Source organism: Rhinoderma darwinii, chromosome 4 (genome assembly GCF_050947455.1).
Source record: "Rhinoderma darwinii isolate aRhiDar2 chromosome 4, aRhiDar2.hap1, whole genome shotgun sequence".
In the NCBI taxonomy this organism is placed as follows: Eukaryota; Metazoa; Chordata; class Amphibia; order Anura; family Rhinodermatidae; genus Rhinoderma; species Rhinoderma darwinii.
This window is the reverse complement of record NC_134690.1, coordinates 233,678,611-233,822,789: the sequence shown is the minus strand read 5'-3', so window position 1 is coordinate 233,822,789 and position 144,179 is coordinate 233,678,611. Positions and strand designations below refer to the sequence as shown.

General features: G+C 41.4%; 1 protein-coding gene across 1 annotated transcript; it reads left to right on the top strand.

The window, feature by feature from the left end:
• Positions 1–37,504: 37,504 nt before the first annotated feature.
• On the top strand, positions 37,505–118,366 carry LAMA4 (laminin subunit alpha 4). Its single transcript, XM_075862291.1, has 40 exons — positions 37,505–38,052; positions 55,384–55,485; positions 60,995–61,122; positions 63,729–63,809; positions 67,744–67,958; positions 71,024–71,124; positions 71,652–71,832; positions 73,420–73,512; positions 75,024–75,175; positions 75,756–75,866; positions 77,398–77,509; positions 81,309–81,476; positions 82,468–82,664; positions 84,102–84,218; positions 87,986–88,134; positions 89,215–89,356; positions 89,733–89,829; positions 92,328–92,432; positions 95,164–95,349; positions 96,101–96,240; positions 97,129–97,284; positions 97,796–97,941; positions 98,080–98,242; positions 98,726–98,859; positions 100,297–100,468; positions 100,552–100,683; positions 100,882–101,021; positions 101,733–101,868; positions 103,280–103,417; positions 106,260–106,393; positions 109,112–109,270; positions 110,661–110,814; positions 111,127–111,320; positions 111,531–111,720; positions 112,655–112,810; positions 113,399–113,558; positions 114,023–114,153; positions 115,030–115,123; positions 117,981–118,100; positions 118,185–118,366. Exons 1-40 carry the CDS (start codon positions 37,849–37,851, stop codon positions 118,328–118,330), a joined length of 5,736 nt encoding a protein of 1,911 aa, XP_075718406.1. The 5' UTR covers positions 37,505–37,848; the 3' UTR covers positions 118,331–118,366.
• Positions 118,367–144,179: the final 25,813 nt, after the last annotated feature.

Below are 144,179 nucleotides of genomic sequence, written 5' to 3'. Positions count from 1 at the left end.
GTCTGGGTCTTTAGTAGGGTTCTTTTTGATTTTGTGGGAGGAATATGTTTAATTAAAGTGATGTTTAACAGCTATATATTGGCATTGTTACCCAGAGTTAAGGGTTGTGAGTCACTATGTAAGAAAACCCAAAGTAGTATAAAACCCGTGCTTATTGGGATGGAGGGTTCATTCACACTGTATTAAATAAATCACATACTCTGAGGAACAATCATGGAAGTCTGGATTTTAAAAGCTTCCTTATCTATCAAAGAGGTGAATGTGTATGTACAATGTGGTTTGTTGTACTTGTAACTACCCTTAATAGTTGGAAATAAACTTTTAGGTATGATGTGTTTGATGGGTACCAACATATTTTTAGGGAAGTACTGATCTGTCACATGACAGAAACTAACGGCACCAGGGAGAACTCATTGAATTTAATGGGTACTGTCGGGTTTCCGTCATGGTTTCCATCATTTTGTCCAGCAAATATGATGGAATCTGTGATGGGGGCTCCTAACAGAGCTTCCAACGCAGATGTAAATAGATCCTAAACCCCAGATTAATAATAAACATCAACCATAGAGTACATGGACAAAGAGGACGAGATGACAGAAGAATATCAAGATTCAATATTTCTTCAGTAGTCCAAAAATATCATCATCCAACTACCACCGTACTTCCATATGTTAAAATAAACTTAATAAGACAAACTGTGTATTTATGAAATAGTTGCTTGCATTTTCCGATGGAGTTTATGTTAGCATAATCTGGAACATAAACATCTCTTCTATTTGTATAGATAGATTCAATCAGATTCCATAATATTCCAAAATATAAATATGGCAATAAAAACCCAAAAAAACGTAATGCCCTTTTTATGAACCTATGATTGTACTTACATTAGATTACTTAGATTTTTATTTTGACATTACTGCATTGTACGAGATCGTAAATGATAACTGCTGTAAGAACCAAAACGGTGCTCAGCGTGGCTGTTGTTGTTATCTTCATGCACTGTAAGGGTATGTTCACACGGCTTATTTTCGGCTTATTACCGGCCAAAAAACGGCCGAAAAATCGGAAGCATAACGCCTCCAAACATCTGCCCATTGATTTCAATGGGAAATACAGTGTTCTGTTCCGACGGAGCGTTTTTTTTACGCAGCTGTCTTGAAAAAATAAGTGCATGTCACTTCTTGAGCCGTTTTTGGCGCCGTTTTTCATTAACTATATAGAAAAACAGCTCTAAATATGCCATAATAAACGCGCTATTGATTGTGCTATTGATTCCGTCACAAAAACGGAAACCTGCCGGAATGGTGACAAGCGGAAACCATTAGCAATGTTTCCATCACCATTGATATGAATGGTGATGCAAGCGGAAGCTAAGGTTTCCATTTGACTTTCTGTTGAGGGGTTCACCCGACGGAAACCTCAGACGAAACCCCTGAACGGAAAGCCAACGCTGATGTAAACCAGCCCAAACACATTAACTAATTACAGTACAGTATAAACATGGTATCACAATCATAATCTATACCGCCACCCAGTTATATAAACATACATAGAAGTTACGTTACAATATAATACATGCCCACTATTTCTGTCCCACTCCCTCCTAATAAAACTGTCCCTGTACACTAAGGGTTAATCAGGTAAAAGTGTTAACAATGTGTACCAGGGAATATGCAGGTAAATTGTGGTAAAGGGTTTTCAATGGAAGAGTTAATGTAAGGGTTCAAGGGTTAACCGGGAACTCAGAGGAAGTAAGGGTTAACTTAGAGATTCAGGGGACACAAGGGTTAACTCAGGGACAGCAAGGATTAACAGGGACTGCAAGGGTTACTCAGGGACAGCAAGGGTTACTTAGGGACCTCAGGGCAAGGGTTAACAGGGACTCAGGGGCAGGAGCGTAGCTAGGGGGGCAGGCAGGGCATGTGCCCTGGGCGCAAATTAGAGGGGGGCGCCAGGGCCGCACCGTCCATGACGCAGCAGTCTGCCTGGAGAAAGGGAGCAGACACACCGGAACGGAGCACTGCAGAGCAAAACAAGCGACATGACAGTGGTGAGTACACAGTTTAAACAATTTAGTGCCTGGCAACACTAGCGTTTCTAAAATCCTAAAATAAATGACATTATTTTATGATTTTAGAAACTCTTGTGTCTCCAGGCACATTCTGTTTGCGGCTCCCGCTTATTCTTTTTCTCTAGAATATTCTCGAATTTATCTGAAGATCACCTCTACAGACGGAAAGTCATCACGGATTTTTTACTGAATATCACTAATTTTAAGAGTGTATATGGAATTTTGCAATTTTCCTCTTTGCGGATATCATGCGATTCTATATTCTTCTGAATAAATATAAATCATCATCTTTTTAGTTTGTGATTTATATCTCTAGAGGGTGTATAACATGCAGACCAATACTGTCTTTGTGATTGAGACATAAAAACGCATGTGCGGTACCACTTAGCTATATCTTTTCTGAATATAAAATATGCTAATTTAGGAGCTAGGGGGAACAGTACGGCACATGGATATATGACATGTCTATGGTGCGTTTTGTTTACCTACTATTTGGGTGGGGATGGCCATTTATAGAATGGCCATCAGCCATCCTTTGACTCTGTTTTTTATATCTGTATTTTTGATAAAAATAAGGCTGTACCGCAGCGTTAGTGTCTCTCTCCTTTTGGATGCCAGGAACTGGCTTCACATGGACATTGCCTATATAGGCACGTAATGTATTTTCACTCTCTTCAGATAAAACCACCTCCTGATTAGGAGCCATATATTCCCTATAATGGTTTAATCTGCTTTTTATAATATACACACATCTGTAGATCAAATATACCTTGAGGAACGCATCTCTTCCCAAATCAAAGATGGCCGCATCGCGTCTGTGCTTGATTGCGCATGCGCGAATGCATACCGGATATCCGTAATACTTAGAATATGGCAATACTCCACGAATGCGCAGTAGCGACTTTTTCGCTGACCGCTATGGAGGCACCGTGATACCGCGTTCTATGAGGTGATTTTCCTTTTTAATTTGTTTTAAAGTCACACACATGATTTACACACATGTGAACACTGTTCTTAATTGGATACTTTAACTATATTGTTACATATATGAATATTGATTGTCATTTATCCATCTTACTCTGACACCATGTGTTTACTTTTGATATGTCACTTTTTACTACATGTTTGTCGCATTGTTTTTTTAATGATGCTATGCACTTTTTATCTGATTATACTTGATTGCGTTTACTGATTGTCACTATGTTATATACTTGGAATGTATCACATGTTATTTGCTTGAGAAAGGCTCTAGAGGACAGAGCTGAAACGTTGCACAGGGGGCAATAAAAGTACCCTTTTTTCACATTCACTGCGGAGTGCTGCCTATTTTTTGAATACTATCTATCTATCTATCTATCTCATATCTGTCTATCTATCTATCTATCTATCTATCTATCTATCTATCTATCTATCTATCTATCTATCTATCTATCTATCTATAATCTATCTATCTATCTATCTATCTATCTATCTATCTATCTATCTATCTATCATCTATCTATTATCTATCTGATATCTATCTATCTATTATCTATCTCATACCTCCTAACCATCCCGGATTCAGCCGGACAGTCCCGGATTGCGGGCGGTGTCCCGCTGTCCCGAGCGGCCGGGGGTATATCCCGCTGATTGACAGGGAAAGTCATTCTGCCCTGCCAATCAGTGCCTTTCGTAGGCGGGATTACGTCGCAGCAGGTCTCCATTGCCGCCGGACAGCGCGGAAACAAGATTAAGGTGAGTCTGTATAGTTTGCTTTTTTATCCTAATAAAAAAGTATGTGGCATTATCTAAAGGGGGCTTTATCTACAGGGGGCTCTATCTACAGGGGGGCTATATACTGGGGTGGGCTATATGTGGAGCACTATATACAGGGGTGGGCTACATGTGGAGCACTATATACAGGGGTGGGCTACATGTGGAGCACTATATACAAGGGTGGGCTACATGTGAAGCACTATATACAGGGGTGGGCTATATGTGTAGCATTATATACAGGGCTGGGCTATATGTGTAGCATTATATACTACACCTCTAATTATAATAGCACCATACACTGTGTCCCACACACACACACACACACACACACACACACACCGTGCCCCCTGTAGATAGTGCCTGCCATAGAGCCCCCTGTAGATAGTGCCTGCCATAGAGCCCCCTGTAGATAGTGCCCCCCATATAACCCACCCCTGTATATAGTGTCCCACATATAGATCCCCCTATAGTGCTCCACAGATAGCCCACACTGTATATAACCCCCCTGTAGATATTGGCCTGTCTCCTTCCAAACTGGAGTTGCCCCCATCTTTTCGAGTACACGACGTGTTCCATGCCTCCCTCCTTAAACGCTGCTCCCCGTCCTTGGCTCCCTCGAGGAAACCTCCGGTCCCTGTTCTCACCCCTGAGGGGGCAGAATTCGAGGTGGCCAAGATTGTGGACAGCAGGATGGTCCAAGGCTCCCTCCAGTATCTGGTCCATTGGAGAGGATACGGGCCTGAGGAGAGGACTTGGGTACCCGCTCGGGATGTTCACGCTGGGATATTGTTCAGGAGGTTTCACCTTTGTTTCCCCTGTAAACCAGGTCCACTTAGAAAGGGTCCGGTGGCCCCTCATAAAAGGGGGGGTACTGTAAAGGATCTGCCAGGCACAGCTTCGGGGTTAACGCCCATAAATAATCAGTCTGCACCTGCTTCTATGTCTGTGAGACTGACTCCATCTTCCACCACTCAGGGTGGCAGGCTTAGGAGTGGGAGAACCTATCACAGCCTGGCCAGACGGAGCTAGCTCCCGCCCTCTGTCTATTTATACCTGCCTTTCCTGTTCCTCCTTTGCTTGTGATTCTTCTCGTTTGGTTTCCTGGCCCTGCTGCAGCTTCTTGTACCATTGTCCTTGCTTCATATTGACCCTGGCTTGCTGACTACTCTCCTGCTCTGCGTTTGGTACCTCGTACACTCCTGGTTTGACTCTGCTTGTTTACTACTCTTCTGCTTTGCGTTTGGCACCTCGTACTCTCCTGGTTTGACTCGGCTTGGTCACTTCTCTTGTTGCACACTGTTTTGCCGTGGGCAACTGCCCCTTTCTCCCCCTAGCTCTGTGTACCCTTGTCTGTTTGTCTGTCGTGCACTTATTGAGCGTAGGGACCGTCGCCCAGTTGTACCCCGTTGCCTAGGGCGGGTCGTTGCAAGTAGGCAGGGACTGAGTGGTGGGTAGATTAGGGCTCACTTGTCTGTCTCCCCACCCCCGTCATTACACATCACTTATCTTCAGGATGATCTGCAGTACTTTTGGAATTGAAAAATAGAGTACATGAATAATAAAAGTATCTACAATATGTTACTGTCACTTTAAGGTTCTATTTACATCTGTGTCCCATTCCAAGAGATTTAATGGAAAAATAACACTACATGTGAGGCACACCTAAGGAACTCGACGGATCCCACTAAAAGTCAATGGAATCCACCAGGTGCTGGAAGTGTCCGTCTGAGAGAACGAGCACTGCGTTGTGGTTTCCATTCAGTTTCCTAGGACGCTTCAGTCTCCAACATTATTTGTAATGCTGAATTTAATCAAAGAAAACAAAGGTAGGTGGGGGAATTTCTCTAAATCACAAACATGCATGATACTCTAGACATGCAGTATGTGTGGGTGCAGAGACACGATGTGGAGTAGGAAATGATTTATGAAAGGTCAAGGTCATAGCTCCATCTGAGAACAATCTTCTACGGAGGAATACAATACAATGCCTGCTTGGGTAAAATATGGACAACATTTAAATAGCCGCACCAGATAAATATACAAATCATCTTTTTCTTGTCCATAGCGTTAAGTATAAAAGCAGTTAGTGTTTTAATGTAAGACCATTCTCACTGCGTTATTAGACAGAGCAGGCAGGATGTGATATAAAAAAAATTGGGGACATCCTCAGTTTATTTTCTAGATTATCAGAAAATATATATATCTGACATATATATATATATATACACACACACACACACACACACACACACACACACAAATAGGGGATACTTCCCATAACAATCCCCCTGTTGTCGGGGACTTGACAATGCAATTTGGGAAAGTGTTTGTGGGGTTGTTTTTACCCCCTCAACCTCCCTGGTAATGGTCTGAGATGGAAGGAAGTATACTAGGACCTAGGTACTCGACATCACTCATCTCCTCATGGCCACCTTCCCGCCAGTCCTCAGACGTATAGTGTCCATAACTGAAACAAAACCTCACAGTCCATAGAACGAAGACTCAAAGTCCATAGAATGAAGTTGAAATTAAACCTCATAGTCCATAGAAACTCAAAGTCTGTAATAAAACTCCAAGTGCTGGATCTTCTTCTTTCTTGGATCTTGATCTTTCTTTATGGATCTTTTCCTCTTTAGCAGCGTCAGCAGGTCTTTCCAGTGGCCGATCCAATTTTAGCATGCCGACCCGTGTAAGGCTACTTGTGCCGTCACACGGTCTGCCTTGGAATGGCTTAGCCCGCCTTTCTACAAAAACAATCTTTGTGGGCCGATGTCCAGGTCTCTGTCATGGCAGGTTAACATCCCTGAGGAGGAGGTAATGTCTCAGTACCCAGGAAGCTACTGTGGGGCGGAGCATCGCCTTCCATTTTCCCTCTGACATTTAATCCATCATCGTATTGACCATACCAGTTTTCAGGTTGAGGTGGCAAATACCTACAAGGGTGTGTGAATACCTTACCTTTCCCTAAGGGTTCCTACACACTACCCAATCATACAAACAAAGTGTAAAATAACCAAACATACAAAAATATTCCCCCCAATCCATAGGTATATGTACATATAGAGATTCATGCTCAAACTGCATCTCTCTCTAATCCTCCAAAAACACGTGAAAGGTACACATGTAAATGGGGTGATTACAGGCTGTAAATATATGCCCGCCTACACGTACATACTCACTCACTGTAGGACAGGCATGTCCTCACTGAGTATACCTATGTTGTGGACACATGTCAACACCTAGAATGTCTATATGTACACCTTGAAAGTTTTTGTACGACCCATTGACTGAGATTTACACTTTACAAATATATATACAATAAACAATTCCGGGTCGCAGGACTGTATCATTATGTCCTTAGACCCTGTCTACGACTGTATTTGTGGCTTTCTGCTTGACCTCGTTGCATTTGGTCAACCAGTCCTTTCATTCGTCCGTACACGAAGAACAGTACAAAGTACATAATTACTACGAGAATGAGAAGGATTATCAACGGATGGATGAGCAGATTAAAGAAGGAAGTGGCCTTGGGGCTATATCCAAACAAGCTCTCCCACCAAGACACTTCCGAGTCCGCCTCAAGGTTGTTTACAATTCCTGTGATCTTTGTTGTGCCATGTTCCAACTGAATGGTGGCCCGATGTTGGAAATCCTTCAGTTTCTCCACGACATCCTCTTCCTCACTGAATTCTAGCAGGAGCTTTCTCAGTTCATTGCGAAACCCAAGAGGAATCGTCTAGAGTCTCACAGGGGTGTCTGGACGGATGTTGAGCCTCTTTTCCGGAGTCACCAGAGTTCTTCCCTTTTGATCCGCCACATCAATCCCTAATATGGGATTAATGGTACAATATGCTCCTGGGAGGAGTATGCCTCTTTCGGTGCAGTTAGTCGCGTGGATGGTATATGAAACATTCTACATCTGATACCAACACAAATACCCTTGACCTATGTCTTGAGGAGGGCATTGGATTAGCCTTCATATCACAGGACTCCTCGGTATCCCAACACTGGTGTAGGTCAGGATATCCGAGGGGAGGTGTGTTGTTTTTGTGGCTCTTCAAAATTCTCAGGTTTGTGGAACTAGATCCCTGTCTTACCAAACCCTTTATCTTAAAATAAAGATATGGGTGTAATGCCAGGGTTACCTCCCCCTGTCCAAACTTTCCTAAAGGAACACTACAGTTAAACACAAAAGAATCAGCCATACTTTTATCCAATGGTTGATTCTCCAGTTGTTTCCTGGAGTGGTTTTCTAATTATGAATTATAAATACAGGCAAAACCTATATAGTATAAATACATATTACTAATAACCAGGGATACACCGCAATGGAATCTGAAAGAACCACAAAATGAAAACACAAATGAAAACAAATGGACTACTGGGGACAAACACAACAGACCATACACAAACGGTACAGACATAACACCTGTCTGAACATGCAATTTATGGCCAACTTCCTAAACTCCTCCCCAGTTGTGGTTGGTCATTTAGACCCTTGAGCACATAAGGCTGTAAGGAGACTCTTATGCAGCTATTTTGTCTAAACCCACCGTTTGTTGTAATGTGGCCATTTTCTATTGCCATTTTCTATTGCCATGGTTGCTTATGTCGTTGCAGTTCCTAGCAATATGTCCCATCTGACCATATTTAAAACATTTAACAGGACCACATTTCTTAGTACCCAAACACTTGCAGTACTTTGCAACATGGTATGGGTCAGCACATGCAAAACATTTAATAGTACATGCTCTGCTGGACTTAGGGCAGTCACCAGTACATGATCTCTTAACCCCTTCCCTCTTTAGCCACTTTTGACCTTCCTGACAGAGCCTCATTTTTCAAACCTTACATGTGTCAATTTATGTGGTAATAACTCCGGAATGCTTTCACCTATCCAAGCGATTCTGAGATTGTTTTCTCGTGACACATTGGAATTTATGTTACTGGCAAAATTTGCTCGATATGTTCAGTATTTAATTGTGAAAAACACCAAAAATTTGCGAAAAATTGCAAAAATTAGCATTTTTCTCAATTTAAATGTATCTGCTTGTAAGACTGCCAGTTATACCACACAAAATTGTTGCTAATTAACATCACCCATATGTCTACTTTAGATTGGCATCGTTTTTTGAACATCCTTTTATTTTTCTATGACCTCACAAGGCTTAGAACTTTAGCAGCAATTTCTCACATTTTCAAGAAAATTTCAAAAGGCTATTTTTACAGGGGCCAGTTCAGTTGTGAAGTGGTTTTGAGGGCCTTATATATTAGAAACCCCCAAAAAGTCACCCCATTTTAAAAACTTCACCCCTCAAAGTATTCAAAACAGCATTTAGAAAATGTCTTAACCCTTTACACATTTCACAGGAATTAAAACAAAGTAGAGGTGAAATGTACAAATTTCATATTTTTCTGCAGAAATAAATTTTTAATACAATTTTTTTTATAACACAGAAGGTTTTACCAGAGAAATGCAACTCAATATTTGTTGCCCAGTTTCTGCAGTTTTAGGAAATATCCCACATGTGGCCGTAGCGTGCTACTGGAATGAAGCACCGGCCTCAGAAGCAAAGGAGCACCTAGTGGATTTTGGGGCCTTATTTTTGTTAGAATATATTTTGGGCACCATGTCAGGTTTGAAGGGCTCTTGCAGTGACAAAACAGTAAAAATCCCCCAAAAGTGACCCCATCTGGGAAACTAGACACCTCAAGGAAATTATCTAGGGGTGTAGTGAGCATTTTCACCACACAGGTTTTTTACAGAAATTATTGGAAGTAGGCCATGAAAATTAAAATCAACATTTCTTCAAAGAAAATGTAGGTTTAGCGATTTTTTTTCTCATTTCCACAAGGACTAAAGGAGAAAAAGCACCGCAAAATTTGTAAAGCAATTTCTTCCGAGTAAAACAATACCTCACATGTGATAATAAACGGTTGTTTGGAGACACGGCGTGTCTGAGAAGGGAAAGAGCGCTATTTGGCTTTTGGAGTTCACATTTAGCAGGAATGGTTTGCGGAGGCCATGTCACATTTACAAAGCCCCTGAGGTGACAAAACAGTGGAAACCCCCAACAAGTGACCCCATATTGGAAACTATACCCCTTGAGGAAATTATCTAGGGGTATAGTGAGCATTTTTACCCCACAGGTTTTTTGAAGAAATTTTTGCAAGTAGGCTGTGAAAATGAAAATCTACATTTTTTCAAATAAAATGTAGGTTTAGCTAATTTTTTTTCATTTCCACAAGGACTAAAGGAAAAAAAGCACCATAAAATTTGTAAATAAATTTCTCCCGAGTAAAACAATACCCCACATGTGGTAATAAACGGCTGTTTGGACACACGGCGAGGCTGAGAAGGGAAAGAGCGCCATTTGGCTTTTGGAACTCAAATTTAGCAGGAATGGTTTGCGGAGACCATGTCACATTTACAAAGCCCCTGAGGGGATAAAACAGTGGAAACCCCCCACAAGTGACCCCATTTTGGAAACTACACCCATTGAGGAAATTATCTAGGGGTATAGTGAGCGTTTTGACGCAACAGGTTTTTTGCATAAATTATTGGAAGTAGGCCCTGAAAATGACAATCTAAATTTTTTCTAAAATGTAGGTTTAGCTAATTTTTTCTCATTTCCAGAAGGACTGAAGGAGAAAAAGCAAAATTGTAAAGCAATTTCTCCCGAGTAAAACAATACCCCACATGTGGTAATAAACGGCTGTTTGGACACACGGCAGGGCTTAGAAGGGAAAGAGCACTATTTGGCTTTTCGAGATCACATTTAGCAGGAATGATTTGCGGAGGCCAGGTCACATTTGCAAAGCCCCTGAGGGGACAAAACAATGAAAACGCCCAAAAAGGGACTCCATTTAGGAAACTACACCTCTTGAGGAATTCATCTAGGGGTGTAGTGAGCATTTTGACCCCACAGATGTTTCATAGAATTTATTAGAATTAGGCAGTGAAAATAAAAACAGTCCTTTTTCTTCAATAAGACGTAGCTTTAGCGCAAATTTTTTCATTTTCTCAACAAATAAAGGAAAAAAAGAACCCAACATTTGTAAAGAAATTTCTCCCGAGTACGGCAATACCCCATATGTGGTCATAAACTGCTGTTTGGGCAAACGGCAGGGCTCAGAAGGGAAGGACCGCCATTTGGAGTGCAGATGTTGCTGGATTGGTTTCTGGGCGCCTGTGGGCCCAAAACAGTGGAAACCCCCCAGAAGTGACCCCATTTTGGAAACTACACCCCTCAATGCATTTACCAAGGGGTGTAGTAAGCATTTTAACCCTGCAGGTGTTTTGTAGAAATTAGTGTTCACTCGATGTTGCAGAGTGAAAATGGGATTTTTTTCCATAGATATGCCAATATGTGGTGCCCGGCTTGTGCCACTATAACAAGACAGCTCTCTAATTATTATGCGGTGTTTCCCGGTTTTAGAAACACCCTACATGTGGCCCTAATCTTTTGTCTGGACATATGACAGGGCTCAGAAGTGAAGAGTACCATGCGGAGTGGAGGCCTAATTTGGCGATTTACAAAGTATTGGTTCACAACTGCAGAGGCTCAGATGTGAAATAATAAAAAGAAACCCCTGATAAGTGACCCCCACTATGGAAACTGCACCCCTCAAGGCATTTATTAAGGGGTGTAGTGAGCATTTTGACCCCACAGGTCTTTTCCATAAATGAATGCGCTGCGGACGGTGAAAATTAAAAATTTATATTTTTCCCTAGATATGCCATTCAGTGGCAAATATGTCATACCCAGCTTATGACGCTGGAGACACACACCCCAAAAATTGTTAAAAGGTTTCTCCCGGGTATGACGATGCCATATATGTTGAAGGAAACTGCTGTTTGGGGACGCTGTAGGGTTCAGAGCCGAGGGAGCACCATTTGGCTTTTGGAGAGCGGATTTTGCTTGGTACTATATTTGTTTGAGTATTGCTGGTGTTTTATAATGTGGGGGTACATGTAAGCGGGGCGGAGTATATAAGGGGCATAGTCAGGTGGTATAAAAAAAAATAAAAATCCATAGATGTGTGTTACGCTGTGAAGCAATCCTTTCCGCACAGGCCAGTGTCGCACTGATAAATGGTGTCATTTCTTATCCCCCTTTTGGCCCACACTCCGCACCTTTTGTAGTTTGGGGAATTTTGCTGGGAAAGTGTTGTCCTGGTATAATACGGGCACCGTCGCTTCCAGCGGATATGTTTGGGCTCTCCCCTTCCTTGTTCCCTAATTTTAGGTCCTTGATAAATCGCCTCTTGAAACAGAAGAAATGTTCCCCTCGGGCACAACTGCATATTTTTTTATTTCCTGACTTATTGGAGCCATAACTAATTTTATTTTTCATAGACGTAGCGGTATGAGGGCTGGTTTGTTGCGGGACGAGCTGTAGTTATTATTGGTACCATTTTGGGGTACATGTGACTTTTTGATCACCTTTTATCCTATTTTTTGGGATGCCAGGTAAACAAAAAAACGCAATTCTGGCACAGCTTTTTTCGGTTTTTTTATACAGCGTTCACCATGCGTTATAAATTACATGTTAACTTTATTCTGTGGGTCAGTACGATTCTGGCGATACCTAATTTATAGCACTTTTTTATGTTTTACAACTTTTTGCACAATAAAATTACTTTTGTAAAAAGAATGTATTTTTTCTGTCGCCAAGTTGTGAGAACCATAACTTTTTAATTTTTTTGTCGACGGAGGTGTATGAGGGCTTGTTTTTTGCGGGACGAGCTATAGTTTTTATAGGTACCATTTTTGGATACGTGCCACTTTTTGATCACTTTTTATTCTAATATTTGTAGGGCAAAGTGACCAAAAAACAGAAACTCTGGTAAAGTTTTTTACGTTTTTTTTTTACGCTGTTCACCGCGTGCAATAAATAATATAATATTTTGATACCTCAGGTCGTTACGGTCGTGGCGATACCAAATACATATGGTTTATTATTATTTTTCAATAATAAAGGACTTGATAAGAGTAAAAGGGGGATTGTGTTTTATTTGATTACTTGAAACTTTTATTGTTTTCAAACTTTTATTTTTTGCACTTTTTTTTACACTTTTTTATACTTTTTTTACACTTTTCTTCAAGTCCCACTAGGGGACTTGAAGGTCCAACGGTCAGATTTTTTTTTTCTAATACATTGCACTACCTATGTAGTGCAATGTATTAGATCTGTCAGTCATTCACTGACAGCAAGCCGATTAGGCTTCGCCTCCCGGCGGGGCCTAAATCGGCTTCCGTAATGGCAGAGCAGGAGACCATTGTGTCTCCTGCTGCCATAACAGCAGTCGCCAGTCCCGATTGCCTCTCAGGGCTGGCGATCTGCTAGTAACCGCTACGATGCAGCAATCGCTTTCGATTGCTGCATCGAAGGGGTTAATGGCAGGGATCGGAGCTAGCTCTGGTTCCTGCCATTACAGGTGGATGTCAGCTGTACAGTACAGCTGACTTCCACCGCTGATGACGCCGGATCAGCTCCTGACCCGGCGCCATCTTGCCGGCAGCTACGGAAGCCGATCAGGCTCCGCCGCCGGGCGGATCTTGACCGGCTTCGGTGCTAGGCAGACCGGGAGGCCAGTATTAGGCCTCCGGTTGCCATTGCAGCCACCGGAACCCCGGCAATTTCATTGCTGGGGCTCCGATGAGCTGCAAACACCTTAAGTGCAGCGATCGCGTTTGAGCGCTGCACTTAAGGGGTTAATGGCGGGGATCGAAGCTAATTTCGGTCCCCGCCGTTACAGTCGGATGTCAGCTGTAAGATACAGCTGAGATCCGACGATGATAGCACCGACTCAGCTTCTGAGCCGGTGCCAAAGATTTGACGTAAATGTACGGCATTTTGCGGGAAGTCAATGCTTTCCATGACGTACATTTACGTCAAATGTCGGGAAGGGGTTAAAGTTCTGCATGGCTAGGGACACACTTCTAAATATAATACGCTTACATTTGCGTAACACTTTCGTAACAGTGTTACCTTCAAATTTCTGGATGGGATCACGATTTGGGACATCTGATCCATCACTCTTTCTACTCCCCCCTTTTTGCCCTATAGAGGGCAAACGTACAGCAGAATCAGGCCTTGAGAAAGACAAGGCCGGTAAGATTTTTGGGAAATCTTTTATGATGTTTTGCATACTAGCAACCAATTGTGACCTAGTAGCATGTTCATCATTCAACTTGGCAATGATCGCATCCATAGATGCCGACTTATCCTTAAATGCATTGATCACAGCATAAGACCCAGTCAGATGTGCATCAATATCATCACCACGATTTCTCAAATCTATCACCTGCGCTGCGATTCCAGCATGCAAATGTGCTTACCTCTACATTGGGCATTCTCTGCAAAGAGTGTCTGCAAAGCACAAACCCGCTTCAGATTATTGACACAACACTGGTAGTGAAGATTTGGGGAATCACTCTTTATTTCTGAGTTATCAGGCTTCCACGTCTCCTCATAAACACAGATCAGTTTAGTGAGCATGTGGAGCCGTTTAGAGGTTTTATTAAAAAACACTCTACTTGCTAATGCACATCGTATCATGCGCATAAGCATCACCCTGCTGACCTATACGTAGTGGGTGTTACTGGATTGAATGTACTGTTTTTGGCGAGGTGTTTAAGTGTGAAGAAATTCATATTCACTGTTCCAGAAGTCATCTCAGTCTGCGTTGTCCTCCTTGTCCCCCGCTGTTTTGAAAACAGTTCTTTTCTTCCGGAACGCCTTTTCCCGATCATCTGGACTTCACCGGAAGGACACAGACTTTAATATTTCTGAAAACTCTTTTGTATGTGTTGCTCGCTTGCCCGACGATGTGTCCTCGTAGAGCAGCATGCCGCAAAGCAAAATAAAAGGTGTTAATAACTTAGATTAAAAAAAAAATAGTATTAGGTTCGCTGTTTTCAATTCTATCCTGTATCAAGCCTTAAATAAAATTGTGTTACTTGTCTGAACTTCAAAAGGTCTAGGCACACAGTATAACCCAACACTACACCGTGTACGTATGTCATCTGTCCACGCCTCTTCGCCTATCTGCAGTTCCCGTTTTAACACAATTTTATTGTACAAAACACAGAAATAAATTGAAAAGTTTGGGCTGGCTCGCCAATGTAAAAGTGCTTTTATATATATATATATATATATATATATATATATATACAGTATATACACACACACATATATATATATATATATATATATATATATATAGTCTCCTGGCTGGCTCGCCAATGTTAAAGGGCTGGTGTAATAGTGGGGTTCACTTACTAGCGTCGCCCACCACTACTACCTCCTTTATATCAGGGTCACTAGGGTTATGCCTAGCTTCCCTACCTTTCTCCTGTATTAACGTTAATCTAGTTGCTTTGCAACTAAGTGTATACGACTGCATAGTAAATAAAGGGTAATATTTATTAACACAAACAGTAGTCACACTTAGATATAAAATACACTAAACACAGTAAATAATCACAGCATAGTATCAGTGCATCCTAATACACATAACAACTTAATATGTATTGAATACACTGACCCTACACGTGGTACAGTATAAACAAGGTATTACAAAGACTAATCTATACCACCACCCACTTACCTAACATAATTCACGATATAGGATCAGCATACCTCAATGCATATAATAACTACACGTGCCACAGTACCAGTACAATATATTATAATACTATACTAACACCCACCCACTTAACTAACATACTTACAAGTTACAGTGCACTCACTCATGCTTGCTTCTGTGACCCACCCCCACCTGACTCTAACTTTCAGTATACACTCAAGGGGTTAAATACCAGGGAAAATCTGTAAACCAGGGAAGGAAAGTGTTACCAGGGAACGTAGGGTTATGGGGAGAAGGGTAGGAGAGGGGAGAGAGAGGGGGAGGATACTTAGCACATGTGGTCCTAGGTTGTTGAGTCAGGAACAGAGCTGTAGGTGTCTGGTGGGCAGTAAGCCGGAGCAAGAGCGAGCAGTGTAGGACAGTTTATCCTTTTAAACCCTCCCATGCACTTCTGTATGACATCACATGCTCATGCACGTGCAAGTGGGGGGGGGCATGGGACTGTTTATGGCTCCCCACCATGGAATCTTATTACCTGGTGAGGGGGGCAGGCAGTGAGAATGCATTTGATGTGTCCACTGTCTTTTCCCCCCTCCCCCAAATTGCAGAGATACACACCTACCTCTGGGGGGATATCTGCACTCACAGGTACATAGAAAACACTTCACTTTACATATTCATTGTGCCAGATACACTGTGTCATTTTTTGTTTTCCCTACATGTTCCAGGTACAGTGCTTATAGGGGGTCAGAGAATGAAATTCTGCTGTACTAAAGTGAATTTCTGGACCAAGTACAAGAACTGTCACTGCATTAAAAAATACTGAGGGAATACAGCTGTATAACTATACTTTAGATCCAAACATATATAAACATATTGTAGGTCATAAACATACAGGGCTGTACAGAAAGATGAAGAATATCACATATTTTTTCTTCCATAAATCATGCAACCAATCCATCAAGTGGTCCTCTTAAAGCCCATTATAAAGCACCGTGTATGGTCAATACTGTGCATCTCACTTTTTTCACCATGAAGAGTAGAAAGCAGCCCTGAGCAAACACACTGCATCAACTTTTGTACTTTGTTATATTCTGTCTGCAATTCATTTTCATACTGCAGTCATGAGACAATCATAGGAAATGTGCCTTATCCCCATGATAAACCCCACTTCCTTTTGGACAGTGGAAAAGTGTAACAATACAATTCATTTGTGTCTTGCATTTTACTATAACTTGGTGTATGTGCACAAAAGTAGCTACATAACTACACACTTCAAATCCTGTAACGCAGTGGTAGCCAGCATATGTGGCCCGCAACCCTCTGCTATGTGGCTCGCCATAGGAACCATGGTTTTTAACTATATATGCTCTTGCTACAATATGACATCCACATTAACAATATTATAGACATGTCCTATCGCCCGGATGGTGCTAATTTGGGTGGTGAAATACCAGTGTGTTAAATTTTAAACTGAAATATTCACCTGCAAAATAAAACTTCATGATCTTGTGTTTCTCTATGTTTAATATATTAAAAATGTTTACTTAAATGTGGCTCCCCAGCCATCACTCAAAATTAAATGTGACTCACAAGGTATAAACGATTGGGGATCGGAGCTGTAACGGTATGAACATATTTTTACTTTGTTTCAACAAATGTCTGTGGATACATGATATTATCGTAATTATGTTATGTAATGACATGCTATGCCCATATGAAGTATCGACCTCCTTACAGCTCAGGCTGTATTTACACATTTTGTTGCAATTTTAATGCTTTTTTGGTGGGGTTTGGCCCACATTTTCCTGTCATCTCTAATAAAAAAACTAAATAAAACCATGCCAAACACATACCTGCCTTGCACCTGTTTACAGTTTTATTTACCAGCTAAGAGCAGGAGACACACTAGAATAAAAACCTGAACCTATGTTCTTGAGTATTAGGGTATGTTCACACGCACTAATTACTGACGTAATTCGGGCGTTTTTGCCCCGAATTAAGTCCGAAAATAGCGCCTCAATAGCGCTGACAAACATCTGCCCATTGAAAGCAATGGGCAGACGTTTGTCTGTTCACACGAGGCGTAATTTACGCGCCGCTGTCAAATGACGGCGCGTAAATAGACGCCCGCGTCAAAGAAGTGACCTGTCACTTCTTTGGCCGTAATTGGAGCCGTTATTCATTGACTCCAATGAATAGCAGCGCCAATCACGTCCGTAATGGACGCAGCGTTCAAGCGCCTGCACATGCCATTACGGCTGAAATTACGGGGATGTTTTCAGGCTGAAACATCCCCGTAATTTCATCCGTTACGGACGCCCTCGTGTGAACATACCCTTAGGGTATGTTCACATGCAGTGAGCAAAAACGTCTGAAAATACGGAGCTGTTTTCAGGCGAAAACAGCTCCTGATTTTCAGACTTTTTTTAACAACTCGCATTTTTCGCTGCGTTTTTTACCGCCTTTTTGGAGCTGTTTTTCAATGGATTCAATGACAAAAGGCCTCCAAAAACGTTCCAAGAAGTGTCCTGCACTTCTTTTGATGAGCCGTCATTTTACGCGCCGTATTTTGACAGCGACGCGTAAAATAAAGGCTCGTGGGAACAGAACATCGTAATTCCCATTGAAAGCAATGGGCAGATGTTTGTAGGCGTAATGGAACCGTCTTTTCAGGCGTAATTATAGGCGTAAAACGCCCGAATTACGTCTGAAACCACTGCGTGTGAACATAACGTAAGGGTATGCTCACACGCAGTGCTTTCAGGCGTATTTCGGGGCGTTTACACCTCGAAAAACACCTGAAAAAAACGGAAGCTGAACGCCTACAAACATCTACCCATTGAAATCGATGGGAAAAACAGCATTTAGTTCATATGGGGCGTCTTTTTACGCCACTGTTTTAAAAAACGGAGCGTAAACTGACGCTCCGTAAAAAGAAGTGCATGTCACTTTTTGAGGCGTTTTTTGGAGCTGATTTTCCATTGAACACTATGAAAAACACCTCAAAAAACGCCTCAAAAGAAGCTTGAAAAGAAGCTCCAAATTAAAAGACGCTTCATTTTCAGCTTCAAAAACATCTGAAAATCAGAGGCTGTTTTCTCTGAAAACAGCTCCGTATTTTCAGATGTTTTTTGTTAAGCGTGTGAACATAACCTTAGGGTATGTGCACACGACAACGCCAAATACGTCTGAAATTACGGAGCTGTTTTCAGGAGAAAACAGCTCCTGAATGTCAGACGTTTTTACAAGTGCACGCGTTTTTCGTGGCGTCTTTTACGGACGTAATTGGAGCTGGTTTTCATTGGAGTCAGTGAAAAACGGCTCCAATTACGTCCCATGAAGTGTCCTGCACTTCTTTGCCGCGGGCGTAATTTTACGCGCCGTCTTTTGACAGCGACGCGTAAAATGACAGCTCGTCTGCACAGAACATCGTAAGACCCATTGCAAGCAATGGGCAGATGTTTGCCGACGTATTGGAGCCGTCTTTTCAGGCGTAATTCGAGGCGTAAAACGCCTCCATTACGTCTGAAAAGAGGTCGTGTGCACATACCCTTAGAGACATCATGTTTGGTTAGTTTTAAAAGGTATGATGAGAGGATTAAAAAGCAAAACATTTACATTGTTTTCCCATTTTTCCCCGTATAAAACGAAAAAACTGCATTGTATTATAATAATGATCGTGGGTTTAAGCCTTCAAGTCTTTCAAGTCCTAAAAAAGTTAAATAAAAATAAAAAAAATAAAGTTTCAAGTATTAAACTCAAAAATCACCTTTTCTCCCTTATCAAGTCTTTTATCATTGGAAAAAAAATGAAAACATTAAATGGACTATACATAATTGGTATCGCCACATCCGTAACAAACCTAAATATAAAAATATTATGTTATTTATCCCGCATGGTAAACAGGTGAATAGGGTCTAAATTTGGTATCGCTGGAATTGTACTGACCCACAAAATAAAGTTAACATGTCATGTATAACGCATGGTAAACGCTGTTAAAAAATTAAATAAAATTTGCCAGAATTGCCATTTTTGGTCACCTTGCCTCCTAAAAAATGGAATGAAAAGTTATCAAAAAGTAGCTTATACTCCAATATGGTACCAATAAATGCTACAGCTCCGCAAGAAACGAGACATCACACAGCTTCATTGACGGAAATACCCAAAAAGTTATAGCTATCGGAATATGGAGACACAAATCATGTTTTTTCTCATTTTTTTTTTATTGTATAAAGTTAGTGTAACCTAAAAAATACTATATAAATTTTGTATTGCCATAATCGTACTGACTCAAAAAGTACTCTCTTTAACTTTTCTCTTTTTTACTGAAAAAAAATAAGATTTATGGCTCCCGTAAGTTGTGGAGGAAAAAACATGACAATGTACATGCAGGAAAGGAATGTTTTTTCTGTTTCAAGAGGTGATTATCAAGGCCATAATATTTGGGAACCGGGAAAGGCCCAAGCACATATGCTGGAAGCGAGGATACCCGTATTGTACCAGGGCACGGCTGGCATCAGCACCCGAGTGCCAGGGCCCACTGCCCTTGGGGGGGGCACTTGGCCTCTGGGTGTTGTTGCAGTCGTCGTCACGGCATCACTGTCCATATATAGACAGTGATGTCAGAAGGAGAGGAGTCCCAGGCACAGCGCTAGCGGCTCTGCTCCGGAACTTCGTCTCTGGGGAAGCACCTGACATCAATGTCCATATATGGACAGTGATGTCAGAGGGAGAGAAGGAGTCCCAGGCAGAGCGGTACAAGCGGCTCTGCACCAGGACTCTGTCTCTGGGGAAGCCCCTGACATCAATGTCCGTCGTCACGGCATCACTATCCATATATGGGCAGTGGTCCCGGGAGGGGAGAAGTCCAAGGCAGAGCGCTAGCGGCTCTGCTCCGGAACTTCGTCTCTGGGGAATCCCCTGACATTACTGCCCATATATGGTCAGTGACGTCAGGGCTTCCTCTTGAAGCGGAATCCCCAAACAGAGCATCGGTAATGCTCTGTCTGGGAATTCCACTCCTAGAGGGAACCCCAAAGGAGCTACCCACAGGGAGGGAGAGGCTGTGTGGTACTACCAGGGAGGGTGGCTGTGGGGCTCTACCAGGGAGTGGGCATTGTGGCACTACCGGGGGGGGGGTTAGAACTACCTGGGAGGAGGGGGCTGTGTGGCCCTACCTGGGAGGAGGGGGCTGCGTGCCACTACCTTGGAGGTGAGGGCTATGTGGCGCTACCTGGGAGGTTGGGGCAGTGTGGCACTACCTGGGAGGTGGGGGCTGTGTGGCACAACCTGGGAGGGGGCTATGTGGCACTACCTGGGGAGGGTGTGGCACAACCAGGGAGGGGGCTATGTGGCACAACCTAGGATAGGGGCTGTTTGGCACTATATAGAGAGGGCACTAAATTTATGGGGGTACAAACTGGGGGCCTATCTTATATAGGGGGGCATAAACAGGGCTTAACGTCTATATGGGGGCACAGTGACATTTTCTGCCATTTTACTGCCGCCGTGAGTTCCCTCGCAAAGGGGTCTACTAAGTCTGTGTCACCCAAGGGCGCACATAAACCTGGAGCCGGCCCTGTACCAGGGAAACACTTTTCAAAGTGTGTACCAAAGGAGGGATAAGAAAGAACACCATTTATCAGTGCAACACTAACCTGTGTGTAAAGGGTTGCTTTAAAGTGTATATCAAACATTTATGAATAATTTTATCATTTATTTACCCCATTATTATGCCTCATGCACATGACCGTGTGTGCCGGTCGGGTCCAGTCACAGATCTGTGGAAAGATAGGGCATGTCCTATCTTTCTGCGGATCGGAGAATCGGGTCAGTTTTCACGTACCTGATTTACCCACTAAAGTGAATGGGTCCGTGGAAACTATCAGATGCCACTCGGATGCCGTGAAAAACTCGGTCGTGTGCAACTGCACTTACACTACCTTATTATGCTTTGATGAACTCCGCACAGCTTATATATGCCCCCATATCATAAACTTAAATACTAGTAAGACCAGTAAGACCCCAAACAAAACTATCAGGCAAAATTCGTGCTACAAAAGCCAGACGGTGCTCCTTCGCTTCTGAGCGCTGCAATATGCCCAAACAGCAGTTTACATCCACATATATTGCATTACCATACCCGGTAGAACCCTCTTAACAATTTATGGGGTGAACACCTGTGGGGTCAACATGCTCACTACATCCCTCAATGGCTTGAAGTATGTAGTTTCCAAAATTAGGTCACTTTTTGGGGGTTTCCACTGCTTTGGTACCTCAGGGACTTTGCAAGTGCGACGTGGTACCCAAAAACCACTCCAGTACAATCTGCACTTCAAAAGCCAAATGGCGTGACTTCCCTTCTGAGTCCTGCCGTGTGCCCAAACAGCAGTTTATTACCACATATGGGGTATTGCCGTATTCGAGAGATACTGATTTACAAATATTGGGGTGCTCAGGGGCGTAACTAGGAAAGACTGGGCCCCATAGCAAACTCTTGACTGTGGCCCCCCCTGGAGCCACAAGCAGCCACCCTTATAAATAGTGCCCCCTGTAGAATGTGCCATATAGCCCCGCCTATAGACAGTGTCACACCCCATTTGTAGGTGGCGCCCCCACCTCCCCCTTGTAGATAGTGCCATATAGCCCCCTGTAGATATTGCCATAAAGCCCTCACTGTATATAGCGCTATACAGCTCACACTGTATATAGTGCCACACAGCCCCCCTTAGTAGAAAGTGCAGCACAGCCCCCCCTTAGTAGAAAGTGCCACACACAGACCCCTGTAGATTGCGCCACACTCAGCCCCCTGTAGAATGAGCCACAGCCCTCCCCCTTGTAAATAGTACCATACAGTTCCCCCATGTGTATAGTGCCACACAGCTCCCCCTTGTGTATAGTGCCACACAGCTCCCCCTGTGTATAGTGCCACACAGCTCCCCCTTGTGTATAGTGCCACACAGCTCCCCTTTGTGTATAGTGCCAGACAGCCCCCCTTTGTGTATAGTGCCACACAGACCCCTCCCCCTTGTGTATAGTGCCACAAGGCAATGGCACATCCGAGAAAGTTGTATCAGCCAGGGAGATTTCACTCAAACATGAAAAGGTGGGTTTGGAGGCAGGACTATATGACTCTTCAGGATAGCGGCACTGCCCCATGACCCTCTAATGAGTAATTAGCATATAGTGTGCATCGTTTTAAAAGTGGATTTTAAGAATTTTGCTGCATCTGAAAAAAACATACAAGGGAATGTTTGGAAATATTATCAGGTCATGTATTACCGCATGGTGGCGGTTCAAGGGGGTTAAAACTACCTGACAGATTCCCATTAAATATACAATGAATTGAGAACAATTCCATCTGCCCTGCAATTTTGTTATTATAAATATATCCTATATAAACTACAGATCCAGAACCAAGCACTGACATATATACAGTACCACAACCAAGCTCAGTACATAAATACAGTACCACAACCAAGATCAGTACATAAATACAGCACTAGAACCGAGCTAAGTACATATAGACAGCACCAGAACAAAGCTCAGTACATAAATACAGCACTAGAACCAAGCTCTGACATATATACAGCACCAGAACAAAGCTCAGTACATATATACAGCACTAGCACCAAGCTCAGTACATAAATACAGCACTAGAACCAAGCCCATACATATATACAGCACCAGAACCAACCTCCGTACATAAATACAGCACCAGAACCAACCTCAGTACATAAATACAGCACTAGAACCAAGCTCAGTACATATATACAGCACCAGAACCAACCTCAGTACATAAATACAGCACCGGAACAAACCTCAGTACATAAATACATCCCCAGAACCAAGCTCAGTACATATATATACAGAACCAAACTCATACGTATATACAGCACCAGAACCAAGCTCAGTACTTACACACAGCATCAGAACCAAGATCAGTACATATATACATCCCCAGAACCAAACTCATTACATATATACAACACCTGGACAAATACAGCTCAATTTAGTGCAACCCCTGCCGTATAGGTTTGTACGGCGTAAAACTAAAGCTCCCAGCATGGCCCGAACAATGGAGAGGATATGCTGGGAGATGCTGTTTCACAAAAAAAAAAATCATACCACCCATCATCTCGCTGCAGATCACACAGTGACTACATTACTGATTAGAGGCAGAATAAACATTTACATTAAGTGACTCACCGGTGACGTCTCAGATTCTAGTTCTTTTCTTCTCCCTCCAGTCCAGATATGATGGATTTCTCCCGGCCATGACCCATTTCTGCAGTTTTCCGCTGAGATGTCTTCAGCTTCTCACTTTTAAAACATTTCAGCACCTATAAACAAAGTTAAAATTCTCAACACCTCTTGCACCTCTAACTATAATAGCGCAATACACTGCGTCCCTGACTATAATAGTACCATACACTGTCACACACACACACACACCGTGCCCCCTGTAGATAGTGCCCCCATAGCCACCGTGCTGTCCTACATATAGCTTCCCCTATAGGTAGTGCTCCACCTCTGTAGACAGTGCCCTACATATAGCCACCCTGTTGCTAATACCCCACAGGTAACCCACCCCTGTATATAGTGTCCCACATATATCCCACCCCTATAGAAAGTGCCCTAAAAAAAATAGCTCCCCTATAGATAGTGCTCTACATATAGCCCACCCCTGTATAGTGTCTCACATATAGCTCTCCCTGTATATAGTGCCCCACATATAGACCACCCTGTAGATAGTGCCCCACATAGAGACCCCCCCTGTAGATAGTGGCCCACATATAGACCCCCCTGTATATAGTGGCCCACATCCCCACATATAGACCCCCCTGTAGATTGTGTCCCACATACAGACCACCCCTGTAGCTAGTGCCCCACATACAGACCCCCCCCTGTATATAGTGGCCCACATATAGACGACGCCCCTGTCCATAGAGCCCCCACTATAGATAATGCCATTAACAGTTTTATGAGAGAAAAAAAACAAAAAAACTTTACATACTCACATGATCCTGTTCCCACGCTGTTCGCTGGCGATGCAGATCTGCTCTCTTCTGAGCAGGTCTGCAGGAGCTGAACGAGCGTCGTCCAATGACGCTGATTGGCGGGGCAGTATGTCTTGCCCCGTCAATCAGGGCCTTTCAAGCATGGAAGCGGCGCGATGACGTCATCGCGCCGCTATCCAATCAGCGTCATTGTAAGTCGCTGAATGGTCGTGGAACATGCCCAGCCATTCAGCGCTAGTGCATGTATTTGGCTGTCACTAGCACCGGGGCCCCCTCCGGTGCTAGCGACGCCTACAGGCATGAGAGGACCTGTGTCACCCAGCCCATACTTGTTGGAGGCTCGACGGCGCTGGCCCCATAGTAGCGGTGCTACCGCTGAAGCAGCCATAACGGCTGCTAGCGGCGCCACCGAGCATATGGGGTGCGTGTCGGCTGGCGGCACGGGCCCCCTCAAGCCGCGGGCCCCGTAGCAGCCGCTACGGCTGCTCCCGTGGTAGTTACACCACTGGGGGTGCTTTTTCTCCTTTATTACTTGTGAAAATGACAAATTTTGAGCTAAAACCACATCTTATTGGAAAAAAAATATTTTTCATTTTCATGTACCAGTTCTAATAAATGTAGAAAAATAATCTGTGGGGTAAAAATGTTCACTGTACCCGTAGATAAATTCCGCTTCTGCAGCTTCCTCAGGGGTCAAACCCTGAGAAAGTGATGACACCTGAGAAAGCTGCAGAAGTGGCAATACGCGTGGGGTACCAGATGAACACAGGGATGCAATAATCTTTATTCACACAGGCTGTTGTTTTTTTTATATGCTTGCACTATACCAGATGTTACATAGATATATGCTATATTCTGAGCAGGTAGGTTTATACTTTTTGTATTTTGTGACAGGAAGTACCCATACAAGAGGCTTATCATTTTCCAGAATTGCTTCATGTTGGAGGAATACGTATTATGCTTTATAATGTGTTTTTTGTACTTATGGCTTAAATAAACTCTGCATACTTTTTGCATTGATATTGGTGTGCAAGGGCCCTTTATTCATATGGACTCGTCCCCCACTTGGGATATTACATAGTTACATAGTTACATAGTTACATAGTTTGTATGGTTGAAAAAAGACACATGTCCATCAAGTTCAACCAAGGGATGGGAAAGGGGAAGTAAAAAATTTCTACACATAGCAGTTAATATTTTTTTGTTCTAGGAAATTATCTAAGCCTTTTTTAAAGCCATCTACTGTCCATGCTGTGACCAGCTCCTGCGGTAGGCTATTCCATAGATTCACAGTTCTCACAGTAAAGAAGGCTTGTCGCCTCTGCAGGTTGAACCTTTTTTTCTCCAGACGGAGGGAGTGCCCCCTTGTTTTTTGAGGGGGTTTTACATGGAACAGGATTTCACCATATTTTTTGTATGCGCCATTCATATATTTATATAAGTTAATCATGTCCCCCCTTAGTCGTCTTTTCTCAAGGCTAAATAGGTTTAGTTCTTTTAATCTTTCCTCATAACTTAGATTCTCCATGCCCCTTATTAGCTTCGTTGCTCTTCTTTGTATTTTTTCCAACTCCAGGGCATCCTTTCTATGAACTGGAGCCCAGAACTGGACTGCATATTCTAGATGAGGCCTCACTAATGCTTTGTAAAGTGGTAATATTACCTCCCTGTCCCGCGAGTCCATGCCTCTTTTGATACACGACAATATTTTGCTGGCCTTTGAAGCAGCTGATTGACACTGCATGCTGAAATTTAGTTTATGATTTACAAGTACACCCAGATCCTTCTCAACAATTGACTCCCCCAGTGTAGCTCCCCCTAGGACATATGATGCATGCAGGTTGTTGGTACCCAGATGCATAACTTTACATTTATCTACATTAAACTTCATTTGCCAAGTGGACGCCCAAACACTTAGTTTGTTTAAATCTGCCTGCAATTCACAAACATCTTCCATAGTCTGAACTATATTACATAGCTTGGTGTCATCTGCAAAAATAGAAATAGTGCTATTAATCCCATCCTCTATATCATTAATAAATAAGTTGAATAATAGTGGTCCCAGCACTGAACACTGGGGTACACCACTTATAACTGGGGACCATTCAGAGTAGGAATCATTGACCACAACTCTCTGGATACGGTCCTTGAGCCAATTCTCAATCCAATTACAAACTATACTTTCTAAACCTATAGTCCTTAATTTACCCATTAGATGTCTATGAGGGACAGTGTCAAATGCCTTTGCAAAGTCAAAAAACACTATATCCACAGCGGCCCCTCTGTCTAGACTTCTGCTTACCTCTTCATAAAAACAAATCAGGTTGGTTTGACAGCTTCTGTCCTTTGTAAAACCATGCTGGCTGTCACTTATAATACTATTTATTGTCACATAATTCTGTATATAGTCCCTCAATAGCCCCTCAAACATTTTCCCCACAATTGATGTTAAGCTTACTGGTCTATAATTACCCGGCGAAGACCTAGTGCCCTTTTTGAAAATAGGCACCACATTTGCCCTGCGCCAGTCCCTTGGCACTATACCACTTATGAGAGACTCTCTAAATATTATGAAGAGGGGGACAGAAATAACTGAACTAAGCTCTTTAAGAACTCTAGGGTGTAACCCATCTGGTCCCGGGGCCTTGTGTACATTTATTTTATTTAATTTAGCTTGGACCATATCTACATTCATCCAATTCAGTATATCAACTGATATATTAACAGCACTGGCACCGGCTACATCAGCTGCTCCTTCTTCTGTTGTATATACAGAGCGGAAGAACCCATTTAGTAACTCTGCCTTCTCTTGATCCCCTGTGACCAACTTCCCATTACCATTATCTAGGGATCCTACATGTTCAGACCTTGGCTTTTTTGCATTTATATGCTTGAAGAATTTTTTAGGATTTGTTTTACTATCCTTGGCCACCTGCCTTTCATTTTGTATTTTTGCTGATTTTATTACATTTTTACAGATTTTATTAAGCTCTTTATATTTTACAAAGGCTACAGCTGTACCCTCAGATTTGTATTTTTTAAATGCCCTTTTTTTGTCATGTATTGCCCCTTTCACAGAAAGTGTAAGCCCTGTGGGGTTTAATTTTAGTCGTTTATACTTGTTACCTGTAGGAATACATTTTGCACTATAATTACCCAAGGTAGATTTGAAAATCTCCCATTTATCATTTGTCCCATTATTTGACATTAGTTCTTCCCAGTCTATATCCTGAATTGCAGCCCTCATCCTGGGGAAATTGGCTTTCTTAAAATTAAATGTTTTTGCCCTCCCAGCCTGCGTTTGTTTTTTACAGTATAGGTAAAATGTAACTATATTATGATCACTGTTACCGAGGTTTTCACGAACATTGACATTCCCAACAAGCTCTGCATTATTAGAAATGACCAGATCCAACAGAGCTTCACCTCTAGTCGGGTCTTCCACAAACTGGCCCATAAAATTTTCCTGTAACAGGTTGAGGAAATGTCTCCCCTTTGCAGTTGAAGCCGAACCATGACACCAATTAATATCCCGGAAATTAAAATCTCCCATTATCACAACAGTACCCGCCTGTGCAGCCCGCTCCATCTGTTTATATATTTGACCTTCCATCTCCTCAGTTATATTGGGGGGTCTATAGATTACACCAAAAGTAATTTTTTCAGTGTTTACTTCCCTTTGTAATTCCACCCACAATGTTTCAACCTCCTCACAGTATTCACCCTCTAATGTCTCATTTACACTCACCTTCATATCGCTTCTCACATACAGACATACACCACCACCTTTCCTATTTGCCCTGTCTTTCCGAAACAGTGTAAAACCCTGTAGATTTACAGCCCAGTCATGTGAAGAGTCCAGCCATGTTTCAGCAACACCAACTATATCTATATCTTCTTCCAGTATTAAGGCCTCCAGCTCCCCCATTTTGCTTGCTAGACTTCTGGCATTTGTGAACATACACTTTAACTTGCCTTTAAATGTTTCAATTTCACTATCAGAAATGTGATTATTTGACATTTGGGCCTTTTTATTTTCACTGCTATTTTGTAACGAAAGGATCTCCTTATCTTGTTGCATAGTCCTCTCCCCACCGTCTGTCTCTCCCCCCACCAATATAGTCTGACCCCTCTCTAACCTAACTACCCCTTTATTTCCAACATTGGCCTCCCTCCTCAGCCCTAGTTTAAACACTCCACCACCCCAGCTAGAATTCTCTCCCCCAGCACAGCGGACCCCCTTCCATTTAGGTGCAAATCATCTGCAGAATACAGTTTGTACCCCATGTATACATTGTTCTCAGTGGGTGGTACTTAGCACCCTGCCATTTGTTTACCCATGTCCGCTGAATCAGTTATTGGCGTGATATTAGACATAAACCACAACTCCCAACCATCCCGGATTTAGCGGGAGATTCCCAGATTCCGTGCGGTGTCCCGCTGTCCTGGGCGGTACCGGTGTATGTTCTGCTGTCAACTGTATCTGCATCCTCAAGATGCAGATAGAGTTGAACCCAATTCTGAAGCAGGGAACCATCAGCTCCCTGCTTCAGAATTAGTTCAGAGCGGAGGAGCAGAGGGAGTTCCTCCGCTCGACGAGGACTCCTTGGGCACAGTGATACTTGTGTTCGGGGAAGCCCTTGACGTCACTGTCCATATATGGACAGTGACAACAGTGGCTACTCCTTGAACGGCATCCCTGTTGCCAATGATCTGGCCGGGGATTCCGCTCCTAGAGGAAACCCCCGAGGTCACTGTCGGCAATGGGAATTCCGCTCAAGGAGTAGCTACTGATGTCACTGTCCATATATAGACAGTGACATCAGGGCTTCCTTCTAGGAGTGGAATCCCCGACCTATGCTCTGGCTGGGGATTGTGCTCCTAGTGGGAGTCTCAATGGCGCTATCTACAGGGGGGTGGCGCTATATTCAAGTGGGGTGTGGCACTACCTACATGGACACTGTGGCCCTATATATATATCTACAGGGTACACTGATGCTGTCTACATGGGCACTATCTACATGGGCACAGTGTCACTATGTACAAGGGCACTGGCACTAGGGGCATCTAAGGGGGGCAATATACTGTTTATGGGCAGCTAGGGGGCATTATACTGTATGAGGGCAGCTATGGGGGCATTATGCTGCATGGGAGCAGCTTTGGGGGCACTAAGCTGTATGGGTCAGCTATGGGGCATTATACTGTATGGGGTCATCTATGTGGGCATTATACTGTATGGGGCAGCTATGGGGGTATTATGCTGCATGGGGCAGCTATGGGGCATTATTCTGTATGGGGGAATTTGTTTGGGCATTATACTGCATGGGGGCACCTGTATTGTCATTTTACTGCATGGGAGAATCTGTGTGGGCATTATACTGTAGGGGGCATGTGTGGGCATTATACTGTATGGGGGCATCTGTGTGGCCATTATAATGTATGGGGGCATCTGTGTTGGCTTTATACTGTATGGGTGCATCTATGGGGCAATATACTGTATGGTGGCAGCTATGGGGGCATTATACTGTATGGTGGCAGCTATGGGGGCATTATACTGTGTGGGGGGCAGCTATTTGGTATTATACTGTGTGGGAGGCACTACATCGCATTCCAAATTATTATGCAAATGTTATTTTTCGCTGATTTTCCTAAATAGTCGATGCAAATGACAGTCAGTATAATCTTCAAGCCATCAACCGTTGGAGTATAATGCAAATTTTATTGAACAAATCTAATGATAACAGATTTTTTTTTAGAAGTAAAAAACTCAAAATGCACTGTTTCAAATTATTATGCACAACAGAGATCAAAACATTTTAAAGGTTGTAAAGAGAACTAAAATGGTAATTTGTTGAATTTGCAGTATCAAGAGGTCATATTTACAGAAATCAAAAGCTCTTTCAATCAAAAAAAACTTAACAGGCCAAGTTACATGTTAACATAGGACCCCTTCTTTGATATCACTTTCACAATTCTTGCATTCATTGAATTTGTGAGTATTTGGACAGTTTCTGCTTGAATATGTTTGCAGGATGTCAGAATAGCCTCCCAGAGCTTCTGTTTTGATGTGAACTGCCTCCCACCCTCATAGATATTTTGCTTGAGGATGCCCCAAAGGTTCTCAATAGGGTTGAGGTCAGGTGAACATGGGGGCCACACCATGAGTTTCTCTCCTTTTATGCCTATAGCAGCCAATGACACAGAGGTATTCTTTGCAGCATGAGATGGTGCATTGTCATGCATGAAGATAATTTTGCTACGGAAGGCACGGTTCTTCTTTTTGTACCACGGAAGAAAGTGGTCAGTCATAAATTCTACGTACTTTGCAGAGGTCATTTTAACACCGTCAGGGACCCTAAAGGGGCCTACCAGCTCTCTCCCCATGATTCCAGCCCAAAACATGACTCCGCCACCTCCTTGCTCACATCGCAGCCTTGTTGGGACATAGTGGCCATTCACCAACCATCCACTACTCCATCCATCTGGACCATCCAGGGTTGCATGGCACTCATCAGTAAACAACACGGTTTGAAAATGACTCTTCATGTATTTCTGAGCCCACTGCAACCGTTTCTGCTTGTGAGCATTCTTTAGGGGTGGCAGAATAATAGCTTTATGCAGACTTGCAAACCTCTGGAGGATCCTACACCTTGAGGTTCGCGGGACTCCAGAGGCACCAGCGGCTTCAAATACCTATTTGCTGCTTTGCAATGGCATTTTAGCAGCTGCTCTCCTAATCCTATTAATTTGTCTGGCAGAAACCTTCCTCATTATGCCTTTATCTGAACAAACCCATCTGTGATCTGAATCAGCCACAAATCTTTTCACAGTACGATGATTACGCTTACGTTTTCTTGAAATATCCAATGTTTTCATACCTGGTCCAAGGTATTGCACTATTTCACGCTTTTCAGCAGCAGAGAGATCATTTTTCTTTCCCATATTGCTTGATACCTGTGGCCTGTATAATAATGTGGAACGTCCTTCTTAAGTAGTTTTCCTTTGATTGGGCACACCTGGCAAACTGTTACGTCCATGGCCGGGGAACGCCGTTCTAACTCACCCCCTGACGATCCCAGCCATGGACATCTCTCTGCTCGGCGTCCTCCTCCTCCTGGCAGACGCCGGGACTCTCTCCCGGGTTCTCGTGCTGTTTCCCGCAGGGCGTGCGCGCCCGCGCGTGCACGGCCTTAAAGGGCCAGTACGCGTCCAGCTGTCAAAAATTAATTATCAGCCCATATGGCTGCTGGACTATAAAAAGGGGCTCTGCCCACTGGTTCCTTGCTTGAGCGTTATTGTATACCCTAGTTTGTCTTGCTAAAGGTCTCCCAGTGTTTTCCAGTTCCCAGTGTTACCCGTTCCTGCTGCCTGTACCCTGTATCCTGTGCTATCGTCACCTGTTGTGAAAGCCAAGTCGTGTCTTCCCGCTGCATCCGCGGCGTCACCTGCTGTGAAAGCCAAGTCGTGTTCCTGCCACTGTCTACATTGCCTCAGGTACCCGTTCAGAACTATAGACATTGTTTTGTACCTTGTTGGCCAGCTGCTGCCCCGCTACGCGGTATGGCCCAGTGGGTCCACACCCCGCGCCGTGACACAAACTAATTATCACAGGTGTCTGAGATTGATTACAATGATCCAAAGAGCCCTAAGACACAATACCATCCATGAGTTTAATTGAAAAACTAATAATTAAACGTTTATGACACTTAAATCCAATGTGCATAATAATTTGGAACACGGTGTATGGGAGCATGATACTGTGTGGGCTGAACCGGGTGTGTATGGGCGTGGATTGGGTGTGATTACAGGCGTGGCTTAAAAGAAAAATAATTGCCGCGCGCTGCATCGGTTGTCCCTCTTTGTGATACTTGAAAGTTGGGAGGTATGCATAAACTGAAAGCTTTGATTAGATGTCTTTGCACTTGTGCTCCCCTCTCACAGGATGCAGTCTGTCACGATCACAGGGTATGTGGATCCACTAGGCCGCTCCGCCGTAGCGGGGAGGCAGCTGACCAGGTCACAGTCTACACGAAAGTCAATAGCAGATAGCAATGCTTGGGTACCTGAACTAGTCCAGACGGTGGCTGTGGCTTCAGCATGGATGGAGGCCGGTGCGGCAGGTAGCGCCAGACATTGCGGGCAGTATCCGATGTGGCAGCAGACACTGGACGTGGCAGAAGGCACGGGACGTGGCAGAAGACACTGGACGTGGCAGAAGACACTGGACATGGCAGAAGACACTGGACGTGGCAAACGACACTGGACATGGCAAAGGACATCAGGTGCAGTGGACACGACTCCAACACCAGTAGGCACAGGAACAAGAACAATACAGGATACAGGAACGGGTAACAGGGCACGGGTAACAACTGGAACGGGGAAACAATAAGTGACCATTTGCAAGACAGACTGGGATAGACTAACAATGCTCAGGCAAGGATCAGAAGGCCTGAGGCCTTCTTATAGACCAGGAAATCATGGCAGTTGATGATGATGACGATTTCCTTTGTGCGCGCGCTGGCCCTTTAAGGCCGTGCACGAGTGTGCGCACGCACCCTACGGGACACAGCAGAATGGAGCGGAAGTGAGCGCTGGCGTCTCCTAGGAAGGAGATGGGGACCAGTGCTCACAGATCCATGGCTGCGGGCATCGGGAGGTGAGTAAACCCGACTGCCCGTGGCCATGGACGCTACACAGTCCCATAGTCAGACAGAGAGAAAGTGTGAGTAGCTGCAGCTGTATCTCCCTCCTCCTCCTTTAAGGTCCTCTTACACAGCTTGATATGGGCCATAAAAATGAGCGCCGATCAACGAATGCAGCTCGTTGATCAGCGCTCGTTTGCACCTTTCAAAAGGAGCAATGATCAGTAATGTATAGGGATTTCTATCATGTCGGCAGCACATCTCCCCGTTTACACAATGATAATATTTCTTGCTGCATAAACGATACAATCAGCCAATGAACGAGCGTTTGCTGATCGTTGCTCTGTTTACACAGGGCAGCTCGTTTGCCCGATCATTGGCCCGTATAAAAGTGCCCTTACTGTATGACACTAAATGGATTTTTTTGGTAAGTGGTGAGGTGTGAACATTTACAGTAAGCCTGTAGACAGGGACCTGTATACACATGTACTAGTAACCTATGCAAACAAAAAATATAATCATAGGTAGGCTTTCACTCTTTAGGCCAGCTTCACATTTCTGATGCAACTTTCAATGTTTTTTGTGTCCAAAGACAAAGAGTGGATACAAATAAAAAGAATTGGCAGTGTTTTACGTGCCGTTTTACACTGCATATTTTTATTTAAAAATCTATAGTGAAATATAAAAATAAAAATGTTTTCATGCACAGTGTTTTTTTTTTTTTTAGTGTTTTGGGGTTTAGTGGTATTTTTATTAAAACACAGCATGCTCTAATTATGGTGTTTTCTCTGGCGTTTTACTCCATAGGCTTCTCAATAGAATTTCAAAAAGGCAAGGAAAAATCTGCAGCATAACACAGTAGCAGCAGAGTGGATGAGATTTGAACACTGCATAAATGATAAGCGGAAAAAACGCTCAGAAATTGACCTGCGGTGCATTTTTTTTAATCCGCAGCATGTCAATTGTATTTGCATAATCACTGCTTTTTTGTTATGGGTTTTCAAAGTTTAATTCAATGAGGAGGTAAACCCCGCAACAAATAGCAGATGTTGAGATTTTTGCAGCGATCCTGACGCAAAAATCGCAACTCAGAAAAAAACAAAAACTTTTACTTACTCAGAGTTCTGGGCATCTTCATCCAGGCCGGCCTCCTGGGAGGACGTTTCATCCCATGTGACCGCTGCAGCCAATGACAGGCTGCATCGGTCACATGGGAGGAAACATGATCCCAGGAGAGCGGTCTGCAGGGTTTTTTATTTAATTTCCACAACAAACATTCCGACTGAAGAACTGCACCACAATTTGGTGCGTTTATTTGTCCGGTAATTCCCTGTGGCCGTCAGGGTGGATAAGCTGTGCACCTTTACGCAGCATATCCGCCCTGTGTGAACTTACCCTTAAAGTGAATCTGTCAGATAAATATGCTGCTCTATGTAAGGCCAGCATATTACAGCCACAGGTCCTCCTAGTAGCCAAAACGGCACAAAATAATTTGTGCCATTTGGCTAACAGAAGCACTAAAAGAATACAGGGGACTCATAGTTGAGTCCGCTGTATTCATGAAGGGACTATCCTCCTGCCTCCCTCTGCCCTTCAGGCCAGTGATTGATAGGTTGCTGTGTATACGTGCCAATCAGTCATAGAGAGGTGGGGTCAGGGCGCTCCCATCATGAATACACCGGATAACTATGAGTCCACTGTATTCTTTCAGCGCCCATATTAGCCAAACGGCACATAATTTTGTTGTGCCGTTTTGACTACTAGAAGAACGGACTTGAAGCTGTAATATGCTGCTCTTACATACTGCAAGTCTGATTAGATATCCCTATTACAATGTCGCCAGAAAGTTTTTTTGTTTTTTTTATTGTTCTAATCACTGAAAGTCTGTTTTAAGCAATTGCTATTTGTTTTGTAATGTTTTAGTTTTGTTTAGTTTTTTTAACAGCACCTATTTTTACTTTAGAATGTAGAGCTCATATCCTAAACTACTGGTTTGAAAATCTTCCTACGCTTCAGAAGTGATGATTTTCCTTTTTTTTTTAAATAAATAAATAAAACTGTGGAAGTATACTTTTCCATATAAGTCATTTGGAAGAAAATGATATAAAGGTTAAATTCCATGTACTGTATGAGCCTACAGTAAGAAGCAGTGGTCAGCCTTGGGCAAAGTAGTCTGGCTTCATACACTGCCAGCCTTGTTCCTGATGCCTCACAAAGCATTTCTTTAAGGAGAAAACAGAACACTCTTTGTAAATAGAGGTTCACATTTCTGAAACGATGAAGTAACATTTAGACATTGGCTAGTTTACATGATAATACACGCCAAAAAGCACAGGCTTGGCAAGGCTAATATAGTACATTAAAATACTGTATATAAACTTGTAGTAACACAGCATTCAATGTAAAAATGCATCATGTACCCTAAAACTTTATATTTATTATAATCACATTAGTTACTACCTGTATGTGATTTTAACAGTGCAACCTGCTCTCACCATGACCCCGTTCCATGTTTGCTAATACTAAGGTGATGATAGATGAAGATAGATAGATAGATAGATAGATGATAGATAGATAGATAGATAGATAGATAGATAGATAGATAGATAGATAGATAGATAGATAGATAGATAGATAGATAGATAGATAGATAGATAGATAGATAGATAGATAGATAGATAAGATAGATAGATAGATAGATAGATAGATAGATAGATAGATAGATAGATAGATAGATAGATAGATAGATAGATAGATAGATAGATAGATAGATCGATCGATCGATCGATAGATAGATAATGTTTAATCATATGAGTTATGACTATGTGAAATTGGCCACAATGATATGTTTCCAATAATTATCACAACTACTTCCTAGTTTTTCCCATCCATACATAGCCTTCAACAATTTTAGAAGATCATTATTAAACAGTAAGGAAATTTCATGGCTTAACACTATAATGATCTACAAAGAACAATGGTGTGGTGCAGCAGCATGACATTTTATTGTAGTGTGCCCATATTCCTCAACACTACACATGCTAATTGAGGAATATGGCGCAAATACTGCAGTTTGCTTGGTTGTACCTGGCATAGCTCACAGACACTTTCCTATTGGGAAGAGTGGCAGATATCTTTAGTTAGTAAGTTGCACAGCGATTTGCAAATCACGCCTTTTTTTTTTTTCAAATAGTTATGAAAAATTCAGAAGTAGTGGGCATTTTTACAGGCTACGTAAACCTTTGAAAGTGATGTGATATATATATATCTATATATATATATATATGTCAGTCAGTTTGTTCGTCGCAACTTTAAACAAACAAATTAGTTTTTATTAAAAATTATTTTTACTTTTTGAGATACAGCTGCTTTGTATTCTCTATACAGAGCAGCTGTATCTTCTGCTAAGACCTGAATCTGTCAGTACCGTGGACCTGATGAGTTCAGTGTTAGCGGGTCCTGCATGTCTCTGACACGCAGGATCCACCTGTAATCTATCACATCTTATGCTTCGTTCACATCTGCGACAGAGGTTCCGTTAGGGGCCTCCATCGTAGATCTGGCAGGGATTACCAGAGATTATCAGAGACTGAGCTACTGTGTCCGGTAAAATCATGGACACCCTGACAGAAAGCTGACAGAACCTATTAAAGTCAATGGCTTCCGTCAGCAACCGGCAGTGTCCGTTGTACAACAAAACCATTGGTTCCATTATTCCCTTGTTCTGCTCCTCTGACGGAGAAAAACAATGGAATGACACAATGCAGGTGTAAACCCAGCCTAAATTATGAACTTAGATGTGATAGATAACAGGTAGATCCTGCGTGTCAGAGATACGCAGGACCCGCTTTCACTGAACCCGTCAGTCCCGCTGACCTGATGGATACAGGTTTCAGAGCTAGATACATCTGCTCTGTATACAGGATGCAAAGCAGCTGTATCTCCAAAAGTAAAAATAATTTTTAATAAAAATGAATTTGAAACCAAACACACTGACTGACATAGATATCACTTTCAATGATTTAAATAGCTTTTAAGTGTTCCTGTTCCCATCCAAGCAAAATATAATTGCATGTAAATGCAGAGCTCAGACTAGAGAGCCACTAATACATTATGTGGATGTCAGCCGGATTTTGGAGAGAGTCTGATCATATATACCCAGCCGTACATGGTTGTAATCTGCCTCTTATAGTGTATACGTGTAAATGACAACTTGACAGGCTACAATATCTTTCACTTTGTTATCAGTGATAAGGGAGCAGTGTAGTCAGGGATATGGCTAAAAACAACATGACTTCATTTCTCTTCCAGTCTAATCATCTCCAGTGAAACCGAGTTGTGGGCAGCCAGGCAGAGCTTCCAGAGGGAGGGTCTAACATTGAAGGTAAACTTTACTGGAGAGAGTGAGACACAACTGTACAGTGTGTATCCTGTATCCTGACACACAGAAGATAAGGTGGCTCAGGAGCTGGTGGAGCACAACCCCCTGCTGTAAGAAAACCCATTTCTCTCCGTCCTCATATAGACTATCCCTCTCTAGTCTCCAGGGGATAGTAGTTCAGCTGGTAAAAGCAAAGAATGAGAATTTTTCCTTGTATGTGAGTGAGAACACAGCCAGCCAGTGGAGATCCTTCTATTCTGCACATCTGGAAAGTAAAGCCACAGTCTTAATGTTGGAAGCTGTGCAGAAGTGAAGAGGGTGCGGATCTGAACTGGACTTAGATGTTGTAGAAAGAGAATTCTTTCTGGATTGAAGAAAAAAATGGCTTGTTTCTTCCAAATGCGGCATGCTTGTGTGCTGCTCACTTTCTTGGGATACCTGAACCCTTGCCATGCATCATTTGAAGGTAGCGCCTTTCACTTGGAGTCTGAAGGGAGTACATCTACCGTCAACAGCAGGCAAGACGCCAATATTCTAGACATCCAGCGATCTTACATTCCTGCCAGGCTGATCCCATTATCACAGGTAACTATCCTTTATATTCTTCATGTTCCAGTGTTATGTTGTCTTCTCATGCTAAGACTAAAATGAATAATGGAAACACTAATCTCTATCTGTACGCATTAAAATTCATAATCTACCGAAAACTTATCTTTTCACTTCATTATAACAGAATAAGTAGGAAGAGAAACAGAATTCCCTTTGGCGAACCTACGAGAATATAGGCAATATATACGTAGGCAATAGCTTGAATGGTACTTCCGTAATGAAGTGTTATCATAAACACTACTTTTTGCCGCAGAGTTGCAGATTTACTGGCTTGAAAATGTGCCAGGAGATAAATGGAAACCAAACTTCAGGTTATTAAAGATGCACGTAGGCTCGGATTGTTAGACGCAGGGAATTGGAATTCATCTGTTTTAAAATATAGTTTCCAAAACTAACCATATTATGGAACTACTGTCTAAGCAAATACCTAGTACATTCTTATTGGTTCACCAATAAACATATTCTTTAAGCAGTAGAGTGCCATGTACCTATAAGGTATGTCCACACATGGCAGATTTGTGGCAGAAAGTTATGCGAATGTCCCATTCATCTGAATGGAGCTGCCAGAAATTCATGTACTTGCTGGAAAAATAAACCCTTTCAGATGTATGGAATGGATTTTCAGTCGCAGGGATTTCTGGGGTAAATCTGCATATCTGTGAATATACCCTAAGTCTTAAAGGACTCATGTAGAAAACACAGGTATACTATATTATTTCCCCTGGACTGTAGTGACATTAAAGCGGTTTTCCCAACACACAAATGTATAGCAAATCCATAGGATGTGCCATGAATGCGTCCCACTTCTGGGACCTGCACCTATGTGGAGAACGGGGGTCCCCTGAGCTAGCAAGCTTGGCTGTTCCGCGTAACTCCCATAGCATTGAATGAAGAGAACCGCGCCACCTCTCCATTCATTCATTCTCCGCCTGGTTGCAGTAGCCGGTTTCCCGTTCTGCACAAAGTTGCGGGTCCCACCCTTGTGTATATGCCATAAATGTGTGAGTTGGGAATACCCTTGTAATCTGTTTACTGCAATGACAAAATTAGATTTAGCTTTTAACCTATTCAGTTTCATATTAGTGACTGTTATATACTGCTTCTCTGTAATCATAAGAAAATAATGTATATGTAATACTTGATATAGATTTTTACAGGCCAAGGAAAGCCCAAACATGAATTGAATGCGATGATGTCGTCCTACTATTAGTGTGAAGCAGCTTTAAAAAGTTTATGTTGCCTTAATAAACTATCTGCATGCTACAAACAATATGTGGTACAGGTCAGAACCACATAGAACAGAAAAACACATCATAATTTATAGAGCTAACACTAAAACAACATATGTAATACAATGTATTTTAATAATGTAATATCCTGCAAAATGGAAATAGCAATCTAAGTGATAAGAAGCAGCATCACGGACATTTTATAAAGCAGATTAAATAGTTTAATGCTTCTGGACCTAATAGAACCATGATGGAATATATTTATGAAACTAGAGCAAAGTAAAATTGGTGCCTATAGCAGCAACCAATCATATACTATCGACGGCTGTGAAGTCGTAGTCATGGAGTTGGAGTCAGGGTCAGTTTTGGGTGGAGCCGGATTCAGAGTTGGTAGAAATTTTCCCGACTCCAACTACGGCTTCAAAATACAAATATTATATATTATTAGGATTGTATTAATTGATTAAATGCTTAGCTTTTTGCATATTTACTTTCTTAGGCATTTAGGAAAAAATGTCAAAATTTTAATCATATAAATATATGTAATGTTCAATCAATCTAAGGCCCCTATTTATCATGTTCTATCGGCAATAGAAAATCAGTTATCACCTCTCCTTAGATCTTTCCTGTGCCTTAGGGCTTATTCACACGAAAGTTGAATACGTCCGTGTGACGGCCGTTAAAACAACGGTTGTCACATGCACGCATGTATTTCAGTGGGGCAGTTTACATGGCCGTTGTTTCAACAGACCGTGTGAAGGGTCCGTTTAAAAATAGAACATGTCCTATTTTCTTTCATTTTCACGGATTCCTCCATAGACTCAAGTCTATGGGGATCCGTGAAAACGGGTCCCACCCGGGTGAAACTCGGACGTAAAAAACAGACCGTTTCCCCACGTTCGTTTGAATAAGCCCTTAGACTAAGTATCTTCTTGTTGCTGCACTAAGGCCCTAAGTTAAAATGTCTAAATCTGTGCTGCACATGCCCAGCAGTAAAGTTCCTCATTTGACGACCAGGGCCGCTTTAACACTTTGGTGGACCCAGTGCAAAAGTTTTATGAGTACCCCTAACTCCCGAACAGACAGGAGCGCTTAGGTTATATTGTCTGGGTACCCAGTGATCGGGCTGCAACTGAGGACTGTGTGTACCAGGGCTGTGCCGTAGTGTCCTGTATTTATCATGCGATTTCCCACTCTGCTGTACAACCATCCGCCCTACACCTATGTTCCCTTCCTCCTCGGCGTCCAGCCCACTAGGTCAGCTGGCATGGTGCCGCTATGTCGCTGGACTCTGTATGAGCTGACTCTGCACTCCTCCTCCCCCCTAGCCTGGCCGCCTGGGAACCTCTGTACCATCCTAGTTGTCAGGGAAACAGAGTGTTCAATGGTGCTGGAGCAAGCCGCACACCACTGAACAGAACTACAGGAGGGCGAAAGGCCAGCTCAACACAGAAAGGGAGAAGGAAGATAGACCACCAATGAATGTGAAGAATGCAAGGGCTAACAGGCGTACCTACATAGGGGAAGACACACAACACTGGCGCTCTCCCTCCAATCTCTGGGTGTCCACCCCCCCCAATCATCCTTATAAGTTTTCAACTGTATCCGCATCCAGAGAATGCAAACACAGTTATAAAAAGGTGCCGCCGCCATGGGGCCAGCTGCCAGGGGGCTTGGTTAGGTGCACCGTTTGCCTTATTGTTAAATCGGGCCTGCCTGCAATAATCACAGAACTGCAGAGAGAACATGAAGGCAGTTTTAGGCCTTTATCACACAAGCGTTGAATACGTCTGTGTGATAGCCGTTAAAACAACGGCCATCACACGGACACATGTTTTTCAATGGGTCCGTTCAAAGCCTTTGTTTCAACGTACCGTGTGAAGGGTTCGTTGAAAAATAGAACCTGTCCTATTATCTTCCGTTTTCACAGATCCCTCCACGGGCTCAAGTCTATGGGGATCTCAGAAAATGGGACATCATTTTTTTCACGTCCGAGTTTGCCCACGCTTAGCCTTAAGCTAAGTACTTAATATAGCGGATACACTTTTTAGATGCTCGTTGTTTCCCATTCAGACTTGCAACCACATTTCCAGGCCTTTTACATACAGTGAAGGAAATAAGTATTTGATCCCTTGCTGATTTTGTAAGTTTGCCCACTGTCAAAGACATGAACAGTCTAGAATTTTTAGGCTAGGTTAATTTTACTAGTGAGAGATAGATTATATATAAAAAAAAAAAAAAAAGAAAATCACATTGTCAAAATTATATATATTTATTTGCATTGTGCACAGAGAAATAAGTATTTGATCCCTTTGGCAAACAAGACTTAATACTTGGTGGCAAAACCCTTGTCGGCAAGCACAGCAGTCAGACGTTTTTTGTAGTTGATGATGAGGTTTGCACACATGTTAGATGGAATTTTGGCCCACTGCTCTTTGCAGATCATCTGTAAATCATTAAGATTTCAAGGCTATCGCTTGGCAACTCGGATCTTCAGCTCCCTCCATAAGTTTTCGATGGGATTAAGGTCTGGAGACTGGCTAGGCCACTCCATGACCTTAATGTGCTTCTTTTTGAGCCACTCCTTTGTTGCCTTGGCTGTATGTTTCAGGTCATTGTCATGCTGGAAGACCCAGCCACAAGCCATTTTTAATGTCCTGGTGGAGGGAAGGAGGTTGTCACTCAGGATTTGACGGTACATGGCTCCATCCATTCTCCCATTGATGCGGTAAAGTAGTCCTGTGCCCTTAGCACAGAAATACCCCCAAAACATAATGTTTCCACCTCCATGCCTGACCGTGGGGACGGTGTTCTTTGGGTCATAGGCAGCATTTCTCTTCCTCCAAACACGGCGAGTTGAGTTAATGCCAAAGAGCTCAATTTTAGTCTCATCTGACCACAGCACCTTCTCCCAATCACTCTCAGAATCATCCAGATGTTCATTTGCAAACTTCAGACGGGCCTGTACATGTGCCTTCTTGAGCAGGGGGACCTTGCGGGCACTGCAGGATTTTAATCCATTACGGCGTAATGTGTTACCAATGGTTTTCTTGGTGACTGTGGTCCCAGCTGCCTTGAGATCATTAACAAGTTCCCCCCGTGTAGTTTTAAGCTGAGCTCTCACCTTCCTCAGGATCAAGGATACCCCACGAGGTGAGATTTTGCATGGAGCCCCAGATCGATGTCGATTGACAGTCATTTTGTATGTCTTCCATTTTCTTACTATTGCACCAACAGTTGTCTCCTTCTCTAAAGGGCTGCTTCAGTATTGCAGCGACTGGGTTTGTAATATGCTAGGTAGCCTACTTGTTGGAGAACAACAGCCCCCAGAATTAAACCACACACAACGCCGCTCTCCCCTCTATGCTTTGTGGGATATTGCAGCTCATCCCCATTCAAATGAATGAAGCTGTAGCTGAGCTTAAAGAGGTTCTGGCACCAGATTATAAGTGCCCTGTCTCCTACATAATCTGATTGGCGCTGTAATGTAGATAACAACAGTGGTTTTTATTTTGAAAAACGATAATTTTTGAGCAAGTTATGAACAATTTTAGAAATATGATAATTAGTTTCTTAATAGACAACTGGGCGTGTTTTTACTTTTTACCAACTGGGCGTTTGTACAGAGAAGTGTATGACGCTGACCAATCAGTGACCAATCAGCATCTACACTTTTCATTGTTCCAGCCCATTGTTACAGTGTGATTGTGCAGTGAAAGAAGCTGGGCTGGAACAATGAGAAGTGTATGACGCTGATTGGTCACTGATTGGTCAGCGTCATACACTTCTCTTCACAACGCCCAGTTGGTCAAAGGTAAAAACACACCCAGTTGTCTATTAAGAAACTAATTAGCATAAATCTAAAATTGCTCATAACTTGCTCAAAAATTATCTTTTTTCAAAATAAAAACCACTGCTGTTATCTACATTACAGCGCCGATCAGATTATGTAGGAGATAGGGCATTTATAATCTGGTAACAGAGCCTCTTTAATACTAGATTCAGAACACGGATGAGTGCAACACTGTAAGAGCTAAAGTTTGGTGTTCCACCAAGTGCTAAGGTACCTTCATTTTCATGATTGATGAGGGCATTCCACCAATCAAACATTGATGGCATATCCTAGCGATATGCAATTAATGCTTAAAGAAGAACCTCTTTAAAGTGGAACTGTCAGCTCTCTTGACAAGTATGTTTTATTAAAGTGGTTATCCGGGGACAAAAAATTGCATTGCATTCATATTTTTTATGTAAAAAGAAATCACTTGCTAATTTACTTTAATTTAAAATTCGGTACTAAATGATGCAGTTCAAACCCGGTGAATTGTTCCCGGAAGTCCTGTAGCTTTTCTAATATTGATGACACGCCGACACGGCCCCACATGACTGAGGGCTTGCTTCCTGTGCTGTTCGTGTCGGCGTGTTATCATTCGCATGACTGCAAGGGGCAGTCACATTGCCTATTACTGGAGTCCCCGAGCAGAGCACCAGCTAGCGCTTTGCTCGGGACACCAGCACTGCTGCCAACGTCACGGTCACTGTCCATATATCGGCTGATGCATGTGCAGTTGGGCACACACATATAATAGTCTCTTACGAAAGCGGAGGTTGCTGCCTAGCAATTCCCAGCTGTTTTGTGCTGTCTGTACATTACATTACAAAAAAGATGTGTAAACTGCTGTTACTGCCCACGTTAGCCTGAGGTGGAGAGCAGGCAGGCGACTATGCCGCCTTGGAATTACCTACTATATAATTGCTGGTACAAATGTAACACCATCACCAGCTACCCAGTATTAATGACTAGCTTTGCCAATGCAATACTGGGCAGATGGCAACCCTAGGTGGCACTTTGAAATGTGCTACAGCCCCTTTAATCTAGCGAATAGTATGAGTCTCAGTGTACATTTCCCACATTTCGACAAAATGCATTCAAAAGGTAAAAAACAAAAATATACAGTACATTATGTAGTACACTACATACATGGCAAATGGAGTCATTTCTATTCTTCTGCCTTTATCTAGTTCCCACCATAGCAAGATAATTAAAAAAAGACATAAGATAAAATGTGTGGGGGAAGATGTCCAAGGATTGAGATATTCACGGAAACTAAAATAGATGCAGCTATTTGACATGCTGTAATAACACTTGCACATACTTCTCAAGCTGAAGTTAAATGTTATCCCTGTCTGGTTTGGAGAGTGTGAAATAGCATTGAGTACATCTGGAGATACATACTGTCAATGCACCATTTAGAAATGTGAGGCAGCAGTGTGAAGAGCAGATCTGTTACTTGGCTAGTAGGCTGTGGTTACAATCATTAACCCACACTGGATTACTCCCACCGATTGCCAAAGGGGTTATTCTAAGCCTTTCCTGAGATTTTATGTAATTTATCCTGTTAACCTATGCAAAATTCTTGCACACTGAAATACATGCAGGCAAATAAATTAGACTAATACGTTAGCAAAGCGACATTTCAACACAAAATTCTTGAAATTTGTAACATATGTCTCAACTTATTTCCATAAGGATTTATAAAATGCGTAATGACATAGTACAAAATTGCAAATAGCACTATTACCCTGTTCTACAACATAAATACTTGCAAAAATCTAGGCTGTCTTTTACTACCGGTAGGGGGTGGATCTGTAATGGGTTCCTAAATTCAAGTCAATATGAACTGCATACCACTGTATGGATTGTACCCTTAGTGGTGGCAACATCAGCCAAGATGTATGTAATGTAAAATGAAAATACTATAACAAAACAACCGCAGTAAAATAGACACTCAGTTTTGAAGAACATTTGAGTTGGACCACAAGTTGCCAAGTATTTGTACTACCAATTTCCATATCCCATGTTTAGCGGTACATGAGCTACATGTCCCATCATACTATGTACGGTACAACAAGGGATTTTGCTCTAATTGATGGTTTCACCCTAGAAACAAGTATATTTTATCACAAAAAAAACAAACGTTTGACCTGTACTTTGTGAAACGTTGCCCAGGTCGCTATAGGGTCCACAAGGAGGAGGGAATTGTAGAGGGCAGTTGTTCTAAGCAATACCACAGCTAGAGTTATTACTGCAGTCAAACTACCATCAAATCAGTTTTATGACACAGGGGGACATAGTTAAAAGAGTGTTCTAGAGAAAGACATTTAAGTCAAATCCACGAGACGAGTTGGGGTTAGACTGCTGTTATCACCATACACCTCAATGAGAGATACAGAAACAGGTTGGCACACTTGGCTGTTCTCAGACTCTTCATAGTTATAGCCTTTGGAGATTACCCCGCACATGAGCGGCAGAAATGCCAGCCATCACTGGCGGGGGAACACAAGACCCCCGGTCTTGAAGGTTTTAGAAGTCTGACCATCTAGGATCAGACCTTTATATAGACACAGACCAGAGAGCGCTAACATGGCTGACCGGAAATCGATTCCTGAAGGCAAGAAAAGTCTGGAGCACAGAGTGTTAAGGACTTAACTGCTATGCACAGCTTCACTATCAATATTTTTTTTTAATTGTCCCAATTCATCTAAAATGTAAAGTGAAGTAACTTCATTACAAATTTCCTATTGTCTTGTGTCTACAGCTCCTATGGAGACCTGTGTGTCTCTATCGTAACAGACTACAAATAAACCCAGTGAAGTATGATCTTTTCCATCTGCCCCCTTTTTCTTGCTCACCTAGCGAGTGTATGTTAGTTAGAAGGAGATAGATGGATGGCAATATGGCTGCAGGATCAGACTACACACGCTGAGTTTGTAGTCAGTTAGGATGGGGATGGATAGCTCTGCATAGGAGGTGTAGACACAAAATAGGGTTTTTTCATCAAGACCTGCTGCTATGTTGCTATATTTTTATTGTGTTAGATGCATTAAGAAAAAAAAGTGGCTTTGAAGGTGGACATAGTCTTTAAAGCCAAAGGGTATGTTCACACGGCTTATTTTCGTCCCAAAAAATGGAAGCAGAACGTCTCCAAACATCTGCCTATTGATTTCAATGGGAAAAAAACACGAAAAAGAAAAAGCATGTCACTTCTTGAGCCGTTTTTGGAGCCGTTTTTCATTGACTCTATAGGAAAACAGCTCCAAAAACGGCTGTAAAACATGCCGCGAAAAACGCGAGTTTGCTTAAAAAAACGTGTGAAAATCAGGAGCTGTTTTCCCTTGAAAACAGCTCCGTATTTTCTGACGTTTTTAGCTAAGCGTGTGAACATCCCCTAACTCTACACTTGCAAAACCCATTTTATGTAAATGAATTGTCTTTGTTGTACCTTTTCCATTCTAATTTGCATTTCTTTATTTTCTGATAGCTGTTTTTCCCCAGCTGCGGCGCAGTATTTTCTGTCCGCAGCATGCTCATTATGTTGCGGAGAAGAAGCGGAATTTCAGTGCGAATTTCAGCCTTTGCAATGCAAAAACTGAAATCTGTGGCAAGTCCGCTGTGATATCTGCAATGTCTGAATTACCTGTCAAATATGCAAATGTTGGTGCAGATTTGTTGCGTAATTGCTCCGAATCTGCACCAACATTTGCAGCGGAAAAATTCCGCCTTGTCTGAACATGGCCTTAGGGTTCACGCGTAGCAAAAAACGTCTGAAAATACGGAGCTGTTTTCAAGGGAAAACAGCTCCAGATTTTCATATTTTTTTAAGCAACTCGCTTTTTTCCCAGCGTTTTTTACGCCCGTTTCTGGAGCTGTTTTTCTATAGAGTCAATGAAAAACGGCACCAAAAAGGCTCAAGAAATGACATGCACTTCTTTTTCGCGGACGTTATTTTTCAAAAAACGCCCCGTCGGAACAGAAAAACATTTTTCCCATTTAAATCAATGGGCAGATGTTTGGAGGCTTTCTGCTTCCAATTTTTCGGCCGTTTACGGCTTGAAAACAGCCGAAAATAAGCTGTGTGAACATACCCTAAATGGTATACTGTCGTCAAAACCTGTATCAAAGGGGTTGTCCGGGCATGGGGCGGTTTTTCATACTGATGACCTATTCACAGGATAGTTCAGCAGTATATGATCGTGGGGGTCCGTCACCCGGACTCCGCACCAATCAGTTGTTCCGGCTGCCTCCAGCACTGGAAGTCATGCAGTGTTCAGTGCCGGAAGCAGGTGGCTGAGCACACTGTATATCGGCCGTGCTGGGTTACTGCAGCTCTGCTCCTATTCACATGAATTGGAGCAGAGCTGCAGTACTGCCGCACAGCCACTATACAGTGTTCGGAGACATCTGCTTCTGGCACCAAACTCTGCATAACTTCCGGTGCCGGAGGCAGCCAGAACAGCTGACCGGTGCGGGGTCTGGTTGTCGGACCCCCACCAATCATATACTGATGACCTATCCTGTGGATAGATCATCAGTATGAAAAAACGCCCCATGCCCGGACAACCTCTTTAAGATGTGGATACTAATGGGACAAGGAATATGCCTTCTGTTTGTCAGTGCAACCAATCTGGTGTCTGAACATTTCCACTCCATTTATTAGTAACTTTGACTTCATGTCTTGGTGATCACATTAAATATCCGCGTAAATATATAATAGTTGGCTTATGGGGTATTTCCTATACATCTCCTAGGTGTCTCATGAGAATGCTACTGGGTTGTTAAGGGAAGCATAGACATCAGCTGTTGCCTAATGGAAGACGGCAGGGGATCTCTGATATTGTGCCGTTCAGGTAACTGAATCTGAGGGTATATTTACATGAGACTTTTTTTATGGTTTTGTCACATTTTTTTGTATGTTGCAGTTTTGCTGTGCTTACAAAAATTGCAACAAAACAGAACAAAAAAAATCACGACAAAACCATTACAATCAAACATCTTATGTCTATAACTAAACCCTAAAACTGAATTTTTAGTTTTGCCAGGGACTTTTGACGTTGGACTTGATAAAAAAATTCTCCCAATGTTTATAAAATTCATCAAGAAAACTGAATATAAACAATTGATGTTTGAGGGTGTTACAACATTGTTTCCTTTACACAATTAATTTTCCCAGTGAAAATCATCTGGTTTACCATATGCTGCCCAGCATAATACCAGGGTCACAAGGGCAAGCATGTTTTATTTCCTATGCTGGGTAAGTGAGTCCTTCAGATTAGTCATGCTATTTTCTTTGGTGGAAATGACACTATTAAATTTAGGAGAGATCCAAACCACACATGTTTCTCATTTAAGTGTATCAGTTTCTCACGGAGATATTAATGAAAATCAGCTGTCAGAGTACAAGTAATCATCGTGCACCCAATTAAAGGAAAGACCGCTTAGATTTTACAACTGGCTTCCAGAAAGAAGGGGCCTCATTACATTTGTTCCTAATTTTAAATATATTTCTACCAACAGTATCGTGTTTGTGTTGAATTCATATAGTAGATACAGTTGGCAAAGATGTAAGTAATATCCTGAGGGTACCCGTGCACGCAGCGGCTATGTGGGGGTAGTACGCCACATGCAAAAAGTGCACAAGGTTTTACTGCAAATTGCGGCGGTTTTGTATTGCAGTTTTTTCAACAGGTGGTTTCAATGTGCTTCATCTGTTGAGCCGCATGGTCAAAAACTGAATTGCAAAACAGCAGCAATTCATGGTAAAACTACATTCATTTTTACTGCATGGTATCTAGGAGCACACTGCCGCTACACAGATGCTCCATCTACGGGCACCCTCAAAAAGTCCAAAATTCACTATCCCTCTTTAGGCAGCTGTATATATGTATTATATGTAAAACAGCCATGTAACCTGCATAGTTTGTGTCTTACTACTTCCCTCTGCCGGTTTCTGTAAATGCTAATTTTTTGGGTGACTCAGGAGGTGTAAGACACAGTAAAAACGTTTCTTAGATGCTTTTTCATGTGGTTTTAATCGCACTGCAATCACAATGTCTGTATACACCTTGAGGCTGGGTTCACACGAGCACATTAACGTCCGTAATGGACGGACGTATTTCGGCCGGAAGTCCCGGACCGAACACAGTGCAGGGAGCCGGGCTCCTAGCATCATAGTTATATACGATGTAGGAGTCCCTGCCTCTCCGTGGAACTACTGTCCCGTACTGAAAACATGATTGCAGTACGGGACAGTTGTCCTGCAGAGAGGCAGGGACTCCTAGCATCGTACATAACTATGATGCTAGGAGCCCGGCTCCCTGCACTGAGTTCGGTCCGGGACTTCCGGCCGAAATACGTCCGTCCATTACGGACGTTAATGTGCTCGTGTGAACCCAGCCTCACAGAGAGCCTGCAGGAAGGGCAAAGGGAACTACAGGCTGCTGGAAGCTAATTCTAAAGGGACTTTTACACCGTCCGACAATAGGCCGGTGCAGCGAGCGCAGATGAACGAGACATTGTTGATCGGCGCTCGTTTGCTCCTGTTACACGGAGCTATGGATGGGGACGAGCAGTTGTTACTCCGATCGCTCGTCCCCATACATTATCATGTCGGCAGCGCATCTCCCTGTTTACACAGGGAGATGTGCTGCCGACAATGATAATATTTAAGTTTTTTAAAACGATACAACCAGCAGATGATCAAGTGTTTGCTCGTTCATCTGCTGATCGTTCCCCTGTTTACACAGGGAAATTATCAGCAACGAGCATTATATGAATGCTCGTCTGCACGATAATCTCCCAGTGTAAAACCCCCTTTACTCTTTTAGGTTTTCTGCACACATAGTGGAATTGCTGCGGATGTTCCATTCGGATTTGCGGGCCTAAAATCTGCAGCGCATTACAGTAGCAGCAATCACAGTGAAAACCTCTATTGGAGCTGTAATGCCTGCCATTTACTGATGTCTCTTTTCGCCCATTAGGAAGAAACAGTTAAAATCAAGAAAAGATTAAACAGAATTCTTAAAAACTTGAGGGAAAGAATAATTTAAGAGTGTATATTTGCTGGTAATTTTGATTCTTGGTGAAAATAGAACTGGATTTTGTGGTTTAGTTTTAATAACTGATGTAGTTATGTCGTTTTATGTATTTTATATATTTCTGTAGTTACAGAAATGGACTGATCCCAATCTGAAACTCAATGAGACAGTGTGGAGCCAGACCCCTGTAGGCACAGTGTAGGCTGCTTTAGAACTTTTTTAGTGGGCGTTAATAGCAAGCACAGGGAATTTATATTACTGTAGTATTGGAATGCTCATGATACATAATTTACGCAATTTTGCTAAGAAATTAACCTGCCTATCTCTAGAAACTAAAATGTAAGCATCTATTCTTCCATCAACAGTATTACGTAGATCCCCAAACAGATAATAAACGTAGACAGGGTGGAACTTTCATAAGATATCATCATATATCTTTACTTAAACAAATAGATTACACTTTATTGTACAACCCAAACACAAACTTGGCCAAACGTGCCGATTTTGGTGGGGATGTTCAATGATCAATTGTATTTGGGGGTCTCCCGACATCTGCAGTCGGGGGAAAGAGTGATCTGGTGAGTTGGATTTCAACACATCTGATCCTTTGATCTCATGTAAGATAAGTTGTTCATTTCCCTCTCCCTACTGAAATAAACAAGCGCGCTCGGCTGGACTGAGGAGCTTGTTTATGGTGGAATCGGGAGAAATAGCTGTCTGCTGAACGAGCGTACGCCCGACCGTTATTTCATGTGTATGGCCACTTTAAGAATAACTAACAGTATTGTTTATCAGTATAAGATATTTTGCAAGCAATTATTTTAGTTGCTTGTAACAGATGTTTTACAACAGATAAATGAGTCCCCGGGTTATCCAAATCCCATTGCTGTCAGTGTGTATAGATATGTTCAGAAAATGTGCATTAATTAATTAGCGTGGCAAGATGTTTTTACTTTTTTTATGCTTCTGAGAGAGAGCGTAATAAACACAGGTGGTGAGAAAATTAAATAATGGGTAAAAAGACAGATAACAATAGTGTAATGGACAGTGCAATGGCTTATTGTACTACTTTCCTTGCAGTGATAATGTATACCGACAATAAAGATTTAAAGCAAATTCATTCACTCGTTTCACTGATTCGCAAATTAATTTATAACTCAGTTGTCGTTTTATAACATTTCAGCGAAGCTAAGACAATAATCAGAAAATTGTTTTACCCATTATATTATATAGCCTGATGGATCAGTGAATAGGCCATACTGATTCAAGTCATTTGAACGCTGTAACTGAGCACAAATTTAATTAGAATAAAAATGTTCACATTTGTTTTCCAATAACAAAATGTTTCCTTAATTGCTACTAAAGCAACTGTTGATTCACACTTTTCTTGGGCTTCACGCTTGGCATATATGTCAGGAAGAGCTCCAGACATATAGGCTAACCTAGAAAAAAAAAAAAAGGCATTAGAAGCACCTATCTGAAACAGCAATTCCGCCATTGTTCTATGCATTTTCCATTTACACCATTCACCGTGAAGTGTAAATAACATGTTACCTTTATTCTATGGGTCGGTACGATTACGGCGATACCACATATGTAGAGGTTTTTTTAAGTTTTACTACTTTTGCACAATAAAAACTCTTTTGAACTAATATTATTTGTTTTTGGATCGTCGCTTTCCAAGAGCCGTAACTTTTGTATTTTTCTGTGGCTGTATTCATATGAAGGCTTTTTTTTGCATCACAAAACCTAGTTTTCATTCATACTTTTTTGGGGAACATGGTACTTATTAATTAACTTTTATTATCACTTTTTTGGGGGGCAATAAAAAAATAGCAATTCCGCCATTGTATTTTTATTGGTCTTTTCTTTACGGCGTTCACCTTGCGGTCTAAATGACATGTTAACTTTATTTTTCGGGTCATTACAATAGCGGCGATACCATATATATTTGTTTTAATTTCTTTTTTACAATTTTACTTAGTATACCACAGCATTATTGCCTGTCAGTGTAAAACAATCTATTAGGCCATGCCTACGGCACGGCCTAATGGGCATATGGCCAGGGCTAGTTAACGTGTAAAACTGGCAGGCAATGACACTTAGATGGCGCGATCTCTATAGACTGCGGCATCCAAGGGGTTAATCGGTCACGATCAAGGGAAACTTTGATCGCTACCGTTAGAGCAGGAGCCCAGCTGTCATAAGATCGCCGAACATCTTTTCTTAGAACTCTGCATTATGCAGATCCTGTTATTCCTCCTAGAAATGTATAAATAAATTGACAACTGTGTGCTACCATTCCCCTTGTAAAAGGGGGGTGTCCCAATAAAGTCTACGATTTTGAGCACTGAATGGACGGTGTCAGATTGTGTAGCGAAACAACCACAACTGGTAACACCCAGTTGTCCTAAATTTCTAGATGGAATAAAAGAGAAATGGTAAATTAATAAAAGATGCCCCATAATTGTTATTTCATGGGGAATACAATTATTTACTAAAAACAGACATGTCAGGAAAGATGACAGATTCTCTATAAAGATAAAACTGACCTTGTTGTCGAAGGTAACCAATCACAAAAAGGCTTTCATTTCTTAAACTGCTCTGTAAAAATTAAACCTGCACTGTAATTGGTTACTATGGACAACAAGGTCAGTATTGATAAAAGAGGCTCATTATACAGTATTTAACCTGCCCAATGGGGTTAAACAATGTTGATAATATAGAAGTAAAAAACATGGTCCTGTTATAGTATGTGGAAGAAGTTTTTGAATATTAAAAAATATATTTGAGAAAATGTATATGAATTTTGGCTAAAATGTATATATTATGTATAGTTAGTGTAACTCAGTACAGTAGCAGATTGGAATAGTTTTACTTTGGACAAACGTTCACAATATTTTCCATCTCGCTGGCTTAAATAGTCAAGAAATGCCAACACCCTCTTAATATCCTTTTAGTGCCTGGTTCCAGAGATGTTTTTTAACTGTCTTTGAACTCACCCACATGATCTCTTACAATAACATTTTTGGATAAAAGAAATGCTTCTTCCCAGCCAGTATTAAATAAGTATAAACAGAATCATTGGGTTACAAAGACTGTGTTTTTTGCTTTACTAAAACAGTTTTTATTAGTATTATTATTTTTGTTCCCATATGTTGTGTTTTATATTGATTGTGATGAATGTGTACAATATTTTCTATTTTCAGCATAATATAACTGTTGGTGGATGCAGGGCTATCCTTAGGTTGGATGGTACCTTGTGGAGTATCTTCTAAGAGAATACAATAATGCAGTGTACATAAAGCCATACCATACAGTGCCCAAATAACATTGCCGTAAGATGCCCTAATAACCCTGACAGACCGTTAATAAATAACACTGCTCAATCACTAAACTTGGGAATGTGGCAGCATCCTGTGAAGCTGGCATTGCATAGTTTCAGGGGCTAAGTGTCGGTCAGCTCCAGGACCCAGGTCATCAGCGCCAGAGGTGCACCCCTCTGTAGTAAATAGTGATGCATAAAGGTCACACAATCCTAAGGCCGGTCCTGGATGGATGATACCACTAGAATGGAATAATTGTTCACTTGGCCATTTCTCATTTCCTAGAAGAAGGAAAGCACTTTTTAGGGGATCAGTACTACAAGATGTTATTGTGTAACAACACGCTGGGGATTCTAGACCTTCTGTTGCCTTAAGTGGAAAGAGAAAATGTGCCCCTCTTCCAAAGCCTTCAAAAACAATATTTATGGGAGAGAGAGATAAATCTACACTATATGGCCATCTGATCACACCTTTTTGTGTTTGTTGGACAACCCATACCAAATCCATGTCCTTCAATAAAGAGTTGAGCCCCCTTTTGTGGCTACAACAGACTCCACTCTACTGGGAAGGCTTTCCACAATAATAGGAATAATAATAATAGCACGGCGCTCAGCAGAAGAAGCTGTCCCTTCGTTTTAGATATTATTGGTGTCATATCAAAGGGACAATTGTAACATTGAAAACCAGTTACAACAGAAGGAACAAATGTACATTGGTCAAAACAAAACCTAATGACAATTAATTTTAACCAATAATTCTAAAAAGTAACAGTATTTACAAATATAAGAATTTTTGCAATGTGCATTATTTACAAATGTTTTATGGTTTTATATAACACTTCATACCTAAAACTGCCCACTAGATCATAATTGATCACCTGTTGACAATGTATATGTCTTGTAGGTGCAATTAAAAACCTATAGGGGCATTCTTAGCTGCTATTACATGTATTACAATAGGTCTCGTCTGATTCACATGAGAGCACACTATAACTCGCATATGTGGTATGGCATTTCTTCTCCCTTAACACATGTTGGCATTTCCCATGCATGTTGTCTAATAACTGTTGAGTGGTGCTTGGAAGTCTTTACATGTGTATCGTATCCTGTCTCCTTCCTGCTTGTATAGAGAGTTGGGCATATACAGGTTAACCCCAATCTTGTAAATGCAAGAAGCAGCAAACAAGGAGAAAGGGACCCTAGTAGATCACATGGGCACCATCTAAACCCTACAAGCCCCCAGGGAAAGGGCTATTAAAGACCCTAGGGGCCTGCTGAACTGCAAAGATGTAACTGAAAAATGTTAAACTAAACTTCAAATTGCTTTTACTAAACAATGGAATACATTACATAAGAATACCTTTTAAGGAAGTTCCTTTATAGTTGGATCATTCATTTTATTGCATCTTTAAAAAATACTACTAGCAACCAAATGAATATTAAATTAATAATAAGGAAATAATTTTAACTTCTGTATTTTTGGTGTTGTAAAAGTTACTAATATCTGGCTTGGGAGAACCCTCAGGAAACTAGAAGACATCTGGTTCACAGCTCCACCCAACTGACAAAAGAATGATGTTATCCACTAGTATCTAAATTCCCATTATACTTGACCTAACATGACTGCAGTGCACATGTCTTCATTCTTAATCTGATTTAACGGTAAAATGTTGTAATTTGGTGTACACATATGAAATAATGAATTTGCTGCATTTATCATACAGATTCCTCTCTACATATTTGTGTTGAACTATCAGTAAAGTAAAAGTTTGACAATGAGTCAAGGAATTTTCATATCTTACATCAAATCTGAGTATTAGAATCTATACTTTAATCAAGATATATATTAATGGATATTTTATTTTTGGCTTTTTGTAGAGATGTCAACCAGGATTTTACTACTCAATATCTGGAGAATGTTTGCCGTGTACATGCAATGGAAAGTCAGACAAATGCCTGGATGGCTCTGGGTCTTGTGTGGTAAGATTATTTTCAGTATCATATGATGTTTTCTAGAAGAGAGTAGACATCTGTGTTTATGAATTTAAAGCTTGAAATGTGTAGAGAATGCTACCTACTAAACATCTGATGTCCATACATATGGTGACCAGACTTTCCATTATGTAAAATTTTGTCATGTCCCTTTTTTTTGCTCGCAATGTATAGTGACAAGTCCTGGATTTTCTCTATGAATATATATATATATGCAAGATTTTTCCACAATTCCTATATTAAACCCACTCATTTATTTGGTCCCAAATACGTAAAAGGGTTTGACCCATCAGGACAACCCCTGTCCGTATGCCCTATTAAGTGGCTCTCCACTCTGCATAATAGAGGGTTTCGCGCATGCGGAATCTTCCTTTAACAGGAAGTGGCCCTTGCTGTGGTGGACTCGGCCTGTCTATTTATTATATGGACAGCCAATTATCTGAATAGTTGCCATGTAAGGCTACATTTCTGGCCGCATAAACACTTGGCAAAATCGGCTGTTTACTTGGAGTCTTGGGAGCCGGACCTTTAGTGATTATCTAATCACTGCAGTGGCCCTTATATGAAATGGTCTGTCAGTGGTAAAAGTGTAGCTAAACGTTTGACAAACTTCTGACATGTCATAGTGACATGTCAGAAGTTTTCATTGGTGGGGGTCCGAGCACTAAGACCCCCACCAATTGCTAGAACGAAGCAGCTGAAGCGCTCGTGTAAGCCCTCAGCCGCTTCGTATCTGTTCGGCTTTTTCCAGAAATAAATGTTTCGGAGTACGGACTCAATAGAAAGTCTATGAGCCCGTACTCCGATACATCGGCTTTCCGAAAAAAGCCGAACAGAGACGAAGCAGCTGAGCGCTCACACAAGTGCTTCAGCTGCTTCATTCTAGTGATTGGTGGGGGTCTCAGTGCTTGGACCCCCACCAAGACAAACTTCTGACATGTCACTGTGATATGTCAGAAGTTTGTCAAACGTTTAGCTACACTTTAACTGTCAACTGAGCTTCAGATCAACACATCATATTCCATCATTCACATGTACTGTATGTGGCCAAAGAAATAAAAGATGATTTTATTCTCACAATTGTTACAGCCTTAAGGTCCTTTTAGACAGCCCGATACTGGCCATCAAAACGAGCGCCGATTGACGATACGTGATGTCGATCAGTGATCGTTAGCTCCTTTCGCAAGAATCAATCGTCCCTATGCATTTGCATCATGTTAGTAACACATCTCCCTGTTTACACATAGACATGTGCTGCCGACTAGCGACCATTTTTAGGGTCGCATAAAAGATGCGATCAGCCAATGAACGAGCGTTTGAAAATTAATACATGTTTAACTGATTATTGGCCTGTGTAAAAGGCCATTCAGTCCTCATGCATAATCAATGTCTCTCCTCATATCAGTGTTTAACCGCTCACTTTTGGCAACACTGATTGGAGGAGAGTTGATGTCTGGACAGGGCTCTCCGCACAGATATCATCTCAAGAATGATTGTGGTGCCAGTATTCAGCACCCTGAACTCTAGTTTAGCGGATGTAGGGGCGTAACTAGGAAAGACTGGGCCACATAGCAAACTTTTGACTGGGACCCCCCCTGCCCTAGGTATCACACAACTCCCCCTTGTAGATAGTGTCTCCCTATAGATTCCACCACACAGTGCCCCCTATAGATAGCACCATACAGCCCCCTGTAGATAGCGTGATACAAAGCCCCCTGTAGATAACGCCTTACAGCCCCCCTGTAGATAACGCCATACAGCCCTCCCCCTGTAGATAACGCCATACAGGCCCCTCTGAAGATAACGCCATACTGCCCCCCCCTGTAGATAACGCCTTACAGCCCTCCCCCTGTAGATAATGCCATACAGCCCACCTGTAGATAACGCCATACAAGCCCCCTGTAGATAACGCCTTACAGCCCCCCCTGTAGATAACGGCATACAGCCCTCCCCCTGTAGCTAACGTCATACAGCCCCCTGAAGATAACACCATACAGCCCCCCTGTAGATAACGCCTTACAGCCCTCCCCCTGTAGATAATGCCATACAGCCCCCCTGTAGATAACACCATACAGCCCCCCTGTAGATAACGCCATACAGCCCCCCTGTAGATAACGCCATATAGCCCCCCTGTAGATAACGACATACAGCCCCCTGTAGATAACGCCATACAGCCCTCCCCCTGTAGATAACGCCATACAGCCCCCCTGTAGATAATGCCATACAGCCCCCCTGTAGATAACGCCATACAGACCCAAACCCCCCCTGTAGATAACGCCATACAACCCTAACCCCCTGTAGGTTAACACCATACAGCTCCCAACCCCCCCAAAAAAAGGCGTATAGTTTGTCCTACAAAAGAGATGTATCCCCTATCCACAGGATAGGGGATATATGTGTGATCGGTGGCAGCGATAAGGAGAAAGTCCCCCGAAGTTCTCCATGAGAAACCTCGGACTTCCGGGGTCTGCACAGTCCAATTAAAATGAAAGGAGCGCTGGTCACGCATCCGCACAAGCGCGACCGGTGTACAATTAATTTCTATGGAGCTGCCGACAGACCCCGGAAGTCCGAGGTTTGTCATGGAGAACTTTGGGGGACTTTCGGTTCCCTGTTCTCCTTATCGCTGGGCGTCCCAGCAATCCCACATGTATCCCCTGTCCTGTGGATAGTGGATGCATGTCTTTTGTAGGAACAACCCTTCAGTGGTGGAAGAATTTGATGTTTGTAGATGTTGACTTTGATACAAATTTTTCATCAAGTTTGCTTACCCAAAATTATGTTGTCTGCAAACCAAATAATTAGAACCCATGTGACATTAAAATTTTTATCAGATTTTGACCTATAAAATTGAGTTACCTTCTCAATCATTATTCTACATGAAAGACATTAATCTTCATTGAATCTATACTATATTTTATTATGTTTAATTTGACTAATGCTTGAGTTGCACATATTATGCTTGAGTTGCACATATTATGCAAAAATGAACCTGGAAAGTTGTCTAAACAGATTATATTCGGTAAACCCGTCTTGGGAAATATTCAATTTTCTCAAGAATATTTTACTGTATCATTCATATGTGGGCATTTTAGGGCTACTGTGTGGACCACATGGAAATCATCAGTTCAATTTTCACAATATACAAATTAAACTCTTGTTTCGTCAGGCACACATAAAGCGTCCTGTTCACAGGTTTTCTGTAATACATGTTCAAGTACTACAGCTTTCTAAACCATTTTGTTGCCACATAAATGACATCATTTTGTCACCATGGATCAAAAAAGTCTTTTTTGTCTGGGGTTTCCGCTCCCAGACCGACTATGGATCATTATCACGTGGATTAGTTAAGACAAGTGTTTACCATGACTGTATTTCCTCTAAATGTTAAGTTACCATGTATCCTCTATTAAATTATTTTTGGCAGGAAGATGGAAAAAAAAAAGAATATAACTGAAGCATTGTTTTATGTTGCTGCAGAGGAAGATTTAATGAGTATGAAAATTAGAAGTTCATGTCCATAAGAGGTTATGGATATGCCACCGGAAGCTTGAAAAGTTTGATTTCACAAAACAATACCAGAAAGAGAACATAAATAGCTTTTGAGGGTGGGATGAGAATAGCAATAAAACTTTTAAACTGGGAGCAGGATACAACTAAGGGAACGTTTGCAATACGAACATGGGTAGACAACAACAATGCTCAGGCAAGGAATGAAAGGGCAGGGCCATTCTTATAGTCCATGAACTGGGGCTAATTAGACATAATTAGGCCCTTTATGGCCTAGAGGACACTACGGTGCAGAGCGACTGCATGTGCCAACGTCTCTGGGAAGTCAGACATCAGCCAGAAGACAGGAGTCCGCGGTGGCGGCCGTCAGGGGGTAAGGAGAGGCGGCGGTCTGCGATCCCGGACGTTACAGTAACTACCTGGATTTTCCTGCCTGTTAGAAATAGAATGTAATTTAATGTACTGTATATCCATTCAGTGACTATGCAACGCAAGCCAAGCTATTTATTAGGAAATCAAAGATATTTTCTATTGACCCGTATGTAATTATTACTTGTATAACCAGTGTCCTCATGTTAGGATGCTCCCCTTTCCTCCTTTCAAAGTTCTGCAGCAGCTGCAGCACGTAGTGTTTGTGTTCTACAATATAGTTTCTAGTTTTCTCTATGGCATACTGGTTTTTTTTCCCATATCCGTCAATGCCATCGTTTTTATCCTTCCACCCAAGAAACGATTTTAAGTGGTTGTCCAGGACATGGGATTTGTAGGGTCCATGCCAAGACAACCCCTTTCATAGCCCATAAAGAAAATCATTTTTATAAGTATTATATTGGTGTTAAATAAAATAAAACTTCTATGTTCAATTATCACTTTCTCACCAGTTGTTAAAAAACACTTAAATTTTAGTAGAAAGAGGCAATAGTAGCTATTTCCTTTAGCAGTAATAGAAGTACTGTACATTTACCATCTATTCACTATAATGGTTACTGGACTGGAGCCAAAGCAAATCTCGTTATGCTTTGTAAATTGCAGATGGTCTTTGTTATTCTATATATTGTATATATGGAGTTACTGCTGTGAGCATCAGACCCCTATGTAGGTTTTCCTGACCAAGAAAAATAACTGTCAACACAATGGCCTAAACATATGCAGCTCTGATGACTTTCTGCGGTTATATACACAGCTTTTCAGACCACATATTAACAAACAGAGGGCAATTTTTTTTATGTTGGTGTTTTTCTATTGTTACATAAAGATCTGTCACAGCCCCAAATATATAAAAATTCTGTCATACCTTAATTCCTCTCATACCCCTGATTCCATATCAGTTTTTTCTTGAAAGTGTCCCAGTTCTTCAGCTATGAACCCTATTAGTTTTGCCGCCCAGTATGTAAATAAATGTATAAATTGACAACTGGGTGGTCTCCACAGCTCAGTTTTAAAGGGTCATGTACCTGAGCTGCTATATCACTGCCCAATTAATGCGAACACTATCAGGGCGGCTCCAGCAGGACGATCTCACAAGATCCCGCTACCTATCTGATAGCAGGTTATGTACCTTCTGTGAGATATGCGACCCCTCTGCGCTACCTTCTTATAGCAGTGCAGAGGGCATCAAGGACCTTGGACAAACGCCACTAACAAAAGGATCTGCGGAGTGTCCTGGCTGCTGTAATACCTCTGCAGTTGCTTCTGTTTGCTGCTATCTGTGTCTGTCCAGATATCTGGATCCCCGCTGTTCTACCTTCTAAAAGCAGCACAGAGAGGAACAAGAACCCGGGACAGACGCCATAAAGAGGAGTATCACATGACTGCAGGATCAGACTACACATAGGGTTTGTTTGTAGTCTGTTACCATAAAGACGCATAAGAGGTGTAAAACGTTAGAATATTTGCAGTCAAGCCTTTTTGCAAAGCTGCTTAATTTTAATGTAGAGGAGCTCTTACTGCTGATTCATTATGTTGTTACTTTATATTTTGTATATAGGACTGTCAAAGAAATACAACGGGGAATCATTGTGAAAGATGCCCCACAGGATACATGGCTGACGTGGTCGGAGGAGTTTTAAGGTCGTGTCTTCAGTGCCCTTGTCCACTACATTTTAGCTCTAACAAGTAGGTGACTTTCTAATAAACCACTTTTTACAATAGTCCTTTTTTTTTTTTTTTGCAAAGTACACACTTAACATAGCTGTCAATATTCCTGTCAAAATATCATTTATTAAATTCACAGTGAATTGTATCATTCTGTAGTGAGAAAGATTATTCACAAATAGACTTTCACAACAATGGCCAACATTCCCAGAAGCGGCCCGTTCATGGTAAAAGTCCACCCTTGGCTTTATTACAGTCCAAAAAAAGGAAGTGCTTATCCAGCATACAGGACTTGCAGGATATAAGCAAAATAAACACCTTGCCCGTCTGGGCATTATCTAAACAGTAGGTTTCCCCACCTATTATAAACCATGAGTACAATGTTCTTTGGATCAGGCTTTACACACTATCCTTGTGTGGATTCCCAGGCTCTCACATTGGACTTCTTTCACTGCAGCCCTAAAAAGCCCAGTGAGCACACCTGTACTGATTTGAATTTGGGGAAACCCTGTACTGAAGCGGGCAGGTAGTGGCAAGTCCCTCTACCAATCCTACTTAGAATTCCATAGAAATCCATGCCTAGAGAACGGACTTAATAAATGCCTCAGCAAAAATTGTATCATACTCCATGTTTTTCCTGGTAATACTCGTGTGGTTGGTCTTTGTTTTTTAAGTGTCCGCCCCTCTGCCGGACTTGTAGTTATTGTTTCATTCTTCTGATGCTTTAGGTATGTGCTTTTTTTGCATTGTATGTCACTTTTATTCATGATCTTTTTGATCTATTTTAGGAATTACTTTATGTATTGAAGTGGGATCCTCAGTGGGGTTGCTCATGTAGTCCGGCAGGTCTGATCTAGTTTAGGGCTCTTGCACTCTTTACGGTGTATCTTATTATGGATCACTGTTTGTATTCTTGTATTTTAACTTGTTTGTCTTTCCCAATAAAATTTAGATACTGTTTTGATATAATTTTGGATGTGCATGTCAACTTTTTTGCCCTACTTTTTCTCATAGTTTTATAGAAAAATAAGGAACTGTACAGACATAAAGCCATTACATACTGTATTAACACTTGATTTCAAGTAGGTCTATGCATCTCTTGATGTCATGAATGGATCCACTGTCAATTACTTACATTTAGTTGTATACTTTGCAGTACAGTTATGCTACACACCATGATTATTGGTCAATTTATAATTGCTGCAAGTTTTTGCTGTTTAGGATATGTGCACACGCTAGCTGGCTTTTACGGCTGAAATGACAGACTGTTTTCAGAAGAAAACAGCTGCCTCGTTTCAGCCGTAAAAGCTCCCCCTCGTATTATGCGAGGCGTCTGTGACGCTCGTAAATCTTGAGCTGCTCTTCATTGAGTTCATTGAAGAACGGCTCAAATTACGTTGCAAAGAAGTGCCCTGCACTTCTTTGCCGAGGCAGTCAATTTACGCGTCATCGTTTGACAGCTGTCAAACGACGACGCGTAAATTACAGGTCGTCTGCACAATATGTCGGCAAACCCATTCAAATGAATGGGCAGATGTTTGCCGACATATTGTAACCCTATTTTCAGGCGTAAATCGAGGCATAATACGCCTCGTTTACGCCTGAAAATAGGTCGTGTGAACCCAGCCTTAGAGAAGAACATCACTGAACATTCAGTCCACGTATTTGTATTACTGCTGCTAGCTGGAGCTATGCAGGCATTTAGAGCTTGGATTCCTGTTCACCCTGCTCATAAAAACTGGGAGCTTGTACATTTCAATTGTGTTTCGTGTGCTAGAGGTATATTAACAGAAGAATGCAACATGCTGTGTGTCTTAGCTTTATACTTGTCCCTCTAACTTGTCTTAGCTTTATACTTTTTTTTTAAAGTGGTGTTCACAAAAAAATCCTTTAGAACAAATGTCCTGTAATCACAGGGAAAATAACAACGAGAATTAAGATAAGTGATTTAGCCTTGATCAAATGTTTGTTAGTTTTTTACTTTTCCATGGTAATTATAGTTATTAAGCATGCTCAAAATAATGTTCAGATGTTTCCACTGTCAGGAGCTTGAGAGTTTATTTTTCCTCTAGGGGCAGAAATGGAGTGACAAAACACATGATCTCATAAGCTCTGATGGGAACAGTAACTTTCCTGTATCGTTCCCATGAACTGGCTTCTTATTAGTTTGTACTAGGATAAAGCAGATGTAAGAGCCCCTCTTAATTACAGCAGATGTCCTATCTCTGCACAAGGTCCGCTCTGAAATAGTTCTCAAATTAGATATGGCCGACTATAGTAAAATAGTCACATTTTATAGAAGTTCAAGCGCTTACTCATCTTGTATGAAGATAATTCATTTGTGTCAGACAAATGAGCAGAAAAAGCAAAATGCAGGAAGAGTTGTCTAAGGTGTAGCTCTAAAAATGACAGGAAGTACAAACAGTACAACAATAAGAAAAAAGTAAATAGGAGGATATCCAGGTTATTAAATAGTGTGGGATCCTTCCTTGTAAATGATTCAGTTTGTGACATCATGTAGCGTTTACTTTATTCTGTTTCATCACAAATATTTAGAGATATGAAATGTATTTGAAATCTACAATGTAACTATTTTGTTGTGTTTTTCTTCCTCTGTCATTATACAGCTTTGCTCTTACTTGCTTATTGAAGAGAGGTTCAGTACGCTGCATTTGTAAGGAAAATTTTGCTGGACCCAAATGTGAAAGGCAAGTACTGAAACTAAGTTTCATAAATGTTGGTCTCTAAACTAATATTATATTTGAGATCCGGAATTACAGGAAAGACCAGAGTTATTAAAGAAATGATCGCTTGATACAATGCTTTGAGGAGGGTCACTATAGTAACGTGCTCTCCTGTCTTTGGAAAAATGTATAATACTTGTATAAAAGTTCATGTTGAGTTAATTCATTAACACTGCAAACCTTGAAAATTTAGTTTTTACAGAAGTTAAATAGTTTTTCTCAGGATAGACATTAGTGGCATATTGCTGAGATACTTTGTCTCCTGTTGGCTATGCTCTGCTTTCTTCAAAGGCCGTCATAGTCAATGGTCGACAATGCGGCCTACCAGAAAAACCTGAGCAGAGCTGTCAGGAATTCAATGGCATTTCCCTAGTGCGGCTGTCACTTTGCTCTAGTGATCTGAGGGGTTACATCGGTCGGCCCCTGCCGACCTTACAGGGGTGTCATATCCTAACTATATGACTTTAATGTCTATGCTGAGAGAACCTTTTTAAAACATAGCTGCACCATCAATGAGATATGTTTCATGTCATTTACAATGCTATCAGTTGATCCTGCTCCCTAGCTAAAAATTAAAGTCCTAAATGGTGAGATCTGTGGTCATATTTTAGAATTGGCAAAATTCACCTGATGGTAACATGATGGTGCGGGTCAAGAAGTCAAATATTGGTGACTACCATGCTATGTTTCTACTGGTATATCCAGTCAATTATTGTAAAATGACATGTCATAATGTCCATAATGCCCATTAAACATAACCTTGGTGCATTAAATATAGCACATATAGTTCACATGTTGAGTTCATACACTGCCCTTTGCAGTTCCCCACAGCTGGGTAGGCTATTTACCCCAGAAAGGCTTGCACCAGCTGCAGGCAGCAAATATATTGATGTTCATTATATTGAGGATGGTGACAAAGAAATAATAATTTAATTGAACTAAACAAGAATCTACTGTTTAACTTGGACCAAATTAATGGAAAGTCCCATCGTTTCTGAAACTCAATGAATAGGCTGTAATTCTGTTAAATCCAGATGTCCGTAATCACACATCACATAGATGGAAATTCCATAGAGACCACTTTCAAGTTGTTTCCATAGCGGTAAACATTGCATGTTAAGTATTTCAAATAATCATATTGCAAAAATATATCTTTTTGAGTAGAAAAGGCTGTTGGCTTAATGCCGGACAACTGCTTTCTGCTTCCAGATTGTGAATGATGAAAATCTTAGGATTAGGGATTGCAAAATGACTGGTTTATACTATTGTAGTTAAAATGTCTAGAAAGACAGTTCCTCCTGGCAATCAGCTGAATGTCCTGGCAGCTGAAACCATAGGTATCAGCAGTGTAGCTACATAGACAGAAGGATGCCTCTTGAGTACCACATCCCATGTGGTCCCCTCTCATTCAATGTCTTAATTTTATTTTACCTGATACAAAACCATATAAGAATTACAACGTAAATCATTCCTTATTTGCCCCTATAGCCAGCAATGCATTTAGAACTTTTATTATACACCGTAGCACGGCTTGGTTTTAGGTTTATTAACCTTTATCTGTACAGCATATGGAAACCACAGATATGCCTATGTTTTTAGGATCTGTGTTGGAAGTGATGACAAGGACCAAATAACTACTGTGAAGCAGAACGTTGTTTGGATCGATGCATCACAAATGTATTGTGTAGAGTGGATATCTGTGAAGTGAAGCGGAGGACTCTATCTGCCCAGTCACACACTGATCCTACTTTATTGGGACACCGCATAAGGGCCATGTAACGTATCTAATACCATTTAAGAGACATCTTCCACTTAATGTAACTCCATCTCAGCCTATTATTAGCAAGACAATTTATTTTATTGTAAAGACCATCTTTAGCCTTAAACAACATGTATTTACAAACTGGCAGCTGATGAAGGTTAAATCAGAGTGCGCTACGGACACAGTGTAACGGAATCCCTGCCTATTGCATTACCCTTGGACAATCAGAGTTTCATTGAATATTCTCTGCATTGCTGTTTAGCCAAGAGCAATGACATAGGTATGAATTCATTTCTAGTGCTTGTGTACATGGCCTTGCAGTGATTATTACTTTTGTTCTTTTGTAACAAGCCTTACTATGTAGAAATAATGATAGGAGTTATTTATTACCAATACTCATATGAGCACTTGAAACGGCAATTATCCTTTATCTGTCTCCAACAACATGAACATTTATCCCAATGCACACGACCGTGTCTCGTCCGTGATCCGTGGAAAGATAGGACATGTATCGGAGAGTTGGGTCCGTTTCCAACCACGAAAGTGAATGGATCCGTGAAAAGTATTGGGTGCCACTCGGATGGCGTGAAAAATGGCCAGAGTGGCACTCGGTCGTATGCAACTGGTCTAATGCTAACCATCCTTATTAGGGTATGTGCACACGTAGTGACCAAAAACGTCTGAAAATACAGAGCTGTTTTCAAGGGAAAACAGTCCCTGATTTTCAGACGTTTTTTGAGCAACTCGCGTTTTTCGCGGCTTTTTTCGCGCCGTTTTTTACGTCCGTTTTTGGAGCTGTTTTCATTGGAGTCTATGAGAAAACAGCTCCAAAAACGTCCAAAGAAGTGTCCTGCACTTCTTTTGACGAGGCTGTATTTTTACGCGTCGTCGTTTGACAGCTGTCAAACAATGACGCGTAAATGACAGGTCGTCTGCACAGTACGTCGGCAAACCCATTCAAATGAATGGGCAGATGTTTGCCGACGTATTGTAGCCCTATTTTCAGACGTAAAACGAGGCATAATACGCCTCGTTTACGTCTGAAAATAGGTCGTGTGAACCCAGCCTAAGATGTCAGTGGATCCTGCCAAATCGGAGCGTCAGACAATCTTATAGCCAACTGACCCCAGCGGGGGATGTCTGCGGTCAGGCATGTTGGATCTTAACCTGTCCAATTCTTTGTTGTCCCCAAACAGAAAAGCAACATCAGAAACTTATTATTAAAACAACATGTCTGCTTTGGCATGTTTATGAGAGTGTTGGGAAAGATGTTAAGCTTTAACAGCTTAAGATTTCGCCTTGATCAGACAAATAACTAGATAGTTATTCGCTATTGGAATATTCATCTGATGTACTCCATACATGAAAAGTATTTGGTACAATAATTATTATTAATCTCTTGTTGAATATCATAGTGATTACATTTTTACCGACATTTACGTGAAAAATTACAGGTCAATTGCAGTTAGATAATACTATGTAACAATAATTACTAGTGACCCAAAAAAATTGTTAAAGGGGTTGTACGGGTTAAAAAAACAAAAAAAACTGCTTTCATCCAAAAACAGTGCCACACCTGTCTACAGGTCATGTGTGGTATTGCAGCTCAGCTCCAAAGAATGCTCTTCAAAACTCAAAAATAGAAATGCATGAGATTATGATACTGTTACAGTCAAGAAGCAGTACATATTGGGGCAGATTTTCTAACGCAATAGAGTAATTGTGTTACATTGGTGTTCGCTCCAAATGTTATATGCATGAAGACCTCCAGACACTTTTATTTACATGAACGGTCATTTTCATTTGTGTCAGTAAAAGTAAGGCAACCGAAAAATTTAAGTTTTCCTCTTATTTTCATACTGCTAGAGGTGTTCAGAAGCATGCCCTATAAAGTTCAGACAATTGGCTTTATTTGCAATAGGTTTAGTTTCCAGGCTCCCCAGTACATTTTTTAAGTAGAACTAACCAATAAAAAGCAAGTAACTGAACCGTATAATATAAACACAGTTAACAAGACCTTTCCAAATGTTTCACTGAAATGTAAAATCAATCTTTAAGTTACATTTTACAATGTGATTTATAATGTGACTTCATCTGAACAGTACAGTTTGTTATGGTTACTTGATTTTTATTTAGGTGTGCCCCCGGCTATTATGGCAACCCTCTACTGAGAGGCGGCACATGTAAAAAATGTGACTGCAGTGGAAACTCTGATCCTAACCTGATTTTTGAAGATTGCAATGAAGTAACAGGACAATGCAACAGTTGCTTGCACAACACCACTGGATTTCACTGTGAGCGCTGCACAACCGGCTATTATGGAGATGCCAAAGTAGCCAAGAACTGCGCAGGTAATAATTAGGGGCTGGGAAGACAGTCCATTCCTTTATCATTATTGCGTTTTCTGGATGAGCACATATTGAGTTTTCTGTCTTGGCACATAACTATGTTTCAAAATTTTTGGTTTAAGTATGACATTATAAGAAAGTTCTAAGAAATGCCTATCTTCAAAAAAGAAAGTTCTAAGAAAAAAACAAACTGAAAAAATATATGCTTATCTTTGTGTTAGGACTCATGCACACGGCTGTAGTGGTGTACACGGCCGTGATTTGCAGCTCGGACAGCCGCGGAGTGTCACCCGTGAGCCGCCTTCAAATCACGGGCCGTGCACATTGCCGCGTGCAGTCATTTCTATGAGCCTGGACCGCAAAACACAGCCTGAAATAAGACATGTCCGTTCTTTTTCAGGTCCAGTCTCCTGGGCCATGCACGGACCGTGGAAACCACAGTTGTGTGCATGGGCCCATTGAAATGAATGGGGCCGCAATTCACCCGCAGATTTGCGGGTGAATTACGGCCGCAAATATACGTTTGTGTGCATGGGGCCTAAGTCCTCTAAAATTCAGAATTATACTGTACGCCAGTTTAAAGAGGCTCTGTCACCAGATTTTGCAACCCCTATCTGCTATTGCAGCAGATAGGCGCTGCAATGTAGATTACAGTAACGTTTTTATTTTTAAAAAACGAGCATTTTTGGCCAAGTTATGACCATTTTTGTAGTTATGCAAATGAGGCTTGCAAAAGTCCAAGTGGGTGTGTTTAAAAGTAAAAGTCCAAGTGGGCGTGTATTATGTGCGTACATCGGGGCGTTTTTAATACTTTCACTAGCTGGGCGCTCTGATGAGAAGTAACATCCTCTTCTCTTCAGAACGCCCAGCTTCTGGCAGTGCAGATCTGTGACGTCACTCACAGGTCTTGCATCGTGACGGCCACATCGGCACCAGAGGCTACAGTTGATTCTGCAGCAGCATCAGCGTTTGCAGGTAAGATCGACTTACCTGCAAACGCTGATGCTGCTGCAGAATCAACTGTAGCCTCTGGTGCCGATGTGGCCGTCACGATGCAGGACCTGTGAGTGACGTCACAGATCTGCACTGTCAGAAGCTGGGCGTTCTGAAGAGAAGAGGATGTTACTTCTCATCAGAGCGCCCAGCTAGTGAAAGTATTAAAAACGCCCCGATGTACGCACATAATACACGCCCACTTGGACTTTTACTTTTAAACACACCCACTTGGACTTTTGCAAGCCTCATTTGCATAACTACAAAAATGGTCATAACTTGGCCAAAAATGCTCGTTTTTTAAAAATAAAAACGTTACTGTAATCTACATTGCAGCGCCTATCTGCTGCAATAGCAGATAGGGGTTGCAAAATCTGGTGACAGAGCCTCTTTAAGTCAAAGAATATCATTCAGATTCATGGAATTTGTTTTTTGTGCATACAGCTTTGGCCCAGTCACTGGAGCGTTCCAGGATAGAACCCCACACCCATTTACATGGCCATATATTGACAGTTATATTACTGGGACCACCCCAGGAAAGCTTTAGTTATGTCTATATATGAACAGTTATGGGTATGTAGTGGTTCAGACCGCACAAGATCCGGTAAGTGCACGAATAGGCTCCCAACCCAATTACGTATTAAACAAATATTCGGCACAAAAAAAAATGATGCCAGAGGTTTAGTGCGACGTTTTGGTCGTATGTTAGACCTTCTGGTTCATCCAGTCGTTGGCGCTGCATAGATTAGTAGCAGTTTACTGCTTTCTTATGGCGCCAACGACTGCATGAAACAGACACCAGGAGGTACAAGTGCCTGATGAAGGTCTAATATACAACCGAAACGTCGCACTAAACCTCTGGCATAAATTTTTTGATAAAATAAAACCGAAAGATTTGCTAAAATCATCACCTTGTGTGCCAAATATTTCTTTACTAGTTATGTCACTGGGGTTACCCCTAGGAAGCTCCAGTGATGTCGTTTCCCCATGTGGAGATAAGCAGCTGGGGGCTCTACTTTGAAGATCTTGAAGGGTGGGTAATCGAACTGCCATGCAGATGGCTCCTGGGTGCTACCTTGGGGAAGTTCAATGGAGAACATCCCTGGGCAATGCCAAGCTGTTGGCTGGAGCGGAGGTCTAGGCGGGGCACAAAGGCCACGGGAATGGGGCCGGAGGATATAATAGAGGGAATTATATCTGCTGTCTGACGTGGAAGCTCCAGTTATAACTGTCCATATATGGACAGTTACATCACTGAAGCTTCCCAACGTATACGTTAAACGGAGGCTGTGACGGATACCTAACACTGGCATCCGTCACTAATAGGCTATAATAATAACTGTTTAATGGATTCGTCATGAAAAGGGTCATCAGAGTTCATGACGTATCCATTCAACGGATACCATTATAGCCTATGGGTGACAGATAACACTGTTAGACACCAATGACACCCTTCATTCAATTAACATATACGTCGGGAGCTTGTCCTTGCGTATATGTCAAAATGGAGACCATGTGAAAAGAGTCTTTGAAAGGGAAGCTACATTAAAAAAGACTCCACCTAAAAGATTTTCTAAGGTGTTCAGTGCAATCTCTGCTCCCTGTCCCACTCTAACTTACTAAAGACATTGCCACCAAGGTTGGTTTAGTATGTTATCGGCGGTTGTCCTTTTTAGAACTGGAAGTGACAGCACACTAGGGGTATACTGAGGTCTGTAGTGCTCTACTGGACCTGAGACACAGGTAACCATTTGTGAGCAGGTAGTCACCATGAATGGAATAAGATCTGCCCATTTTCCCTATACAATGATTCCAGGGATTCTATTGTATAACATTCAGTGTAATGGAAGTGTTTTGATTATTATCGATATTTATGGTTCATCAGTGGGGGTCCATGAGCTGAGCCCCAACTGATTAGTAGAATGAATCGGCAAAGGCTTTCTAACAAACCATGCCACTTAAGATTAACGTTAAGATTTCCGATTCAACACAAGCTAATTTCTGATATGTCTCAATAACATGTCAGGAAATAATAATAGCCTGTGTATATTCATAAAATTATGTTCACATTTCAGAATGCAAGTGTTCAAAGTGCGGTACAGAATTCTGCAGTGACATAACAGGGAAATGTCACTGCAAACCAGGTGTCACTGGAATTGCCTGTGATCATTGTCAAGTGAGTATTCATTTACATTTTTCCTGAAACAACGAAATATGAAATATATTTCACCAAATAGAATCCTCTGCTATAAACCTGTATTACTTAATATTGATCCACTATATTTATATTGTACAATTTTAACAGAAAGTTCTCTTACACTAGCAGAAAATCCATGCAATACCGAAATTCAATGAAATATTTCATGAATTATTCAAATAAATAGGTCTTTTATTCGGAAATTATACTCAACAATGTAATGAGTGCGGGAGCTCATGCATAGGGTACTTTAGGTTAACTAAAACACATATAGAACTTTGCAACTGATGATATTTAACCCATTATACTGTATTTAACCTTCTATGTAACTTTAGGATTTTAAAAGAAAGTTTCACTTGTTCTCTGTAAATTATTATTTACTAGTTACTTCCTTTGACAAAAAATTACAAATGTCATGTATGTTCGGTGCGGTAGATTGTGATTTTACATACTTAATTTGCTCCATTTTATATTGGGTCATGTTTTTCTGTTGTGTTATTTTCTAGATCGGCTACTATGGTTATGACAGTTGTTTGGGCTGTCAGAAGTGTGAGTGCAGTTCTGCCTCCTTGAATAACAACTGTGACCCCATAACTCAACAGTGCAGATGTAGACCCGGCACAGGGGGGCTGAAATGTGATAGATGCAAGTCCGGATACTGGAATTATGGACCATCTGGCTGTCAGAGTAAGTGCTTTCAGAATATTATGTGAATACAGTTATGTGTCTGTAATAAAAATGTGATATCAACACCAAATATGTAATGAATAGGTATCTATATAATTGTTTTAAAGCATAACTTATCAAACTAAACAAGCAAAAAGTTTATATTCACATTTAAATAAATTGTATCAATTTCACAGACAATGAATGTCTTAGAATGTCATTATGCTTAGGATAGACATTGCAGTTTTTGAAAAATTGGAAGGGGAAAAATCTAACTAGAATGAAGAGGAAGAATAAAAAATATATAAAGTATACAAGAGTTTTTTTATGTTTATAAATTTATTATTTCTATAAGATCAATTGAATGATTTAAAAAATCTTTGATTTATGCTGGATTGGTATATCATAATTTGAATAAATAAGAAACACAAAAAAGCATATACGTTGCAATTCTCCCTGTGGATTCCAGAGGCTTTTAGCATTTAAAGCTGGTTTCTCAGAGTCAGCCGCACAATCTAAGAAGGTGTTGTCAGGGGATAACTATAGGGACTGCTGTGGTTGCAGTCGCACTTGGGCCCTGGTGTCTGAGGAGAGCCCATTGGTATATTTGCCACTTAAGAGGACAGTAGTACTATAAATGGAACATTATTTTTGGAGGGCCCCATTGCACCTCAGGACTTTGTCCAAAATGGACTACACCCTTTAATAGCAATATTGTTAAATGATAAAATAAGAACTTTAGCCATACAGATAATCGAATGTTTCAATTTGTATACAGACATACACACGTTGTTATCTCATGTTAATCTTAAAGGTTAGAAAACATTAACATATGTAATAAAGGGTAAGGGAGAATGCACTTGTATTTCGCTGTCGCAGCCCATATCTTGTTTTGACTTAGGGTATGTTCCCACGGCTTATTTTCGGCCATTTTTCAGGCCGCAAACGGCCGAAAAACGGCTGAAACAATCGGAAGCACAACGCTTCCAAACATCTGCCTATTGATTTCAATGGGAAAAACGGCGTTCTGCTCCGACGGGACGTTTTGTTACGTGGCCGTTTTGAAAAATGCTGGTGAAAAAGAAGTACATGTCACTTCTTGAGCCGTTTTTGGAGTTGCAAAAACAGCCATAAAAATCCCACGAATAACGCGAGTATGAATACAAAACGTCTGAAAATCAGGAGCTGTTTTCCCTTGAAAACAGCTCTGTATTTTCAGACATATTTTGTTAACCGTGTGAACATACCCTTACTGTTTAACATGAAAGCAATGTAATTTAAAGGGGTTGTCTGAGATAAGAAAGAAGCGTTTTTTCCTAGAAACAGTGCCCATCGACTTGAACAAGACTAAACTGCAATACCAGGTACAGCCCATGTACAAGAATGGTGCTGCTCCCAGAAAAAAAAAAAAAAAAATTCTAATCTTGGGCAATCCTACTAAAATACTGCAGTTAACATGTGAAATGTTTCTGTACTACACATGTTCTGTATTATGTTCTGTATGTATAATATGTTCTGTATTATGTATAATTCTAAGCATATGTACTCCTTCCTATAAAATAATCACTTGCTTATTGTGTGTAAAACTCACACTTATTGGTCATCCAGAATGCAGCTGTGGTGGTGGTCCATGTAACAACAGAACCGGCGAGTGTTTGTTAGAAGACCCCGATTCCCCAAGTGGATCTGATTGTTCATTCAGTAAGTTCTAAACTTCACACTAATACGAAACCGTCTATTATTATCGTCTTCTCAAAAAAATAACCATCGTCACTATCACAGAAGAGAAGAATTTTTTTTACTCACTGGCAAAATTATTTCGACTTCAGAATAAGAAGAGCGGTCAATAGTGAAAAATTATCTGTGAAGTAGAGGTACAGCCATGCAGTTATACACGTCCTAGCGGAAACTATAAAAGCCAAATTCTGACCTTTCATGCATTGCTGACAAGGAACGTATTGAATTAAATACAGTTAAGGTGCAAGCTACATATACAATGTGGGAAAAATGCAGCATATATTTCATAAAATTAGGATCAGTGTGGTCCAGATGACCTAACGTAAAGGGCGCATCACTGGAAACACTGGCCCATATTTACTAATGCTGTCTAATAGTTAGGCAGTGTAAACGGAGACCAGGTAGTGACAAATACCTCAAATTTATCACAATGGTGTATGCTGTATGATAACTTTGGCGCATCTTTCACGACTTGTTAGACACATTTATTTTTCCTATGCCACTTTTGATTTATCTTTTTTGGCGCTAACATTTTGTACCAGTCTTTTGACACATATTGGGTGCATTTTAAGCCATGCCCCCTTGTCGAGACACTTTTGAAAAGTGCCCGGTGAGCTGCAAATAGCAAAATTGCACCACAATTTGCAGCAAAATTTTTTCAAAATGTTCAAGATCCAGACACAGTAGTAAATCTGCCCCAGTATCTCCATTTGTTGTGCAGTTGAATCTGTTGATCCTTGTTAAGCATTCAGGCTGAAGAATGGCTTACCCCTCATGCACATTATCGTGTGTGCTGCCCGAGTCCCGTCAGTGATCCGAGGAAAGATAGAACATGTCCTATCTTTTCTCGGATAGGAGAATCGGGTCAGTTTTCACAGACCCGATTCACCCGCTAAAGTGAATGGGTCTGTGAAGACTATCGGGTGCCACTCTGATGCCGTTAAAAACGGCCCAAGTGGCACAACAGTCATGTGCACGAGGGGTTACCAGCACTTTTCAATGGGAATAATGACAGGAAGTCCAGAAGAAAGTTTTCCCCCATGGCTACTGATTTTTTTCAAATAGTGCCAGTTATGAGAACTTCTAGAAATATTTACATAAGTAACTATTAATGGTTATGCCAAAGTTGGGGTCGGGACAGCCTTGGTGATAAGTTGATATCATTGGGGAAACAGCAGGTGGCTCTACAGCGTTTGCGGCTGAGGTAATCTGGTATCATATAGTGCCCATTTGAATGAATGGGCAGACATATAATACATGGTCGCAGCAGAGTCTGCCACTCTTTACAGCAGTTCTCTGCTGTGGCTTATAGAGGACGGTCTTGAACTGGGGACCCCCCTCTACCATATTCTTACACCCTAATCGGCCACATATATCGAGGTTGAGAAATTAGCTTGAAGGGGAAAAATGTGACATTTTATATAAAATGTTATCACATATATTATGTATTGTAAACTGTTCTCCTGCTTTTCTAGATTGTGATAAATGTATCTGGGACCTGATTGATGACCTCAGACTCAGCGCCTTACTTGTTAATAAAACTAGGTCAACTATACTGAGCATATCCACTGGAGTTACAGCAAATAGACTCCTTGGTACCATTAATTCCTCTGTCCTCATTCTTAAGGTACAGAATTGTATTTTTTTATTTTTATAATTGAATTTGAGTAGTATAACAGGTAATAGCTCTATACTAAAGTGTGTTTGTAGTTATCTGTAAAAGCACTGGAGGTCAATTGGATATTTTCACATTTTTGCGCAAATAAGGCATGCAGCAAAATTTGAGATTATTCTAAGTCACTAAAGTGGTATAAATTATTTAATAATTCCCCACATAGTGCCTAGATAGTCTCACTACATGACATGCAGTACAGGGGTTGTTCATAACCTGGTTCCCATCGTTGTTAAGTCCATATTGGCGTTCTCCAGCAGGACACCCACAACTACGGCTGCTGGATACTGCTCAGTGCAAAGGAGAATTAGAATCATTGGCCCGTAGTCCAAGTGTGCTGTGGGTAGAGAATTTAGAACAAAACTGCATGGGACCTGGTTAAACGACCTGGTTATTATATTTATATTCTGTTATTTTTTTACATTTTGATCGTGATAATATGAGGTGGAATGTTATTGGTGTAGCTACCATATTATATTGTCATGCTCTTATACTATTATTATTTATTGTTATTATGTTGTTTTATTACCTAAAGGAGAAACTACACGAGAAGAAAAATCAATCATTGTATGAAGCTCTCCAAATTGATAATGTTGAAACCGAAGTAGATATTCTTCAGGGAGAAGTTAATAAGCTTGCAGAGAAGGTTAGTAGTAAGCACTGGACCGATCACATGTGCTTATTGTTTGTTTGTTTGTTTGTTTGTTTGTTTGTTTGTTTGTTTGTTTGTTTGTTTGTTTGTGTGCTTGCTTGCTGCTTGTGTGTGGCTGCAAATTCACTATTGTGAAGACATGTGTAAAAATGTTATGTTAATGACAGCAGATTTTGTAGGATCATTTTATGTCCATGACATTTTCTATATTATGCTTTTTTCTCTTCATCCTGAAGCGGTGATTGATATATTTTTTGATAACATTAATATGTTAGAAGTGTCCTTTAGGCACAGTCGGTTTTGCTAGGACTAGATGCAACAGACTACTGAGACAATTCATAATAAAAAGAGCCCAATCAGAAACCAAGTAACTTGCTAAAAACAAGTAAAAATGTACACGTATGGCCAATATTAAGTCTCTCAGAATTTAAAGGGTCTATAGTGGTTATCTCACGAATAATTTTCATATCAAAATTCCAAAAATGCTGTGAATAACTGTACTAAAGTCCTTTGCAGAATTTATAGCATATAAAATTACCATTTTCATCCTTTTTTTGCTTCCATGTATCCTCCTTGGTTCTGCTGCTAATCTGTGCTGCTGGGGGCGGAGCTCTGAGCAGAATCAGTCTCCTCCTCCACTGGCAACTGACAACACAGATCCTCTTAAGGCCCTTTTACACCCGCCAAATTAATGGGCAAACGAGCGTTTATAGCAAACGCTCGATCATCGGCTGATTGTATGGTTTTAAATGCCGAAACTATTATCGTTGTCGGCAGCCCATCTCCCTTTGTAAGCAAGGAGACGTGCTGCCGACATGATAGAAATGTATGGAGACGAGCGATCGTGGTAAAAAGTGCTCGTCCCCATAATTGCTCCTTGTGAAAGGAGCGCCGATCAACTGTTTACACGGCCCACATTGGGTCGTATAATACCACCTTTACTTTCCCTGCAGATATAGAACATGGAATCCAGAGTAGTGAAGATATATACTGTGTAACATCCAAAAGTATGCACCCCCTTAAGAATCCAATAAAAATACAATGAAATAAAACAATCATGCGCAGGGTTCACATGTGCTATCAGAATTCAGAGCTTTCTAGTCCTAAGAAGCTGACAAGAAGTCTCTGAATTGTTTTGAATTATTTGACTACAACATCATATGACCAACAACCTATCCAAAACTTAGTCTGCTTACAATAAACCGAATCTGATCTGAGCTTTCTGGACTTTCATTATGGAAAGGATTGTCTTTCCTGCCTTGTTTCCATATATTTGACCAGAATGGAACAGTCCTATTACAATCATTATTATTTATGCAACATAGCCATATAAATATTATTTTTCAAATGACAAATTTCTGTTGTTTTTGGATTAAATCAATATAAACATGTTTAGAACACACTGTATATGTGCAGTATGTATCCAGCTGTGCATGGAATGTGCTGCACAGAAAACGGAATGTGAAGCGGTTTATATCAATACAGAATATAACAGTGAACTTTTATTGACATTGGCTTTCTGTAGGGAAATCTAGCAGAGATAAAAGGCCAGCGCGTACAGAAGGAAACCATGGAAACGCTGGACCGTGCTAAGATGACGGCAGAACAAGTTAGTGATATAGAAGATGGCATCCAAGGTAAACAACACATTTACAATAAAGTGCCCCTATTTACAATACCATCAGAGTGTCAACTGAGGTCTTTAGAAGGGGTGCACCAACTAGTTCTCGATTAACTTTTAGGCAGCACCTTTTCTTGACCGCAGTCGGCAGCATTTTGGCAGTCGATCTTTGCACGTTTGATCTTTGCACTTTGCCAAAAAGCAATTTAGGAAGGAAAGGGGCAATTTTTTTACTTTGCCTCTGACAGGTAGCAAAAAGACTGAAAGCACGCCTGGTTTACCAAACTAAGACAAGCTCCTTTTACACAATTGTCATTTGTTATTTGCATTAGTTAATGTGTCACAATGGCATTCAATATTGCATTTTTTAGTAATTATAACAGAAAATTGTAATTGGAGTTATAAATCTCATTCCTTGTGTTTGGATATCTCCTCACTTCGTTAATTCTTAATATGGTTTTATCTCATTTGCCATTCTCTAACACAATGAAACGAAGTATTGCAAAAAGCCTAGAGAAATTTTGAGTTTCTAGGCTCAATAACCTGTGGACACTTGACCTTCTTCCTTCAGTCCCTTTGACTGGATTGTTTTATCTAAAATTATCACAGATCATGAATTTAACCCAAGGCTGCCCCATAAGCATTAAGAGAAAATAGACTGGTTATCACATCTCTTTATATTGCTCCTGTCCCATTGGTTTGGACAGGGGTGTAGCTAAAGGCTCATGGGCCCGGGTGCAAGAATTCAGCTTGGGCCCCCCTACCCCTCCCCAACACCACCATCATCAGACACCTGCACGCGCCTATACCCAGACGCCTTGTCCAACAGCCCCCATAGTATAATGCCCCCACACAGTATAATGCTCTCATAGCTGCCCCCACACAGTATAATGCCCCATAACTGCCCCATACAGTATAATGCCCCCCATAACAGCCCATACCGTATAATGCTCCCCATATCAGCCCCCACAGTATAATGCCCCACATAGCTGCCCCCATACAATATAGTGCCCCCCATATCAGCCCCCATACAGTATAATGCCCCCCGTATCAGCTCCCCATACAGTATAATGCAGCCATATCAGCTCCCCATACAGTATAATGCCCCCATATGAGCTTCCCATACAATATAATGCCCCCATATCAGCTCCCCATACAGTATAATGCCCCTCCATATCAGCTCCCCATACAGTATAATGCCCCCCATATCAGCTCCCCATACAGTATAATGCCCCCCATATCAGCCCCCATACAGTATAATGCCCTCCGTATCAGCTCCCATACAGTATAATGCCCCCATATGGGCTCCCCATACAGTATAATGCCCCTCCATATCAGCTCCCATACAGTATAATGCCCCCATATGGGCTTCCCATACAGTATAATGCCCCCATATGAGCTCCCCATACAGTATAATACCCCTCCATATCAGCACCCCATACAGTATAATGCCCCCCATATCAGCCCCCATACAGTATACTGTCCCTCCATATCAGCTCTAATATAGTATAATGCCCCCCATATCAGCTTACCATACAGTATAATTCCCCTCCGAAATCAGCCCCCCATACAGTATAATGCCCCTCCATATCAGCTCCCATACAGTATAATGCCCCCATATCAGCTCCCCATACAGTATAATGCCCACATATCAGCTTCCCATACAGTATAATGCCCCCCATATCAGCTCCCCATAGAGTATAATGCCCCCCATATGAGCTACCCATACAGTATAATGCCCCCCATATCAGCCCCCATTCAGTATAATGCCCCCCATATGAGCTACCCATACAGTATAATGCCCCCCATATCAGCCCCCATTCAGTATAATGCCCCCCATCTTATCAGCCCCCATGCCATATCAGCCCCCATGCAGTATAATGCCCCCATATGTGCATAATAGAAAAATAGCATAATTACTTACCTATCCCCGTTTCCACGCCGGTTGGAGGATCCTTCGCCTCCTCCGGTGTGTGCTATGAGTGACTCAGCGCAGACAGGCGCGATGATGTCGCTACATCCCGCCTGCCTGTGTCGAGCTGCTCAGGGTACAGTGAATGCTGGATCAAGGAGACGTCAGCTCCTTGCTCCAGCATTGAATGGAACCCGGACCTCGGTGAGTGACTCGCCACTCCCCGGAGGTCTTCACACGAACACCCAGGGGACGCGAGCCACAGTGTGTAATGTATTGTGTTGTATTGTGCAGTTTGCGGTGGAGAGAGGAGGGGGGCTGTAATTTAACGGGGCCCCCCTCTCTACCGCAAACAGCACAATACAACACAATACATTACAAGGCAACACAATACATTACAATACCAACTCTGCAGCTCACCTGGAGCTCTTCCACTGCACTGGCTGGGAGATGTGTCACGTGACAACACGGTCACATGGTACACTAAGTATAACATTTGACCGTAAGCAGGAAGTGCCGACTTCACGGCACAGAAAATGTATTTAACAAGCATGCTGTATGGCAACCGGGCCCGTGGGCCCCCCCGGCTTAGAGGCCCGGTCGCAACTGCAACCCCTATAGCTACTCCACTGGGTTTGGATGTTCCTCCACCCCATTGACCTCTCAGTCGCAATCTCCATAAGTGACAGTGTCTGTTATCTCTACAACGGTGTCGCTTATACTGCATGTGCTCAGGTCAAGAAAGGCTGGTTCTCTGTAAAAAAATTAATAATAATAATTTGGAGTGCCTTGCAGTAATAACATTAATGCACTTGTTCTGTTCAATTGATAAATGATACAGATAACGTCAATGGCACAATAGACTGAAAATGTCTTGCTTCATTGCAGAAACCAGCTGTTGGTTTTGTGATTTAGGCTGGGTTCACACGACCTATTTTCAGACGTAAACGAGGCGTATTATGCCTCGTTTTACGTCTGAAAATAGGGCTACAATACGTCGGCAAACATCTGCCCATTCATTTGAATGGGTTTGCCGACGTACTGTGCAGACGACCTGTCATTTACGCGTCGTCGTTTGACAGCTGTCAAACGACGACGCGTAAAAATACAGCCTCGTCAAAAGAAGTGCAGGACACTTCTTTGGACGTTTTTGGAGCTGTTTTCTCATAGACTCCAATGAAAACAGCTCCAAAAACGGACGTAAAAAACGGCGCGAAAACGGCGCGAATAACGCTGCGAAAAAAGCGAGTTGCTCAAAAAACGTCTGAAAATCAGGGGCTGTTTTCCCTTGAAAACAGCTCTGTATTTTCAGACGTTTTTGGTCACTACGTGTGCACATACCCTAAGGCAGATCGCTCCTTTGTATGTCTTCACTGCTGTCAGAAGTGCCTCGGTTTACAGTCTGAGGAACTTAATAGGCATCTTGCGTACTAATATAAGCAGTGTCAAATCTATGTGTTCCTTAATAGAAAAGCGCAGATACATTTTAAAGACCAATGTTCACCTAAAGGTAATATATAGAGATTATCTACATACAAAGTTGAGTACATACATTTAATTACTTATCCTAATTCTCAATCCTTGATCTTGCCTTGTGGTGGGTGCAGGGCCACCATTTCTGGTCCTCATACAATCAAAGTGTCAGTGCCCCAACATTATCCAACTGCAGGATCAGACTACACAGTGTTTTGAATGTAGTCTGTAACCATGGAGACACATAGGTATACATAGGAGTTGTATGCACAATACCGTAGGATATATTTATTTAAAAATATTCTAATGTTGCTTAATTTTTATTATTTTTGATAAATTTTTTTATTTTAGATACATACCCTTACAATTTACAAACATAAAAGTTAAAGCAGAGGGTTCAAATTCTTACTGAACTACATTTTTTCCACAGAAACACTTGAAAAACTACAGCATTATGAATCCTTACAAGGAGAGGTCAGCCAATCTGACCGTGTTAAGACCACGAAGGAAGCAGAACAGATGCTCAAGGACCTTGCACTGCTAAACTTTAATTTACAAAGGAAGCTGGTTTTCGATGAGACACAAAATGCAAATTACTGTGAGTTATATTCATGTATTTTATGTTAAAAGTTGTTTGCCTTCTGGTATTCAGAACTTAAAAATCCATATACTTAAATAGCCATCTTGTCATGTCTCCATGGGCCAATTTCTTAAAGCGGATCTGTCACTAGTTTAGTAATGCCCAATCTCCTAGCTAATCTGATAGGCGCTGTCACACTGATACTAGTGAAAATTGTGCCCCAAAAAGTTTATTATTTTAAAAGTTATGACCTTTTTTCTAAATATGCAAATGAGGCTATACTAGACAAGTGGGAGATAACAGCAGCGATTCTCCTGAGGTGGAGCTACCTCACAGCCTCTGACACTGTCCTATCAGCATGAAGCTGCTTCACACAGTGTGAGAGACTGAGGCTGGAGGGAAGGGGATCACTTCAAGTAGCCATATCTCTGACTGTGGACCACCTAGAACAATGGTTCTGGTGGCATATGAGAGATGAGATTCTAATCTATCATATGACACCAGGATCGCAGTTCTAGCCATGAAACATCCGGAGGTATCCTCAGTTTAAAACAGTCGGGAACGAAAGCTGTATACTATATAATCACGCTGTGTTGCTGGGCTGGAAAGAGGAGAACTGCATGATGCTGATTGGACAACGTCATACAGAAAAGATTACACCACCCAGAGTGAAAAGAAAGAATTACCTCCCAATAGACAAGTATAGCAAAATTAGCATATTTATAGAAATGCTCCTAATAAATAATAAACGTTTTTTAAAACCAATCACACTGTAGTTATCATCATCATCATCATCATCATAGCGCCTATTAGATTAGTTAGGAGATAGGGCATTAATAAACTGGTGACAGATCCCCTTTAACCTTATGTCAAATTAATGTAAATTGTCAGGTTTCAGACCAGTAGATGCTATTGTTCCAGACTGGAACGTCTCTTGTTTCGTTTAGAAGTGCATGTACAGTATGTGTTACATAGATTGTGGGTGAATAATAAACTCTTAATGTTACAGTGTTAACAGAGGTCCAGGAGGACTGGCTGCAGACACACAACAATACTCTATCTCTGTTTCCTATTGTGGTGGAGCCTATCGCTGAATACAATGACAAGCTCACTGACCTTCAAGAGGCCTTAAAGGAAGCTCGCGATCACATAATGAACACAACAGATAAAAACGCGGAAAACAGTGGCAGAGTACATATGCATGATGTAAGAACTCTTCTATTTCCTTTAGGAAATGTAAAATGATTACATGTTAAAAATAGATTGAATAACATCAGAACAATATTGACTTTCTACGAGGGGAGCCGTGCATTGTATAGAGCAGGGGATAGCAACGTTCGGCACTCCTGCTGTTGTGAAACTATAATTCCCAATATGCCCTGACAGCCTTTGGCTGGAATAATAAAGTCTTTGGCTGTCAGTACATGCTGAGAGTTGTAGTTTTACAACTGTTGGAGTGCCAATGGTTGCTAACCCCTGGTAATATGGAAAGGAGATTTTGCAACCATAGACCCAGGTGTTTACATATCTACCATCCACTTTAGTGGAGAGTGTTTGAATGAGGGGTCATTTCTCCAAGAATGGGGACTAAGCACGCTTGATATCAGGATCAGGACTGTAAGCCTCACCTCATCCAGTAGTCACCCCTTTTACACAGGAACTGTTGCAGCTTTGTAGTAGTTTTGGAGAGTAGACTACAACGTCATTGCCCTAAACAAGTAATTTCATTACAAATTAAAAGTATAAGTTCATTTTAGTTTTAAAAAGTTTTACAAGGATGCTGCGCAGGAAAAGCAACATTTGCAACTTTTTCTATTGCGGGATCATTCCAGGACACAGTCCTACTGTATTTGCTGTGTCAGCATATAGTAATATTTCAGTAAGAACAATCATTTAAAGGCCTTGTCTATTTCAGGCAGCCCATACTTGATATCACAACTCTGATATGTTGTAAATTTAATCCAATTTTCAGTGATATACTCATACTTGACAGCTTTTGAGATAGATCCTGAAAAGTGTCGCATGAAGTGGCGTGCACAGCTTTACTGTACCTCTGTATGCCTACAATTTCATACTGTGGAATCCAACAGAAAAAAAATGGTGGCATGCTCCATTGGATGCCGTATGTACGGAATAGCTCTGTAGATAGGGCACCTGATAAAGCATCCATAGTACGTAGCCGTATGGGACTCTTTTCGGCCGCATGCATGAAACCTAATTTATAAAGTGGCAGCAGTACTGTACAGTATATAGTTGGGAGATGGAGCCAAATACAAATGGAACATAATACGTACAGAAAGATAATAAATTAGAAGAGAGCCTTGCTTAATATAGTTTACAATCTAACAGGTGGGGGATTACTAGACATAGTAGGGGAGAGTTTCAGCATATAATAACTGTAAGTGTAAGAAGCCTATATTTTCTTTGCTAATTCATTTCCATATAAAATGTGTCATTATTTCAGTAACTACTGAACATTTACATGATTATCATTGCCTCCTTAATACTTTGCATTTTTAATTTGGGCACTGAGAATTGCTTAATGTCAATACTTGCTATTTTTACTTGTGTTGCAAAGAAAATCAGCAGAAGTCTGTATTATAATATCTATTATACTTTTACTGAAAGTTTCTATTGTATTAGTCCCAGATAGCTAACGTGAATGAAGCAGCAACATCTGCCAGCAACACAATTACCGAGGCCTGGAAGACATTGACTGACACTCAAGAGATCATTGCAAATATAACTAATTTGATCGAGGTATAGTAACTCCACTGATTTATACAAAAATGCTATGTATAAACTGGGGGTAAAAATTGTCAATGCTAATGTCAGTGAATGTTATAAATGGAAAGCTCTATCGACTCTGTTAAATGCAAATGAGCATAATACTATTTTCATTTCATGATATTTTGTGTGAAAATGCAGGAGTTTTCTAATGAGATCCAACCCCTACTTTTCTATTTATACTTTACCTGCAATATATATATAGTCTTTCTCAATTAATTAGAATATCATCAAAAAGTTAATTTATTTCAGTAATTCAATTCAAAAAGTGGAACTCATATATTATATAGATTCATTACACTCAGAGTTATCTATTTCCAGCATTTTTTTTTCTTTTAATGTTGGAGATTATGGCTAACAGTTAATGAAGACCCAAAATTTTGTCTCTCAGAAAATTAGAATATTGGGTAAAAGTTCAAGATTGTAGACTCTTGGTGTCACACTCTAATCAGCTGATCAACACAAATCACCTGCAAAGGTTTCCTAAGCCTTTAAATGGTCCAACAATCTGGTTCAGTATGCTACACAATCATGGGGAAGACTGTTGACTTGACAGTTGTCCAGAAGACAGTCATTGACACCCTCCACAAGGAGGGTAAGCCACAAAAGGACATTGCTAAAGAAGCTGGCTGTTCACTGAGTGCTGTATTCAAGCATATAATGGAAAGTTGAGAGGAAGGAAAAAGTGTGGTAGAAAAAGGTGCACAAGCAACAGGGATAACCGCAGCCTTGAGAGGATTGTCAAGAGAAGGCCATTCAAGAATCTGGAGTGGACTGTGGCTGGAGTCAGGGCTTCAAGAGCCACCACACACAGACGTATCTAGGACATGGGCTACAACTGTCGCATTCCTTGAGACAATGTTAGAAGCGTCCTACCTGGGCTAAGGATAAAAAGGACTGGTCTGTTGCTCAGTGGTTCAAAGTCCTGTTTTAAGATGAAAGTAAATTTTGCATTTCATTTGGAAATCAAGGTCCCAGAGTCTGGAGGAAGAGTGGAGAGGCATCAATCCAAGTAGTTTGCTGTCCAGTGTGAAGTTTCCACTGTCAGTAATGGGCTGGGGAGCCATGTCATCTGCTGGTGTTGGTCCACTATGTTATATCAAGTCCAGAGTCAACGCAGTCGTCTACCAGGAAATTTTCGAGCACTTCATGCTTCCCTCTGTGACAAGCTTTATGGAGATGCTGATTTCATTTTCCAGCAGGACTTGGAACCTGCCCACACTGCCAAAAGTACCAATACCTGGTTTAATAACCACAGTATCACTGTGCTTGATTGGCCAGCAAACTCGCCTGACGTAAACCCCATGGAGAATCTATAGAGTATTGTCAAGAGGAAGATGAGAGGCACCAAACCCAACAATGCAGATGAGCTGAAGGCCGCTATCAAAGCAACCTGGGCATCCATAACACCTCAGCAGTGCCACAGGCTGACCGCCTCCATGCCATGCCGCATTGATGCAGTAATTCATGCAAAAGGAGCTTGACCAAGTATTGAGGGCATATACTGTACTTACTTTTCAGTAGGCCAACATTTCGGTATTCAATTTTATTTTTTTTGAAATTGGGCTTATATAATATTCTAATTTTCTGAGAGACTAAATTATGGGTTTTCATTAACTGTTACCACAATCATCAACATTAAAAGAAAGACAATGCTGAAAATAGATCACTCTGTGTGTAATGAATCTATATAATATATGAGTTTCACTTTTTGAATTGAATTACTGAAATAAATTAACTTTTCGACGATATTCCAATTCATTGACAAGGACTAGTATATCTATCTATCTATCTATCTATCTATCTATCTATCTATCTATCTATCTATCTATCTATCTATCTATCTATCTATCTATCTATCTATCTATCTATCTTGTGACAACTTGGGGTAAGTTAGCTCACAGGTTCGCCATCTCCAGGGTAAGATGGTTGGCACACTTAAGACTTTTCACACCATCACAGTGGATTCGGTATGAAACTGGCCGCAACCAGCTTTATTGTCTTCATACATGAAAAGCCGTTTTACGAAACAGTTCAAAAATAAACCCTAGGCCGTCCAGCCTCTAACTAAACATACAACTTCCCTAGCTATCAGGGTGAAAGGCCTTCTGCACAGCACCTCACAACAAACGTATGTTCTTACCAGACCTCCGACTCCCACAGGCTGGCAATACCGGTCTTCCACAGACTGGGTGCATTGTGTGAATAGATCACACCTTTCTTAAAGGAGTCTTAACAGCTGGCACCTAATGAGACTCATAAGGCAGCCCAAACCCTGGACTGTTCTGAAGACTGAGTGGAACTTTTACTATTCTCTACCATTCCTGCAACCCAGGCCTCTTAAATACATAGTTCCGGACCCAAATCCTGCCCCTTAGTAGCTGCACTGCTACTATATATATATATATATATATATATATATATATATATATATATATATATACATATATAAAAGGATATCACGGAATTTAAAAACTTGCAGTCCATTTATTTTTTCTTGAAATAGGAGAACTGTAGCTGCAATTTAGTCATCTGTGAGCGATTTACAAATGATGTATCTGCTTTCTGGGACTCATCTGCCTCAAATCTTGCCTATCTTCGTCTTCTCAATTGTGGTTTATACGTTTGTAGTTTATAGTTATGCTAGCCTTGCTGTAATGGAAAATTCCATGTACTGAGTGCCTAGTAATACAAGCAGTCAGTCTAAACAGGATGAGCTACAGAGTACAGCATGGGGGGGGGGGGACACTGCAGCCTATAGGCCCTTTTACACGGGTCAATTTTTGGGCAAACGAGCGTTCATATGAACGCTCGTTCCCGATCATTGCGTAAACAGGGCAACGATCAGCCGATGAACGAGCAAGCACTCGTTCATCGGCCGATCGTATCGTTTATGCTGCACTAAATATTATCGTTGTTAGCAGCACATCTCACTGTGTAAACAGGGAAATCTGCTGCCGACATTATGGAAATGTATGGGGACGATCAACCGTAGTAACGATCGCTTGTCCCATTACATAACCAATCATAGCTCCTTGTGAAAGGAGGAAACGAGCCCCAATCTACGAGTCTCTGATGAGGCACAAGGTGGGTTTCAGACTCCCATAAGACAATGCAGTGATGGCTTTGTTCACATCTGCGTTGGAGGCTCCGTTAGGGGCAGAGATTACTGGAGAAAATAGCGCAGCATGCTGCACTATTGTCTCCGGGAAAACGATAGACACCCCAAAGGAATGCCGACGGAACCCATTAAAGTCAATGGGTTCCATCAGCGACCGGCAGTATCCGTCGTGCAATGGAACCCTTGCCTCCGTTATTCCCTTGGTCTGCTCCTCTGACAGAGCAAAACAACGGAACACACTGAAGCACGTGTGAACGAAGCCTAAGCTGTAATTAGTGAGCACAGCTATGTCCTAATGAAGAACTAAGAAGCATTCAAACTGCCAATACTCAAGAAAATAAACATGTAAGCATTACCAATAGTCGTTTTCGCAGAACATTATTGTATTCAGAAAGCATTCGAGCCAGAACTTTGGTGGTATTTTTTTTAAGATGCAGTGGGGGCTGATAATATCTGCAGCAGTACCAGCATGAGATAGTAAAGTTGCCCAAAAATTGGTGTCGCACCGCATCTTATATAGAACTACTCCTAATTATTATCCTTACATTGTATATAAAAGTTTATTACCATTCAGATTTTGAGAATGTTTGTTCTCACTTCATGTAAATTTTTTACATAGAACTTGTATGGCCATCATGCTGAGATAGATGGAGCTCATAATGGTCTTCAAGAAAGAATAGGTAATTTGAGTGGCAATGCTGAAGATTTAGTACAAAGGACTGTTAACCATACGCTTCAACTACAAAGACAAGCAGATGACCTGACTATGTAAGTGATTTTAAAATGAGCAAACAAAGTGAGTCACATGGAATGTGTTTACAATGTACATATGTTATATATGTATTTAAGTTGACGGTGCTGAGTAGCAGCTACTGGGTGGTGATTGCGTCTTACCTGTATGCCCCTGAGCTTCCTCTGCACAGTGAATAAATGACATCACGGGGTTCCCTCACAACCGCCCGAATGCAGAAGCAGCTACTTCTGCATTTGGGAATAAAGCTGTCCATATGGGCGCTGTATTCATGTGTTTTACTGACAAGGAACAGATTATTTCAGTTCCCTATCACAGTCCTCGATCAGGCTATCATTGTGACAGCCCAATTATTCCAATGGCACTGCGTTCAGTAGCACACAGTGCCATGAAGGACACCACGTAAATTGACAGGCTAATGGCATAGGGATCGTGCCATTAGACCGCTAATTTATGTGGGGCGGGTAGGAAAATTTTTATGTACTCTGACTGTTTAATATCTTATTAAATCCTACAGTCACAAAATAATTTGTAGTGAAACACCTTATTCACTTAATTGTAAGAAGAACAATTTAAATAGCCAAATAAGCATAATTATATATTATTTGATAAAAGGAGAAAACATATTTGTAGTATGTTGATGCACAGTTTAGAAATGTAGAGATAGAGAGATAGATAGAGAGAGAGAGAGATAGATAGAGAGATAGATAGAGAGAGAGATAGATAGAGAGAGAGATAGAGAGATAGAGAGATAGAGAGATAGAGAGATAGAGAGATAGATAGATAGATAGATAGATAGATAGATAGATAGATAGATAGATAGATAGATAGATAGATAGATAGATAGATAGATAGATAGATAGATAGATAGATAGATAGATAGATAGATATGAGATAGATATATATGAGATAAATAGATAGATAGATAGATAGATAGATAGATAGATAGATAGATAGATAGATAGATAGATAGATAGATAGATAGATAGATAGATAGATAGATAGATAGATAGATAGATAGATAGATAGATAGATAGATAGGAGATAGATAGATTTGTTTGTTTTAATCCTTCCACTGTCCATTTCCACAACTGCAGGGATTTAAAAAGTGTTGATACGAATGGACTGGTCCAGAAAGCAATAGATGCTTCCAACGTCTATGAGAAAATTGTAACTTTGGTTGAAGATGCCAACGAGACATCTGTTTTGGCACTGAGCACTGCTGAAAGAGTTATTGATGTAAGTAGCAATAGTTTTACCTATTCCCTGCTGCTATGAACACCTGTTCCTAAACGTTCTATAACTCTAGGCGTGTGGACCCTTGGTGTTATTACCGGCACGTGAATAAATTTTTCACAGTTTTCATACTTTAATTAATACTTCACCAATTCTTTATTTAGTCTGAAAAAGGGCTGTATCCAACAATCTGTTTCTGTCAAGGTTTTTGCTGTGATTTTTGATGCTTTTCTTTTTTTTTTTAAATTGCAGTAAAATAGCTGGTTTCTGATACTGTATGCTGTTATGGTACAGAATAGTTTCTCTGCCATACATTTTATTAATTGTCCATATTCTTTCCTGTACCTGATCTGTCAGTCAGTTGTTATTTTGTTTCTAGGCTGTAGACGTTATTAATAACCAGATTGATTATCAGAAAGGGGAAAGTGACCGACTCTTGATTGAGGCTAAAGACTTGCGGGACCCTTCAGATTTTGGTAAGTATGTATTACTAGTTGTTAGCACGCACCATATTGATAATACATAGTGGGGCAGGTTTAGGCTTCATTCACATCTGCGTCATGGGTTCCGTTCATGGGTTCCGTCTGAGCTTTCCGTCAGAAGAGCCCATGGACGGAATCCAAACTAAAACAAACGGAAACCATAGCTTTCCATTTGCATCACCATTGATTTCAATGGTAATCGATCCGGTGCAAATGGTTTCCATTTGTCCCCGTTGTATAAGGATTCCGTCATTTTGACAGAATGAATCGCGCAGTCGACTACGGTATTGATTTAGGCAAAACGTCGGAACCCTTGCACAACGGTGACGAACGGAAACCATTTGCACCGGATCCGTCACCATTGAAATCAATGGTGATGCAAATGAAAACCTATGGTTTCCGTTTGTTTCAGTTTGGATTCTGTTCATGGGTTCCCCTGACAGAAATCTTAGACGGAACCCATGAACGGAGCCCTGACGCAGATGTGAACGAAGCCTTACTGATACTCTTTAAGTTTTAGACAGTGTTTACTTATACAAGGCTGTCAAGAAATGTGGCAAATTTATCTATATGATAAATTTGACGCATCTTGCCCGACCTGCTAGACATTTTTCTCTTCCTTATATCAACTATTAGTTGGCTTAGTTTACACCAGTTTTTCGTGCAAAAATTTTATCGCACGATATGGCATTTTAAGCCTCGTCCTTTATGCTAGACCAGGCTCCATACCCACTAATCTACACCCCCTTGGCGAGCGTGTCGAAACAAAAGGGAGAATTTATTAAAACTGGCATTTCATAGAATGAAAAGTTGGAATAAACTCTGACACATTTATTAAGAGACAAAAGCCTCTTCATAAATGTGTTGCATCTCTCTGCCAGGCATTCCCCTCACCTTCGTAATAAATGAAAAAACACACATACTCACCTCAGCGCTCCTCTTCTCTCCTCCGTGTCCCTCATCACTCCATTCATACAAGGTCCTTACGTCAAGCAGCATCAGTCCTTATATGTGACGCAGCACTTTAACGTTATCAGTGCTGTGTCACATACAATGTCCTGATGCTGCCCGGTGTCATTACATCGTATGAGTCACGCTGTAATGATGGAGAAGCCAAAGGTGATAGAGGAGTGGAGAGGTCAATATAACTTTTTTTTACATTTTTAAATTAAATGTTTATGGGGGACGGGGGTTAGTTTAATCGGAGGAACAGTGTATGAGGCCTAGCATGGGCCCCATAGAGTGAAATCTACGCCATGTAGGAGCACACAAGCCTAAGATTACCATGCCCAATGCCAAGCATCGCTTGAGTGTGTAAAGCACGCCACCACTGGTCCCTGGAGCAGTGGAAACTTGTTCTGTGGAGTGATGGATCACATTTCACTATCTGGCAGTCTCATGGAATAATCTGGGTATGGCGGATACCAGGAGAATGCTAATTAGCGGAATGCATTGTGCCTACATTATAGATAATTATATGCTTTCAACTTTGTTGTTACAGTTTTGGGAAGGCTCTCTCCTATTAACAGGATGACACGAGGGAGGTTCATAAAGACATGTTTTGACGAGTTTGGTGTGGGTGTGGGGGAACTTGAATGGCCTGCACAGAGCCCTGACCTTAAAGGGGTTGTCCGAGATAAAATTACTGTGTGTTAATTCTTGTAATTTATTAATGTAAATACATTTGTAATATACTTACATTTTCCAAATTGGCCCCGTTTCCAGATCCTGCTGTGGGGTACTTGACGGGTGACGTCACTCTCTGGCCGCTGTGTTGATCTTCAATTATTTTCCGGGTATACGACACGTCACTTGTGAAGTGCCGTGTATGGGCTGTTCTGTTGTACAGCCTGTAACGCGCATGTGCAGTCCCTGCTGTTCTCGAGATAACAGCAGGGACCGCACGTGCGCGTTACGGGGCGAACAGAACAACCCACACACGGCACGTCAAAAGTGACGTGTCGTATACCCGGAAAATAATTGAAGATCAACACAGTGGCCAGAGAGTGACGTCACCCGTCAAGTACCCCACAGCAGCATCTGGAAACAGGGCCAATTTGGAAAATGTAAGCATATTACAAATGTATTTACATTAATAAATTACAAGCATTAACATAGTCATTTTATCTTGGAAAATCCTTTTGGGATGAATTGGAACATGGATTGGATGCATGATCTATTCGTCCAACATCAGTATCTGACCTAACAAATACTCGTTTGGCCTCATGGGAAAAAATTCCCACAGACACACTACAAAATATTGTGGAAAGCGTTCCCAGAAAAGGGGAGGCTCTTATAGCTGCAAAAAGGAGCCCAATTCATATTAATGCTCATGGTTTTGGAATGGGATGTCCAAAAAAACTCATATAGATGGTGCCCTTTTATAAAGATATTACATCATACTTATCAATTTAATGAGGACATCTAGAAGCCATGTTTTTTTGTATAGTTCATATGTTTTATTGTTTTTGTATATTTACTCAATGTTTTAGGTTTGGAAGAGACAAAACAACGTGTAAATACTTCTTCAACAAGAAGGGCAGCCTTAAATGACAGACTGGCAAATGTTCTTGCTCAGCTTCAAACCAACGAGGAAGGTAAGCAGGCAGTTATCTCTTGTAGCCGAATGCTAATGAAAATGACTACAATACTTATTATTCATCAACAATTTATTATTGAGCTTTTTTTTTTACATTACCTTATAGTTTGCTCCAGAGTATCTAAAATATTAAAATAAAAAAGGAAGCATCTTCAGAGATAATCTTGATTAAAAAATATTTCACTATTTTGTGTATACAGTTCCTATGCAGAAAAAAATGACTACATGTTTACAGAAAACAAAAAAAAACTGGATGTGTTGTCTCATCCTGCACTCATGTGCTGCTCTCTTCCATCTGACATAGTATGGAGCTCCATGCGCTGCCATAAAATTCTCCAATAGAGCCTGCCACAAGTTTTTGTCTGACAGAAAATAAACCATGTATGCCACCATATGACATCAGTGGCATACAGTGGTACAGTAAAGGCCACATGCACCTCTATGGGAGCCCTATTATCGCTTGTGTTTTATGTCCTTTATGTGTACACCCTAATATTACATTTATGTGTTTGCTGACCATTCAATTCCATAGACACAGCCAATACTTTAGACTTCTTGCTGCTAGATTTTTTTTTTTTTTGAGTACTTACTTCGCTGTAAAACTTATTTTATATACCTGTTAGCAAATGAGACTTAAACTTTTTTTTACTTTTTAAGATACAACTTCTATGTATCCTGTATACATAGAAGCTGAATCATTATGTCTCAGCTGATTCCATCAGTTCAGCTGAACTGACGGCTCAGCTGAGAGTGGGTGCTGTGCGTCTCTGACACACAGGATCCAGTTAATATCGATCACATCTAAGTTATGAACTTAGATGTGATTGTTATTAGCTGGATTCTGTGTGTCAGAGACACCCAGGACCAGCTTTCACCAGAGCCGTCTCTTGAGCTGAACTGACGGACCCGGCTCAGACAGAACGATAAAGCTTCTATATATACAGGATACATAGAAGCTGTATCTTAAAAAGTAATACAAATTTAAAAAAAAGTAAATTGAAAAGTTGTTTTAAAACACATAAAACATTGATTTAAAAAATATATACTAGTCTCAGTGAATTAGAATATCATCAAAAAGTTAATTTATTTCAGTGATTCAGTTCAAAAAGTGAAATTCCTATATTATATAGATTCATTACACACAGAGTGATCCATTTCCAGCATTGTTTTCTTTTAATGTTGATGATTATGGTAACAGTTAATGAAAACCCCAAATTTAGTCTCTCAGAAAATTAGAATATTAAATAAGCCCAATTTCAAAAATTATTTTTAATACCGAAATGTTGGCCTACTGAAAAGTATGTCCAGTATATGCCCTCATTACTTGGTTGGTGCTCCTTTTGCATGAATTACGGCATGAATGCGGCGTGGCATGGAGGCGATCAGCCTGTGGCACTGCTGAGGTGTTATGGAAGCCCAGGTTGCTTTGATAGTGGCCTTCAGCTCGTCTGCATTGTTGGTTGTGGTGTCTCTCATCTTCCTCTTGACAATACCCCATAGATTCTCTATGGGGTTTAGGTAGGTTGAGTTTGCTGGCCAATCAAGCACAGTGATACTATGGTTATTAAACCAGGTATTGGTACTTTTGTCAGTGTGGGCAGGTGCCAAGTCCTGCTGGAAAATAAAATCAGCATCTCCATAAAGCTTGTCAGTAGAGGGAACCATGAAGTGCTCTAAATTTCCTGGTAGACGGCTGTGTTGACTCTGGACTTGATATAACACAGTTGACCAACACTGTTGCTCGGTGGTCCAATGTCCTGTTTTCAGATTAAAGTAAATTTTGCATTTCATTGGGAAATCAAGGTCCCAGAGTCTGGAGGAAGAGTGGAGAGGCGTCAATTCAAGTAGCTTGCGGTCCAGTGTGAAGTTTCCACAGTCAGTGATGGTTTGGGGAGCCATGTCATCTGCTGGTGTTGGTCCACTGTGTTATATCAAGTCCAGAGTCAACGCAGCCGTCTACCAGGAAATTTTAGAGCACTTCATGCTTCCCTCTGCTGACAAGCTTTATGGAGATGCTGATTTCATTTTCCAGCAGGACTTGGCACCTGCCCACACTGCCAAAAGTACCAATACCTGGTTTAATAACCACAGTATCACTGTGCTTGATTGACCAGCAAACTCATCTGACCTAAACCCCGTAGAGAATCTATAGGGTATTGTCAAGAGGAAGATGAGACACCAGACCCAACAATGCAGACGAGCTGAAGGCCACTATCAAAGCAACCTGGGCTTCCATAACACCTCAGCAGTGCCACAGGCTGATCGCCTCCATTCCACGCCGCATTCATGCAGTAATTCATGCAAAAGGAGCCCCGACCAAGTATTGAGGGCATATACTGTACAGACTTTTCAGTAGGCCAGCATTTCGGTATTAAAAATAATTTTTGAAATTGGGCTTATTTAATATTCTAATTTTCTGAGACACTAAATTTTGGGTTTTCATTAACTGTTAGTCATAATCATCAAGATTAAAAGAAAAAATGCTGAAATTAGATCACTCTGTGTGTAATGAATCTATAGAATATATGAGTTTCACTTGTTGAATTGAATTACTGCAATAAATTAAATTTTTGATAATATTCTAATTCATTGAGAATGACTAGTATATTTTGCTTTCAAAAGTGTACTTTCAAGACGCACATAGTTTTGACATGTAGTTTATATTGCTATATTATGCATTATATTTTGTCATTGTGATCATTAAGGTTTTTTACATGTCCTTCTAACAGATGACACTAGGAAACGTCTAGAAAAGTCAAAAGTCTTGACAGACAAAGCGCTAAATGTCACTGCTGTGGTATCTGAGGTGACTGACCCAATGGAAAAAAATGCAAACATGTGGGCAGAAACCCTAAGTAATTCTGATTTTGATGCCTCTGATTACAATTCTGTTGTGAACTCAGCTGGAGAAACAGGTAAAAAATGATCTCAACATAATTCTTATATACGTTGTACCTTGTCTGTACATTTGTTTGCGAATGAATACATTAAAGGGGTTTTCTGGTTTTATCCAAATAAAGCTTAATAAATGAAAAGTTATACAACCATCTAATATACCTTAATTATTCAGATTACACCTGACTTCTTTTCTTCGATTAAAAAGTTGCATCTTAGATTGCACCAAGTTTGAGAAAAACTTTCGACATTTGCCTTCTCATGCCACAAAGGCAAGCAGAAAACGAGGGTGTAAACATACTTTTAACCTTATGTTAGCTGATTCTCAGCAACTACCCTCTCCAATTTCATGGGCTCTAAATATGCCTTTATTAATAAATGTGAGCCCGTGAGTTTCAATTGCATTTCTAAAACATTTGATTGATATTTTAGACAAACTGTGGCAGATTTTTTAATGTATTTTTTGGGAGTACAAGCCAAACGTCATATTTATGAAGCTCCTAGACCACGTTTTTTGACACATTTGTATCATGAAAAGTGGGGGGTTTCGAATTTTGCCAAACGCAGCTCATTTACAATGGCATTATTTTTAGCTGTCGATTTATCGGGCGCACAGTGAACTTAGAGTGAGACTGGCAGTGCACACCGTTCATACCTTGCAGTTATAACCTTACAGTTACAATGGACCCCCCTTTGTTGCAGATAGATTACACATTGTTGAGTATACATTGGGGTTTTTTTTTGTGTAAAGTTCCTCGTATTTCATTTCAGTTAAGAATTTGACAGAGGTAATGCCCTTACTCCTGAATAAGCTGCGTACTGTAGAAGACAAATTCCCTTCAAACAACATTTCATCCAGTATTAACCGTATCCGTGAGCTGATCGCACAGACAAGAAGCATAGCCAGTAAGGTAGGATGGATGGCGCCTTCACAACAATTGCTATCTTGGTAATGATGCACCGACAGATTATGATTCTTCATGTCACACGTAGTTTCTTCACTTCTATAAATTTGAAGTCTTTCAACTGACAGATACAGCAGCTACAACTTACTGCATGACTTGACTGCTTGTCAGGATAATTTCACTTCATGTATTACTGTACAGTGTGACTCGGAGTTGAATTATGCTGTTATGATACTGTTATGTATATGTTTACCGCTTTACTGATGAACATTACAAGCGGATATTAGATGTAACCATTCCAAACCACATTAAAATCAATACAAATAATTATAGTAATAATTATAAATGTATGTGGAAGGAGATGAGCAGTGACAAATGTCTGTAACTCTGTATTGTTGACATATTTGGGCAGATTTACTAATACTGTCTATGTTTTAGACAGTGTGAACTTATACAAAGCGGTATCACATTTATCACAGTGGTGCATGTCGGATGATAAATTTGGCACATCTAGATAGACACTTTTCTCTTCCTTATACCACCTCTTGTTTGGCTAAACTTATGCCAGTTTTTTGGTGTCACAATTGTCAAATTGTAGACCACGCCCCATTTTATATCACACCCCCTTTCCCTTGTAAGCCACGCCTCCTTGTTAAGCATGTAAAAAAAGAAAAAAAAAATACTAAAAAATAAGAATAATAATAACAATTTCTAAAACAGTTAATAAATGTGGCACACCGCATGTACACCAGATTTAAGCAAAAATTCGAGTCCATTTTGAATAGTAAATCGGCCGCATTGCTTTGTATTTCTACCAATGCCATAATTCACATAAGATGTCGTTCTTGTTACAGCTCCTTATTGTGCCTGTGTGTTCTGTCTTTCTCATTCAAGGTTCAAGTATCAATGAAATTTGAAGGCAAATCAGCAGTTAATGTGAACCTGAAAACCAACTTAGCTGACCTGAAGGCTTATTCCTCTATCAGTATGTACATAAATCCGGAGGCTCGCCAACAGGACAGATTTATCATGTATCTGGGGCACAAAAATGTAAGTGATCATTGTGAAAGCAACTATTATTTTTTCTCTTGCTTGTACTGAATAAGTTAGGGCACGGCATGTGACCTGGCATAGATATAGCGACATCTCCACAAAAGACCACATCTTTGAAAACTCCACAGCTGATCTGGATATCTAGTTTTAATCTGGACATTGATGTGGAAGGAGATTTGGCTCTAGCAAATGTCCCTATCACAACACTGACGTGATGAAAAGCAAGGCCAGAAGCATTGTCATTGGGAAAGTGGCACTGCCATTTCTGACAGCTGTCCTGTCAATTGAACTCAGCACAGGAACTTGCCATTAAAATGTTCTTTCACACTTGTAAAACAGGCTAAAAATAAGGTCTAAGGCCCGCAGAAATGTTTTATAATGCGGCCCAATCATTTTGCTTCTGATCAGTCTATTTTAATATTGTAGGATTGTCTTTTAAAATGAACTATAGTGATAAATTTATGATTTATTATATGTTACCTTTAACTAATTTCTTACATTTTTGTAGGCCACGTCAGACTACATGGGTCTTGCAATTAAGCATAATAATCTTGTATATGTGTACAACCTGGGAAAAGGAGATGTTGAGATTCCATTGGACTCCAAGCCTGTCAGTACATGGCCAGCATACTTCAGTCTTGTGAAAATAGAAAGGTAACATACATGAACCCAGACCTTATCAAATCAAGGATAAATAGTAAAAAAATTTTGTATATGATGATATGGTGCTTCACATATAAGCCAGTTGTTCAAAATTACCATTATGTATGAGCCTTACCAATTTTCTCGTAGATTGGGAAGACATGGCAAAGTACTTTTAACTATACCTAGCGAGAGCAGCACAGCAGAAGAGAAGTTTATTAAGAAGGGTGAGGCTTCTGGAAGTGATTCATTGCTTGATCTAGAACCTCAAGACACGGTCTTCTATGTTGGTGGAGTGCCTGAAGGATTCAAGGTATGAACTGTGTGTACAAGCTATAGTTTAAGGATAAGGGTTAGCATGCCAGTCATTTTTCTTTTCACTTAAAGGGGTTGTCCAGGATGAGAAAAACATGGCTGCTTTTTTCCAAAAACAACACCTTACCTGTCCATGGGTTGTGTCTGGTATTGCATCTCAGCTCCATTAAAGTAAATAGAGCTGAACTGCAATACCACATATAACCTGTGGACAGGTGTGGTGCTGTTTTGAGAAAAAAAACAGCCATTCTTTTCTAATTCTGGAAATCCCTTTAAACAGCTGTATTACTTGAGCTTATTTGGGGAATTGTTTTTATTGAAGCAAGAGTGAATATGCTTGCATAAGACCACAATAAGATTTGCCCCAAATCTTCACATAACCTATAGATATATACAGATAAACATCAGATTTATTAGTCACTAAAATGCTTTCACGTGATTTACATCTGCTTGCTGGTCATTTGTCTTGTTTTTTTTCCAGCTCCCAGACAGTTTGAACCTACCCAGCTTTGTGGGTTGTTTGGAGCTTGCATCTGTGAATGATGATATTGTCAGTTTGTACAATTTCCGGAACAAATATAACATAAATACAATCACGTCGTCCCCTTGTAGGAGGTAAGACGTCACTGTTTTGGCAATGCCATCCCTTCCTATTTGACGGGGGTCTGATTTCTGATTTCCAGAATGAAGGAGCCGCATTGCATCTTAAGTGCTGTGGCTTCTTCAGTTTTTCCCTGCACAGCAGCTCTCTCGAGATAACTTTGTTCAGTAGTGGACATTTACTCAACTTTTTCTCTACATTAGTGTTTATATGAGAGGCCGAATGTAATATATATTTTCTATCATAAACAGCCAATATTTGTTTAATAACATGGGTTAAATTAGGGTTGGGGAGTATGAAGCGGGCTCGTGGGCTGATCACGCTCCATAGAACCGTCATGTCGGCTGTATCTTACAGCCGACACTTCAGTGTAACGAGCGGGATGCCCTTAAATCGCGACCCCGGCATCTATGTGATTAGAAACAGGGGGGCAGCCCCCTGTAACGTTGCAATGCCCCCCCACGCAACGTGATTGTGGGGTGCCGATGGTTGGCATGGCAGCCTGAGGGCCTGATGATGGCCCCAGGTCTGCCATCTTTGTACTGCTATGAAGCCCTGCATAGAAGACTGTCAGTATAATAATATACTGCAATTCATTAATATTGCAGTATATCATGCAAGCAATCCAACAATCGTTGGAACAAGTCCCCTAGGTGGACTAGTAAAAAAGCTAAGTTTTTTTAACATATATATATATATATATATATATATATATATATATATATATATATATATATATTGAAAGTTCCCACAAGTGCAATGTATATAGCCCGCGCAGTGAACGCCTTAATAAATAAAAAATTAAAACGCCAAATCCCATGTACTTCAAAATGGTACCAATAGAAACTACAGCTCGCCCCGCAAAACATAGGCCCTCATACCGCTCAAGCGATGAAAAAGAAAAAAGTTATGGCACTTAGACTGTGGCGACAAAACCAAAATGTTATTTTTAACTATCAGTTTTTTCCTTGTAAAAGTAGTAACACAAAAAAAAACAATATAAATTTTATATTGGCGTAATCGTATTGACCTGCAGAATAAAATCAACATGCCGTTTGTACTGGACGGTGAACGTCGTAGAAACGAAACCCCCCAAAAGATTGAGGAAACGCTGTTTATTTCCTATTCCACTCCAGTATCCCACTACATTATATGGTACAATAAATGGTGACATGAAAATCTACAACTCGTCCTGCAAAAAAAAAAAAAAACGTCGTACGGCCATATTGATGGAAAAATAAATAAGTTATGGCTTTTGGAAGGTGGGGAGGAAAAAGCGAAAGTGAAAATCTCAAAAATGGTTGCGGCGAAAAGGGGCTACTTTTATCTACGTGTGTTAGTCTGTATGGGGTTATAGCACATAAGGTTAAGGTTGTATCATGTAATCTTGATATTGTCATTTGTTTTCATATACACCATATTAATAACAGCTTCCTTGCTTTTCTGTATAGAAACAGGTTGGCATTCACCCAAAGCCGTGCTGCCAGTTACTTCTTTGATGGTTCTGGTTATGCTGTTATACGTAACATTGAAAAGAGAGCACGCTTTACCCAAGTCACTCGTTTTGACATTGAAGTTCGAACAGCTGCAGATAATGCCCTTATTTTCTTAATGGTTAATGGGGTGAGTGTACATTTTGTTTGCTACTATTCAATATGTTACATATGACTATACCTATATACTAAATGTTGTTAACTATCTCCTAGACTAAATTCTTCAGTCTGGAAATCCAAGATGGCTACCTGAGGCTGTTGTACGACTTTGGATTTAGCAATGGTCCAGTACTTCTAGACGACTCAATGAAAAAAGCACAGATCAATGATGCAAGATATCATGAGGTATTTTTTCAGTCACACTGTGATATTTTATAGCTTTATGGCTGTATACACGAGAATTCTGTTGAATGGATGAAAACCCAAATATTCTAAAATTTGGCTTTTTTTCTAACTTTGTCTTGTTTTTTTGGGTTTTTTTTTAAGAGTGACGAACACAGCATAGTCATTTGAGTAATCTATACTACCAATTTCATTTTGCAGATTTCTATAATTTATCACAATTCCAAGAAGATGATCTTGGTGGTTGACAGAAAACATGTCAAGAGTGTTGACAACGATAAAACCTCAATTCCTTTCACTGACATATTTATAGGAGGAGCTTCTTCACACATTCTGCAGAGGTGCGTTCTTTCATTCCCAATATTTTAATATCATTGAATGCCTCTCTAGATCCATGTTAAATCCTCAAATGTCGAAAAAAAAATAAAAAATGAAATGCTTACAGCATATTGCACACATTGGAATTCTTAGTAACACAATACATTTATATGCAAAGTAATTGCCCTAGTCTATAATAAAATAGTAATTATCATTTTTATTAATACCAAAGGTTTACCACTTTTGCATTCCTGAAATATTTTCAGTAGTAAACAAGATACGAAATATATTGCACAAGGTTTACAGCAGATGTCTGATATGTAGACTCTGATCTAGATAAAGACTCACTGGTTATAGAGCGACATAAATATTACCTGATACACACAGTAGAGGAAAATTACTAAGCTAAATGTGCCAAAATTCTGGGTCAATTTGCACCAAAAAATGGCATACATGCCTTAATCCAGATTTGTTGTGACCGTTTTAAAAAAATGTCTAGAAAAGGGGGTGTGGCTTACAGGAGTCTTATTTTTGGCAAAAATATTGTTCTAAAGTAAGGCAACCAAGAGCTAGTGTAAGAAAGAGATCAGTGTCTAACATGTCTAGCAAGATGCACCAAATCTATTGTACAACGTGCGCCACTGTGATAAATTTGCCACATTTTCTGCCTACCTAGCCTAGTTTTAAGCTAATAAAAAATCTCCCCCTATATGTTTTGTCTGTATATTTGACAGTATGCGGACACACCTGGCTGCTGACATAGCCTTCCGAGGATGCATGAAAGGTTTCCAGTTCCAGAAGAAAGATTTCAATCTGCTAGAAGAACAAGACACCATTGGTATCAGTTATGGATGTCCTGAAGAGTCATTAGTAAGTTACAAGATACTGTATTGTAGTATTATATACTCTATAAAAAAAAATACTGTTTTTGGTTGGCCAAATTGGTAAAGATTATATTATATATGCACTATATTATTATTATCATCGTTATTATTTATAAACCATTATTATTTGTTATTTGTTATTATTATCATTGTTATTATGTATAAACAATTATTATTTATTATTATCATTGTTATTATTTATAAACAATTCTTATTTATTATTATCATTGTTATTATTTATAAACAATTATTATTTGTTATTATTATTGTTTATTTATATAGCACCGTCATCTCCTCTGGTGCTGTACAATGTGATAAGAAAAACAGAATAAGGCCTCATTCACACGGCAGGGTTTCCCGGCCGGGTGCAGGCCGTTCATAAATCGGCCGGCACCCGGCTGCATTAGGAATAATAGACCCCTGATGGGGCTATTCACACGACCGATTTTTTGACGGCCGGGAAATCCGGCCGTCAAAAAATAGGACATGCTCTATCTTCGCCCGGGTACCCGGCCGCCCGGCTCCCATAGAAGTCTATGGGGCCGGGTATTACACGGCCATCACCGGAATGTGTCCCGAGTGATGGCCGGGTTTTCCGTGGCTTGCACTCTATCTCCTCCTCCTCACAGCGCAGAGTGCATGTGAGGAGGAGGAGTTGATGCCATTCTGACGAATGGCATCGCTGCACACTGTGTGGCAGGGCCGGGGTGTACAGCAGGTGGAGGGAGCGGCTCCCTTCCCCCGCTTGTTAAAATCACCCTGGCCCGGCGACACCTTCGATGGCGCCGCTAGCAGCTGCAGCTGCTGCTGCTGCGGCTGCTACTACTGTAGCGACGCCACTATAGCAGAGCGGGGAGGTATCTCCCCGCTCTGCTATGTGCTAGCCGCACTTTAGCTCCTTGAAGGAGCGGAATCCCCGTGTTTTCGGGGATTCCGCTCCTGGACAGAGCGCTTGATGTCTCTGTCCATATCTGGGCAGTGACATCAGGGGAAACTCCTGAAGCGGAATCCCCGAACACATGGGGATTCCCCTTCAGGAGTTGCCGCTGATGTCACTGTCCGGATCTGCCCGGCCCGGCACGGATGCAAAACTTTATGCAAACCGGCCGGGCAGAATGGCCGATTTTACCGGCCGGCACTCGGGCTCGGGAACGACCCGTTCGTGTGAATCCCGCCTAAGGGAGCCTTGATCAAATGAGTTTGCAGGCTTAAGAAATTGGGGATAGACACAGTTGCCGGAATAGTGCAAGATTTATATAACATTAGCCTAGGTGGTACTGGAGTGAAAGTTATTTCACATTAAAAGATTGTCTGAAGAGATCTCTTAGAATGCATTATCTGTATATGACTATTGTTGTACATACAATGTATCACATGTTATCCATGTTTAATCCTAGCTGTCCCGCAGTGCTTATTTTAATGGACAAAGCTTTGTTGCATCTAGTCAGAAATTGGCACCTTTTGATTCTTTTGAAGGAGGTTTTAGCTTCAAAACATTACAGCCAAGTGGACTGTTGCTTTATCATTCTGATGGGGTGAGTAGAAATCTATCACAGTGATGGTAATAATGTTTCTCATATTAGGCTTAAAGTAAATGCGCAACTTACTCTGCACTTTCAGCAAACTTTTGATATGTCATGGAGTTATATCAGAAGTTTAGATCATTGGAGGTTTGAGTGCGGCGACTACCATGACCGCTGAAACAAAGGTGCAGAAGAGTTCAGCTGAGCACCCTGCATCTTCAGCTGTGATCGGTACTCTCTGTTATGCTGTAGATAGCTCACATAGAATGTCTATGTGATCCGTCTTCAGCCTAACAAGAAGCGCCGAACAAAGCTGAAGATGCAGGGCCCTCAGCTGAACTCTTCTGCACCTTTGTTTCAGCAACGGTCAGGGTTTTAGCATACGGACCCCCACCGATCCAAACCTATGTCTCTATGATTTATTAAAAGTGTAGATACTTTTTTTTTAAGGTCAAATTATGTGTTCATTAGCATTGTTGTCAATATGAAATATTCCATGATTCAGTGTATCTTTACTGTAGTGTAAACATTACTCTTAGCAGCACTGCTGATTGATTATTAATGAAGAGTAGCACAAAATAACTCTCCTTTAGAAGGATAAAAATATTCTCTCTAGTGCCACCCATAGCCAAACCAGAGACACCATCTGTAGACAGCACTGTTTCAGAGTGGTTTTTCTGGTCACTACAAGGGTGGGTTCCGGTTGGCTGTCTCAGATGCCTGTGTAGTGGCTCTCGTTACGACTTCTCTTTGCAGTGATCAAGCCGGTAGTGAGTCTTTAGGACAATGTTCCTAAAGAAAAAGTATGCAAAATAGCTGCTTACCAGCCTACGGCAAGGCTCCATAGGTAACTGTAGGAAACACGATATACTGATATTATGTAAGCGACTTAACACTCGCTGGTTCAAGTCCCCTAGGGGGACTAATAAAAAAAAGTAAAAGAAAACAGTTATATAAAGTTTTTTTAATGTTCCAAAAAATATATATTAATGGTTATAAAAATATAAAAAAAAATTTACCCATTTTTCACCCTAAACAATTACAATATGATGTTATTTAACCTGTTGTAATTGCTGTTTTTGGTCAACTTAGCTCCACAAAAAAATAAACAAAAAGTAGGATGTACCCCAAAAAGGTACTAATAAAAACTACAGCTAGCCCCACAAAAAATAAGCTCCTAACATCACTCAAACTATGGAAAAATAAAAAAGTTATGGCTCTCAGAATATAGTGAAAAAAAACTGTTGTTTTTTTTAGCAAGTAGTTTTTTTAAATAAAAGTGTTAAAACATAAAAAAAACATATACATTTGGAATAGCCGTAATCGTATTAACCCATAGAATAAAGTGAACATGTATTTTTGACTACTTAAAAAACAAAACCTCCCCAAAAAAATGGCGTCAACGCTGTTTTTTGCACTTTTCACCCATTTTCAGCTTCCCAGTACATTATATGGTACATTAAATGGTGCCATGGAAGGCAGGAAGAAAAAAACAAAAATGAAAAAATGAAAATTGGCCATGCCCTTAAAGGGAACCTGTCACCAGCATTTCATCTATTGAAATGTACTTATCCCTCACTGGCCGCTGCTATCAAAAGTTCATTGCCGTTATCCCCGCTCCTAAACTCCTCCTCTGACTGTAAATAAAGGTCTGCAAACATTTTGCGCCTTTTATCGTAATAATCCGGTCTCCCGTTGTACGCATATACCAGAAGAGGACATCAATGCGCAAGCTCAGGATTTTGTTTGGCAAGGAGCTGTCAATCAAAAGTAAGGAGGCGGGAAAAACTCAGAAAGACTTGAGGAATGAAGATCTGACTCTTTTCAAACGAAGATTTGACTCTTTTCTGCTCATTAGCATACGGTGTGGGAACACTAAAAAACTGAATACTAAAGCTACAGAGCCGACTAAGAAGACAATTATAGGTTATATAGAAATTATATTTCACCCACTTACACCAGGTATTGCTGGTTTAATGGGTGAAATGCTGGTGACAGGTTCCCTTTAAAGGATTAAAGATCTTTGAAACATGATGCGGGCTATAAGCCAAACCACAGACACCCATCTGTAGGGTAACAAGGCATTTTTTTCTACCAGATATGTGCAAAAGATGTTAGCCCTGAATAATAAATTATGAGTGATAAGCTTCATTCCTCAAATTGGCAAATAGCTGGGAAATCGCCCTGACAAACATTCAAGCCAGAGCAGGGACCTCACCCTAAGGCCTTACAGTATTCACACGAACGTGTTTAACGTCCGTGATACGCGTGTGAAAATCACGTGCGTCGCACGGACCTATGTTAGTTAATGGGGCCATTCAGACATTCCGTGATTTTCACGCAGCATGTGTCCGCTGCGTAAAACTCACGACATGTCCTATACTTGGGCGTCAATGGGTGCATGAAAATCACGCGCAGCACATGGAAGCATTTTCCTGTGTGGCGCATGATTCGCGCAACAATAGATAAAGAAATGAAGGAAAAAATAAAACCACTTCCTTCATTTATTTTTCTAAACATCAAAACCGCGTGTCATAAGGATGGCATATGCGTGAAAATCACGCAGCCACACACCATTCACTGATGACACACGGAACTGCAACGCGCGCAAAACGCAGCATTTTTTGCACGCGCAAAACGCACACGTTCGTGTGAATAAGGCCTAACCTAGGTAAATCCTAAGGTGAATGTACTCTAATATTGTATATCGCCCCTGCACTTTTATTTATAATGTAGTTGAAGGACATTTGTTGCCCCACCCTAGAATCTCCCAGCTATGTTTTTTTTTTTTTTGTGTGGTGCCATATACTGTACGTATAAATGTTTTTGTTTTTTTCATGTGTTTTACTTTTAGGCTGATGTTTTTTCACTTTCCATGGACAAAGGTGCTGTAGTCTTAACGGTAAAAGACATAAAGGTGCAGTCTAAGAACATGCTATATAATGATGGGCACAATCACTTCATTGTTGCTTCAGTGTCACCAACAAGGTACAGTGTGTCCTCATCAGTGGTTTTGCTTGCTTCTTTTTTTTTTTCTTGCTTTTGCTTTACAATAAAAAAATGTTTTTTCATATTTTTACTTATGCATTCATTATAATAGCCAATATTTTTGAATAGTTCCAAATGTATCTCCAACTTCAACTGCCATTATTCCAGCATAGGGAGAAGATATTATCTCTACTAGATACATGGGGATTAACCAAGGGCTTCATGTCCTCCAGGGCCCTCAATTGCCCACTGCTTATCTGAAGTGTATGTACTGCTCTCAACCAATGTTGGCTAAAAAAAACGTTTTTTTAAAAAGAGGCTCTGTCACCACATTATAAGTGCCCTATCTCCTACATAATCTGATCCGCGCTGTAATGTAGATAACAGCAGTGGTTTTTATTTTGAAAAACAATCATTTTTGACAAAGTTATAAACAATTTTAGATTTATTCTAATTAGTTTCTTAATAGACAACTGGGCGTGTTTTTACTTTTTACCAACTGGGTGTTGTACAGAGGAGTGTATGACGCTGACCAATCAGCGACCAATGAGCGTCATACACTTCTCATTGTTCCAGCCAAGCTTACTGTAATGACGGGGGTGGGGAGACAGACAAGTGAGCCCTAATCTACCCGCCACTCAGTCCCTGCCTACTTGCAACGACCCGCCCTAGGCGACAGGGTACAACTGGGCGATGGTCCCTACGCTAAATAAGTGCATGACAGACAAACAGACAAGGGTACACAGAGCTAGGGGGAGAAAGGGGCAGTTTCCCACGAGAACACCGTGAGCAACAAGAGAAGTGAACAAGCCGAGTCAAACCAGGAGAGTACGAGGTGCCAAACGCAGAGCAGGAGAGTAGTCAGCAAGCCGGGGTCAATATGAAGCAAGGAAAATAGTACAAGAAGCTGCAGCAGGGCCAGGAAACCAAACGAGAAGAATCACAAGCAAAGGAGGAACAGGAAAGGCAGGTATAAATAGACAGAGGGCGGGAGCTAGTTCCGTCTGGCCAGGCTGTGATAGGTTCTCCCACTCCTACGCCTGCCACCCTGAGTGGTGGAAGATGGAGTCAGTCTCACAGACATAGAAGCAGGTGCAGACTGATTATCTATGGGCGTTAACCCCGAAGCTGTGCCTGGCAGATCCTTTACACTTACACTGCACAATCACACTGTGCACAATCACGCTGGGCTGGAACAATGAGAAGTTTATGACGCTGATTGGTCACTGATTGGTCACCATCATACACTTCTCTTAACAACGCCCAGTTGGTCAAAAGTAAAAACACGCCGAGTTGTCTATTAAGAAAGTCATTAGCATAAATCTAAAATTGTTTATAACTTGGTCAAAAATGATCGTTTTTCAAAATAAAAACCACTGCTGTTATCTACACTAAAGCGCCAATAGGCCATTTATAATCTGGTGACAGAGCCTCTTTAAGTTCTTTCAAAGTCAGCTTCATGACATCACAATTAGTACGCTTATAACCTCATGGGTGGTTCTATTTGTTTTTTTATGGGTAGTGATGCTTTCTGATTGGTAGAAATCTATGTCTGGTGTATGACATCACAGTCAGTATGTCTAATACCAAATGGCCAGCAGTGATGGCCGCTGATTGGTAGAAATCTAAGTCAGCTTCATGACATCACCATCTTGTTAAATCTCACCCACTTTTCTGCTACTGTATTCTGCTGCGTATTTTCCGTCCACAATTCCGGACGGAAAATACGCAGCAATTCCGCTACATGTGGACAAGCCCTAGAGAGTATACAGTAAATGGAGGGGAAGGTACGTGTCAGAAGGGAAATATCTGTGCAGCAGGTAGCTACACATGGAAAGTGCTGATTGTGATGAAAATGAGCCTGCTCTCTCTCTGTGGCTACATATATTCAGATTGTGGGCCATAAATGTAGCATTCTCTGACAAAATGATAAAATGCACTTACTGTTTAGAAATACACACTACAATGCCCCTCCTTCCCATCTCCTAAACCGGGATCATTGTATTTTCTATACCTGGAGCTCGACATGACATGGAAAATAAAACGCTGAGCCAGTGTGGTTAGCGGTATACAAAAAATAGGAACAGTACTCCTTTTGATGCAAGTAGGTTTCTATTACATATGGAAAATCGAAGTAACATAGTACCACTCCCATATGCCCTTCATCAGGCTGAATGAGGAGATAAGATTCTGCGCTGCTGATATTAACTAAATATGCTCCACCTCTGGTTGAGAGTTGCTTCATTGACTTCTTACCCTGGCATAGCCCAAACTAGAAACATTTATCTTAGGGAATGGGCCCATATTATCGTGCTCCTAATGTCACTAACAGGATAAATGGATGGATAGATATGAGATAGATAGATAGATAGATAGATAGATAGATAGATAGATAGATAGATAGATAGATAGATAGATAGATAGATAGATAGATAGATAGATAGATAGATAGATAGATAGATAGTTGCAACTTGAAAAGTAACAGAAGAAATTTAAGTTCATACAGTATGCATTAATAGATATAAATACTATTACATACAGGACAAAAAATAATAGATATATAGCATATGTATGCTTTCTCATTTAGGGTATTAGATGAACATTTTACACAATTCTCAACATTTTTGCAGCTATAAGAGTACATTATAGTCAGGTTAATACAATTTACTATGGTTACATTTCATATTTATATTTGCAAATACCATTCTCTTCCTGTAGGTATCATCTGCTCGTAGATGAGACAGATATGAATTTCCAGGACCGGGAAAAAAAAGACATAAACCTTCCGGTTCCAAGAAAGTTCTTCTTTGGTGGCTTTCCAAATAATGCATCACAAGCTAATTTTTCAGGGTGCATTAGCAATGCTTATTTTTCCAGGTATGTTATTTACTGCATAAAAATGCTTGACATTTGTACAGATATGTCTACATTTGCAGTGGACGGCTTCAAGAATATACACGAGGGGGGGGGGTTGACTACAATGGCAGCTTTTTTAATGCTATGTTTACCTTTGAAATCGTTTTATTTTTTTAATAAAAAATATCTCAGTGTGATTCGTGCAACTTTTAGCTGATGCTCTGCCTGGGGACTCCAGCACTTCTGCCAAGGTGACCGTCACTGTCTATATATGGAAAATGTCCAAGAGAAGGTGTATGGGCAGCACAGTAGAACAAAAACCTCCAGGGCATAACAAAGGCTGCATTGAGCAGCTGAAACGTTGCACCTTTTTCACTGATGGGTGAATAAACTTTAAATTTTTTGAACCTTGGAGTGCTGCCTCTTTCGCCTTACATTTATATATGGAAAATGACGTCGGGAGCAGTACTGGAGTCCCCGAGCAAAGTGCTAGCTGATGCTCTGCTCGGGACTCAAGCAATAGGCAATGTGACAGCCCCTTGCGGTCATGTTCACGAATAGCACATGAAGCAAGAGCTCAGTCACGTGGGGCCGTGTCAGAGCGTCATCACTATTAGAAAAGCTCCAGTACTTACTGAATAATTCACGAGGTTTGAACTGCTCCATTTAGTACAGAATTTTAAATTAAAATATATTGGTAAGTTACTTCTTTTCACATAAATATATTATTTCAATGCAATTTTTGGTCCCCGGATAACCCCTTTAATAAAAATAACCTGTCAGCAGTTTTTAGGCCTCAAAACTGCTGACAGGGTGATATAGAGGAGGAGAAGGTAATTTTAATCGTACCTTTTTTCTCAGTCATGTTTGTTGCATGAGCGAGAAATCGCCGTTTGATTCCGTTGTCGCGGTGGTTGCAAGCACCACTCTATGCTCTGACTGACAACGCTGGCTAGCAATCAGGAGACCGCTATTGCTGTCACTCAGAGTATCGAGGTGGGGCTTGTAGCATGCTCTTGCATATCAAGTCCCGCCTCAGCGGCACTTGTGATCGGCGCACCTGGGAAATGAAACATAATTACAGCATAGAAATGTAAGTTTAAACCCCCCCATATCACTCTGTCAGCAGTTTTGAGGCCTCAAAACTGCTGACAGGTTCCCTTTAACTAAGCTGGTGTGGTGCAGACTACACAACCAGACTGTTGTACAGCAAGCAAAGGTCTTTGTTTTCTTTCCAACATTGAGAAGGAAACGATATTGTGGGAGACAAAGGCAATAAAAACATAATACAAATATATATTTTAATATACCAGCTATTTATTACAACACTTTTTTTAGAGTAAAACTAAAATTTAAGTCAGTAGTGTCATTGATGTGTTCTTAATATTTATTTTTCTTTGCTGTTCCATAGGATTGACAGAGATGTGGAAGTTGAAGACTTTCAGAAATACACAGAAAAAGTAAAAGTGTCTTTATACGGATGTCCTGTTGAGGCACCCCCGATTGCTCTCACCCATAAACGTGGCAAAAACTCTTCAAAAGCCAAGGGAAAACAAAAGCACAGAGTAAGTAATATATACTAATAAATATGGATATAGAAAAAATATATAATTTGCAGGATACAGCATAGCAGTAGCCGAAAAGTCTTCGCCTGCGTCAAATAGGAAAAGGTCAACGATAAACTATACATCCGTTTTAACGTTGTTATGGATGACGTAAAATGTTACATTCTTGTCAGGCAACAGTCATGGATGGCTGGGCAACAAAGATGCTCCTTTAATGTGCCATTATGTTACTAAATTAAAGAAGGCTCTAAATTAGTTACTCATTTTTACATATATGTTAACTTTCTTCCATTTTTCTTTACATTAACACAGACTGGAAAACATAAAGTAGATAGTTCACACAGCATTGTTGGTACTAAGAACATAAAAACAGAGGAGCAACCTGACGTTTTCTCTCAGTGTTCTTCACCCAGCAGACCAAAAGCAGTCAGAAATGCTTACCTTTATGGTGGAACCGCTAACAGTCGCCATGAATTCAAACACATTCCTAAGCAATTCAATCACACGTAAGTTGTTGACCTACATTATGGGGACCACACTTGGTTCGGGCAAATTGAGTGGCTTATCCATGCCCAAAAGTAGTTTGAAAAACGTTGAGGGTGATAGATAATTTATAACGGTTACTCGGTAATATATGCTGAGGTGATGGTTCATTTATACGGGGGACATTGTAGTGTGAGATAATGTTGATCAATGCATTCTTATTTATCTGACAGGTCTGAATTATCTTTCCGCTTAAAAACACATTCATCCCATGGAATGATCTTCTATGTGTCAGATGAGGATGAAAGCAACTTTGTAACTCTTTTCCTTGCTAATGGCCAACTACACTTTATATTCAATGTTGAACAACAAAAGCTAACACTTAAGAGCCCAGAGAAGTACAACGATGGCATGTGGCACACTGTAAGTCATAACCACTTGAGAAGAAATAGCTTTTTATTAATCTATTAGTGTTGTGGTGGATGTTTACATAGTAATTGACCAATAGGGGATAGATGAAACACATTACCACAAAGGGTATCTTTATTTACATCTGTTAGAAAAACAGATTTACATGTAAACTTTAGTATTGACTTGATGAAAATAGAAGTTCACTATGGCTTGACAAATCCAAGATAGATTTCAGTGTAATGGCTTAATTAAACAAAAAAAAAAACCTATAGATATTTCTAGATATAGAGTTAAAGATGGTAGGTTGTAAGCCTGCTATAACAGAGGCATAGATTAAAAATTACATGACATCTCCTAATATGTCTGTTTTAGTAAATAATTGTATTCCCCATGAAATACCAATTCAAGAGAGTCTTTTCTTAAAACTCCATGTTGTGCCGTTCCTCTGTTATTCATCCTAGAAATGTATGAATAAATTGAGAACTGGGTGTTAGCAGTTGGGGGTGTGTCCCTACACAGTCTGACAATGTCCAATCAGTGCGGACAGAGTGAGAGTATGTAGGGACACACCCCTTTGACAAGGAGAATGGCAACTCCCTGTTGTCAATTTATTCATACATTTCTAGGAGGAATCACAGAGCAACAGCACAAAGTAGAGTTCTAAGAAAATATTCTCCAGAATAGATATTTCATGAGGAACACAAGTATTTCGTAAAATAGACGTCAGGAGAGGTGGCAGGTCCTCATTAAGTCTATACTACTAGATTTCGGTCATATTTGCAGGGGCTGAATCAGTCACACCCTTATTCTACAGTTAATGTCTTAACAGAATTAGGATTTTTTTTTCGACCAACACATGCCTTATATAATATAATAGTCTGATGTATTAATCTTATAATAATGTATGTTCATCATCTTACTAATAAACTGTTATGTTTATGACTAGATAATATGTGTCCGTGATATGAATAAGGGTAAACTAATAATTGATGGTCTACGAGTGCTTGAAGATCGGCTTCCTGCTGCTGATGCTGGGTGGAATGTCGAGGCACCTCTTTACGTAGGAGGTGTAGCTCCTGAGAAAGCTATGAAAAATGTGCAGGTACACTCAAATATCCACCCTCCAAAAACTTTTATGGCAAAGACTTGGGTTCTCCTGGCCTGCATTTTTTTTGGGGATCGGAGCATTCTAATTGCATGATCAGAGTTTTAATCATATTATATCTACCAGAGGACGTATTTACCTATGCATAGGATGGTGTGATGAGATCATGACATAAACCTGGGAAGACACCTAGACTGTCATGATCAGAAAACTAGACATAGTGGAAAGTCATGTTCATATTTTATAAGCTAGGGGATCAGCAACACTTTATATAAACACAATTGTCATCAATATTAACTGATGACATTTAATACTTTAAGTAGCAATATATAATTGTTGCCAACTAAAAATAGCGATGTTAATGGTAACTAAATAATCAGTACTCTATTGCTCTAAATAGAGAGGCAGGTGTTGCTGCAATTTATTAAAATTACCCAAAAATATTATATATACTCTTTTTAATCTAAATATTACCTTTTCAGAACATATTTTGTATATTTGATAGACAAGATGTCAATTTGTAGCAATGTATACATTTATAGTTGTCAATGTCCATTTCATTACATATGTTTCGCCTGCTTTTAGATCAATTCAGTGTACAGTTTCAATGGCTGCCTTGGAGACCTGCAGCTGAATGGGCGCTCTGTATCAACTCCATCCCAGACATTCAGTGTGACACCTTGTTTTGAAGGCCCCATGGAATCCGGGACCTATATTTCTTCAGAAGGAGGATATGTCATTCTGGGTAATGACCTAGTGAATTGAAACACTGTGTTATACAGCAGTAAGGCCCTGTCTGGTTTGTCTGACTAAAGCATTTCTTTAATATTAACATGTGAGTCAATACAGCACAGCACATACCTGACTGTAATGACATCTGATCCCACCAAGGCCAGTGAAGCATGAACACAGTAAAAATAATCAGCCGGTGCAGCGAGCGCCGATCAACGAGACATCATTGATCGACGCTCGTTTTGCTCCTGTCACATGGAGCTATGGATGGGGACGAGCGGTCGTTACTCTGATCGCTCGTCCCCATACATGATAATGTTTACACAGGGAGATATGCGGCCGACAACAATAATATTTTACTTTTTTAAAACGATACGACCAGCAGATGATCGAGCGTTTACACAAAATGTAGATGGCCACCTTATGGGTGACCACTTATGTATTCTGGCTTATGGTAATGTATTTTCTTCTTTGTAGCGGAATCTTTCCATACCGGGGTGAAATTTGAATTTGTAGTAGAAGTTCGCCCTAGAAGCAACTCTGGTATTTTATTCCACATTCAAAATGTAAACGGTGAATACCTAAATCTGCACATGAAGGAAGGACAGGTAATGATATTTTTGTAAAGATATTTTGTCATTTTAACTTTGCTTTGTATGTACTACAGCAAGTTGATTAACCATTCTGTATTCATTATATCCCTCAATGCCAGAACAAATGGTATATATACACACACGATACATTGAAGGCAACGTTTTGGCTAGACAATAGCCTTTCTCAAGCCCTTATAATAGATCTTTATAAGGGGAGCTCTTTTAATATTGATGCACCGTGTGAAAGATGTGCCTCCCCTATGCAGGGGGGAACTGCTTTAAGGTGCACTCCCTGTTAATGATTCCGGCTTAAAAAGGGAGTGTCACCATTCCTGACATGTCTATTCTAGTAGATACTTGTATCCCCATAAAATAACAATTCTGGAACGCATTTTTTTAGAACATTGTGATGTTCCCCTAGAATTGTATGAATACATTGACAACTGGGTCTTACCATTTTCCTTGTCAAAGGGGTGTGACTATACAGAGTCTGACTGAGCCTGTGATGAGATGAAGGCCCATCTCTAAACTTCTCCTGCTTCCCGATATAGAACTATAGCATTTTCTTGCAGCCACCACTAGGGGAGCTCAGTGCTTATGAATTTATACAGCTACTTTGAACAATGAAAGCTGTAAAAATCTCTATGCACTGAGCTCCCCCTAGTGGTGGCTGCAGGAAAATGCTATGGTTCTATGTAAGCAGAAGGACGGGTTCCCATTTCACTATGGGCACTACAGCTATAGGGCTCATCTCACTATGGGCCCCATAGAAGTAGTGTCATCTGCCCCTATGGAGAATACACCACTGATGTTAAGCAAGTGGTAAGCTATTTGGTATTGTTATAATATTGCAGTCCAATTAAATATATTCATATTTATATTTCAATATAGGTTGTAGTGAAAGTAAAGTTTGGCAATAAAGAGTTCTCTACACATGTTGTTCCGAAGCAGAGTCTCTGTGATCGACAATGGCATAGAATTGCAGGTTTGTATAAATATATCATTTTTAATTATTATTTATTATTGCAAGTTATCAAAACCACTATAATTTATGTGTGCATTATCAATATCTCTATATATTCTTCTACGCAAACTAGGCTAAAATACTTTTACAGAAATAACTACAGTTAATAGGTATCGTTATTCAAATTACATAATGAATGCAGAAAGGAGCATATACACCCTTTAGCCATAATGTAAACCACTGACAGGTAAAAGGAATATCATTGATTATCTTGTTACAATGGCGCCAGTCAAGAGGTGGGATATATTGGGCAGCAAGTGAACAGTCAGTTCTTCAAGTTTGTGTGTGGAAGCAGGAAAAATCGGCAAACGTAAGGATCTGAGCGACTAAGAAGGCTCAAATTGTGATGGCAACAAGAATGGGTCAAAGCATTTCCAAAACTGCAGGTTCCTGACATGTAGTGTTTACCATCCAAAAGCGGTCCAAGGAAGGACAACGGTGAACAGGCAAAAGAGTCATGGGCGCCTATTGTAGCACAAATTGCTGGCTATGACAGAAAGGTGTCAGAATATACAGTGTACCACAGCCTGCTGTGTTTGGGGCTATGTAGCAGCAGACGGATCAGAGTGACCATACTGACCCCTGTCGAAAGGGCTTACAATGGGCAGAACTGGACCATGAAGCAATGTAAGAAGGTGGCCAGGTCTGATGAATAACATCTCTTTTACCTTTATCATGTGAACGACTGGGTGCGTTGCTTACCTGGGGAAGAGATGGCACCTGGATTCACTATAGGAAGAAGGCAAGCTGGCGGTGGCAGTGTGATGCTCTGGGCTATGTTCTGCTGGGAAACCTTGGGTCGGCATTCATGTGGATGTTATTTTGACACATACCACCTACCTAAACATACTTGCAGACCAAGTTCACCCTTCATTGTAATGGTATACACCAATGGCAGTCTCATTTTTCAGCAGGACAATGTGCCCTGCCACACTGCAAAAATTCTTCAGGAATGGTTTGAGGAACATGACTAAGGGTATTGACTTGGCTTTGAAATTCCCCAGACCCAGATCTTAACCCCTTAGTGACCAGCCCATTTTAGGCCCTAATGACCAAGCTATTTTATTCGTTTTTCTATAGTCGCATTCAAAGAGCTATAACGTTTTTATTTTTTCGTCTACATAGCTGTATGAGGACTTGTTTTTTGCGGGATTAGTTGTGCTTTTTAATGGCACCATTTTTGGGTACATATAATTTTTATATTAACTTTTATTAACCTTTTTGGGGGGGATTATAAAAAAACCTGAAATTCCGCCATTGTTCTATGCGTTTTTAAATTGACGCCGTTCACTGTGCGACGTAAATAACATGTTACCTTTATTCTATGGGTCGGTACGATTACGGCGATACCACATATGTAGAGGTTTTTTTATGTTTTACGACTTTTGCACAATAAAAACACTTTTTAACTAAAATTATTTGTTTTTGCATCGTCGCTTTCCAAGAGCCGTAATTTTTTTATTTTTCCATCAATGTAGTGATTTTTTGGGCTTGTTTTTTGCGGGACGAGACGTACTTTTGATTGGTACTGTTTTGGGGTGCATGGGACTTATTGATTCATTTTTATTATGACTTTTTTGGGGGACAATGGAAAAAAATTGCAATTTCGCCATGTTTTTTTGCGTTTTTTTTTTACGGTGTTCACTTTGCGGTTTAAATTACCTATTAACTTTATTAATGGAGTCATTACGGTCGCGGCGATACCACATATGTGTACTTTTATTTCTTTTTTTACTGTACTTTTTATTATTAATCTTTATTTCACTTTGATGACTGATTTTATTAGTCCCACTAGGGGACTTTACTGTGCGATGTTCCGATCGCTGCTATAATGCTTTTGTATACTTCGTATACCAGAGCATTATTGCCTGTCAGTGTAAATCTGACAGGCAATCTGTTAGGACGTGCCTCCGGCGCGTCCTAACAGGAATATGACACCCCATCGGAGACCCGCGATTTCATTCGCGGGCCGCCGATGGGTGACAGAGGGAGCGCACTCCCTCTGTAAACAAAGTTAAATGCCGCGGTCGCTATTGATGGCGGCATTTAACGGGTTAAACGGCCGCGATCGAAGTAAACTTCGATCGCGGGCGTTGGAGCAGGAGCTCAGCTGTCATCAGACAGCAGAGCCCTGGCTCCTGCCTGCACGGGAGACCCGTGCAGGACTTAGACTAGGCTGACGTGAAAAGGCGTCAGCCTAGCCTAAAGCCCATTAGTGAATCACGTAAAAAGGCGTATTGGTGGTCACTAAGGGGTTAATCCGATTGAGCATCTGTTGGATATGCTCGAAAAGCAAGGTGGATTCATGGAGGCCCCACCTCATAACTTACAGGACTTAAAGTATCTACTAAACGGTGTATAGAAATCCCCATAGAAGAAATCATAATAGGGCCACTTTGTGATGCCATTTCATGTACCTCCCCAGAACGTGGGATGAGAAGGCCTGATCTAGTACTTGTTGCACCCATACCCCTCACCCATACTCTATAGCATAATAACCATCAGACTGGTTCCCCTCTCCCCAACATTGTAGTGCCTTTGGATAGAGGAATAGATTGCCTTTAGGGAAAGTGTATAATAACAACCAGAGCTGGGGACACAAATAGCTACCTCTATGGAATGTACATACATACTGGAAGTGTATGTGTGGTTGGGGATGTATCATAGAAGACACTGAATTCAAACTTCTTCAATGCCATATGTGATGGACAGGTATTATTTAATGTGTCTTTCATTCAGCTTTCTGTTCCTAGAAAAAAATAATTTATAATTCTTAATATTTTATAATGGTTTTGAATCTCCTTCTGTATTCTTACAGTTATAAGGGATGCAAATGTGGTTCAACTGGATGTGGATTCTGAGATAAACCACGTTGTAGGACCTCTAAATAGAAAGCTTGTCAACCTTAAAGAGCCTGTGTTTGTTGGAGGTGTGCCAGGTATACATGTTTATAGGATATTATATCGCTTTATGTTGAATATGAACATTTTCTGATATTTTTCTACTTTCTCCCCATTCTTAGATTCTTTGCTTGCTCCAAGTTTGACCACAAGAAATTCTTTCATGGGCTGCATCCGCAACTTTGTGATAGACAAGCAGCCAGTGAGCTTCAGTAAAGCATCTCTTGTCAGCGGGGCCGTCAGCATCAATACTTGTCCTTTATTCTAACAGTCACTATGTACAATAAAAGTGTGAATGTGTTTACTTAAGACTGTTGGTTTTACTCCAAAAATTCATTGCTGAATAATAACAGCTAAATAACAGTAATAACAGCTAAAAAAGACAACATCGAATAATAGCTAATAAAATACTACACCTGTGATATCAGTTTAGGTAAGAGATGTATTATATTTCTGAAGAAACTATTTACAAAGGATAGTTCCTCAGAGCACATACGTTACAAAAGAAAAAAAAAAACGTAATCAAAAATAAGTCAAACCATCTTACTTCACAAACATGAAAGCAACATTTTGGTTCAATGGTTCTGTCCCTCAAAAATTGTTAACACATTAAAACCGTTAATTATATTGACTTATGTGTTAATGTACCAAATACCAGGCAGTAAACTTTTCTATACTATCTATCTATCTATCTATCTATCTATCTATCTATCTATCTATCTATCTATCTATCTATCTATCTATCTATCTATCTATTGAGAGACAGTGACAGGTAAAGTCATTGAGGGAAGGTACGTTTCCCCTAGAATCCTGTCATATGTATCCTAGGCTCCAGGGAATGAGTATTTTTTTGCAATAGAAAGCTCTAGCTTTCCAATCTCGGCTTAAGGAAAAGCCGGAAAAAGGGCCTGGAGTTGGATTGGGGAAGAGCAGGGCGGGTTCCCCAATCCCTAGTCCATCTCTGTTTGTAGGACAAGGCTGCTGCTCAATTAGCTGCACCTGCAGCCGGTGTATAAAAAGGTGCAGACACAGTGTGTGTCAGTCTCACCCCTGACTCAGACCGGAGACTACGAAGTCTGGAGTAGCCTGTATTCTATGTGAGTAAAGACCTGTGTTACTTTGTGTCCAGTGCCTGGTAGGAAGGCACTTGGTATAGTTAGATAATATCTTGTTTAGTTAGTGCTCAGCCGAGCAGGATTTATTTTGTATTTTGCCTTGTTGTACAAGAGGCTGTTTCTTTGACAAGAATAAAACACAGGCAAAGCCCTGTTATGAACTTTAATGCACGGTGTCCCTGTCTCTGGCTACTAAGAAACCGCTGTACCAACTTCTCCTGATGCTAAACCCCCACATATGGTGGCCAATGCGGGCACGGTCTTAAAGAGACATACACCTATTTAAAAGGACTTTTGCTGCTCCAAGCGGAAAATCGTTGCTAGGGGCAACAACACAATTTTGTTTTCCCCCCGAGAGTGCTTGGAAGCATATGTCTTGGGTGAAGGCGGCAACAGGGCTAGAAAAAGGGACTGTTAAAATGGATGAAATACTTAAACAGCTGATTCAGGCTAATATCAACCAGGGGAAGATAAGCACAGCTCTGCAAGAAGCCAGCGTGACTCAGCGAATGGTGCATGAGGAAGCCATGCGTGCACAGGCTGAAACCAATATTCTGCTGGGTGAAGCCCACAGACTGGCCTTAAAAGAACAGCAGCAAATTAATCGCCATTTGCAAGACCAAATTCAGGCCTCAGTGGAGAGGTCAGCGGAGCCTCATGGTTTGCGCCAAACCACTTGTGCAGCGGTACAGACATCTTCGCAGAAGATGACACCCACCGACGACGTTGAGGCCTATCTCATGGTGTTTGAGCGAGTGGCAGAACGAGAGAAGTTATCTTCAGATCAGTGGGCAGCAGTGGTGGCACCTTTCCTAACCGGAGAGCCGCAAAAGGCGTACTTTGATCTCAATGAGCAGGATGCCAAGGATTGCTCCAAGCTGAAGGGTGAGATCCTTGCCTGTCTGGGTGTTAATATGAATGTGCGTGCTCGACGGGTGCACAACTGGACTTTTGTGGAACATCTACCTGCCCGATCACAAATGTATGATCTTGTCCATCTTGCAAGGAAATGGCTACAGCCAGAGGAATCAACCCTTGCGCAGATCGTGGAGAGAGTGGTGCTTGACAAATACATCCGCTCCTTACCACCGAAGGTTCAGCGTTGGGTCGGTCAAGGAGATCCTACAGATGCGGAACAGCTGGTGAACCTGATTGAAAGGTACAGAGCTACTCAGGATCTACTCCAAGAAGTACCGCCTGGATGTTCTAACCCCAGGAACAGCAAATTGTGCGGAGCACCCGGTAAGACTGTTCCATTTACTAGAGGGGTGAGAAATGTCTTTAAGGGAGGTGGCTCAGAAGGGGAGCAGACGGAGGGAAGAAATCCCAGAGAGACACTGAAGGCCAGACCAGGGTCTCAAGTTGGGGACCGGAGGCATACAGTGCTGGCGGTGTTATGGACCTGGGCATATTGCTGCCAATTGTCCCCTGACTACTGAGCCAATGGAGCGTGATGCAGCAAGGCGAATATCCTTGTTTGCACGTCCTGTTTGTTCTGCTGAGACGGTTTACGAGACTGAACAACAAATGTGTGTCGTAAAAGTGGAAGGGTGTACTGTAAGTGCCTTGCTGGATTCTGGGAGTCTGGTTACCCTGGTGCATGCCAGCCTGATAGACCCTGGAACATTCAAAAGACATAGTATAGGGGTCCTGTGCATTCATGGGGACACTAAAGAATACCCCACCGCTTTGGTCACTCTAGAGACTTCCTGTGGAACCGCTTGCCATGAAGTGGGTGTGGTCAAGTCCCTGATGCACAGTGTGATCCTGGGGAGAGACTTCCCAGTGTTCTGGGACTTGTGGAGGAAGAAAGATGTAACCTCCACTGTAAATGTTAATGATGGTATTAATGTGTGCACTGTGATTAGCCCAGAACCCTTTAACGAGGATGCTGAGGTGCCAGCAGTAGGGGTGGCCACTGAGCCTGATAAATTTCCTCTGGCTGTTTTTGCTGGTGAAACAGATGAGCAGGAGGAAATTTCTGATATACCAGAGTTAAATGTATCACGTAACAATTTTGGGACTGCTCAATTTAGCGATCCCACATTGGTAAAAGCCAGGGAAAATACTAGGGTATTAAATGGAGTGCCTCAACATCCAGGGGCTGATAAGGTGTTTCCACACATGGCGGTTAACCAGGATTTGCTGTATCGGATAGATAACATACGTGGGGAGGTTATTGAACAGCTGGTGATACCCCAACCGTATCGTAGAACGGTGTTGGACCTGGCTCATAAACACGTTCTGGGTGGACATCTAGGTTGCGAAAAGACCAGAGAGCGTATCTTACAACGATTCTTCTGGCCGGGGGTATATACGGAAGTTCAGAGGTATTGCGAGTCCTGCCCGGAGTGTCAGATAACGGCTCCTATGCCACATTTTAGGAGTCCGCTGGTGCCTTTGCCTATCATTGGGATCCCTTTTGAAAGAATTGCCATGGATCTGGTCGGCCCTTTAGTCAAATCCTCTAGAGGACATCAATATATCCTAGTGGTGTTGGACTATGCCACATGCTACCCTGAGGCAGTTCCTTTGCGAAATTCCTCTTCAAAAGCCATTGCAAGAGAGTTGTTTTACATGTTTTCCCGTACTGGTTTACCTAAGGAAATCCTTACCGATCAGGGAACTCCCTTTATGTCCAAAATCACCAAGGAATTATGTCAACTGCTGAAAATTAAACACCTGCGTACCTCTATATATCACCCTCAAACTGATGGTCTTGTCGAAAGATTCAATAAGACATTAAAAGGAATGTTGAGGAAGGTGGTTAGTAAGGATGGGAAGGATTGGGACTGTCTTCTGCCCTATTTGATGTTCGCTGTACGTGAAGTTCCTCAATCATCCACAGGGTTTTCTCCTTTTGAACTTGTATACGGCAGACAACCACGTGGTCTCCTGGACATAGCCAAGGAAACCTGGGAGCAAAAGTCCAAACCTTATAAGAGTGTAATTGAGCATGTCACGTTGATGCAAGACCGAATCGCTGCGGTCATGCCGATAGTTAAGGAACACTTGGAGCAAGCTCAGGATGCTCAGAGCAGGGTGTATAACCGAACTGCTAAAGTTAGAAATTTAAACTCTGGTGATCGAGTGTTGGTCTTAGTGCCAACCGTAGAAAGCAAATTTCTTGCTAGAAGGGCCGTATGAGATAATTGAAAAGGTGAGGGATGTAAATTATAAAGTTTACCAACCAGGTAAAAGGAAGACAGTGCAGTTATACCATGTAATCTTAATTAAGCCATGGAAAGAAAGAGAGACCCTCGTGGCAGTAAGTACCCCCTATAGTCTTATACCCAGATGTGTATGTGTCAGAATCCCTCGCAAAGCCACAGAAACAAGAGACAAAAGAGTTTGTGCAGAGAAACACAGACGTGTTTTCAGAACTGCCAGGACAGACTAGTATAATAAAACATGACATTGTGACCGAGCCTCAGGTTCGGGTCCACTTGAAACCCTACAGAGTCCCTGAAGCTCGCAGATAAGCCATATCTGAGGAGGTCAAGAAAATGCTAGACCTTGGGATTATTGAAAAGTCAAAAAGTGAGTGGTCAAGTCCCATTGTATTGATTCCGAAACCAGATGGGTCATTACGTTTCTGTAACGACTTCCGCAAGTTAAATGAGATGTCAAGTTTGACGCATACCCAATGCCAAGAGTTGACGAGTTAATAGAGAGACTGGGCCATTCAAGGTATTTTTCAACACTTGATTTAACCAAAGGCTATTGGCAAGTACCCCTCACGGAGGGCGCCAAAGAGAAAACTGCGTTCATCACCCTGGATGGTCTGTTTCAATATATTTGTTTACCATTTGGGCTACATGGGGCTCCAGCGACCTTTCAAAGGTTAATGGACATAGTCCTCAAACCCCATCGTCGGTATGCTTCGGCATATCTGGACGACATTATAATCTTTAGTGATGACTGGGAAAGCCACTTACCAAAAGTACAAGCAGTACTAAACTCCCTCAGAGCCGTGGGGTTAACAGCAAACCCAAAGAAATGTTCCTTAGGAGGAAGCACGGTATCTGGGGTACATAATTGGGAGAGGGGTGATAAAGCCACAGGTCAACAAAGTTGAGGCTATCCAAAATTGGCCCCAGCCCTCAACCAAAAAGCAGGTCAGAGCTTTCCTAGGAATTGTAGGTTATTACCGCAGGTTCATTCCAAACTTTGCCAGCACAGCAGCGCCCCAGACAGATCTTACCAAGGGAAGTAAGTCTGTCATGGTCAAGTGGGACACGAAGGCTGAAAGCGCCTTTCAAGAGTTGAAACTGGCCCTGTGTAACCAACCAGTCTTAGTCACTCCTGACTTCAAAAAGGAGTTTGTTGTCCAAACTGATGCTTCTGATGTGGGGCTCGGAGCAGTTCTGTCACAAGAGGTGGGTGGTGAGGAACATCCTGTGACCTATTTGAGCAGAAAGCTTACCCCGGCTGAGAAAAACTATAGCATAGTTGAACGTGAGTGCTTGGCAATTAAGTGGGCACTTGAGTCCCTGAGATATTATTTATTGGGTCGTCGGTTTAGGTTGGTTACAGACCACTCTCCTCTTACGTTGATGTGTCAAGCTAAAGAGAGAAATTCAAGAGTTACACTATGGTTTCTTACTTTGCAGAACTTCAAATATACTGTGGAACACAGAGCAGGAAAACTGCAGGGCAATGCTGACGCTTTGTAGTTAAATGTGTCCGATCCCACGGGCTCGAACAGAGGAAGAAGGTATGTGAGACAGTTACAGGTAAAGTCATTGAGGGAAGGTACGTTTCCCCTAGAATCCTGTCATATGTATCTTAGGCTCCAGGGAATGAATATTTTTTTGCAACAGAAAGCTCTAGCTTTCCAATCTCGGCTTAAGGAAAAGCCGGAAAAAGGGCCTGGAGTTGGATTGGGGAAGAGCAGGGCGGGTTCCCCAATCCCTAGTCCATCTCTGTTTGTAGGACAAGGCTGCTGCTCAATTAGCAGCACCTGCAGCCGGTGTATAAAAAGGTGCAGACACAGTGTGTGTCAGTCTCACCCCTGACTCAGACCGGAGACTACGAAGTCTGGAGTAGCCTGTATTCTATGTGAGTAAAGACCTGTGTTACTTTGTGTCCAGTGCCTGGTAGGAAGGCACTTAGTATAGTTAGATAATATCTTGTTTAGTTAGTGCTCAGCCGAGCAGGATTTATTTAGTATTTTGCCTTGTTGTACAAGAGGCTGTTTCTTTGACAAGAATAAAACACAGGCAAAGCCCTGTTATGAATTTTAATGCACGGTGTCCCTGTCTCTGGCTACTAAGAAACCGCTGTACCAACTTCTCCTGATGATAAACCCCCACACTATCTATCTATCTATCTATCTATCTATCTATCTATCTATCTATCTATCTATCTATCTATCTATCTCTCTATCACATATCTCTATCTATCATTAACTAAGTACTATACAAAAGAAAAACGTATTTTTATGGAAATATAATGCAGAAGATAAAAATAATACAAACTGGATGAAAAAACATTTTGCACTCGGATTGCTGTCTGTTAAGTGACAGACAAAAATTTAGGATCTGCACTTATTTATTCCATTATTGATTTTCAGTAGAAGGCTTCCATGTAACCCCTTCTAGTGTTGCTCTAGCCTCCTCTACGATGTATGTCTTGGAGTACTCAGCTGGATATGTTGATTCATCATGACACAGTGAGCAAAAGGGACTCGAGTGACAGTCAGGCAGTGCCAGCCAGGCACCTTCTTAGATTCCTAAAAACAATGAACAAGGAATCTGTGCTTTACCATGATGAGAAAAGGGGCACAGACTGCTAGATATTGCACTTTACACAATCTTACTTTAATAACCATTTCTGAAGTTATCATATTATTTTTACTTCTAAAACAGGTTTCTCCCTATTCTCAAAACATATTTTGGCAAAATAATAGAGTTTTCAATTTAAAGTGGTAACCATAAGGGGTTACTATCTGCTGATTTTAAAACTTGTGCCCATTGCCTTGGATACTGTCCAACAAAAATTCACATGCATAAAAATTCAAGGCTGTGTACAAGAATGCACCCCACTATCATAAAAGCCCTAGAATCAAGTATGGCCTAGAGTAATTTGACTAAGGCTTAAAAAAAAATCATTTTAACCCCTGAACGACATCCCACGTACAGTTACGTCGTTGCAGTTTGGTACTTAACACAACGACACGTAACTGTACGTCGAAGTGATGGCGTGGGCTCAGAAACTAAGCCTGCACCATCAACAGCGGATGTCTGCTGCATATTACCTTTAACCCTTAGCTGCCACGGTCAAATCTGATGCATTTAGGTGGTTTGTAGCCGATTGGCACCCCCGCAACGTCATCACAGGGGTGCAGATGGTTGCTATGGTAACCGGAGGCCTAACAATGACCTCCTGGTCTGCCAAGTACAGAGTGACACTGACAGCTTTAATGCATTGAACTACGTAGGTAGTGCACTGTATTAAAATAGAGATCAGTGATGCAGACCTTCAAGTCCCATAGTGGGACACAAAAAGTAAAAAAAGTAAATAAAAATGTTGTACAAAAGAATAAAAATAAGTTTCAAGTAATAAAAAAAACACCTTCTTTCCCATAATTAGTTTTTTATTATAGGATAAAAATGATAAAAAGTACACATATTTGGTATCACCGCATCCATAACGACCCAAACTAAAAAACCTCCTGTGGTGTAAAAATGCTCACTACACCCCTTAAAATGTCTTAAGGGTTGTAGTTTCCAACATAGGGGCCACTTATTTTCCTATTTGACCTCAGAGCCATACAATTGTTGGCCAATGCTGCAAAAATCACTAAAATAGGCCTCAAATGGGCATGGTGCTGCTTCACTCTTAAGCCCTGTCATATGTCCAGGCAAATGATAAATGCCTTGAGAGGTGTAGTTACCAAAATTTGGTCACTTCTTGGGGCTTTCCACTGTACTCGAATCTGACATGGCGCCCAAAGACCAACTCGGCAAAATTTGCATGCCAAATAGCGCTTCTGCCCTTCTGAGCCCTGCCGTGTGTACAAACAGCAGTTTATGACAACATATGGGGTATTGCCATACTCAGGAACAATAGCTTTATAAAGGTTGGGGTGCATTTTCTTATTTATCCATTGTGAAAATGAAAAAAATGCAACATTTGAGTGGAAAAGATGTTGATTTTCATTTTTACGGCCTATTTCTGATAAATTCAGCAAAAGACCTGTGGGGTCTAAATGCTCACTATACCCCTAGATAGATTCCTTAAGGGGTGTCGTTTCCCAAGTGTAGTAACTTTTACAGGTTTTCCACTGTTTTGGTCCCTAAAGGGCTTTGCTAATACAACATGGTACCTGAAAACCATTCCAGCAAAATTTAAGCTCCAAAAGCCAAATGGCGCTCCTTCCCTTCTGAGCCCCGCGTTGTGTTCAAACAGCAGATTATGACCACATATGGGTTATTGGCATACTTGAGAGAAATTGCTTTACAAATGTTGAGGTGCTTTTTCTCTTTTAATCTATTGTGGAGATGAAAGAAGTCTACGTTTTATTGAAAATAATTTAGTTTAGTTAATTTATTTTCAGGGCCCAAGTCAAATTAATTCAGCAAAAACCTGTGGGGTCAAAATGTTCACTATACACCTCGATGAACTTCTTGAGTTTATGACCACATATAGGGTATTACCGTACTCGGGAGAGATTGCTTTACAAATGTTGGAGTGCATTTCCTCCTTTATTCCTTATGAAAATGAAAAAATCTGAGATAAAACTACATTTTATGATAAAAAAAAATCAATTTTAATTCCAATGATTTCAGCAAAAAACCTGTAGAGTCAAAATGCTTACTATACGTTTAGATATATTCTTTAAGGGGAGTAGTTTCCCAAATGGGGTCACTTTTGGGGCTTTTCACTGTTTTGGTCTCTCATGGGCTTTGCAAATGCGACATGGCACCCAAAAACCATTTCAGCAAAAGCCAAATGGTGCTCCTTCCATTCTGAGACCTGTCGTGTGTCCAAACATCAGTTTATTACCATATATGGGCATTGCCGTAATCAAGAGAAATTGCTTTATAAATGTTGGGGTCCTTTTTTGCCTGTATTCCTTGTAAAAATTTAAAAATATGTAATTTTTTTTCAGAAAAATGTAGATTTTCATTTTTACGGCCCAATTCCAATAAATTCAGCATAAATCCTGTGTGGTCAAAATGCACACTATACCCCTAGATCAATTCTTTGAGGGGTGTAGTTTCCCAAATGAGGTCACTTTTGGGGTTTTTCCGCTGTTTTGGCACAAGACCTCTTCAAACCTGACATGGTGCCTAAAATATATTCCAATAAAAAGGAGGCTCCAAAATCCACTAGGTGCGCCTTAATTTCCGAGGCCTGTGTTTGAGTCAAGTAGCACACTAGAGCCACATGTGGGATATGTCTAAAAAAATGCAGAATGTGGGCAAGAAATATTCAGTTGCGTTTCTCTGGTAAAACCATAAGAAACTTTCTAAATGCTATTTTAAATACTTTGAGGGGTCTAGTTTTTAAAATTGGGTGACTTATGGGGGGTTTCTAGTGTATAGGGCCCTCAAAGCCACTTTAGAACTGAGCTGGTCCCTAAAAAAATAGGTTTGGAAACTTGTGATAAATTGCAGCTTAAGTTATAAGCCTTGCAAAGTCCAAGAAAAATAAAAGGATGTTCGAAAAATGATGCAAACATAAAGTAGACATATGGGAAATGTAAACTAGTGTTTAGTATTACTAACTGTCTTACAAGCACATACATTTAGATTTAGAAAAATTCTAATTTTTCAACATTTCTCAAAATTTTGGTGTTTTCACAAATAAACACTGAATGTATCGACCAGATTTGACCACTAACATAAATAAAAATGTGTCACTAGAAAACAATCTCAGAATCACTTGGATAGGTAAAAGCATTCCAAAGTTATTACCGCATAAAGTGACACGTCAGATTTGAAAAAATCGTCTGTCCACAAGACCAAGACAGGCTGTGTCCTTAAGGGGTTAAAGTGAGTTGAATTAACTCCTAATATGTAAAATCTTCCCTTCAGAGAGCTGTGTACTGTATTCAGACTATAGTATTCTTATCTTCCATAGTCCCTCTATTCTATGTGGTTGTCAGTTTCATGGAAAATGTCAAACACTTTGGCCCCATGCACACAAATGTGCTTTTGTGGCCGCAATTCCCCTGAAAATCCACGGGAGTATTGCGGCCCCATTCATTTCTATGGGCCCATGCACACGACCGTGGTTTCCACGGTCCGTGCATGGCCCAGGAGCCTGGACCACAGAAAGAACGGACATGTCTTATTTACGGCCGTGTTCTGCGGTCCAGGCTCATAGAAAATAATGGATGCAATTTGCGGGCGGCTCACGTGTGACACTCCGCGGCCGGCCGACCCAAAAATCACGGCCCTGCACATGGCTACGGTCGTGTGCATGAGGCCTTTATAGACTGGTTTTATTTCATACAATAAAAGGATTTCTAAGGTAACATCATATACTGTTATAGTCAGACTAAATAAAAAAGAGGATTAAACAATTGTGTCATTATGTTTTACACCCAAAAGTGAGTGGTGATATTGTATAGAGTAAATGTTTATAGGACAAAAGCAGAATAATAATTTACCTTCTCTTTGCTCTTAGTTCTAGTTGATCAGATGCTCTGGGTCCATTAAAGGCCACACAGCAGATAACGGAATCACCAGATTCAAAGAAAAATCTCCAATCTCCAGCAGATTGAAAAGTCATAGTTTCAATAGAACCTATTTAATGAAAATATCGCAATAACAAAATGTGGTTAAAAGGTAATATGTTTAGGCCCCATGTACATGACCATATTTTCATCCATCTGTATATACTGTCTGTAAATACGGATTCATAGTCATCCGCAACTTATCCGCATATACAGTAGCTGGAAATGCGGTGTGTAGTGCATCCGTAATGCATCCGTATATACGGATCCGCAGAAATGAAGAAAACCACAAATGATATGCAACATCTGCAAACCTTGCATCGCCTAGCAACGCTTCCATAATTACGGACGGCTACGGGTGCACATCCATAGCCGTCCATAATTATGGAAGGGCCCATAGGCTTCTATGAGGAGACCGTGCCGCAACTACGGACAAGAATAGGACATGTTCTATATTTTACGTATTATTTCTAACACCCATCTGTAAAAATACGGAAAGGTGTCAATAGCCCATAGAAATTAATGAGTACAGTCGTGTACATGGGGCCTTACAGTATCCTAGCAAATTAGAAAGCAGTTCCACCTAAAAAAACAAAAATTGGTATAGAGATCCATCAGCAGACAGTGAGTCGCAGGTCTACTGGGCAAGAGGTAAGGTATATTCACACGGTGTAGTCATATTGCGTATTTTGGTAGCATTTTTTGCAAAATCGTGACAAAAAAATTGATTTGACTGTACCGTGTGACTAGACCCTTAGAAATACTATATTCCCCTACAAACTTGCAGGTTATTATTGAAATGTTCCTCTGGTTATTCTGGTAATAACTTATATTGGTGAACATTTGAATAATCAAAGTAATATACTCGGGGTATGTTCACACGGCTTATTTTCTGCCTTTTTCGGGCCGTAAATGGCCGAATAGTCGGTAGCGGAACACCTCCAAACATCTGCCCATTGATTGGGAAAACGGCATTCTGTTTCGACAGGCCGTGAAAAAAAGTGCATGTCACTTCTTGAGCCGTTTTTGGAGCTGTTTTTCATTGACTCTATGGAAAAACAGCTCCAGAAACGGCCGTAAAAAACAAGTTGCTAAAAAAAACTGCTGAAAATCAGGAGCTATTTTCGCTTGAAAACAGCTCCGTATTTTCAGCCATTTTTAGTTTGTGTGTGCACATACCCTCAGTGTGCTGTTTTTTTATAAGCAACTATTGAATACCTTGTTGGGCAACATTTGGCCCATACACATGCTGTGTATTTGTTGAGAGGCTGATTCCGGTTATCTGTTATGTGACTGTTGCTCGTCTGCTTGCCCATACAAGTCTCAGTCTATGTTCACATCACATTTGGAGCCTACGTTTGGCGTATTCCATTTACCTGACGGAGGCCAAAAGAGTGTTCTTTTGGCTTCCGTCGGGCCGGTATACCGTACTTCTCTTTGCGGTATGAAACAGCGTAGTAGACTCGTGATGTGAAGAGAGTCTAACAATCCTCCACTTCCCTTCAGTTTTCAATAGCAATTTACCACCACAGGCTTTACTAAGGCCCTGTTCACACTGGGTTTTTTTTAAACATTTTTGATGCAGAAACTGCGTCGGAAAATGCACCAAAAAACATCCGAAAACGCCTCCCATTGATTTCAATGGGAGGTGGAGGCGTTTTTTTCCGCGAGCGGGAAAACCGGCTCACAGGAAAAAGAAGCGACATGACCTATCTTCGGGAATTTACGTCTCTGACCTCCCATTGACATCAATTGGAGGTAGAGAATGCATTTTTCGCTGCGTTTTTGCCCGTGGCGCTCAATGACATGCAGGCAGATCAAAATCTGCCTCAAAATTCCAGACAGAATTTTGAAGCAGAATTTTCAGCCTGCAAAAGGGCATGACCACACATGGCGGAATTCCTCCGCAACTGTCCGCATCAATGCCGCACAGAATCTGCGTTGCAGATTCTGCAGCGGATCTGCACAAAATGTGCAGAAAATTGATGCGGACTGGCCGCTGCGGACTGCAGGAAAAGTGCTTCTCTTCTCCCTATTCAGTGCAGGATAGAGAGAAGGGACAGCACTTTCCCTAGTGAAAGTCAAAGAAATTCATACTTACCGCCCGTTGTCTTGGTGACGCGTCCCTCTTTCGGCATCCGGCCCGACCTCCCTGGATGACGCTCCAGTCCATGTGACCGCTGCAGCCTGTGCTTGGCCTGTGATTGGCTGCAGCCGTCACTTACACTGAAACGTCATCCTGGGAGGCCGGACTGTAGACAGACGCAGGGAGTTCTCGGTAAGTATGAACTTATATTTTTTTTTACAGATACATGTATATTGAGATCGGTAGTCACTGTCCCGGGTGCAGAAACAGTTACTGCCGATCGCGTAACTCTTTCAGCACCCTGGACAGTGACTATTTACAGACGTCTCCTAGCAACGCTCCCGTCATTACGGGAGCCCCATTGACTTCCTCAGTCTGGCTGTAGACCTAGAAATACATAGGTCCAGCCAGAATGAAGAAATGTCATGGTAGTAAAAACAATACGCTCCGCAGCACACATAACATCTGCGGACTTCATTGCGGAATTTTGACTCTCCATTGAAGTCAATGGAGAAATTCCGCCATGAGTCCGCAACCAGTCCGCCACTGCTCCGCAACAGACAGAGCATGCTGCAGACACCAAATTCCGCTCCGCAGCCTATGCTCCGCAGCGGAATTGTACGCATCGTGTAAACGAACACTGCTAAATTAAAGTGAAAGTCAATGGAGAAACGGCTCCGCTGCGGATTAACGCTGCGGAGTGTCCGCAGCGGAATTTAAGTGAAATTCCGCTATGTGTGAACCCGCCCAAAAACTCTTACAAGTGCATCAGTTTTGCTTACACTCATACTAACGCTTTACTCTTAGGGCTCATTCAAATGAGCGTATATCACGTCCGTGTGACGGCCGTTAAAACAATGGCCATCACACGGACTCATGTATTTCAATGGGGCCGTTCACACGACTGTTGTTTCAACGGAGCGTGTGAAGGGTCCGCTTCACGCATCCCTGCATATAATCTAGTTTATGGGAGATGCGTGATAAAGCGTCCCACACGGGTGCACCTCGGACGTGAAAAACTGACGTTTTTCACGGCCGAGGTTGGCCACGTTCGTGTGAATGTAGCCTTAATCATTCCATGATGCATGCTAAACGTAAGGCTAAAACAAGATGTGAACATAGTCTTATACTCTTATTTGCATTGCTCTGGTATCAGATTACTTCAGTAGAGATTTTGTTACATGAGGGAATTGCAATTAATGATTGATTATAAGTGGGTGTACAAAAAAGGCTGTGTAAAACCTCCCCTTTATGCCCCCATTGGCCACAGCTCTCCTCCTTAGGCCGGATTCACACCAGCGTGTTCGGTCTGTGACATACGGTCCGAATGTCGGCCACATTTACCGAACCGAACACACTGCAGGGAGCCGGGCTCCTAGCATCATAGTTATCTATGACGCTCAGAGTCCTGGAGTATGTGTGCCACTGTACTTATGCATAAATGTGTTACAATGTGTGTGTCACAGTGTGCATATGTCACAGTGTATGAGCTTGAATGTATGTATGAGTGTGTCTATGTTTGCGGGAATATATATATACATGTGGTTTTTTTTTGTGTATTTACTATGCAAGTAAGGCAGTGACCCCCCTCCCTCCCCGTTTACAAAATCCAGTGTATGTGCCTGAGCTTAGGTACCTCAAAGACAGAGGTACATTTGATTTTAAGTACACATGTTTATAATACTTAGAAATGCGTCACCATACATTAAGAGAACATACTAAAATAATCACAGTCACGATGATAAAGCGGATCTGTCATCATACTATTCTGCCCAGTATGGAGATAGGTCCTCTCTAGTATTAACCCACAAGGGTACAAAAAAAATGTTCTGTTTGGCTCAAAGAATACAACGAACTCATAGTTATGTCTCCAAGCAGTAGTTTATGGCTGGTGTGTTTCTGGTTGTATCGGGAGAATTCTTCCACAATACAACATGTAATGGAATATGCCATAGAAAATCGAATGCACATGAGGGCACATATAATTATGGGTGCCAGATTAAGGATCCATACAACGTGGATCTGTAATACAGTCATGTGCATGAACCACCAGAGATAATAAAAATCAGGTTAAAGGTTTCAACAAATCTGAGTGGTTGCCTAAAACCACATAAGGTGGGCATGAAAACACTCAAATCATTCATACCTACAATGTTAGCTTGTAACAAAGATGTTTGTATGTTAGTAGAAAAGTCCTCGTGCTAAAAAAAAGACAGAATGTTACCCCTTTATGACATACCATGCATGGAATTCTGACAGTTACAGAGAAGCCACACATCACACCTTCTTTTCTAGAAGTGTATGAGAATTACACTTCATGCTTTGTATACACATGACGAGAGCTGCCAAAAATGTGTTAATCTTGGGAGGTGTTACAATGCAAGGCCATAGTTTCCTAATCTTTGGAAGTTCTCCGCAGAAAATATTGGCCCATTGCATATACAGCAAGTTCCTAACATAAAAACTTCATTCTGAAAATGACCTCTGTTCCACTATTGCCTTCCCCTGATAAGACGATAGCACTCATTTCCCCATCTTGCAGAGCTCTCATAATGTTTGTACACCATATTTGTCCGTTATTCTCTTGGTATGCTTCAATGTATTTATTTATATGGCCTTGTGATTATGTCACTTGATACATTTTGCTAATGTACAGTAATATGGAAGCTGATGGAGCTAATCCAATAACAATGTGGAACATATACCAGTTGTAAACATCTTGTGAAATATATTCCACGTGAATACAAGCTATTCTAAAAGTGGTTCTCTGGGACCCATTGATCAGCTCAATGTAGGGGTCACGGCGATGGCATTTACTTCAATGAGACTGAGCTACAGTGTAAGGCACAGTTGTCCATACAGATGCACCGCTGTGCCTGTGTCTAGTGATCACTGGGGGTTCTAGTGGTGGGACCCCCAGCTATCCTGTGGATAGGTGATAAATGATTTAGTGGAAAAACCCCATTAAGGACGGTTAAAATGCAGCGGCTAGATGTTCGCTGGGAGTCTATAGGAAGTTATGAGAAGATCTACGCACACAGCTTTATGGTTTGTGGCTTTTTTGTAGTCAGTGATTTATTTTTTATGCAGAATTCTAGAGGCATGGGTTATTTTATTTTTTTATTCATAGAACACAATCACCCTTTCAATATACATTCAAAAACACCAGGAAAAAAATGCCTGTACAAAATTACATTATAGTAAAATCACTTCAATGTTTCCATTTACTGTTTCTCATGAGTTAGGCCCCATGCACACGACCATAAAAATTGTCCGTAATTGCAAACCGCAGTTACAGTCCGTAATGACTGACCCATTCACTTCTTTTGTCCACGGACACCTTCCCGTTTATCTACCAGAAAGTGTCAGAGCCGACATGTCCTACCTTTTGCTTTTTACTGGCCGTGCTCCCATACTTTGTATGGGAGCACAGCCTGAAAATTTGGACAGCTGTCCACGGTCGGCCGAGCCCGCAATCGCAACCCGTGATTACGGGCACCGCCGTGTGCATGGGGCCTTAATATAAAAATACAACTGCTATGCTTTGTGTATTTGGTGTTGTTGGCTTGCTTCTTAATCATTTGAAAATCTTTACATCTATATATACTTTTATATTAATAAATAACAATGCACAATAAGAGGCATGTATTATGGCCAGTATGGAGGAGTTATGTGGCTGGTGCCATTTATTGGGGTAGTGTGGGGAATTATATATGTTGTTATGAGGGCACTGTGAAAGACTGATCAGGACGAGGTAGTTGTAACATGGCAGATAGCACATTGCATTACATGACCTCAGAAGCCAATTGTTGACCTCCTCAGTAACGTCACTTTGGCTGCGACATTCACGTGATGTGACACAATTAAGGATGACACATTAATGCTCAGTGGTGAAAGAACTCAGTGACTGATGCCACAGGAACAGCATCTAAATTTCAAGGTGTTATAAAGTTACTTTTTTTAACAAGGTTTTTTTTATTAAAGTACAACAGGCTGAGTAATAAAATACATAATAATACACAGTTCAGGTTTTGGCAGGTGCTTTCAGCTGATCGGTCGGAAGTACAATGAGTACACAATTGCACAGAGCGACTGAGGCTGCCAAAGTATAGCCAACTCAATGGAGGAAGGGTATAGAGGATCAGGAAAGTCCTTGTCAGGGTCTGTGGGTGTGCATTGTCAGCCCATGGCGATCAAACCTTAAAGGATTTTGTCTCATGAAGACCACCCCATTATAACTGGAAGTCTCTAACCCCCAGCATTCAGCTGTTATTGCCGGGATAAGCTGTGACTAGATAGACATTAAACGAATGGCTGTCTATGTAATGAATGGACAGGGCAAGTTTGTCAGAGTGGCTCTCTATTCTGGCTCACAGAGGGGGTGCCAGTCTATGACAATCAAATGCCCTAATAGGGCATATGGAGTGCTGAGGAGAGTAGGTTTTCTGCTAGGCCTTGTAAATTTGACTGTTTCTGAATCATTGCTTCCATGAATTCCCTCCATGAAGAATTTGCTCTTGCAATTTGTTGATTGGCAGCATTTTGTCTGTTCTTGATGTTCAAAACAGTGAGAAATCAGAGAAAAGGGATACCTCACTGCTAGAATGTCTGGAGGAACGACTTTGATATTGTCACGGTTTGTGGGTTAGAAGATGTCTCCACTCCTCCAGAGCCAATTTGATGGCCAGTAGCTTCCGATCTCCAATAGAGTAATTGCGCTCTGCAGAAGAAAAAAGTCTCGAGTAGTAGCCACATACTACTGCCTTTCCTTTGGAGCTCCTCTGAAACAGAAGCACACCTGAACCAACAGAAGAAGCGTCCACAACCAATGAAAACTGCCGAAATACATCAGGATGATGGAGGATCGAGGCTGAAAGGAAGGCTTTTTTGACACTAATAAATGCGGATTCTGCCCCTGGAGTCCACACCTTGGCGTTCACACCCTTCTTGGTAAGGGTACAGATGGGAGCTGTCAGTGATGAGAAGTTTGGGATAAACTGCTGGTAGAAATTGCCGAATCCCAGGAAACGCTGTATGGACCTCAGGCCTTGAGGACGTGGCCACTCCAGGGCAGCTCTTGTCGCGAAGGGTTTGTGGACCCACTGGGCCGTACCGTCTTGGCGGTATGGCAGCTGGCCAAAAGGACGCAGGTCAAAGTCTATAGTTCGTATAGGGTACCTGTGGCAGCTCGGACAGTAGCGAGGCAGGCTAGGCAGGAACTTGGCAGCAGGTGGACATCAGGTGTGGAGAGGCAGGTCAGGTGTGGAATATAGCACAGCACGGCTACAGCAAGCACGACACTAGATTCAGGATACAGGAGCAGGAAACCACTGGGAGCAGGAAACACTAGGGGGCCATTTGCAAGACAGACTATGGATACAACAAAAAAGCTCAGGCATAGAACTAGGGGGCTGGACCCCTCTTATTATGAAGAGTACTCACAGGTCAAAGGTCAGGAACGAGGTCCGGTGCGCGCATTGCCCATTTAAGAGCGGGCACGAGCGTGTGCGCGCACCCTACGGGATCCGGCATTGGTGAGTAGACGCGAGCGCTGGCTTCTCCTTCTTGCCGACTCGTGGCTGCGGCTGTCAGGGGAGGAACGGAGCTGACAGCTCGCAGCCACGGATATGACAGCTCTCACTTTCTCTGGATCCATCTTGAGACCTTGATCCGAGATGATGTAGCCCAGGAAGGGCAGAGAATTCTTCTCAAAGACAAACTTCTCCAGCTTGGCATATAAACGATTCTCCCTTAATCGTAGTAGAACTTGACGGACATGCCTCCGATGAGTCGTCGGATCTTGGGAGAAAATCAAAATATCATCGAGATAAACTACAACACAGATATAGAGGAGATCTCGGAAGATATCACTAACAAATTCCTGGAAGACCGCAGGAGCGTTATGCAGTCCGAATGGCATCACCAGGTATTCGTAGTGCCCATCTCGGGTGTTGAACGCAGTCTTCCACTCGTCCCCTTGACAGATTCAGATCAAATTATAAGCCCCACGCAAGTCTAGTTTAGAAAAATTTTTGGCTCCTCGTATACGGTCAACCAGTTTAGATAGTTACTGAATTCTGTGTAAATGGATAATATAGCCAAACCTATCTTTGCATATTGATATCTTTGATGTGTGCTCCTTGAAACTTTTTCTAGAGTCTTGTCCTTTTTTATATATTGTATCCATATGTATTTTATATGAATGTATTTGTATATATGTTAATAAAAATTTCTAATGTTTAACATAATTTCCTGGCTACAAGCTCTTTTCTCTCTGTGGTCTCAATAAGTGGCAACGGGTATTTGTTCTTGACTACGATCTGGTTGAGACCACGGAATTCAATGCAGGGTCGAAGGGATCCGTCTTTCTTTTTAACGAAGAAGACCCCAGGCCCGGCTGGGGAGGAAGACTTTCGTATGAAACCCCTGTCCAAATTCTCCTTGATATAGGCCGACATGGATAGAGACTCTGGCAAAGAGAGAGGATATACACGCCCACGGGGGAGAGAGGCATTAGGAACCAATTCAATGGGGGAGTCATAAGTCCGATGTGGAGGCAGCGTCTCAGTCTCCCTTTCGCTGAAGACATCTGCAGACTGAGCAAAATGGGGGGGGGGGCAGTCCCGCCAATGACTGAGGCAGAGGAGGCTGGACAGGATGAATCTGCAACAGACAACGACCGAGGCACTTGGAGCCCCATTGAAAAACCTCTCCTGAACTTCAGTCCAGGACTGAGGCATGCAGTCGAAGCCAAGGCAGGCCCAGCGGAACAGAATTGATGGCCTTGGGCAAAACAAGGAAAGAAATTAGTTCAGAATGAAGGACTCCAACCTGGAGCTTGAACGGCTTGGTTTTAGAAACGATTGGATCAGGCAGAGACTGTCCATTCACTGAGGCAACAGCCAAAGATGTCTCCAGGGGAACTATGGGCAACTGGAGATGATCAACTAGCTCCTTTTGGATGAAGTTTGCCGTGGACCCGGAGTCTAGATAGGCAGAAACCACGATGCGTCCTCTCACCGGATACTAGGGACACAGGAATAGTCAATTTGGTACAGAATGCTTTATTTGATACCGTTCCACCTAGGCTTGTCTCTCCAACCAATCCTAGGCACTGGGGTCTCTCTGGCCTCTGGGAACACAGACGCACAATATGGTCTCCGAGGCCGCAATACAGACAAAGTCCAGAAGTGTGTCTGCGTTGTCTCTCCTGGGTAGACAATTTGACACGGTTCATCTGCATAGGATCCTCTGGTGGGATGACTGAGGAGGATAGTAAGGATTGCTGAAAAATAGAATCTAGCCTAGGAAATCCTCTCTCCCGGAGAACCTCTTGAGAACGCTACCGGATCCTCATGTCAACCCAAGTGGCAAGTAGGATGAGATTGTCCAGGGCAGCTGGCAGATCGCGAGCGGCCAGTTCGTCCTTAATCCCTGAAGACATTCCCTGCCAGAATGTGGCCACCAAAGCCTTGTTATTCCAGGTTAACTCAGCAGCCAGGCATACTTGCCCACAGAGGTCTCCCTGGTGTAGGGTCAGCAGGGATGCAGCAGCCGAAGAAACTCTCCCAGGTTCCTCAAAGATCGAGAGGAAAGTCCGTAAGAAGCACTGCAAGTCACGAGTCTCTGGTCCCTGATGGTCCCACAGAGGATTTGCTCATGCCAGGGCTTTGCCAGTAAGGAGAGAGATGATGAAGGCGATCCTGACGTCATCAGAAGAGAAGGCCCCGGCATGTAGTCTGAAGTGGATCTGGCACCGATTCAGAAATCCTCTGCAGGTCCTCGGGTCTCTGTCATAGCGTGGAGATAGCGGCAAGAAGAACAGGGGATCGGCACTGGTACAGACAGGAAGTGTAGCAGGAGGAACAGCAGAAATGGGTGTGGTGACAACTGGTTGGAGCAACCAGCCGATGGGTAATGGCGTTCACCTACAGGAGGAGTTGGTCTTGCCGTGACTTGGAGGTCTTGCATCTCGGCCAGCATGGCTTGTGTCGTCAAGGTCTCAGGTTGACCAGCGGGGTCCATAGCCTGAGCGTACTGTCACGGTTTGTGGGTATTTGGACCCACTAGGCCGCACCGCCGTAGCAGGGAGGCAGCTGTCCAAACAACAGAGCACCCCAGTAATACAAAGTCCCACACTAGGGTACCTGGATAGTCCAGACAGCGGCCGCAGCTCTGGCACGGATGGAGGTGGGTGCAGCAGGTTACTCCAGACGTGGCGGATGACAGCAGGTGCCGCAGGTTGCAGCCAGACGTGGCGAATCACACTGGACGTGGAAGATGATACTGGACCTTGAGGATGACACAGGACGTGGCAAACGACAGCAGGTGCAGTAGACACGACTCCAACTAGTAGGCACAGGAACAAGAACACAGCACGGGATACAGGAACAGGTAACAGGGCATAGGTAACAACTGGAAGGAAAAACACTAAGGGGCCATTTGCAAGACAGACTTGGGAAACACTAACAACGCTCAGGCAAGGATCAGAAGGGTAGGGACCTTCTTATAGTCCAGGAAATAATGTGAGTTGATGATGATGATTGTTTTCATGTGCGCGCGCTGGCCCTTTAAGACCGGGCAGGAGCGTGCCCGCGCAGCCTACGGGACACAGCGGACCGGAGCGGAAATGAGCGCTGGCATCTCCTAGGAAGGAGATGGGGACCAGTGCTCACTGATCCATTGATGCGGGTGTCAGGAGGTGAGTAAACCCGACGGCCCGCGGCCATGGACGCTACAGATATCTTATTGGTAAGACAGCCTAGTCCGAAACTCGTAAGATAGGCCGGTCTGAGATATCTGTCTGTTAACAGACGAGGCCGGTCTATCTGGAGTTAGGGAATTTTCCAGGGATTACCCTGCGCTCTCCGACCATGGGTTCAGGAGATAGTTGGACAAAAATGCAGGATAGCCTTGGAGACTGGGTCCCAGCCATCACTATAGTAGAAAGAGCAAAAGGAGCTGAGGCTGTGATTGTAAATGAATGTTAAAAATTATGGAGTTGTATCTAGTGGAACGTTGGAAGAACATGAATGGAAAAGGTTTATAACAAACTGAAAAATTTGTTAAAAAATGCCGGCTGTGTGGATGTTAATAAAGGGATGTTTGTGAAAGAGATGACACCTGGCAAGGAGAGTATGTGCAGCGAGGTATCGACAAATTGGCTTGTCCCTGGATTCAATAATGCTAACACTAGGCTTGTAGTAGCCTGCATGATATGCGCCCGGCATGATATAGGTAAAACAGCAAAGGTACCTATGAAAAGTGCACCCTGGCCAGATTACCCTTCCAGAACTGCAGAACATGCAACTATCCAAGATAGGTGTGTATGAAAATGTGCTCGTATGTGTAGACCTGTTTTCAGGGTGGCATGACATTGTTATTGTATGTACTTAGAATAACTTGTATAGAGTATGTAGATGTTGTTATCACCAGATGAGAATTTATTTTAACAATTGATAAAGGTTGGGTCCCCAGCAACAAATTTAAATCAAAGACTTTAAAATGATGAACTCCATCACTTAGATGTGGCAGGCTGAGCCTGAGCCAATATAACGTGCTTGTCATAAACTAAAGGCAGTGTTGCAATGCTAAGCAGCCGTGCAAACAGGCAACTTGCCGGAGGAAGAGGATTTCCATGCAGAGGGTTTGTGGCAGTCATAATAAAACTCCACTAATCCGCTTACGAGGGAACTCACCCCAGGCTCACAGTATGAGGTGCTGTGTACATCCCGGTGACGTATACTAACAAGAGACAGTGACTGACAGATGAAAAGAACCAAACCAGGTCCTGCTGACAGCAATTGTCAAAGTAAAGCAAAGGCCAAAGACCTGAGTGAACCAGTCAGCAACATCCAAGTGTTGTACAGCGGAAGATAAGTAAGTGCCCAGGAGGTGGGTAATAATAAATCCCCCACTGACTCCACAACTGTGTGGGTTATCCAAAGGGTGACAGTCAGTGAAGAGCAGAAGACAAAAGAAGATGAAAATGTACAGGACTTGTCAATGCACTGATGGGACCCAAAACCCAAACCTAAGGGGAAATACATGAGATTGGTGATGGCATTATATTATTAAGTTGTGGCCCTATTGTTTATATTGTTTGAGGTTTATAATCATAATATATAATTTCTGTAATTTAACCCCTTAACCCCTTAAGGACGCAGCCACTTTTGGACCAAATGACAGAGCCTAATTTTTTTAAATCTGACATGTGTCACTTTATGTGGTAATAACGCCGGAATGCTTTTACCTATCCAAGCGATTCTGAGTTTGTTTTCTCGTGACAGATTGTACTTTATGTTAGTGAAAAATTTGTTCGATAAATTCAATATTTTTTGTGAAAAACACCAAAATTGTGAGAAAATTTGCAAAAATTTGCATTTTTTTAAATTCAAATGTATCTGCTTGTAAGACAGATAGTTATCCTACACAAAATAGTGACTAGTTAACATTTCCCATATGTCTACTTTATGTTGGCATCATTTTTTGAACATCCTTTTATTTTTCTAGGAGGTTACAAGGCTTAAAAAATCAGCAGCAAATTCTCAAATTTTCAATAAAATTTCGAAAGGCTATTGTTTTTAGGGAACAGTTCAGATCTGAAGTAGCTTTGAGGGCCTTATATATTAGGAACACCCACAAATCACTCCATTTTAAAAACTGCACCCCTTAAAGTATTCAAAACAGCATTTAGAAAGTTTCTTGCACCCTTTATGCGTTTCACAGGAATTAAAGCAAAGTGGAAGGGAAATTTGCAAATTTCATTTTTTTGCAGAAATTCAATTTTAATCAATTTTTCCTGTAATACGGAAGGTTTTTACCAGAGAAACACAACTGAATATTTATTTCCCTGATTCTGCATTTTTTAGAAATATCCCACATGTGGCCCTAATGTGCTACGGGCCTGAAACAAAGGCCCTAGAAGCAAAGGAGCACCTAGTGGATTTTTCGGCCTTCCTTTTCTTAAATTATATTTCAGGCACCATGTCAGGTTAGAAGAGGTCTTGTGGTGCCAAAACAAAGGAAACCCCCCAAAAGTGACTAAATTTCGGAAACTACACCCCTAGAGGAATTCATCTAGGGGTGTAGTGATTATTTTGACCACACAGGTATTTCATAGATTTCATTAGAATTGGGCAGTGAAAATGAAAAGTTAATTTTTCTCCAATAAGATGTAGCTTTACCTCAGATTTTTTAATTTTTTCAACAAATAAATGAGGAAAAGCACCCCAACATTTGTAAAGCAACTTCTCCAGAGTACGGAAATACCCAACATGTGGTCATAAACTGCTGTTTGGGCAAGCGGCAGGAATCAGAATGGAAGGCACACCATTTAGATTTTGGAGTACAGATTTTGCTGGTTTGATTTCTCGGCACCATGTCGCATTTGTAAAGCTCCTAAGGTACCAGTACAGTGGTAACCCCCCAAAAGTGACTCCATTTGGGAAACTACACCCCTAGAGCAATTCAACTAGGTGTAGTGAGCATTTTGAACCCCCAGGTGTTTCATAGATTTCATTAGAATTGGGCAGTAAAAATTAAAAATTTAATTTTTAGACGTAGCTTTAGGTCAAAATGTTTCATTTTCTCATCAAATAAAGGAGAAAAAGCAGCGTAACATTTGTAAAGCAACTTCTCCAGAGTACGGAAATACCTCATATGTGGTAATAAATCACTGTATGAATATACATCAGGGCTCAGAAGGGAAGGAGCGCCATTTGACTTTTGGAGAGCAGATTTTGCAGGATTGGTTTTTGTGCACCATGTCGCATTTGCAAAGCCCCTTAGGTACCAGTACAGTGGAAACTACCCAAAAGTGACTCCATTTGGCAAACTACACCCATTGAGGAATTCATCTAGGGGGGTAGTGAGCATTTTGACCCCACAGGTGTCTCATAGATTTTATTAGAAATGGGCAGTGAAAATTAAAATTACTGTAAAGGATCTGCCAGACACAGCTTCTCTGTCAACGCCCATAGGTAATCATTCTGCACCTGCTTCTATGTCTGTGAGACTGACTCCATCTTCCACCACTCAGGATGGCAGGCTTAGGAGTGGGAGAGCCTATCACAGCCTGGCCAGACGGAGCTAGCTCCCGCCCTCTGTCTATTTATACCTGCCTTTCCTGTTCCTCCTTTGCTTGTGATTCTTCTCTGCTGGTTTCCTGGCCCTGCTGCAGCTTCTTGAACTACTGACCCTCTGCTTGTTATTTACCTTGGCTTTACTGACCACTCTTCTGCTCTGCGTTTTTGTACCTCGCTCATCTCCTGGTTTGACTCGGCTCGTTCACCTCGCTTGTTGCTCACGGTGTTCCCGTGGGCAACTTCCCCATTTCCCCGGCTTCTTTGTACCCTTGTCTGTTTGTCTGTCGTGCACCTATTGAGTGTAGGGACCGTCGCCCAGTTGTACCCCGTCGCCTAGGGCGGGTCGTTGCAAGTAGGCAGGGACTGAGTGGCGGGTAGATTAGGGCTCACCTGTCTGTCTCCCTACCCCGACATTACAATTACATTATTTTCCAATAAGACGTAGCAATAGTTCAAAATGTTTCATTTTCTCAACAAATAAAGGAGAAAAAGCACCATAACATTTGTAAAGCAACTTCTTCAGAGTAGGGAAATACCCCACACGTGGTCATAAACTGCTATTTGGACACACAGCAAGGCTCTAAAGGGAAGGAGCGCCATTTAGTATTTGGAGTGGAGATTTTACAAGATTCGTTTTTTGACACCGTTGCATTGAGCTATAGTACCAGTACAGTGGTACCCCCGAAAAATTACCCCATTTTGGAAACTAGATCCCTCAAAGAATTTATCTAGGGGTGTAGTGAGCATTTTGACCGCACAAGTGTTTTGCAAAAATGAGTAAACAATAGATGTTGCAGATTGAAAATTGCCGTTTTCCACAGATATGCCATTTCAGTGCCTAATGTGTTGTGCCCAGCTTGTACCACCGTAGACACACATCGCATAAATTGTTAAGCGGGTTCTCCAGAATACAGTAATACCCAATCTGTGGTCATAAATTGCCATTTGGGCACACTGCCAGGTTCAGTTGGACCACCATTTGGCTTTTGAAGCGCAGATTTTGCTTGGTGTATTAGTGGTATTTCAGCTTATAAAGTGGGGGCATATGTAATCTGGGCGGAGTACATCCGGGTATATGTAAGCTGGGTGGAGTACAACAGGGTATATGTAAGCTTGGCGGAGTACATCAGGGTATATGTAGG

Excerpts from the sequence above, each read along its gene's own strand:
- LAMA4 (XM_075862291.1), top strand. The coding sequence starts at position 37,849 with ATGGCTTGTTTCTTCCAAATGCGGCATGCTTGTGTGCTGCTCACTTTC. Across the intron at positions 98,860-100,296 it reads ACGTCGTCCCCTTGTAGGAG|AAACAGGTTGGCATTCACCC; the intron begins GTAAGACGTCAC and ends TTTTCTGTATAG. Across the intron at positions 109,271-110,660 it reads AGCAATGCTTATTTTTCCAG|GATTGACAGAGATGTGGAAG; the intron begins GTATGTTATTTA and ends GCTGTTCCATAG.